Source organism: Oryctolagus cuniculus, chromosome 8 (genome assembly GCF_964237555.1).
Source record: "Oryctolagus cuniculus chromosome 8, mOryCun1.1, whole genome shotgun sequence".
NCBI classification, from domain to species: domain Eukaryota; kingdom Metazoa; phylum Chordata; class Mammalia; order Lagomorpha; family Leporidae; genus Oryctolagus; species Oryctolagus cuniculus.
The window spans coordinates 107,566,470-107,707,434 of NC_091439.1; the positions used below are offsets into that span (position 1 = coordinate 107,566,470).

General features: G+C 51.4%; 3 protein-coding genes and 1 long non-coding RNA gene across 6 annotated transcripts; 2 read left to right on the plus strand and 2 right to left on the minus strand.

The window, feature by feature from the left end:
* Window positions 1-9,457: 9,457 nt before the first annotated feature.
* Window positions 9,458-13,982, minus strand: LOC138843562 (uncharacterized). The gene is made up of 2 exons (XR_011378464.1): window positions 13,392-13,982; window positions 9,458-10,007 (listed from the first exon to the last, which is right to left on the minus strand). It is a non-coding gene; the product is annotated as an uncharacterized lncRNA (long non-coding RNA).
* IGFBP7 (insulin like growth factor binding protein 7) lies at window positions 12,758-78,002 on the plus strand. The gene is made up of 5 exons (XM_051820240.2): window positions 12,758-13,291; window positions 69,603-69,712; window positions 75,994-76,110; window positions 76,580-76,706; window positions 77,768-78,002. Exons 1-5 carry the CDS (start codon window positions 12,817-12,819, stop codon window positions 77,785-77,787), a joined length of 849 nt encoding a protein of 282 aa, XP_051676200.1. The 5' UTR covers window positions 12,758-12,816; the 3' UTR covers window positions 77,788-78,002.
* POLR2B (RNA polymerase II subunit B) lies at window positions 77,927-121,075 on the minus strand. Of its 2 annotated transcripts, none has more exons than XM_002717160.5 (25): window positions 120,886-121,075; window positions 116,336-116,408; window positions 111,528-111,678; window positions 109,050-109,162; window positions 108,721-108,940; window positions 108,228-108,386; window positions 102,134-102,298; window positions 100,536-100,732; window positions 100,258-100,377; window positions 98,669-98,855; window positions 96,071-96,214; window positions 95,694-95,833; window positions 95,485-95,596; window positions 91,390-91,544; window positions 90,102-90,300; window positions 89,624-89,792; window positions 88,498-88,594; window positions 87,833-87,927; window positions 86,527-86,777; window positions 86,353-86,442; window positions 86,044-86,151; window positions 84,868-84,981; window positions 84,037-84,197; window positions 78,425-78,620; window positions 77,927-78,152 (listed from the first exon to the last, which is right to left on the minus strand). In XM_002717160.5, the coding sequence occupies exons 1-25, from the start codon at window positions 120,902-120,904 to the stop codon at window positions 78,063-78,065; spliced, it is 3,525 nt and encodes a 1,174-aa protein (XP_002717206.1). In that variant the 5' UTR covers window positions 120,905-121,075; the 3' UTR covers window positions 77,927-78,062. The 2 variants fall into 2 exon arrangements, with proteins under 2 accessions (XP_002717206.1, XP_051676199.1); XM_051820239.2 differs by lacking the exon at window positions 120,886-121,075 and adding an exon at window positions 120,300-120,498.
* A 652-nt stretch (window positions 121,076-121,727) lies between these two features.
* NOA1 (nitric oxide associated 1) lies at window positions 121,728-135,582 on the plus strand. Of its 2 annotated transcripts, XM_002717067.5 has the most exons (7): window positions 121,731-122,848; window positions 123,506-123,670; window positions 124,270-124,475; window positions 127,759-127,890; window positions 129,359-129,475; window positions 134,755-134,872; window positions 135,088-135,582. In XM_002717067.5, the coding sequence occupies exons 1-7, from the start codon at window positions 121,774-121,776 to the stop codon at window positions 135,288-135,290; spliced, it is 2,016 nt and encodes a 671-aa protein (XP_002717113.3). In that variant the 5' UTR covers window positions 121,731-121,773; the 3' UTR covers window positions 135,291-135,582. The 2 variants fall into 2 exon arrangements, with proteins under 2 accessions (XP_008266039.3, XP_002717113.3); XM_008267817.4 differs by lacking the exon at window positions 127,759-127,890 and having other exon boundaries at window positions 121,728-122,848.
* Window positions 135,583-140,965: the final 5,383 nt, after the last annotated feature.

Below are 140,965 nucleotides of genomic sequence, written 5' to 3' on the forward strand. Positions count from 1 at the left end.
GGATTGTTGTCACCCAGCTGATGTCCTGCTCAGGAAAAGCACCCTCACAAACTGCCCGAGCCCCTGAGACTCCCCTCCCCAGACACATTCTACTCACAGCCAAGGGCCTGAGCTGCTGGGAATATTTTGTTCTTCCTCCTTTGATGTTCTCCCAGGCCTCTCGGAACAATGAGCCGACATATTTTTTTTTTTACTCCTCAACTTCTGACAAGGTGAATTATGAAACTGGGCAACTGGGAGACGAAGAAGGGACACTACCTCATTTGCCACCAAATGACCGAATCCATTCCCGCACCACCAAAGAAGGAAGCAGCCTAATTCCCAATCCACCCAGACGCGTTCCTGTTTCTACTCCCGGGCACAAAAAGCAATGCTCCCTCGCTTGTTTGCTAGAGGAATGTAAATGTCCACGTTGGTGCTGATGGGACGTTCAAGTGTAAAATAACGACTTGGGAGGTGGGCAGGGAAGCAGCCTCACAGGATACATGCCATCTGGTAAAGAGCACCGTTGTAAAACCTAAATTTTCTTTTTTTTTTTTTTTTTTTTTTTTTTTTGACAGGCAGAGTGGACAGTGAGAGAGAGAGACAGAGAGAAAGGTCTTCCTTTGCCGTTGGTTCACCCTCCAATGGCCGCCGCGGCCGGCACGCTGTGGCCAGCGCACCGCGCTGATCCGATGGCAGGAGCCAGGAGCCAGGTGCTTTTCCTGGTCTCCCATGGGGTGCAGGGCCCAAGCACCTGGGCCATCCTCCACTGCACTCCCTGGCCACAGCAGAGAGCTGGCCTGGAAGAGGGGCAACCGGGACAGAATCCGGCGCCCCAACCGGGACCAGAACCCGGTGTGCCGGCGCCACTAGGCGGAGGATTAGCCTAGTGAGCCGCGGCGCCGGCCTGTAAAACCTAAATTTTCTGTGCAACTCCGTGTATGTGGAAGTTGGCTGCTAATGCAGCAACCTTCTGGAACCTTCCCCATGTGCAGGCTGTCAGATGACAGAGCAGAAGCCAACGCAGCCCGTGCCACTCCCTCTTCCCGCCAGTCCCGAAGTGCCCTTTGGGTATTTCTGCTTCCCTGACGTCTTAGAATCAGGGCCCGCTCCAGCGTCCTCCAGCTCTAAATGACCTCCAGGGAGCCCTTCAAACTCTGTGTCTGATACTGGATTTTAGAGCCCATTAACACCTCTTCAAGTACCTCGTTAGCTACCGCCCACAGGGGCCCTTCCAGAACATCACACACGGTGTAGGGCTGGGAACGCAGCACTGTCCTTTCTGACACCGTGAGGTGTTACCACGGAGGGACTTTACACTCGGGCTTACAGTGCGTCAAATGTCCCGCAATGAATCCAGAACAATGGGATATAAGCACCAGGGCAGAGCCTCTGCCTTCTCGCTCCACCATGTCCAAAATGAACAAGCCCAAAGTCAAGCTCCTCGTCGGCCCCAGCACAAGCATCTCCCATGTGAGAAATGTTGAGCTTGCTCTTGACTTCCGCCAACAGTCAGCTACTTTATAAGGCCGGCACAGAGAGGTGACCCTATGTCCCTCTTGCCCAGGATGGTCTCGATTTTATGCTGATTGTCCTAGCAGAACTATGAACAGTGCCTCCTTCTGCTCACAGAGGTGTCAAGGTAGTAGTTGCCCAAGTGATTTTTCCTTTTGTTTGCTTTGTTTAAATTGCCATCGAGGGGCCAGTGTTGTAGACCAGCCGGTTAAGCTGCAGCTTGCGATGCCAGTTTCCCACATGGGAAAGCTGCTTCGAGTCCGGACTGCTCGGCCTCTGACCCAGCTGCCTGCTAATGGGTTTAGGGAAAGCAGCAGCAGATGGCCCAGGCACCTGGGCCCTTGCTACCCACATGGGCGTCATTGGCCCCCGGCTTCAGCCTGGCCCAATCCCAGCCCTTGTGGCCACTCAGGGAGTAAACTAGCAGATGGAAAAATCTCCATGTGTGTGCCTGTGGTTCTCTGTGTGTGTAACTCTGCCTTTCAAATAAAGTCAATCTTTTTAAAAAATTGTAATTGAGTGCCAGTCCTGGACCTCACACAATGTCAGCCCCAGGTGGGATGGTACTGTTTGAACTGGAACTCAGCTCTCCATCGCCCTGCCAGGCCAAGCATCTTTGTGTGGGCTGAGCTCTCCCTCCCAGGAGGAAGAAACCCCTTCTTATTTGCACAAAAGCATCACCTAATTGCCTAGTCTTGAACCCTCCGTGCTGCATCTAACCAGTGAGGCTGCTTTCCTCTAATGCCCATAAGAACACAACTTATGTCAACAGTAGCCCCTGTACTGTGCAAATTACATTGTCCTAACAGCTGGTCCCTATTCCCATCCATCCCCCTGTTACTTTTGTAGTGATCGCCCTGTGCACCAGAGCTGGCCTTGTCTCTCTCTCCTATTTTCCTTAATGACTTACTGTCATCAGTTAAGATCCAGTCCAAAGTCCTGGACATGCTGTCTAAGTGTCACGGTCATTGGGCACCTGCCCTCTCTCCAGGCTCATCTCTCCCCACACACACCTTGCTTCAACAAGCCCATTTTTCAGGTTGTTGGAATGTGCCAATTTGACTGGCACTGTCACAGTCCCTTTCCGGAAGTGCTCTGTTTTCCAGGGTTGGGCCAATCATCCACACTCCTGCCCACACCTGCTAACCTCTCACACCTGCTGCTGCTGCTGACGATGATGATGGTTAAGAAGATGATGGGGGGGTGGAGGGGGGGCCGGTGCTGTGGCTCACTTGGTTAATCCTCCACCTGTGGCGCCAGCATCCCATATGGGTGCCGGGTTCTAGTCCCGGTTGCTCCTCTTCCAGGCCAGCTCTCTGCTGTGGCCCAGGAAGGCAGTGGAGGATGGCCCAAGTGCTTGGGCACCTGCACCGGCATGGGAGACCAGGAGAAGCACCTGGCTCCTGGCTTTGGATCAGCATAGTTCCGGCCGTGGTGGCCATTTGGGGAGTGAACCAACGGAAAAGGAAGACCTTTCTGTCTCTCTCTCTCTCTCACTGTCTGTAACTCTACCTGTCAAATAAATAAAATCTTAAAAAAAAAAAAAAGAAGAAGAAGAAGAAGAAGAAGATGACGGAGGGATAGGAAAAAAAATGAAGTGATGATAAGGACCACGGATAGCTCTGTAACCAACTGTGGAATGGAACGACTTTTCCTTGGCCTAAAAACAGCACCAGGACCCACAACACAAAACCGCGGGTGCTGTGTGCTCTACAGGCTGAAAAAGAGACACCAAGTATTGGACCAGAACAGGCCTTTGTCTAAATGTCTGCAGCACAAGCAGCCGAACCCCACACACAACACAAACAGGCTGGGGACGAAAGAGAGCCAGTGGGGAATGCGAGGGAGTTCTCCCACCCGCCCACGCCTGCTCCCGCTCCAAGAAGCCAAAGCAGGGGAGCCATGCTTTCCACTCTCCAGGTGGCCAACTGCTGCCTGCCCCTGCGCGGGCCAGGCACAGAGGGACACGGCAGGGGGCTTTGCCTGGCACCTGGGGTTCCCGTGACACCAGGAAGTTTGCTGGTCTGAGGATCTCGGCAGCTTCCTTCTCAAGGAGGTTGCGCCCAGGAACGAGGACCCGTCAGCCAGGAGTTCTGGAGCATACTCTGGGTTGGGGTGAGGAGCACGCCAATGAGGAGATGGGATGGAACTGGAGGGTCAGCCTCTCGCACACCGCTGCCCTCCAGCCAGACCTCACCAGGAACACACGTGGTGTGGAGTGAGTTGGGTTGATTGCTCCCAATAACAAGAGAGAATGGACATTGCGTGGAGCTGCAGGGTGGCAATGCAGGAAGGTGCTAGAAAGAACCTGTTATAGGATTTGGACTTTGCCTAAGAAATTTAAGGGTGGGGGAGCAGCACTGTGGTATGGCGGGTTAAGCCACCATCTATGATGTCAGTTTCCCATATGGATGCCGGTTCATGTCCCGGCTGCTCCACTTCCAATCCAGCTCCCTACTAATGTGCCTGGGAAAGCCTCAGAAGATGGCCCAAGTGCCTGGGCTCCTGCAACCTACATGAGAAACCCAGAAGAAACTCCTGGCTCCTGGCTTCAGCCTGGTCCAGCCCTGGCTTTTGTGGCCATTTGGGGAATGAACCAGTGATGGAAGATCTGTCACTTTCTCTCTAACTGTGCCTTTCAAATAAATACAGCATTTTTTTAGTGTTGACAGTTTTATGACTTTATCAATAGTAAAATATTTTCATGCTTCTTCAATTTTACACTAATTATAAAATTCACAGTGCTTGATTCAATTCAAATCAACAACTATCTGTGCCTACAAGAGAGAAGGAAATGAGATTCCCTCTGCTAAATTCTAATAGTAAAGAGTCAATATTGGGATTTAAAGACCTAAGTTTTCAATGTCACTGTCAATTCAAGCACACGCACATCCCCCATCAAACCACAGCACTGCCCATTGGTCTTTCCTGTAGCAGCAGAGCGCAATGAATGTGTTGAACCACATTCCCCAGCGTCAGCTTTGTCAACAAGTAAATCTGCATGGACCACAGCTTTGTCATCTTGGTCCCTGACAGCAGCAGGGACGCTGGGAGCATCTGGCTCTCTGAGTGCTGGCGGTCGGTACCTCTGATGCTGGGGTGTTTTTTTTTTGTTTTTGTTTTTTTTGTTTTTTTTTTTTTTTGACAGGCAGAGTGGACAGTGAGAGAGACAGAGAGAAAGGTCTTCCTTTTTGCCTTTGGTCCACCCTCCAATGGCCGCCGCAGCCAGCGCACCGCGCTGATCTGAAGCCAGGAGCCAGGTACTTATCCTGGTCTCCCATGGGGTGCAGGGCCCAAGCACTTGGGACATCCTCCACTGCACTACCGGGCCATAGCAGAGAGCTGGCCTGGAAGAGGGGCAACCGGGACAGAATCCGGCGCCCCGACCAGGACTAGAACCCGGTGTGCCGGCGCCGGTAGGCGGAGGATTAGCCTAGTGAGCCACGGTGCCGGCCTGATGTTGGTCTCGATGGAGAAGCTGCATGTTTCTCTTCGGCAGGTTCCACTGCTTCTCTGGCTGCTTCACCCAACCCGAATGTCTGCTCAATCAAAGGCTCCCTTTCAACACCTGCCCTTTCTTCGCCCTCTTTCCCCTGCTCTACCCAGCTAGCTTGGGCTTCCTCCTTTCTTCCCTTCACTTCTTCCTCATTTCTTTCTTTGGCCTTCAAGGCTCTACCAGCTCTTGCAGCAGCTTTGGCTGCCCAGCTGGGGGCAGATGTTCTAACCCAGCTTGGGTGCCTGTGGATTGCCCACACTCGCTGCTGTCACTCCGTCCTTGCCTTCCTCCTCTTCTCTGTCCATTTACCCCTGCCTTGACGTCCTTCTCTGTCCCGACACCGACTGCAGTCTTCCTACGACTGGACCCTTCACGGCTTCCGCTTGGGGAATGTGGACGAGGCCTTGACCCGGATCTTCCTGTCCAGACCTCTGAACTCTGGAACGACTTTGCTCTTGAGTTCTCCTACAGCCGTCGGAAGAGCTACCGTTTTCCGACGCCAGCGTCTTCTCACGTGAGAAGGTGAAGGAGGCTGAGCGTCTCCAGGCCAAGGTGTGGACTTGACCTGATGCCCCTCCGCCTTCCTCCCGACTGTATGTCCCACTACCTGAGCGCTGCTCGAAGCTGACCGTCCACACTGTTTCGTTTCCTCTTGCTTCTGCTTTCCTCTTCTGTATCGGATGACAGGTGTCTCGTTTCTTTTTTTTTTTTTAAAGATTTATTTTATTTATTTGAAAGACAGAGTTACAGAGAGAGAGAGAGAGACAGAGAGAGAGAAAGAGAGAGAAAGTCTTCCATCGCTGGTTCACTCCCACCTGATGGCCGCAACAGCCGGAGGTGCACCGGAGCCAGGAGCTTCTTCTGGGTCTCCCATGAGGGTGCAGGGGCCCAAGCACTTGGACCATCTTCTACTGCTTTCCCAGGCCACAGCAGAGAGCTGGATCGGAAGTGGAGTAGCCGGGACCCAAATCGGCACCCATATGGGATGCTGGCACTTCAGGCCAGGGCGTTAACCTGCTGTGCCACAGTGCAGGCCCCAGGCGTCTCATTTCTATAAGCTGGATCAAGATGGTCGAGCTCATGTCTCCAGTGGACATGCAAGGGACGCAGGCCTGGCAACGTATCTTCAGATGAGGGTGCTGCCAGCATCCTGTGAACTTGCTCCAGTTGAAGCTCGGCGCCTTCCTGATTCCAAGCAAATAAATAAATCTTTGAAAAAAAAAAGGGGTGGGGGGAGCGTAAGGAAGTTGGAGGTGGGGCCGGTGCCGTGGCACAGTGGGTTAATCCTCCACCTGTGGCACCAGCATCCCATATGGGCACCTGGTTCTAGTCCTGGTTGCTCCTCTTCCAGTCTAGCTCTCTGCTGTGGCCCAGGAGGGCAGTGAAGGATGGCCCAGGTCCTTGGGCCCTGCACCCGCATGGAAGACCAGGAAGAAGCACCTGGCTCCTGGCTTCGGATCAGCGCAGCTCTGGCCATTGCAGCCATCTGGGGAACGAACCAATGGAAGACCTTTCTCTCTCTCTCTCTCTCTCTCTCTCTCTCACTGTCTATAACTGTCAAATAAATTAAAAAAAAAAAAAAACTCTACCTGTCAAATAAAAAAAAAAAAAAAGCAGTTGGAGGTTGCCATGGACAGGGTACTCACAGAAGGCAGAGACAATTCTAGAACTGAGGGCAGGAGCCCTCCTCGTCCACAGCTCCCATTCCCTGTGGCCCAGCGAGGCTTGAAAATAAACGGAAAATTCCACCAACAACTCAGATGTTTTAAGTAACTTTTATGAAAGCTTATGGTTATAATTGCTTTATTTTAGTATTAGCTGTTGTCTTCATCTCTCTAATCTGCCTAATTTGTGAATTAAATTTTATCACAGGGGTGTGGGTGCAGGAACAAATTGTGTATTTAGGTTCAGTGCCGTTCCGCGTCCGAGGTTCCCACTGGTGGCATGGATGGAGCCTTCATGGACAAGAGAAAGAACTGATTCTCAGTAAATCTGAGGGATGGGGAGGCAGACCGGAGCAAGACAAAGCAGTGAGTGGTGAAGCAGCAGCCAGGTGTAGTGGGGGAGGCGGGTGCTGGGTATTTTGTGAGTGACACAGTGACCCTGTCTAAAGTGGATATGCTGAGCGCCCAGTGTGGTGGCATAGCAGGTTAAGCCGTCACTTGTGATACCAGCATCCCATATCAGACAGAGCACTCATCCAAGTCCCGGCTGCTCCACTTCCAACCCAGCTTCCTGCTAATGCACCTGGCAAAGCAGCAGAAGATGGCCCAAGTGCTTGGGCCTCTGCCATTCACACATGGGAGATCGGGATGCAGTTCCTGGCTCCTCGCTTCAGCCAGGCCCAGACCTAGCTGTTGCAACCTTTTGGGGAACAAACCAGTGGATGGAGGCTCTCTCTCTCTCTCTCTCCCTCCCTCCCTCCCTCCCATTCTCTTTCTCTCTTCCTCTTTCCCTGTTGCTCTGCCTTTCAAATAACAAATTTTTATTGAAGAATAAAGTGGGTGCGTGTGAGGTTGTTTATATCCCAAGAGCAGCTGGGCTCAGCTGGAAGCCCGAGGTGGGCTGTGCCAGCGCTGAGGCCCAGCTGTTTCTGGGAGACCCACTGGCAACAACACGGTGCTCCCCCTGTGTGGCTGCTCCAGGTCCCACACATCCACGCTGCACATTCGCTCCCTTGTCTGTGACAGTCAACTGTGCAGGGACAAGGCACCCAAGCCCCACGAGAAAGCCAGGCTTTGGAGGCCTGCCGCACGTCACCCATCAGTGACGAGGCCGCCTCACCCAGGAAAGCAGCAACACCAACAGCAGAAAGACTGCAGGCAGCCGGGTTCCTAAAGAGATGCCTCCTCCCCTCCTCCCCCAGCTCTCCTGGGCCTAGCCTTGAGAGCAGGCGAGGGCAACAGAAACACACCCCACCCTTAGCTCCCTAAAGCCACTAGACTATCAGGTTATAGGGACAGGGCGGGTGTACAAAAACAAAGCAAGTTACTGCAGACAGGGTGGCTTGAACTGGCACTGATTTTCTTTTTTAAGATTTATTTATTTATTTGAGAGGTAGAGTTACAAAGAGGCAGAGACAGAAAGAGAGGTCTTCCATCTGCTGGTTCACTCCCCAGATGGGTGCAACGGCTGGAGCTGGGCTGATCCAAAGCCAGGGACCAGGAGCTTCTTCTGGGTCTCTGATGTGGGTGCAGAGGCCCAAGGACATGAGCCATCTTTCACTGCTTTCCCAGGTCATAGCAGAGAACTGGATCGGAAGTGGAGCAGCCGGGACTCGAAACTGTGCCCACATGGGATGTGGGCATGCAGGCGGAGGCTTAGCCCACTATGCCACAGCGCCGGCCCCTTGGCACTTATTCTCTTACAGTTCTGGAGGCTGGCATCAGCAGGCTTGACGACCCTGCTGCCTCTCTCCCTGGCATCTCACCAGCTCCTTACTCGGCCCTTCCTCTGTGCACATGCTCTTAGTTACCTTAATAGAACTCCACCTCCCCGCAACCCCACTATCTCTTTAAAGACTCTGTCTCCAAACACAGTCCCATTGCGATACCGGGGCCTCACACATGAACATGGGGAAGGGGACACGACTCAGCTGTAACAAGTGTGCCCTGGGTCAGTTTCAGGAGTTGGTGCACACAAAGGGGTGACCAGGGTCTGGGACAGATCTGTCCCTTACGACCCTGAGAGGAAACCAATCCCACCAGCACCTTGAACTTGGACTTGCAGCCTCCAGAACGATGAGAAAATAAAATTTCTGCCACTTACACTGCTCCTCGTCTGTGGCATTTTTCCATGGCAGCACTGGCAAACTAGTACAGACCTTTAACTAGCAAAGAGCTTGAATCTGTGGCCAAGTAACTTCTCCTGGGGTAAAAGCTCAGGCCCAGCTGACTTCACTGGTAAAATCAACCAAACATTTACAGAAGAATTAATACTGATTCTTCACATACTCTTCCCAAAAGGGAGGAGAGGGGAAAACACCTCCTAACACCCTGTGAGGCCACTGTTACCCTGGCACCCAAACGAGACGGAAGTCACAAGAAAACTACAGACCAATCCTGAACAGAATATTTGCAAAGCACATCTAGGCCAGTGCCGTGGCTCAATAGGCTAATCCTCCGCCTTGTGGTGCCGGCACACCGCGTTCTAGTCCCGGTTGGGGTGCCGGATTCTGTCCCTGTTGCCCCTCTTCCAGGCCAGCTCTCTGCTATGGCCCGGGAGTGCAGTGGAGGATGGCCCAGGTGCTTGGGCCCTGCACCCCATGGGAGACCAGGAGAAGCACCTGGCTCCTGCCATCAGATCAGCGCGGTGCGCCGGCCACAGCGCACTGGCTGCAGTGGCCATTGGAGGGTGAACCAACGGCAAAGGAAGGCCTTTCTCTCTGTCTCTCTCTCTCACACTATCCACTCTGCCTGTCAAAAAAAAAATAGCACATCTAGAAACAGAGAAAAAGGATGGTACTCCTTGACCAAGTGGGATTTATTCCAGGAATGCAAGGCTGGTGCAACAGCCACCACTCCACTCGCGGCAGCCACCACTCCACTCGCAGCATCCACCGTATCCATGAAAATCAATGCATCTTTACCGATCATCTCAAAAGACACACGAAGACTTTTGACTCACTTCAACACCGCCTGGTGAGAAAAACCCTCGACACACCTGGAAGAGAAAGGCGGCGCCTCACCCTGGTGGGAACACCTGTGGAAACCCCACAGCTGCCATCACAATTGGGGGCCAGAGACTGAACGCTTTCCCTAGACAAGGACATCGGCTCTCGCCACCCAGGTTCAGCATCACACCGGAGGTTCAAACCAGGGCTGTGAGACAAGACAAAGCAACAAAAGGCAATCCGATCGAATAGGACGAAGTAAAAGTATCTCTGCCTTCAGAGGCGTAACCCTGCCTCCACATCCAGGCTCTTCATTGAATTAAGACGGTGACGCTGTCTTTCTCGGCAGGGGGGAACGGCCCAACTTCTCAGGGCAGGCTGCATGGCTTCCTGCTCCCTTTCCTGTGAATAAACACATCTGTCAAGGCCTCCACGCAGTCCAGGGGCTCCCTCCCATGGCGAGAACCCCGCTCACTCTGTTCCACCTGCTGAGCAGCGCTCTACTGTCCCCTGTCCTTGGGCCTCCCTTCTGGTTCTGACGCAGCCCTTGGTTACTACAACAAATTAAGTTTATTTTGGCTCTGTTCTGGAAGGTCACAATCCAAGACGGGTGAGCCCCGCGGGTTCAGCCTCTGCCAATGGCCTTCCTGCAGGTGCGGTCGTGCGGCCAGAGAAGCCTCTCTCCTTATAAAGCCCCCCTGCACTTAATCACTGGGGCTCCACCCTAACCACCTGAGCCACTCTCACCTCTTCCCATCTCTAAACACCGTAGCTGGATTAGTCACCATCCTCTTAGTGCTATTAACGTTGGACTTCCGGGCTAAAGTGGGGGACGCAAACATTCAAACCACAGCATGGGGTTGGGATCCAGCTGCTGGCGACAGCCCCCCCCCCACGCCACACACACACACACACACACACACACTCACACACTCTGTACAGCCTGGGGGCTTCCTCCAGCTGCAGGGAGAAGCACATTGCTCAGCTGTCTTCCCTTCCTGCTCCCCCACCCCCAACCCAGTGAAATCCCAACCAGCTGTCCTGACACGGCCGCCCACGAATACCAACTCTACCAGAATTCACGTCGCTGTGTCAACTGCTAAGAACCTACAATTAGGAAAGGGAGCCACAGCAGGCTGAATCCGTGCAGTGGACCTCAACCAGCAAACTACTACAGCGGGGCTAGGAAATGGTGTGCACACTCTGCTTGTTTCAACAGGGACTGTGTTCCGGGGCACATAACCAGCACCGTGGGGGAAAGGCAGCGGTGTGCTGGCACACTGCTCCAAAGACACTTCTTGTCATATATGATGATAAAAAAAAACAACTCACTTCTTCAGAACACACTAAAGAGCTCCTAAACCACTGTTCTTAATTTAAACACAGAACTTACTGTTTTTGTATTTAACTCATCTTGTGAAAATATTGGTTGAAAAATTAAAAGAGCATTTGAGGCCCCTCCAATTTTGTGCTGATTTAAGTTCCATAGGGGCCGGCCTTATGGTGTAATGGGTTAAGCCACCACCTGCAATGCTAGCCTCCCATATGGATGCTGGTTCAGATCCCAGCTGCTCCACCTCCGATCCAGCTCCCTGCTAATGCACCTGGGGAAGCAGTAAGAAATGGCCCAAGTGCTGGCACCACGGCTCACTAGGTTAATCCTCCGCCTACCGGCGCCGGCACACCGGGTTCTAGTCCCGGTTGGGGCGCCGGATTCTGTCCCGGTTGCCCCTCTTCCAGGCCAGCTCTCTGCTCTGGCCAGGGAGTGCAGTGGAGGATGGCCCAGGTGCTTGGGCCCTGCACCCCATGGGAGACCAGGAAAAGCACCTGGCTCCTGGCTCCTGCCATCGGATCAGCGCAGTGCGCCGGCTGCAGCGCGCCGGCCGCGGCGGCCATTGGAGGGTGAACCAACGGCAAAGGAAGACCTTTCTCTCTGTCTCTCTCTCTCACTATCCACTCTGCCTGTCAAAAAATAAAATAAATAAAAAAATTAAAAAAAAGAAAGAAATGGCCCAAGTGCTTGTGCCCCTGCAACCCTCATGGGAGACCTGCACGGAGTTCCTGGCTCCTGGCTTCAGCCTGGCCCACCTCTGGCAGTTGCAGCCATTTGGGGAGTGAACCAGCAAACGGAAGAGCATTCTCTGTCTCTCCCCCTCACTGTCTGTAACTCTACCTCTCAAATAAATAAAATCTTAAAGAAAAGCTACAATGTGATAGGCAGAATGGTGCAGATAAATCTTCAAAGACTGCACGAATTTCAACAAACCTTTTGCACCCAAACTCCCTTCGCCTGTAATTCCATTTTCCCCTGTGCCTTTTGAAGGAGCCTCATATAACACGAAAGCGCTACGTGTTCCATCAAAAACTGGGGGGAAAAAATCAGCGTCTGCAGAGGAAGGGGGCGTGAAGGGTCAGTATTGTTCCCTCGAAGTTGGGTTTGCACACAGACTGCGGTGAACTCAACCGTTTCTACCTAAAACCTCACGGGTGGAACCTGAGGCGCTTCGGGTACCTCCGGGGTACCTGTACTGAGCTGGGCTCCCTGGGACGGACGCCAGCAGCACCCCGCTCAGGGCATTCCAGTACCCGCACTTCCAACCCGACTTGGCCTGGGAAGGAACAATGGGGCAGAGCGCGGGGCGCAGAGGATAGACAGAGCCCCCCCCCCCCCCCGCGCGCCCCGCGCCAAGCAGTGACTGGCAGGGGACGCACCCTTTCAGCCTGGCGCCCAAGACCACATGGCGCCTATGGCCAACGGGAACACCAAATCCGCGGGTGGGAGTGCTCCCCCTTACCCCACAGCGGCCTGGTTCCTAAAAGAACTCCCCCAACCCACCCACACGCGGTCCCCAGGACGCAGGTGTAACAGGGCCTCGGAGAATCTAACAGGTTAAACGCCTGGTCGTCCCAAAGTCGTAGGGAGCACAAAGAGGGCAAGGGCCCAGAGGGCGGTGAGCTGGGCCCGGGGGTCTGCGCAGGAGCCTGGCAGGGCGGGGACCCCGAGCCGGTGCCAGCGCCTGCCCCGCCCCGCCCCGCCCGCAGCAGCGCGCGAGCCCCACAGGCCCGGGAGGGCGGCGCGGCCGGCTCTCACCGCCCCGGGGAGTGGTTCCCGCGGGCCGGCCGGGCGGGGCAGCGCGTTTAAGGCGCCGGCCGGCCCGCGCCGCCCCACTCGCGCGCCCCGCCGCAGCCGCCGCGGACATCGCGCCTCGCCATGGAGCGGCCGGCTCTGCGCGCCCTGCTCCTCGGCGCAGCCGGGCTGCTGCTCCTGCTCCTGCCCCTCTCCTCTTCCTCCTCTTCGGACGCCTGCGGGCCCTGCGAGCCGGCCGCCTGCCCGCCCCTGCCCCCGCGGGGCTGCCCGCTGGGCGAGACGCGCGACGAGTGCGGCTGCTGCCCGGTGTGCGCCCGCGGCGAGGGCGAGCCGTGCGGGGGCGGCGGCGGCGGCAGGGGGCACTGCGCGCCGGGCATGGAGTGCGTGAAGAGCCGCAAGAGGCGGAAGGGTAAAGCGGGGGCAGCAGCCGGCGGCCCGGCGGTGAGCGGCGTGTGCGTGTGCAAGAGCCGCTACCCGGTGTGCGGCAGCGACGGCACCACCTACCCCAGCGGCTGCCAGCTGCGCGCCGCCAGCCTGCGCGCCGAGAGCCGCGGGGAGAAGGCCATCAGCCAGGTCAGCAAGGGCACCTGCGAGCAAGGTGGGCACGCGCGGGGCCTCCGGCCGGCTGCTTCTTCTCCCTGGTGCTCTGCGTTCGGGCGGGCGGTGCGCGGGCCCGAGAGATGGAAGCCCGGACTTACCTCCTTGGGGAAGAGTAGGGCGAAGTTGGTGAAACCCGAGACGGGGCTTCCTGGGGGCGCTCGCTGGCTGGGTGTTGAGGGTTTCTACAATCGGATTTCCTATTTGTTAGTATTAAGGGAAAACTCGCTCGTTGCAAATGACCCATTCCCGAACGGCAACCTGGCTAGCTAGGCAAAAATAAGACGCGGACTTGGAAGAAGGCTGTTACGGCGTAGTTTGTCTTGGGAACTTTATGGCTGTTGTGTTTTTTCTTGCTTGTTCCTTTTGCGGCACTTGTCTCCAGGATGCACCGTGGAGCGGGGATGCCTCTGAGGGTGTTGGATGATTGATTTAATCCCCGACAAATCTGAGCTTGTCATAAATAGGAAAACAAGGAGAGTCCCGACTTCCAAAAAAGAAAACCAGCTTCGACTCTCATGCCTGAAATAACATTTTCCATCAGCAGTGGTTTCCAGGGAAAGGTCGAAATTCCCCGTTGGCAGCCCTTCGGCTGCTCCCAGCCAAGGTGGAAGAGGGGAGGGGGAGGCCGCTCTGAGAAGACAGAGCTGTTGCTTCTTTGCCTCATTTTCTAGATAATGATTCTTTCTTCAGAACTTTTCCCAGAAGGCCAGACCCTACGGGGTTGTGTGTCAGTTGTCTGAGAGTTCACCATTGAAAGCCTTAAATGGAGTAACTCACTGTTAACTGTTTGCAGTATCGTCGTCTTAAACTTAAAAAAAAAATAATCATGCTGCAAGTAATCTGAGCTTCTATCAAACAGCCATTCCTCCCTTTCGTCTCCCTTGTGGTTCAGTTCCATCGTGGGGCGAGAATCGCGCGCTCTAAGAATTCATTCCACATATGGCGATGTTGTTGGGGAAGTTACAAGCAGTTTTTCCCCACAGCCTGTCAGCATGAAGGGCAGACGCTGGCCTTACCAGAGTGAGAGGTTACCTTTGTGATTGTTCAGGTGGGCTTCTTCCTCGGGTAGCCCGCAGCACGTCTTATCCTTTTCCTCTCCTGCTATCCCTGTAAACGCACTGTACAGCGATAGAACAGCAAACACGGGCCCAGGCTCCCTGCTGACCGTGGCACGCCACTCCTCCCACCTCCCCAGGCTGCAAGCTCCTTGGGCGTGTGCACCTGCCTTTTCTTTCCGTTTGGGGAGGACATTAGGAGAAATAGCATCAAAAACTGGAAACCTTGACATAAATGCACCCTTCTTTTCCAACGTGGACTAAGAGGTATGGGGTTGTGTGCCCGCCACTCGTTCTAGGGGAATTCCAAGACAGCAGAAGCCAGTATGCGTCCAGCGGTGTGTGCTTTTCCACCCCAGAGACAGATGGGGAGAAGACTGGGTGCCCTAACCCTGGCTGTATCCGGACAGTGGTGGAAGCAGGCCGGACAGAATACCCTTTACTTCTGTGCCATTCTGCCCTGGGGCTTTGCGAAGATTGGGACAACACATTTTTCTGGTTTCCTCTGGCTGTTTCCCGGAAGAAGCTTGAGTTACCGTATTGAGAGGGAGGAGGCATTGGGAGTCTGGGTCAGCCTGCTTCTAGTTCTCTTGGTCTCAGCTATCGCACACTGAATGAGCAGCTAGCCGGTGTCAGCACTGTGCTTTGTGCCGTGCAGCCAGCGCACCAAGAATCAGGTCTTGCTGGTTTGTGCACTAGAGGCAGACACCCTGGAGTGAATCCCAATCCTCCCCTTCTTTGCTTTTAAAGCTCTTTTGTAAGATTTGTTCAGAAAGCAGAGTGACAGAGGGAAAGAGAGAGATCTGCTGTCCACTGACTTACTGCCCAAATGGCCAGGAACCCCATCCTGGCCTCCCACGTGGGTGGCAGGGCCCCAGACACTTGGACCGTCTTCTGCTGCTTTCCCAGGTGCATTAGCAGGGAGCTGGATTAGATGTGGAGCAGCCAGGGCTTGAACCCACATTCTGATGTGGGCTGCCGGCGTTACAAGCAGCGGCTTGGCCTGCTGTGCCCCAACACCGGCCCCAGCCCCTTCTTTCCTGGGGTCACGACTTTCTTTCTGGAGGGACATCTTGGTCTGCTTGCTGTCTGTATCTCTGGGAAGCAAGGCCAAGCCGTCCTCCCGACCATCGGTCTGCGAGATAATGAGCGAATCATCTCAGACCCTGCCACTATCCCTGAACTTTGTGCCAGTAGATCTGACGAGGTCCCTGAGCCACGGGAGCTGCAAGGGGGATTGGACCGTTGACGCAGATGAGATGGAGTGGGTACAGAGAAGCAAGGGCTCATCTGAACCTCACAGGTGGAGAACAGAGTGCTCCATTACTCCTGTTCTTGGCCCTGCTCTGTCTCCACGGCTCCTGAGAACTGAGTTCCTTGGTCGTCCCATTTTGGCCACTTTGATCCTGTTGGGTACCATCCTCTGTTCTCCCTCGGAATTCGTTTTCACTGATTCAGCCCCTTCTCTGTACCTTCGTGACCAAGTTCACGCCGCCAGCAGGCGCAGAGTCTTCACCGTATGCCGGCGTCCTGCCATTTTGACCACGTGCCTCCGGCCTCCTTGATGCTCCAGCTACAGGAGGTGTTTCCGTTCTCACTTCCACACTGGTTTCTTCCTGCCTCTGTGCCTGTGTAGACGCTGTGCCTTCGGCCTGGACCGCGTCCCCACCTCTGCACATGCCCGCCCTTTCTCCTCCCTTTGAACTCTGACCTGGCCACTTGCTCTGTGATGCACTCTGCCCCGTGATGATGTCCTTGGCCTTCAGCGCTCTGTGTGCACGTGAGCCGTGTCTGTTTGCAGGACGCACCATAGCACGGTTGCACCCAGGACTCCCTGGGTGTGAATCCTAACCGCTTGCAAACCATAGCCTTGAGCCCTTTCTGATCTCCGTGCCCATGGGTGGCCTGGCTTGTGAAATGCAGTTGTAACCACGCCCGTCCCACAGGGCTGCCCTTGAAGACTGTCCACAGGGAGCCCCTGATGAATATTAACATGCATAGTTTTTCATCATAGGAATTTTCCACAATCTTTTTTGAAGACCCCCCCCCCCACACGCATTTCAAAACTGTTTTACACCAAAATAAACTTATCTTTAAATTCCAGTTTCCACCAAATTTTTGAAGTACCCTTGTATGTCCGCAAGGCCTGTATCAGTGCCTGGTATGCTTGAGACACCAGTGGGATGAATGAATGAATGAATGAATGATGGGACCGCCGCTGCCCTCCTGTCAGGGTAAGTGGCTGGGAATAAGATGATGAGCCCCCTTCTCGTGCACTTTAGTTTGAGCTTCAGGCAGAAGCAGATACGTCCCTGTAATCCTGTGTGCTGTGATGAACAGCCACAGGGAACCGGGCTAGAGGTGGGGCGGGCAGAGCCGTGCCAAGCACCCACGCAAGGGTCCCAGCTAGGGGAGGGAGCGCGAGGCAGGGCAGGGGACAAGAACCAGTTTGGCTGTTCTAGACTAGACTGTGCTTCCTTCCAGACTCCAGGGTTGCTTTGTCCCTGGCCACTTTGTAAATATTTGTTGAGTAGACAAAGCAGTTCCCTCAAGGAAGTGCCTTCCCAGGGGATGCATGGGCGTGGACACTCCTGCCTATTGCGGTCTTTTCTTCTGCCTTCCTGAGCCTTCCTGAGCTCTGTGAGCTCTTGGGCTCCCCCCCCACCCCCGTCTTCCACTCTCCTGATGCTGATCCCAGGTGGGCACTTCCCCTAGCCCATCCCAAATTTCCACTCCCCTCACTGCCTAGGACACTGGAAACAGCTTCAGCCATCATTTAGATTCCAGAAACTCATTTTGTTGGGTGAGCTTGAAATATTTGTCCTTTGGGAAGCTCATCTTAGACTCACTTTATTTTCATCTTGTTAGCATGCTATTTAAATGCCTGTATTCTGTGATGGTCCCTCAGTGCACTTAGGGACTTCGTGGACAGTTGACACGAGGGTTCGGGAATTAAATGAAATCGTCCTATGGTCTGATTTATCTCGGGGGTGTATGAGTTGGTACAGGGCTGTGGTCACCAAGCAGGGTCACATCCTAACTGAGACGACGAGGAGGAGAAGAGTGAGTGTGGAGTCATCCGTACAGATGACAAGGGAGTGCATGTACAAGGGAGTGCTGTTCAGCCTGGAGCAAGGGGCTCCAGCCATTTGCGACAGCATAGGTGAGCCAGCAGGGCGTTAAGCCCAGAGAATTGAGCCAGGCACAGAAAGACGAATGCTGCATGCTCTCACTTATGGGTGGAATCGGGGAAAATCCCACTGGGGCTGGCGCTGGGTTAGGCCACTGATTGCAACACCTGCAGCCCATGTGAGAGTGGGGGTTTGAGTCCCGGCTGTTCTGCTTCTGATCCCGCTTCCTGCTAACGCGCCTATGAAAGCAGCAGAGCATGGCCCACGGGCTTGCGCCCTTGCCACCCACGTGGGAGACCGAGTTCCCGGCTCCCAGCTTTGGTCCCCGTCTAGCCCCAGCCATTGCAGGCATGTGTTGAAAGAACAGAACATTTCAGTGAGTTAACTCAAGTGAGCTGCTGTCCATCGTGGTGTGGCGATCAGTAGCCGTGTGCTGCTGAAGCTAGCTGGCAGAGTAGCTGTTCAGTGTTGCAGGAGACGCACCCCTTGTTAGCTGGACGCAGCCGTTCCGCGAGGTCCACATATGGAAAATGTCACGTGGTGCGCACGGTTTTTACTTGTCACATACGGGAGCCAAGCAGAGCGCTGTGAGCTGAAGCATGAGGCTGTGCCTCCTGGGGAGAGCTGGGTGGTGGTGACCATGCCCCCCCACCCCGAGCTGGGCCAGGGAGGGTGGTGGGGCAGGCAGGCCCCATTTCCCTCCAGGGAGCCAACGCGGGATTGGATCCAGGCTATGGGAAGCTGGCCCTTGGCACCCTCAGGAGTGCGGATTGCAACATGGTGGCCACAGTGAGAGCCTGGTCCCCGCCCGCGTGTCTCCAGCGCTTTGCCTCTGCCCATTGCAATGCTGTGTCTCCAGGGGCTGCTCCCGTCTCTGGCTCCCTCAGATCTGAAAGACAGAGGTCGCTTCTCCAAGGGTCTGCCCTGGCCCAATAGAAACGCTTGTAAAATTCTTCTCAGTTGCTTTTTTTGGGGTCAACGCTATGGCGTACCTGGTCAGGCCTGGCGCCAGCATCCCGTGTGGATGCGGGTTTGTGTCCCAGCTGCTCTACTTCTGATCCAGATCCCTACTAAATGCACCTTCAGAAAGCAGTGGAAGATGCTTTAAAAAAAAAAATTGCAGCCGGCGCCGCGGCTCACTAGGCTAATCCTCCACCTGCGGTGCTGGCACCCTGGGTTCTAGTCCCAGTCGGGGCACCAGATTCTGTCCCGGTCACTCCTCTTCCTGTCCAGCTCTCTGCTGTGGCCCGGGAGTGCAGTGGAGGATGGCCCAAGTCCTTGGGCCCTGCACCCCATGGGAGACCAGGAGAAGCACCTGGCTCCTGCCTTCAGATCAGTGTGGTGTGCCGGCTGCAGCGGCCATTGGGGGCTGAACCAACGGCAAAGGAAGACCTTTCTCTCTGTCTCTCTTTCTCACTGTCCACTCTGCCTGTCAAAAAAAAATTTTTGCTTTTTTGGAGCAGAGAAACTTCTAGAACAGTGAGTGAATCACAGGCTGCTTTCTTATAGCATTGCATACCTTTAATCGTGGCATTTTTTAAAAAGATTTATTTATTTATTTGAAAGAGTTACATAGAGGGAGGGGAGGGAAAGAGAAAGAGAGATAGAAAATTCTTCCATCTGCTGGTTCACTCCCCTAATGACTGCAGTGGCCCTGACTGGACCAAGCCAAAGCCAGGAGCCAGGAGCTTCTTCCAGGTCTCCCACGTGGGTGCAGGGGCCAAGCACCTGGGCCATCTTCCGCTGCTTTCCCAGGTACGTTAGGGAGCTGGGTCAGAAGTGGAGCAGCCAGGACTTGAACCGGCGCCCAGGTGGGATGCCAGTGTCGCAGGTGGTGGCCCTAGTCATGGCATTGTGGGAAAGACCTGAGGGACTGGAGCAGCTGTAGGAAAGAACTTGCCTGGAAGGAGAGGATTTCAGATGCCTTGGGAAGGAAGCCATCCCAAGCACAAGTTAGGGTTTCTGCAGAGTTAAGGAACCAGCGAGTGAAGGGGCGGGCCCCAGCCTACTGCCGTGCAGGGAGACAGAATTCAGACGCCTGGGGTTAAGTAGCCGCGGGCACACAGCCGTGGAGAACGTTCCAGTGCCCTCACGTGCTCACGGGCCAGTCAGGAGGAGGAGGGCGGGCTCTGTGACACCGCCGCCTCGCACACGGGGCAGCTCTGCGGTGGAGTGGTTCAGCTGAGCCCGCATTTCTGCACAGCCTGGAATACCCTTTGGCCTGCCCTGGAGCCACTGCAACCTAGAAGAAACTGCCTTATAAGGCTGTCTTCTGGAAAGTTCTCAGAACTCCCCCCCTCCCAGCCTTCCCGGCTCCTCCGTCTTCCGCCGTCGGATAGGATTCTCTGCTTTCTCTGCCTCAGGTCCCTGCACAGTGTCTGACCTCACAATAGGTGTTAACCGCGGGACAAGTAGCATCTTGTGTTTCTGACTGTGAAAAGGGAGACCCTGAGTTGTTGTCATGGGATCCCTAAGCCAGGGGCGGATGAGAGGGACAGAGTGGGCGCAGCAGAAGGCTTCGAAATGGAGGGAGACGGGTAAATTAACGCACCTGCTATTATTCTAGGCAATTTGAAAGGTTTCCCAGGAGTCCTGACCCTTTATGAGTGGGGAGGAGAGGGGAGGGCCAGAAATGACCAAAGGGAGTGTCCCCGTGGCCTGTCCTGGTGGGTTTTCCCCATCATTCAAGACCGCCTCCCTCTCCCCAGCAAGACCTCTGAGTAAGCAGGGAGATCGGAGAACAGAGAGAGAATGTTTCTCTCTTCACCCGCCACCCACAGTGCCAGCCCCAAGGTTAATTTCTAAGTTGATAATTTTGTCTGACCCATGCAAATGGCCCTTGGGGAAAAGAGGCTTCCCTATCCTCCCTCCTCCCATAACATCTACCTCCTGGGAACAAAGACTGCAACCACGTGCTGTGGTGAGTAATCATGATAATTGATGTCCACATACTTTGTGGTTCTTTACAGTTTACAGGTGGCTTCCGTAGCTGTCTCCTCATTTGCTACTCAACAGCCTGGGGTGACCGGCATTGTACCGCACAGGTTAAGCCACCACTTGCAATGCCAGCCTCCCATATCCGAGCACCAGTTCAAGTCCTACCTGCTCCACTTCCAGTCTGGCTCAGCCCTAGTGCAGCCGGGAAGCTTGGGCCCCAGACTCGGGTGAAGCTCCTGGCTCCTGGCTTCAGCCTGGCCCAACCCTGACTGTTATGGCCATTTGGGGAATGAAATAGCAGAGATATCTCTCTGTCTCTCCCTCTCTCTGCCTTCCAAATAAATAAAAGAAATCTAAAAAGAAAAGAAATAACTCAAGGCTGGCGCCGCGGCTCACTAGGCTAATCCTCCGCCTTGCAGCAGCACACCGGGTTCTAGTCCCGGTCGGGGCGCCGGATTCTGTCCCGGTTGCCCCTCTTCCAGGCCAGCTCTCTGCTATGGCCCGGGAGTGCAGTGAAGGATGGCCCAAGTCCTTGGGCCTTGCACCCGCATGGGAGACCAGGAGAAGCACCTGGCTCCTGCCTTCGGATCAGCACGGTGCGCCGGCCACAGCGCACTGGCTGCAGCGGCCATTGGAGGGTGAACCAAAGGCAAAGGAAGACCTTTCTCTCTGTCTCTCTCTCTCTCTCTCTCTCTCACTGTCCACTCTGCCTGTCAAAAAAAAAAAAAAAAGAAAAGAAAAGAAAAGAAAAAGAAAAAGAAAAAGAAAAGAAAAAAGAAATAACACAAAAGCTGAGAGAGGTGTTATCCCAGTTTCCGGGTAGAGATGCCGCCGGTCAGCCTGCCCCCTGCTGGCCAGCAGCTCCGGCTCTCAACATCTGTGAACACAGTCCAGGAGCTGGAGCCCTCTACGTTTTCCCTTCTATAAATCTGAAATTGCCCCCCCCAAAAAAAAAAAGTTTAAAATTTAAAACAGAAGATGAAGTAAAGAGTCAATCCCTTAGATATGAAAAACTTCAGAATCTCATCATGAAATTATTTCCCTTAGGTTTGCCTTCTGACGAGTCAACAAGGGGCCTGTTTATAAAATACACCCGTGTCTGCACAGGGCTAAAGGAGCTCTTTTGTCAGTTTGCCTCAAATCAGAGCTCTGTGCGATCACCAAGTTCATGTCAGAGTTTAATTGGCTTTGCGTGGTGCGTGCAGTGTGCCTTATCCTAAACATCACGTTACATTTAGGGAAAGAAGGTCTTTTTTTTTTTTTTTAAAGATTTATTTATTTATTTGAAAGTCAGAGTTAGAGATCTTCCACCTGCTGGTTTACTCCCCAGATGGCCGCAGTGCCCAGGCCAAAGCCAACAGCTTCACCCAGGTCTCCCACGTGGGTGCAGGGCCCAAGCACTTGGGCCATCCTTTTGCCGCTTTCCCAGGTGCATTAGCAGGGAGCTGGACGGGAAATGGAGCTCCAGGACTTGATATGGGATGCGGGCACTGCAAATGGCTGCTTAGCCCATTACACCAGAGTGCCAGCTCCGGTTTTGAGTGTCTAAAAAGGGGAGGAAAGAACCCTTCGGGCAGAGACGCGGCTGGCCGTGGCAGGGCCTCGTCCTCTCCCTGCGTGACAAGCGCCCCGAGGCACGTCATCCACGTCACCAACCATCAGCGGCGGAGTCAGGTGGTTGGAATGGGAAAGCTTCAGATCTGACATCTGCTCTGCTCTCTTCTGGCCTGACCGCAAGCCAGGAAGAAAACGCATCAGGAAATAGATCTCCTGGAGCATTTGCAAGGCTTTGAAGGCGACCACACAGAGAAGAGACTCAGAGCAGCTCCAGCCCGACCCTGCTCCGGCGGTTGGGGGGGTTGGGAGGGGGGCCTTCAGAACTTTCTGCTCGGGGAGCAGAGACCCCACAGAGCATTTCAGCAGCGGCTTCCAGGGGGTCCCTCGGGAAGCCCCGGAGCTTTGATGGAGAGAGATGCTTTAGAGGGAGCCGTGCAGCAAAGCCTCTTATTAGAGCTGTCAGCCCATCGGGGGGGGGGGGGGGAGGGGGCAGGCTGGGGCTGAGCCAGGGGCTGGAGAGACCCAGACCTGGGAGTCCCACCCTCCTCTGCTCAGGTGCGAGGGAGAAGCTGAGCCGGCCCGGTCCTGGCTTCCCTGCTGGCATTAATGCAATGCGTTTGGCTTCTCCACCCACTTCCCCCCTTCCCCAACCCTTTCTTAATTACGCAGCCTGGCTGCCAGCAAACTTATAAATGGTGAGGCCTGCTCAGTCCACTCCTCTGGCTCCATCCCCAGACTCCGGAGCCCCACCTGATGATCCCTCCTGAGACAGCAAGTGAGAGCTTGGCTGCCGCCTCTGAATGCAGCCCGCCCATTCCTCACCGCCCAGGAGAGAAGGCCGCCCCTTTTCTTGACGCTCCCTTGGGGTGCAGTTTTTGCCAATGTCTTTTTTTTTTAAACGATTCTTTCTTAGATCTCTTTCTCTTTTTATTATTATTATTATTTGACAGGCAGAGTGGACAGTGAGAGAGAGACAGAGAGAAAGGTCTTCCTTTGCCGTTGATTCACCCTCCAATGGCCACCACGGCTGGCGCACCGCGCTAATCCGATGGCAGGAGCCAGGTGCTTCTCCTGGTCTCCCATGGGGTGCGGGGCCCAAGCACTTGGGCCATCCTCCACTGCACTCCTGGGCCACAGCAGAGAGCTGGCCTGGAAGAGGGGCAACCGGGACAGAATCCGGCGCCCCGACCGGGACTAGAACCTGGTGTGCCGGCGCCACAAGGCGGAGGATTAGCCTAGTGAGCCGCGGCGCCGGCCTGCCAACGTCTTAGAACCTGAATCCCCTCAGCACACAAGCACCAAAGCCACAGCCCCTCTCAGGACAAGCCCAGGAGGTGGGGGATAGACCCACAGCCCCGTGGTAACCGTGGACTTCACTGGGCTCTGGCGCTGTCCCCACCAGTTGCCTTGAGCTTGTTGTGCTGGGTCACCCAGCTGCAGAGGCTTGGCCAGCACGTGGGAGGGAGTATGAGGGGCTTGTAACAGTTCATGGAAAGCACACCTTGCAGACAAACTCTGTGTTTTTTAGAACACCACTAGGACTTGAAGATGGCCCATGTCCTTGTGACCCTGCACCTACATGGGAGACCCAGAAGAAGCTCCTGGCTCCTGATTTGGATTGGCACAGCTGTGTCCGTTGCCTGTGTTGCCCTCTCTGAGTGAAGTGGCAGGATCGTAGTCTTGTGGGCAGATGCCCAGAAGCGTCCATCCTGCTCTGCCAGAATTCTAGGGCAGAACCGCATCTCGTAAGGTGCTGGAGGCCAGGTGCAGACTGTCTGATGGCCCACACCCTGGCTTTGCTCTTCTGTGCTTTGAGGCATGGAATATTTCCATCTTCCAACTCCATGTCACACTATTTCCTATTGCACTTTTTACATAAAGAATCATTTAAGGGGCCGGTATTGTGGCGTAATGGGTCCAGCATCTCATATGGGTGCCAGTTTGAGTCCTGGCTGCTCCACTTCCAATCCAGCTCCCTGCTAATGCGCCTGGGATAGCAGTGGGAAATGGCCCAAGTGCCTGGGCCCCTGCACCCACATGGGAGGCCCAGAAGAAACTCCTGGCTCCTGGCTTTGGCCTGGCCCAGCTCTAGATGTTGCAGCCTTGTGGAGAGTGAACCAACAAGTGGAGGACCTCTCTCTCCCTTCCTCTCTCGCCCTTCCTCTCTCTCTCTCTCTGCGACTCTGCCTTTCAAATAGATAAAACTCTTTTTTTAAAATCACCTGAATTTTTAGAGGTCACTCATTCAGTAGTCATTGGCCCATCCCCTCCCTCCCTCCTCCCCCCCCCTTTCTCTCTCTCTCTAAAGATTTGCTTATTTATTCATTTGAAAGAATTACAGAGAGAGACCCTCCATATTGGCCTGACTGAAGCCAGGAGCCAGGAGCCAGGAGCTTCTTCCGGGTCTCCCACCTGAGTGCAGGGGCCCAAGTACTTGGGCCATCTTCCACTGCTTTCCCAGGCACATTAGCAGGAGCTGGATCAGAAGTGGAGCAGCCAGGACTTGAACCGGTGCCCATATGAGATGCCAGCATCACAGGTGGCAGCTTTACCTGCCTGTGCCACAGTGCTGGTCCTGGCCCATCTCATCCCTAAATAGTGAGCCAGTATTTTATGTGAAGGACATGTTTGATAATTTTGAGAGAAAACGAGTGTAATTAGTGTCCACTGGGTACACCTCAGGTGCTATCTTTGGCTTTTAGAAATAGAAAAGTCCTGGCCGGCACTGCGGCTCACTAGGCTAATCCTCTGCCTGCGGCGCCAGTACCCCGGGTTCTAGTCCTGGTCGGGGCGCCGGATTCTGTCCTGGTTGCTCCTCTTCCAGTCCAGCTCTCTGCTGTGGCCCGGGAGTGCAGTGGAGGATGGCCCAAGTGCTTGGGCCCTGCACCCGCATGGGAGACCAGGAGAAGCACCTGGCTCCTGGCTTCGGATTGGTGCAGCGCACCAGCCATAGTGGCCATTTGGGGGGTGAACTAACAGGAGGAAAACCTTTCTCTCTCTCTCCCTCTCACTAACTCTGCCTGTCAAAAAAAAAAAAAAAAGAAAGAAAGAAAGAAAGAAAAAGAAATAGAAAAGTCTGTTGCTGCAATTTAAGCATCTCTTCTTTGGCTTACACGTGTGGCCTAAACTGAGCAGGAACTCATTGGAAAAACCATGACGTTGGGACCCAGCTCTGTGGCATTGTGGGTAAAGCCACCACCTGCAGTGCTGGCATCCCATATGGGTGCTGGTTCAAGTCCTGGCTGCTCCACTTCTGATCCAGCTCTATGCTATGACCTGGGAAAGCAGTAGAAGGTGGCCCAAGTCCTTGGGCCCCTGTTCCTGCATAGGAGACCTGGAAGAAGCTCCTGGCTCCTGGCTTTACGTCCAAAAATGGGAATTATATGGTCACTTATGACAGAGCAAAACTGGGTTAAATTATCCCTTTTAGCATTTTTTTATCTACTTAATACTATTGGTTGAACTCTTTAATTAACACACAATTATTCTTAGGTGTTTAAATTTAACTGAAAAGTGATCCCTGTTAAATATAAGAGTGGGAATTAAGAGAGGGAGGAGATGTATAATTTGGCACATGCTCAATCAGACTTGCCCCAAATGATAGAGTTAGAAACGTGTCAGGGGATTCCAATTCAATCCCAACAAGGTGGCATGTACCAACACCATCTCACTAGTCAAAGTGATCAATTTCAAGTCACAATAGATCATAATGATAGGTCTAAGGGTCAAAGGGATCACGTAAACAAGACTAGTGTCTGCTAATACTGATAGAATTAAAAAGTAGAGAATGATCCAACATGAGAAACGGGATACACAGCAGACTCATAGAATGGCAGATGTCCTAAACAGCACTCTGGCCTCAGAATCAGCCCTTAAGGCACACGGATCTGGCTGAAAAGCCCATGAGAGTATTTCAGGCATGGAAAGCCAAGACACTCTGGCAAAAAAAAAAAAAAAAAAAAAAAAAAAGGCAGAGTTACAGAGAGGCAGATAGAAAGAGAGAGGTCTTCCATCTGCTGGTTCACTTCCCAATGGCTGGAGCTGCACTGACCCAAAGCCAGGAGCTAGGAGCTTCTTCCAGATCACCCACGTGGGTTCAGGGGCCCAAGGACTTGGGCTATCCTCTACTGCTTTCCCAGGCCACAGCAGAGAGCTGGATTGGAAGTGGAGCAGCCAGGACTCGAACCGGTGCCCATATGGGATGCCGACACTGCATGCGTCAGGGTTACCCACTACGCCACAGCACCGGCCCCGGGAATTAACTGTTGCACTAACTCTTGGTCCAGTTTAGCAAACACACATGCTGTCCCTGTGTCCACTACCCTGTGACAGCCTGGTTTTGCCTTGCACCCCACAGCAGTGGGACTTCCATTCTGGAAGGCACCAGTGAGAAGTGTGCACTTCCCTGAGTTGCAGCAGAAGAGGCAGTGAGAGTCACAGGGTGCCTCCCCAGGCCTCTAAAATCCACAGGCATGAGGAGCTCAACACCTCTCCACCCTTGATTGTTAGTCGTTGGAAGCATATTTTTCTGTGCTATTTCTGGAAGAGAAAAAAAAACCTACAGAGGTGCATGTGGCCCTTGTGTACATTATAATTTTAGGATGCACTGTATGAGCTTATAAAGATTCTAAGCATGGGTACTTGCATGGTATAGAAATGGTTAACACTTTGCCTGAATTGACATTCAGGAGTGGAGACAAGTGGATCTTCTGGTCACTCAGAATTCAGTTAGCTGAATATTGATCCAAAAGAATTTTAAAAGACTCTATTTAAATACCTTGGTAAGTGCTATGAAAAAAAAAAATACACAGTAAATGCACTGTGCTCTGCCTAGTTCCTTGAAAATGTAAAAGCAAAATCTCATTTAAAAAAAAAAGATTTTGTTTCTTTGAAAGGCAGAGCTACAAAGGAGAGAGAAAGAGGTCTAATCTGCTGGGTCCCTCCCCAAAGGGCTACCATGGCCAGGGTTCCCAGGTCTCCCACGTGGGTAGCAGGGGCCCAAGTGCTTGAGCCGTCTTCCACTGCTTTCCAGGTGCGTTAGCAGGGAGTTGGATCAGAAGTGGAGCAGCCGGCTCATCTGGGATGCTGGTGTCACAGGCAGCGGCCCCGCCAACGTCTGTCCCTAAAAGCAAGATCTTAAATGGGTGTGAGGCCCTGTTGAGATGATGAGGATGCTGTCTTCCCCTTGGTCTGCACAGTTCATTGGCAGGAGTTGAGCTTTTTGTGCAGGCCAGAGTGGACTGACCGTTAAGTTTCTAGGCTGAATATGCAGAGACTTCAAAAAGTTTGTGGAAATGCATATTATGAAAAGTTATGCATGAATTTCAAAAAAATTTTGCACCAAAATAAACTTAATTCCATTCTTCCACAAATTTTTGAAGTCTCCTCATGCATTCTTTTTAGTTCACTTTATTTCAGCTTAGACAGCTTCAGAGTGTCCAGGGGATGGAAGCCAATTTGAGTTCTCTTTCACTAAAGATCTTTTCTGTTATTAAAGCCCAAGGTTATAGAAATTTGTAGAATTCAGTGACATCAAAGACACTTATTGTGAATATTTTTATTGCACCTCCTTCCATGTTTTATTGTTTACCATTCTAGTCCTTTTTCTCTGCATCTATGGCATGATTATATTGATCAAGCCACACGTGTATTTTACATGTTGTCTCTAATGTGTAACTAATATTTTCTAGATGTTTAAAATATTTTACAAGTATCATTTATAATTCTGTGTAATCACTTGAATGAGCCATAATTTAATCCAGTTTTTCTCTGTCATAAGTGACCATATAATTCCCATTTTTGGACATAGACCTTTCTGCACTGTTTCTTTTTTCTATTTATTTATTTATTTATTTTTTTGACAGAGTGGACAGTGAGAGAGAGAGACAGAGAGAAAGGTCTTCCTTTGCCGTTGGTTCACCCTCCAGTGGCTGCTGTGGCTGGCGCACTGTGGCCGGCGCACCGCGCTGATCCGAAGGCAGGAGCCAGGTGCTTATCCTGGTCTCCCATGGGGTACAGGGCCCAAGCACTTGGGCCATCCTCCACTGCACTCCCGGGCCACAGCAAAGAGCTGGCCTGGAAGAGGGGCAAGCGGGACAGAATCCGGCGCCCTACCGGGACTAGACCCCAGTGTGCCGGCGCCGCAAGGCAGAAGATTAGCCTAGTGAGCCGCGGCGCCGGGCTTCTGCACTGTTTCTTTAAAACAGATGCCAGATTACGATTGAGATATGCATGTGTCTTTAAATTTTCATGCCTACCAGTATCAGTGATTGTAGTTTAAAAATCAGCCTCATGCCTAAACTTGGGAGTAAAGCTACCCTCTTCTGAACAGTTGGGACACATTTTCCACTAAAAGCAAAAGGCCAAAAATAAAACATTGTAAAACACAAGATAAATTCTTTCTTCACTCTCCTCAGCTGTGCCTCGCACCTGCCAGTCTCCAGCAGCACAGAGACCACTGGGTGTTGAGTGGCCAGAAGTCCAGGGGTCCTGCTGGCTCCCGCGTCTGCCCGCAAGATGGCCAGGGACACCCAGTGGCCAGCTCAGGCCCTGTGGGGTTCTTCCAGCAAGAGCAGAAAGAAAGGAGCTGTTTGTTATAATGCTTTTCTTTTTTTTTATTTTTCCAGGCCCAATTTGGTTGATCAGATATTTCAAATTAATAGGAGACAAAGAGAATATTCCTTTGCACACGCTGAATTAAGAGCCTCCATAAACATCTGTATCCGTGATGGAGGAGCATGAAAGTGTTGGTGTGATGGCAGCCTCCTGTGTGGGATGTGAACAGTAAAAGCTGACTGAGCTGTGCAGGCTTTGCCCTAATGTTTTTCCGTGAAAGGGAAGAACGCTCACAACTGTTCTCTGTGGCTGCGGCTGATGGCGTGCAGCCCTCCCACTGGGCTGCAGGTTCAGTTACTCTGCCGGCCCCTGTGGTCCAGAAATACTAAGATGGCAAATTCCCAAAATAAACAGTAAATTTTATTTCTTGAAGATTTATTTATTTATTTAAAAGAGTGACAGAGAAAGGGAGAAACAGAGAGAGATCTTCCATCAGCTCGTTCACTCCACAAATGTTTGCAACAGCCAGGGCTGGGCCAGGCTGAAGCCAGGAGCCTGGACTCCCTCTGGGTCTCCCACATTGGGGGCAGGGACCCAAGTACTTGGATCAGCCTCCACTGCCTTCCCAGGAGCATTAGCAGGGAGCTGGACTGGAAGTGGAGTAGCTGGGACTCGAACCGGCACTCCAGTACAGATGCCGGCATCACAAGCAGCTCCTTAACCCACTGTACCATAGTGCCAGCCCCAAACAAGTAGTTTTAAATACTCATACTATAGTAGATTGTTGCAATTGTTCTTTTTTATCATTCGCTGCTCTTACTGTTTTCTGTGCCTAATTAGCAAATTAATATCACAGATGTAAGCATATGGGGGAAAAAACCTGTGTGACATTGGGCGCCAGCTGTCCAGGGCTGCAGGCAGCCACCGGGAGTCAGTCACAGACGAGGGGGTACCGTGCACAGCCAGCTGACTCTCCGCATCCCTTTAAACCCGAATTCTGTATGCCCCGCTGAGACCGTGGCTTGACCGCTGGGTTCATCCCAGTTTGGGGATACACGGCTACTCGGCACCTCTCAGGGGGAGCTGTGCCCTGCTCCACTCAAACTAGAGCAGGGTCTGCCTTCAGCATCTGACCGCACATGGCCTTGAGCTCTCTGGGAACTTGAGGCCGGCAGAGCCTTGCGTCTCCTCCTCCCGTCCTTGCTGCAGGGCACTCGGCGGCAGCAGAGTCCTTGTGAGACGTGCTTCCCGTTAACGCAGCGACCACTGCCGAGACGGAGAGTGGAGATGCCGCGTGAAATTCTCGGGCAAGGGTTCTCCCCACGCTTGATGGAGAGATGGGAGTGATAAGAGCACAGGACGGGTTACAGACCCCACAGCCGAGCACAGGCGGGTGCCTGCTGAGCCCTCACAGCACCCTGTGGTGTGGTGTTATCGCCACGTTGTAAACAGGCGGCCAGGAGCTCCATGTGGGTCTCACTGCCCAGGCTGAGCCCTGGTCTGTGCGGATTGAATGAAGCTGGGACAGGAGCTGGCTGCACTGGTGTGTGCACGCATGCACGTGTGTGCCCACATTTCAGCCCAAGAGAAGCTGAGAGACAGGGCCAGAACCTGCCAGAGATTAGAGGTGGGGCCAGAGTTGTGTCACAGCAGGTGAAGCTGCCGCCTCTTGCAGACACTGGTTTGAGTTCTGCTCCATTTCTGATCCAGCTCCCTGTAAATGTCCCTGGGAAGGCAGCAGATGATGGCCCAAGTACCCAGGCCCCTGCCACCCATGTGGGAAAACCGGGTGTTTTTTCTGGCTCCTGGCTTTGGCACAGCACCACCCAGCTGTTGCAGCCATTTGAGGGGTAAACCTGCAAACAGATCTCTCCCTCTCTCCCTCTCTCCCTCTCTCCCTCTCTCCCTCTCTCCCTCTCTCCCTCTCTCCCTCTCTCCCTCTCTCCCTCTCTCCCTCTCTCCCTCTCTCCCTCTCTCCCTCTCTCCCTCTCTCCCTCTCTCCCTCTCTCCCTCTCCCCCTCTCCCCTCTCTAAATCTTATTTTTTGTCTTTCATTTTTTTATTTTTTAAAGCTTTTATTTAATGAATGCAAATTTCATAGGTACAACTTTAGGAATATAGTGGTTCTTCCCTCCTGTACCCACCCTCCCACCCCCACTCCCATCCCACCTCCTACTTCCTCTCCCATCCCATTCTTCGTTAAGATTCATTTTTAATTATCTTAATATATAGAAGACCAACTCTATAGTAAGTAAAGATCTCAACAGTTTGCACCCACACAGACACAAAGTATAAAGTACTGTTTGAAGACAAGCAGTTAATTCTCATAGTACACCTCATTAAGGACAGAGGTCCTACATGGGGAGCAAGTGCACAGTGACTCCTGTTGTTGATTTAACAATTGACACTCTTATTTATGACGTCAGTGATCACCCAAGGCTCTTGTCATGAGCTGCCAAGGCTATGGAAGCCTTTTGTGACCACAGACTCCATCAGTATTTAGACAGGGCCATGAGCAAAGTGGAAGTTCTCCCCTCCCTTCAGAGAAAAGTGCCTCCTTCTTTGATGGCCCCTTCTTTCCACTGAGGTCTCACTCACAGAGATCTTTCATGTAGGATATTTTTTGCCACAGTGTCTTGGCATTCCATGCCTGAAATGCGCTCATGGGCTTTTCAGCCACACCCAAATGCCTTGAGGGCTGATTCTGATCTTAATATATTTCAAATAAAGAAAGATTTTTTTTAAATTGCACTTCCCTCAAAAATAAGTTTTTGAGCTGCTCCTTCCATTCATTTGAGGTTAGTGCATGGGTTTGTTTCCATTCCCACACACATGTCCCTTATTTTTTTAAGATTATTTTATTTTATTTTATTTGAAAGTTACAGAGAGAGGTAGAGACAGAGAGAGAGGTCTTCCATCCACTGGCTCACTCCCCAGATGGCCGCAATGGCCAGAGCTGCACTGTTCCGAAGCCAGGAGCCAGGAGCTTCCTCTGGGTCTCCGACGTGGGTGCAGGGGCCAAGGACTTGGGCCATCTTCCACTGCTTTCCCAGGCCACAGCAGAGAGCTGGATGGGAAGTGGAGCAGCTGGAACTAGAACTGGCGCCCATATGGGATGCCAGCGTTTCAGGCCAGGGCTTTAACCTGCTGTGCCACAGCGCTGGCCCCACACATGTCTCTTGTGTGTCCTGCGACCTGTGTGGTTAGCACGCTGCATGTGTAGCGTCTCCATTACCCTGATTACGGCCAGTGCGTAGACATCACGTGCCGTGCTTGTGTGGTTAAGCCGTCTGTGTGTGTCCCGTTTTGATCAAACGACCTGAGTCCCAGGTACGGGCAGCACTTGTCCAGGAGTGTGATGAATGCTTCCCACCTCCCTGTGGGTGGGTTCTCCCAGGGGTCCATGGTCCACAGAGCTCACCCTGCCCGGATGACAAACGCATTGCTTCATTTTCTGAGAAAGATGCGGACTAGCTCAGGAAGGTAGATCAGTCGCTACTTTCACGTTTTCTAAAGGCAAAAGCTGTGTCGCTGCAGAGCAAAGAACTTTGTGAAGAACGAGTTAAGTTTTCAATTTGACTGAAAATGAGCCCTCTGGGGAAATGTCACCATGGGGCATGTGTGGCTGCTGGCTCCTGGCTTTGGCCTGACCCAGTCCTGACTGTTGGGGTCACTTGGGGAAGGAACCAGTGGATGGACGACACACACTCTCTCCCCTTCCCCCCCCCTTCCTCCCCCTCTCCCTCCCTCCCTCCCCCTATCTCTCTCTCTGTCTCTGTCTCTCTTTCTAATTCTGACTTTCAAATAAGTAAATGAATATATCTTAAATACAGATGGAGAGAGTCCTGGAGATGGACTGCACAGCGGTGGGAGTGGACTTACCCTGGGGTCACTTCCCCATCAACCCACTGCAGTGGTAAACGCTGGAAGTCGAAAATTCATTGGGGCTGGCGCTGTGGCATAGCAGGTAGAGCCGCTGCCTGCAGTGCCGGCATCCCATATGGGCACCGGTTCGTGTCCTGGCTGCTCCACTTCCGATCCAGCTCTCTGCTGTGGCCTGGGAAAGCAGTAGAAGATGGCCCAAGTGCTTGGGCCCTGCACCCTCATGGGAGACCCGGAAGAAGCTCCTGGCTTCGGATCGGCACAGCTTGAGCCATTGCAGTCTTTTGAGGAGTGAACCGGCAGATGGAAGACTTCTCTCTCTTTCTGCCTCTCCTTCTCTCTCTGTGTAACTCTGACTTTCAAATAAATAAATAAATCTTTAAGAAAGAAAATTCGTTCAGTGCACCTGCCCTGATGCACGTCCAGCTCTGCACACAGCGCACTAGAGAGTGTCCGTGCCTCCTCTGGTGTTCACAGGGCTGGCTACGAGCATGGTGCACCATCACTGTCCAGCCCCACAGAAGAGGAGCTGACTGGTCATCACTAGCCCAGGGAAGACACGAATTCTTGGCCCCATGCACCAGTTCTATGGGGGTTTCACACAGTTGTGAAGTTAAAACGTTGAACTTAACACCGTTGAACTGAACACTTAAAACCAGTTAAGATGGCAAATATAGTTATGTGTTCTTGGTTTTCTTTTTAAAAATCTATTAATTTATTTGAAAGGCAGATTTACAGAGAGAGAAATCTTCCATGCACTGGTTCACTCCCCAAAGGCTGCAACAGCTAGGCCTGGGTCAGGCTGAAGCCAGAAGCCTGGAACTCCATCTGGTTCTCCCATGTAGGTGGCCGGGAGCTGGATATGAAGTAGAGCAGCCGTGGGAGGCTGGTGCTGCAGGCTACAGCTTAACTTGGCCCCAGGAGTCAGCTTTTCATCACCATGACAGAAGGCCTGAGACAGCCCATGTGTATAAACAGGAGGTTTGTTGGGCCTGGAGGTTCCTAGTGGAAGATCAGGTCCATGGGCTTGGCCTGGCCATGGTGTTCCCACTGGCAGAGGCCCAGGGTGGCAGGACTGAGTGTGCACCTCTCTCTGTGTGTCTGTCCTCACTGAGCACCAGAATTTGACCTTGGGGGCTGCACTGTGACCTCCTACACGGTGGAATCACTTTCAAAGACTCCACCTCTATACGCCATGGTTGGATCAAGTTCCGCCCTCCCAGTTGCTTGAACAGAAGACCCCAGGATACAGCCAGCATTGCTGCTCCCCTGGAGTCCATGTGCTGTGTAGCAGCCTGTGCCATTCACCAACAGTGCCTGTGAGAGCCTGGAGAAGGTTACTTGCAAAATAGGTGATGAATAAGAGAGGTCTCTGTAGTCAACAAGAGCTTGTCTAAGTTGATAGGAAAATGAGCCAAAATTATCGAGAATCAAGAGAAGCCACTGCAGATAACATGCGGTAAACATGTCAACTGTGGCTGAACCTCACCAATAGTCCCCAAAATGCAGTTGGAACCACAGTAACCTGCAGTGCAACCCACCCCCCCTCCCCCACCCCCACCCCAGCACCAGGAAATGTGTGAGACAGCCAGCACCCTCGCCCGCTGCGGCCAAGGCAAGAATTCCTCGCAGGCTTTGTCAGAGTCCTCGGGGAGGACTGACTGACATTCAGCCTTCTCTCACGCCCTTTGACCCGGCAGCCTCATTTCTGGGAACCTGTGGCACAGACACAGAGAAGTAAAACGTCAGGACGTACATAGAAGAATGTTGAGTCACAGTTCATGTAAAAAGACCCAAACATCTTGGATGTTCCTGAAATAGCTCCATGTGGGCTGTTTTCAAGCTATTGCAAGGAACGGATTTGTGTGTGTGTGTGTGTGTGTGTGTGTGAGAGAGAGAGAGAGAGGGGGATAGGGGTAGGGATAGGGATAGAGAGAGAGGGAGGGATAGGGATAGAGAGAGAGAGAGGGATAGGGATAGAGAGAGAGGGAGGGATAGGGATAGAGAGAGAGGGAGGGATAGGGATAGAGAGAGAGGGAGGGATAGGGATAGAGAGAGAGAGAGGGATAGGGACAGGGACAGGGATAGGGACAGGGATAGAGAGAGAGGGATAGGGGTAGGGACAGGGACAGGGGTAGGGATAGGGACAGGGATCGGGATCAGGACAGAGACAGGGATAGGGACAGGGATAGGGGTAGGGATAGGGATAGAGAGAGAGAGAGAGGGACAGGGATAGGGACAGGGGTAGGGGTAGGGACAGGGACAGGTATAGGGGTAGGGATAGGGATAGAGAGAGAGGGAGGGATAGGGATAGAGAGAGAGAGAGGGATAGGGATAGAGAGAGAGAGAGGGATAGGGACAGGGACAGGGATAGGGACAGGGATAGAGAGAGAGGGATAGGGGTAGGGACAGGGACAGGGGTAGGGATAGGGACAGGGATCGGGATCAGGACAGAGACAGGGATAGGGACAGGGATAGGGGTAGGGATAGGGATAGAGAGAGAGAGAGAGGGACAGGGATAGGGACAGGGGTAGGGGTAGGGACAGGGACAGGTATAGGGGTAGGGGTAGGGACAGGGATAGGGGTAGGGACAGGGATAGGGGTAGGGACAGGGACAGTGGTAGGGACAGGGATAGGGACAGGGATCAGGACAGGGACGTGACATGATACACTGATCAGCTGACCCCAGCGGGCTTCCTGACTGGGACCCATGCCCTTGGGCTGGAGCTTACGCCTGCCAACTCCACATCAGAGACTCAGAAACAAAAGTTCAAGAGACTCGTGGCCCCAGAAGAACCTTCTAGATCATTTCTCATCCTCCCACCTTAGAGATGAGAACAACTGAGGACCGGGCACAGTGTGGCGAGACCCCCAAAGCCACTCCCCCTCTCGGATCACACACAGCATCACCTCGCCGCTCCCCCCACAGTGCCCATCCTGCCTCCACGCAGGGCCTGTTGGGCGCCAAGTGTTTCTGGAAAATCCCAGGTGCAAACTCAGTTGTCAGCGTCCAAGGCCTGGAGAGGCCATGTGATTGGAGCCAGGACTGGCCTTGGACCCAGAGCTTTCATGTTCTGATCAAGGCCCAGGATTGGGGCCGGCACCATAGCTCACTTGATTAATCCTCTGCCTGCAGAGCTGGCATCCCATGTGGGTGCTGGTTCTAGTCCCGGTTGCTCCTCTTCCAGTCCAGCTCTCTGCTGTGGCCCGGGAAGGCAGTGGAGGATGGCCCGAGTGCTTGGGCCCTGCACCTGCATGGGAGACCAGGAAGAAGCTCCTGGCTTCGGATCGGCGCAGTGGCGGCTGTAGTGGCCATTTGGGGGGTGAACCAATGGAGGGAAGACCGTTCTCTCTGCCTCCCTCTCACTGTCTGTAACTCTACCTGTCAAATAAAAAAAAAATAGATAAAAAAAAAAAAAAAAAAAAAAGGCCCAGGATCAGGAACTCAGGGTGTTGATTTTTCTTTTTCTCCCATGCCAATTCCAATCAGGAGCCCTGGCACCCTCAGGAAGCGCGGGTTCTCTGCTCAGCTCCTGCTCCTGTCTGGGCTGAGGGTCACGACCCACCCTGGGCAGCAGTGGCTGCTCCTGTCCCCCGGGGGCCTGTGCACAAGGCCCAGGCATTCCTCCTGCCTGAAGCAGGTTCGCCCCACACAGCAAGGAGGAGGTGACTAATAGTGTGACTTCAGAGGGACAGCGAGTCCAGACAACTTCTGATAAACACTTAAACAGAGTCAGGAATGCTTTCATGGGGGAGGGGCAGGGAGCGGGGAATATGCGGTCTTTGGTGTGCGCAGGACGGGGAGTGGGGAGCAGTCTAAACAGCAGCTTCCTCCCTTCGAAACCCCGCAGTGTGTGTTCACAGAGGCTGTTTCTTATAGCCTGACAGCTTTCCTGCTCACACGGGGAGGGGTGGGGGGGTTCTGTGAACAATGGACCACTGCAAGATGATGACCAAGCACATTACAAAGGAGCCTGGGGACGGAGCGGGGCTGGGTCCCTGGCCCCCGGGCGGGGTGAGGGGCCAGGGATGGTTCCAGTTTTGCACTGACTGCTCACTTGCGGGCCCCAGGTGGGGACCACTTCCTGTGCTGACAGAAGGGGGAAGCTCTGCTGGGGAAGTGGGCGTTGGCTTCTGGGAGAGGAAAGGTGAGCTGGCCCGTATTTGGACAATTTTTTTAAGACTTATTTATTCAAAATGCAGAGTTACAGAGAGGAGTGACAGAGAGAGGGGTCTTCCATCCACTGGTTCACTCGCCAAATAGCTCCAAGTGGCGGGGACTGGACCAAACCAAAGCCAGAAGCCAGGAACTCCATCCATGTCTCTCATGTGGGTGACAGGGATCCAGGCGCTTGGGCCATCTTCCTCTGCTTTCCCAGGTGCATTAGCAGGGAGCCAGATTGGAAGTGGAGCAGCCGGGACTTGAACCCACACGGATGCCGTCATCACTGACAGCGGCTTAGCCTGCTGTGCCACAGCAGTGATCTTTGATATACCCTTTGGGTGTCTGAAATCAAAAGGCTTTTGAATCTGTCAGCTTCGTTTATTCCAGCCCTTGCCCCTGGAGCCTGGAGCCCTGGTGCCCATGTGAGCAGAACGCAGTGTGGACCATCCGTTCCTTCCTCAGCATCTTCCACAGGTGGAGGGCCCATCTCATTTTGAAAACAGGCCTACCGGCGCCGCGGCTCACTAGGCTAATCCTCTGCCTTGCGGCACCGGCACACCGGGTTCTAGTCCCAGTCAGGGTGCCGGATTCTGTCCCGGTTGCCCCTCTTCCAGGCCAGCTCTCTGCTGTGGCCTGGGAGTGCAGTGGAGGATGGCCCAGGTGCTTGGGCCCTGCACCCCATGGGAGACCAGGATAAGTACCTGGCTCCTGCCATCAGATCAGCGCAGTGCACCGGCCGCGGTGGCCATTGGAGGGTGAGCCAACGGCAAAGGAAGACCTTTCTCTCTGTCTCTCTCACTGTCCACTGTGCCTGTCAAAAAAAAAAAAAAACAAAAAACAAAAAAAAAAAACCATAGGCCATGCTGTTTCAGACATTTCCTTGTTTTCTGAGATAAAGTACATTACTTAGTGTTTTTTTTTTTTTTAAGATTTTTTTATTTAACTGAGAGGTAGAGTCACAGTGAGAGAGAAAGGTCTTCCATCTGCTGGTTCACTCTCCGAACAGCTGCAATAGCCGGAGCTGGGCCGATCCAAAGCCAGGAGTTTCTTCCAGGTCTCCCGTGAAGATGCAGGGGCCCAAGGACTTGGGCCATCTTCCACTGCTTTCTCAGGCCATAGCAGAGAGATGGATCGGGAGTGGAACAGCCAGGACTCGAACCGGTACCCCTATGGGACGCCAGCACTGCTGGTGGAGGATTAACCCACTGTGCCACAGTGCCGGCCCCATGTGTGTTACTTTGAAAATGTGGTCTTCAGGGGCCCGTGTTGTAGCACAGCAGGCCAAGCCACGGCCTTGCAATGCAGCATCCCGTATGGGCACCGGTTCAGGTCCCAGCTGCTCCACTTCCAATGCAGCTTTCTGCTGATGTGCGTGGGAAAGCAGCAGAAGATGGCGCAAGTGCTTGGGCCCCTGTGCCCATGTGGGGGACCTGATAGAGTTCCAGACTCCTGGCTTCAGCTTGGCCCAGCCTTGGCCACTGTGGCCATTTGGTGAGTGAACCAGGGGATGGGAGATAGCTATTGCGCCTCTCTCTCTCTCTCTCGCTCGCTCACTCTGTTGCTCTCGCTGTCTCTCTGTGTGTGTGTCTCTCTCTCTGTGTCCCCCCCCCATTCCCGTGACACTGGCTGTCAGATAATAAATGAATCTTCATAAAACATGTAGTCTCCAGAAGGCACATTCATTCGCTTGCTACTTCTTCCCCATACTTACTCCAGCCCTGCCACCTTCAGGAAGCCCACCCAGGTTCCTTGCTCAGCTCCTGCTTGTAGCTGGGTGACGGTGGGTACTCCCAGCACCCAGTGGCTTCTGCACAAGGTCCAGACATTGGTTGGTTCATTCATCCATCCATTCATTCCTCCAAGTGCCCAGCAAGCCTTGAGGTAGGATCTGTGTGGATGGCAAGGGCTATGTCAATGGCCAGTACCCAGAAAACTGGGAGTTGCGGTCAAGGTGAAAGTTCTGGAGTCAGCCCCAGCCTGGAACCCTGGCCCTGCTGCCGCTGAGCTGGGTGGCTCTGTGCAAGCTGCTGAAGCCCTGAGAGCGTCCAGCTCCTCATCTGTGAGATGGGCTCCTTAGGGTGGCCGCTCACAGGATGCCCGTGAGGAGTGCACTCAGTGATGGACAAGCCAGCGTTGTCTGCAGGCAGTGTGGTTCCATACTCCTGCTGGGACCAGGGCAGTGGCCATCTGTACGACCAGCAGTCACCACGAAAGAGGACGGTAGCCCGAGGGGGAGCGGAGCAATGCGGTTACGTGTCTGGGAAGATTTCACACAGAACTTGACTTAGGAAACGTCTTCCCCTTGAACTCTGTTCCTTGTTTTGAATTCCATCGTTTCGGAGAAATTGGGGAATTCCCTTTGCATTTTGTTGTCTCTCACATTCCCGAAGACCAAAGCTTCGGTCTGGAATTCAGCCGGGGTTTCTGGCCTCCCCTTTGCATGGCCTTGGAGTGCCAGGGTAATTATTCTGTCAATTATTTGACTTTTGAAAAATGCGCCTACCTTGGAAAACTTCTACCAAGGAGGACCATGTTAATGTGTAACAAGGAGATAAGCCAGACTCTGCTCCGTTTTCTCCCGTGACTGTTCAGCTGGCAAACTGGAAGGGTTCCAGTTACGTCTCACCCAGCAGTGCTGAAAGATGGGAGAGGAAGGACTTTCACTAATGGAGTACAGCAGGATGTGAAATTCAGCAGCTCGGGGCACTGAATAACCTGCAGCTTGTAGGAAGGAGATCACGAGACAGTGTCGGCCTCGCTTGGAGAAATAATGGGGATCAACAGAAAGAGGGCAGCGAAGAACGGTGTGCTGAGCCGGGTAGAGCCGCGCTGCTTCGGCAGGTGGAACGCGCGATCGCCCCGTGCATGGACCGCAAGGTGTTTTTCCTCACCCGACCTGGAAAGCGTGCCTTGCACCTGCTGGGGGACCGCACTGAGCAACAGTGGCAGGAGGCATTGAGTTGGGCTGGGAGGACCAGCAGCCCCGTGGGCAGGAGCTGGCGGTGGGCAGGGCTGGGCTGTGGAGCTGGGCCTCTCGGGCCCCTGAAAAGCTCTGTTGGGAAATCTCCATGTGACCCTCCGAGTGCATTTCTGAAATGCCTGACCGCTCCCGGCTCCGGATTAGCCAGTGTTCCACGACCCAGTGTGCATTTAAATCAGAGATCAAAGGAACATGGAAAATTTTTCTGAACTCTAAACCCTCGAGGGAGTGGGAAATGCGTTTCTCTGTCACTGGCCCCATCAAGGTTGAGGGTGTTTTGTGAGAGAGGAGGAAAGGAAGTCGCTAATTAGGAATGCAGCTCTTAGATAAGATTCAGAGCTGAAAGGACCCGTGTTGGATGTTCATATGCTGAACATGTCCCGCATAGACTGGGTTTTAGTCCCAGCTCATTGCTTTTCCAGCTTCCTGCCAATGCACACACCCTGAGAGACAGCGCTGATGGTTGAATCCCTGCCGCGCACCTAGGAGACCTGGGTTGAGTTCCTGGCTCTTGACTGCCATATGGTGTTAGCCCAGGTGTATCTCACTGTCCCTCTTGCTCTCTCACACTCTCTCGGCCTCTCAAATAATAATAAAATAATTTAGGAACTGTGTTAAAGACAAGGAAGAGGAAGCTGGAAGCAAACGTTGGACTTTTGCTAATTTTCCATCAGCCACGAGTAGTTCACCTGGATACTAGCTAATGGATTTGTTGAAGAATTAGGGGGGAAATATTTATTTATGTAATTTATTTGAAAGGCGGAGAGTCAAAGAGAGGTCTCTTGCACTGCTTCAGTCCCCCAAATCCCTGCAACACCCAGGGCTGGGCCAGGCCAAAGCTGAAAGCTAGAAATTGAATCCATGTCTCCCAGATGGGAGCAGGCCCCCAAGTACTTGAACCATCACCTGCTGCCCCTCAGAGTGCTCAGTAGCAGGTAGCTGGAAGCTGGGACTCGAACCCAGACCCTCCAACACGGGTGCGGTGCCAAACACTCACCCTAAGCAAGAATCTCGGATCTCCCATGGGCTCACATGGGATAGTAGCCAGGAGTCTGGGTTCTGGAATCACCCAGCCTAGTTTTTCATCGGGTCCTGCCACGTATAAACTTTGCAACTTTGGGTAAGTTACTCAGCCTGTCTCTGCGCGAGTTTTGCCCTCTGTGAAGTGGGAGACAGCACCCAGCTGCCAGGGCTGTTGAGAGGATCAAATCTGCTAGGGCTGAGTGGGCAGGTGCGCAGTCAGGGAGTGGGGTGAGTGGGAGGAAGCAGCAGGACAGGACCACGGAATGTAGTAGTGGGGAGGAACCATGCAAGTCGCCGGTCCAGCTCCCGCTTTGCCAGGCACACGTGTCCTCCAGCATTTTAATCGCTTAGGAATCTAGATAACATCGGCCGCTTATTAAGCACTTGCTGTATGCCAACAACACAGGAAGCCCTGTGCGTGCCTCACAGCAGTCCCAGAGGCTCAAGCACAGCTGTTACCCCATTTTATAGATGAGAAAGCTGAGGCTGAACCGTTAACGGAATCTACCCAACAGCCCAGAGCTGTCTGAATCCGGAGATGACTCGAGCATCATGGCAATGCCTTTCCCTGTGTCTTTGTTTCGTGCCTGAGGACTGAAACAGGTGTGAGAATTCAGCTGCAGGCCGCGCCCCAGCCTCTGCGTTGGACTTGTGGTGCCGGCGGAAGTGCTGCCAGCGATCTGACTGGTGAAAACGTGCTTGCAAAGAGGCCTGCCCTGCTGTGGCCTGTGCTCTCACAAGCAAACGCATGGGGTTCCTGAACACGGGCCTCATCCCGCCGCCCGCCCCCCAAGCAGTCCAGGGCACCGTGGTTTTGAAACATGCTTTCCTCCTGCTTTTCTCAAATAAATAGTTTTCCAGGACCATGAGGTTAGCTGTTTAAAAGAAACAATAAGTAATTTTAAGCATACCTTGGGAGGGGGCCAGTGCCGTGACTCACTTGGTTAATCCTCCCCCTACGGTGCCAGCATCCCATATGGGTGCTGGTTCTAGTCCCGGCTGCTCCTCTTCCAGTCCAGCTCTCTGCTGTGGCCCGGGAAGGCAGTGGAGGATGGCCCAAGTGCTTGGGCCCTGCACCTGCATGGGAGACCAGGAGGAAGCACCTGGCTCCTGGCTTCAGATTGGCGCAGCGCCGGCCGTAGCGGCCATGTGGGGAGTGAACCAACGGAAGGAAGACCTTTCTCTCTCTCTCTCTCTCTCTCTCTCTCTCACTGTCTATAACTCTACCTGTCAAATAAAAAAATACCTTGGGAAGGGCCGGCATCATGGTGCTTGGGGTATCAGGTGCTGGTTCCAGCCCTGGCTGCTCCACTTCCAATCCAGGCCCCTGCTAATGAGCCTGGGAAAGCAGCAGAAGATGGCCCAAGTGCTTGGGCCCCTGCCACCCACATGAGAGACCCAGATGGAGTTCGGGCTCCTGGCTTTAGCCTGGCCCAGCCCCAGCTGTCGATATCTTTCTCTCTCTATTTGTGTGTGTGTGTGTGTGTGTGTAACTCTGCCTTTCAAAGTTCCTCAGGAATAATGCATCCTCTGATTGTGTCAATCGCAAGTGTGATTACAACGAAGGCTCGATCCCAACAGGTCTCGGCTGCCGCTCGGCTGCTGTGTAGGGAAGTCTGTTTGCTGCTGGACGTCTGACTGCTGACAGACGTCACGGATGTGTGGTGTGTCTCATCCGGGCTTCTCATCCTCGGGCACAGCCCCCTGCAAACGTGGAAGGAAGTTACCCGGAGTCTCCCCACCCCGGGCCCCCCTGTTGGCCCACGTCACCTTCTCTGTTGGTTTTCAGACCTGGCACCATCCTATACTGGGTCACTTCCGCCCTTGACTAGCGCTGCAGGAGGGGTCAGATTGTTGCAGACCACAGGTGGAGCTGTGCACCCCCCCCCCCGCCCCTGCCCCATGCAGGCCAAGATGGCCGCTTCACCTCGCTGGTGTCGGGCAGGCACTGAGGTTATACAGGAAAGGGAGGGTGACAGACGGGAGAACTTCCAGAAGCTGCCTCGGGGTGGCCCATGGAGGAAGCTTCAGGGCACTGCTGCCGTTGGCATTTTTGGGGAGAATTCCCCATCATAGGGATTTTAATGAGGTTGGTTGGTGGGGCCCTTGCTGTGTGGTGTAGTGGGTTAAACTGCTGCCTGCAGTGCCGGTGTCCCGTATGGGCACTGGTTCAATTCCCGGCTGCTCCACTTGAAATCCAGATCCATGCTTATGGCCTGGGAAAGCAGCAGAAGATGGCTCAAGTGCTTAGGCCCCTGCACCCATGTGGGAGACCCAAGTGAAGCTCCTGGCTCTGGCCTGGCCCAGCCCCAGCTCTTGCAGCCACTTTTGGGAGTGAACCAGTGGATAGAAGATCTCTCTCTGTGTCTCTTCTTCCCTCTCGGTAACTGTTTCAGATAAATAAATAAATCTTAAAAAAAATGAGATCAGCTATACACTGGATGTTTATGTCCCTCCAAAGTTCATGGGTGGGGGCCCCAGTGGGAGGTACTTGCGGGAAGGTAGGGCCTTCAGGAGGGACTCGGTCACGAGGGTAGAGACCTCACGAAGGGGAAGAGGGCCCGGATGAGACACGAGGGCGGTGGTCTCTCTCTGGGCCCTCCCCAGAGCCCGGCCGTGCCGGATTCCCAGCCTTGAGAATGTGAGAAAGGCTCTCCTGGTGGTCAGTACCCACCCAGCCTGTCAGACTTGGTCATGGCAGCCCCGTCAACAGAAGCCGAGATGTTTGCACACCCTTCCTGCATCCTCCAGGAACAGCCCAGTCTTGAAGAGACGGTCCGGCTGGGCGTGGGGGTAGTCAGTCGGAGCTGCACCTGCCGACCGTGCTCATCTGCCTTGTGCGGTCCGTTTTCCCAGATGGGAAAATCACCTGGCCCGTATTTTTGCTCCTTGTCTGATTCTGCTCAGCGTTCTTCCCACTGCGGTGTTGACCTCTTCTCTCCCTTAAAGGCATCTGGTTATTTTCTGAAATGTCTCGCTTCAGGGAGGCTGGGTGTGATGTCTGTGGTTTCACAGTAACCTTGCAGGAATCTCATTAGGAAAGCACTTTAATGTGTTACTTGGCCACCAGCTGCCTGGCGTACTCTAGTTCATTAGTTAGGAAACTCCCCACGCTTGGAGCCGCGGCCGTTCCTCTGTGTCTGGGGATGCTTTGATCGCTCCCGCGTGGGCCACCATTGATTTTCATGCTTTTGGGGGAGGGGAGGCATTCTCAGTCTGGCAAAGTGCAAATAGCATTGATTAAGAAAGCGATGAGCAATTACTCGGACAAGAAGTACACTCCCGTCGTGTTATTCCTTGGCATCTCCTGCTCCCACGAAGACGGAGCCGGGGTGAGGATTGGGTCTCTCCCCTCCCCCCACGCCCGGGAGGGCATGAGGTGGGTTGAGCGACCTCTCCCCAGACCCCAGCTGACCGTGCGATCAGACTAATGAGGGTGGACTTGTCAAAGCCGTCTTCACTGGGCCGTGAGTAAATGGATTCAGATCTGCTTTGCGGGTTTTTCATTTTCAACTTCGAATTTGCACACCATCAAATTCCTTCAAAGCCGTGGTGTGTGCAGAAGGTCTGAGTGATGGGGGTGCATCTTTGTGAGGGAAGATGCCTTGTAGCAAAGCGCCAGGCTTCGAGATGAGACCTGTCCAGGGTCCGAGCGTGTGGGCGTCGCCACAGGACACTGTTCTGTCCTTGAGTTCCAGCCCGATTCCCTGTCCCAGCTCAAAGTGCAACTCTACCATGAGGGCATCTGGTGCGTCCGAGGTCGGATACACCAGATGAGGCACAGGTGCTGTGCCTTCGTTTTTGCGCATTGTATTTTTTCTTGGCATTGACGGACTTAAAGAAACAGCAGTCTGAGAAGGTGCTAGTAGAGTGGCAGAAATTGGACAGAAGGCAACAGGTACTGTAGAGGAAAGACCCACCTGCACTTGAAGAGACCCCAGCGGGGCCCTGGCGTGTGGCACAGTGGTTAAGTCACCACTTGGGACACTATATCTCCTTAGTGCCTCTGACTCCAGCTTCCTGCCAGTACACGCCCTGGAAGGCAGCAGGTGATGGGTCAAGTACTTGGGTCCCTGCCACCCCCATGGGAAACCCGAATTGTGTTTCCCAGCTTTGGCCTGCCCCAGTCCCAGATGTCACAGGTGTTTGGGAAGTGAACCAGCAAATGAATGTGTTCTCTTGGTCTTAGTGTGCCTGTCTCTCTCCTAAAGTGCAAGTAAGTAAAAGATTGCCAGAGAGAGGGAGGGAGGGAGGGAGGGAGGGCAGGAGCAGGTGGAGGAATGCATGGCCACGATGAGGACAGGGACACCGAGGTTGCCACGTTCCTGAGCGAGCAGCAGATGCAACCCCGGCTGGCTTTTCATTGCCGCGGAGGCAGAGGAGAGGGAGAGGCAGGAGGAAGTCCCAGCCCTTCGTTCCACTGCTATCAACGCAGAACCACAGCCTGGGGAAGCTACAAAGAAGAGGTCGAGTTAGGCTCACGGTTCTGGTCCCAGGTCGAGGGCCACGTGTGGTCCCGGCTTCTCGCTGGCAGAGACAACGAGATATCTGTGAGGGGCTTCCTGCCCTGGGCTCAGTACAGATCTGTTCCCGGGATAACTCATGAACCTGTTATGCTCCTTACTGCACCACCGGGTCAGCCCACCCATGAGGGCAGAGCCTGATGGCCCCTGAGAGGTCCTACCTGCTCCAACCTCTCGGTGTCTCCCGGAGGGGACCCACAGCAGGGGGTGGGCACTAGGGGCTGACCTCATGCTGGGTCAGTGGGAAGCAGGGGTCAATTTGGGGATGTGCTCAGACCAGGACCGGTCCTCAGTACCCAAGAAGAAAGACATCTAAGTCCTCCCAAGCAGACCACTGCCTCTCCTTACACGTGGAGAACTCTGCTGGTTGGATGGGACATATGCATGCTGGAGTGACTACATGGGGCAGAGCGTTGGGTTGAGAATCTGCTTTCTAAAGGCCACAGCAGGAGGAGAATTCTCTGCAAACATCAAATGTGTTAGCTTTCGCTGCTATAACAAAATACCTGACACAGGTCCTGAGGAAGAAGGAGGTTAGGTTCCCTCTGGCTCAGGCTTTGTAGATTGACAATCTGAGATCTGTGAGCCCCACTGGCAGAGCCCCAAGGTGTCACCAGGCACCAGCAAGTGCACTAGTCTGTGTGTGTGTCCTTTTAAAGCCACCAGGACTTGGGCATGGGGGTCGTGCCCTGATGACCTCATCGGGTCTAAGAGCTTCCTGAAGGCTGCACCTCAAAGCTCCGTGATGGGATTGAGCTTCCACTCTCTGAGTACTGTGAACTTACGACTCAGGCTTAAAGTTCTGCATGGGTTCAGAGGCCACATATTCAAACCATAGCCACAAGCCAGTGTTTTCATACCGCAGATGTATCAAAACAGTGCCATCGGTGAGACCTGGAGTATGGCATTGAAGGCCATCACTTTGGGCCACGATCTACTTGTTGTGCACCTTTAAAAAAAAAAAAAAAGATTTATCTATTTGAAAGGGAGAGTTAGAAAGATCTTACATCCACTGTTTCACTCCCCAGAGGGCCACAAGGTAGTCTGAAGCCAGAAGCCAGGAGCTTCTTCCAGGTCACCCACGTGGGTACAGGGGTCCAAGGACTTGGGCCATCCTCTACTGCTTTCCTAGGTGCATTAGCAGAGAGCTGGATCAGAAGTGGAGCAGCCAGGACTTGAACCGGTGTCCATATGGAATGGTGGCATCACATATGCCACCGCGCCAACCCTGGAATGGCCCGTATTACTTAGCAGTCCTATTTCTCTAAATGTTTCATCTGAGACATTGAAATGGTGTGTGCTCTGACCCACAAGACTTACCACATTTGTTTTTTCAGCACCAATTTGTCTTCATTAAACAGGGAAGCGCTCTGGGGATTCCTTGTGTTCCGTGCTCATGGCCTCTCTTGGTGGTTTGGGAGCCGGCTTGGGTTGTCTTAGATGTTCAGAAGGAAGCCGAGGCTTGCTTATTCAGCTTTTGCCTTGACATTCTGCACCTTCGATTTGAGAAGGGTGACGGCTCAGGCCTGCAGTGAGCGGCCGAGAATGGTCCAGCATTGGCAGGGGGGTGGGGGGGTGCTCAGCTGGTTTAACTAGAGGGGACAGCAGAGGCGTGCTGGGGCTGCCCGCTTCCCCCCCCAGACTGATCTGTGTAAACGGTTTGCACTCTTTGCCGTCCCCTGAGGGTGTTCAGCGGAAACTTTTTCCGACTTGTTAGCCATGGTGCAAATGCGTAGATAAGCAGAGTTGGTGTTAACCGGCATAGTCGGTTGGACTATTTATTTAGTTATTGGAATTAAAAGTGTGAGTTTATTTTGGCATAAAAATTTTGAATTCTGTGTTTTTAAATTTTTTAAGGTAAACAGATTTCATGCATTTCAAATATACAGATTTTGGAGCCTAGTACTACTTCCTACCCGTGCTCCCACCCCTCCTCCTACCTTTCCCATTCCTTCCTTGAGTTTTTACAGTGATCCACTCTATTTTATATTCATAAGATTAACCCTACAGTAAGTAAAGAATTCAACAAATAGTAAGAAGAAAAAAACCTACTGTTCCTAAACCGTAGAGACAAGGGCTGTAAACAGTCATCGAATTTTGGCCGGCGCCGTGGCTCACTAGGCTAATCCTCTGCCTTGCGGCACTGGCACACCAGGTTCTAGTCCCGGTCGGGGCGCTGGATTCTGTCCCGGTTGCCCCTCTTCCAGGCCAGCTCTCTGCTGTGGCCAGGGAGTGCAGTGGAGGATGGCCCAAGTGCTTGGGCCCTGCACCCCATGGGAGACCAGGAAAAGCACCTGGCTCCTGCCTTCGGATCAGCGCGATGTGCCAGCCGTGCCGGCCATTGGAGGGTGAACCAACGGCAAAGGAAGACCTTTCTCTCTGTCTCTCTCTTTCAGTATCCACTCTGCCTGTCAAAAAAAAAAAAAAAAAAAAAAAAAAAAAAAAAAAAGTCATCGAATTTCAAAACGTCCATTTCACTCATACATACCACATTCTTTGGTACTCTTTGAGTTACCACGGATCAGGGAAAACATATGATATCTTTTTGGGACTGGCTTATTTCACGAAGTATAGTAGTTTCTAATTGCATCAGTTTTGTTCCAAAAAGCAGAAACTCCTTCTTTTTTATGGCTGAGTAGTACTCCGTGTATGTGTGTGTGTGTGTGTGTGTGTGTGTGTGTGTGTGTCAGTCAATAGCTTTATCCAGTCAACAGCGGATGGACATCTGGGGTGATTCCATGTCTTAGCTGTTGTGAATTGAGTGCTGTAAACAAGGGGGTACAGATGGCTCTTCCGTGTGCTGGTTTCACTTTGGGTGAATTCCCAGGAGTGGGGTTCCAATCAAACTCTTTTTAGTCGGGAGGTGAGGAGTCAAGATACAGGACAGAGAAGAAGCTGTGTCCAGTGTGCAATGAGTGCTTCTTTGGTTTAGTTCCCATTTAAACTAGCGTCCTCTTTATAAAATTACTTTCCTAATAGGACAGCATGATGTGTGAGCCCAGTCTACAAGTTGAGGGGAGAAGGCCGCACTCGGGGAGAATGTGTAGAAAAAAAGAGGGAAAGTCACCTGAGATTCCCACAGGAACCCAGAGAGAGCTGGGACTCAGGGCTCCTGCCGAGGAGCCCAGTGATCGTTGTGTTGTGTGGGGCCAGGAACAGCCTGGCAAGGTAGAAATCAGACGTCGGGGGCTGACATTGTGGTATAGCTGGTTAAGCCACCACCTGCAATACCAGCCTCCCGTATGAGCACCAGTTCGAGTGCCGGCTGCTCCACCTCCAGTCCAGCTCCCTGCTAATGCACCTGCGAAAGCAGTAGAAGATGGCCCAAGTGCTTGGGCCCCTGCACCCACATGGGAGACCCGGATGAAGCTCCTGGCTCCTGGCTTCAGCCTGGCCCAGTACAGCCACTTGGGAAGTGAACTGGCAGATGGGAGATCTCTCTCCCTCCCTCCCTCCCTCCTCCCTCCCTCCTCCCTCCCTCTCTCCCTTTCTCTCTCCCTCTCCCTCTCCCTCTCCCTCTCCTTCCCCTTCCCCTTCCCTCCCACCCTCCCTCCCTCTAACTCTGCCCTTTCAAATACATAAAGAAAGAGAACATCTCAGCCACCTGTACAGCAGTGCAGCATCTGTGTGTGACCTGCCCACATCCTCCTGTGCACTCCACGCATCGCCAGCTTTCCGCTAGGACCCAGTACAACACGACTGCCACAGAACTGGTGGCCGACCTGTGGCCCCAGGGCCTGACGACGAGAAACAGGGTCTGTCCATGCTCAGTACAGGTGTACTGTTCTCCTGAGTGTTTTCCATCCGTGTTGGGTCTGCCGGTGCAGAACCCGGGCATCCCCAGGCTGCTGGAATTGGTAGTTGAAATTGCTGCCCACCGTGGCTCACGCGGGTCTCCACCCAGCTGCTGTCTGATTTTTTCTCCTGTCTGCATTCTTCTCTCTGTTCCTTCCAGCCCCACCAACGGCCCAAGGCCCCAGATGGGCAGACTTCCTCTCTCAGGAGTTTCCTCACCGCGCAAGTCAGGTTTGATTCTGCCTAGGAATAGCACTAGGGCTGGTCATAAGGGCTCCCCCGTCCTCACCCTTGGAAGCCCAGGGTCAGCTGGCTGAGCCAGCCCAGCCAAGGTCACCATGCCGGGGGCCCTCCCTGATGTCTGGGTCAGGGGCTCAGAGCGTTTTTCTAGGCTCGGCCCAGAAGAGTTCCTTGCAGCCTGGGCAGTTCTCAAATGTTCTGCCCCTAGAATCGGGTCAGGGCAGCATCACCCAGTTAGCGTTCTGTGTGAAAAGGCGGCAGATGGGGAGTGACTGTGGGGACGACCTGTCCCAGCTGGATGGACGCAGAGAGCTGTAGCATCTACATTCAGACTCCGGCCAGCTCGCTCTCCTAGTGCTTCCGCAGCGCCTGGTGTCCTCCCGCCTCTCCCCTCCGTGTCCTGCCGCAGGACAGTGAGCACCCAGCCTCCCTGCGGCCCCCTCCCATCCTGCAGAATTTCTTACCACCTTTCTGTGCAAAGCCCTGTGGCAGTTTTGCTGTGCACATGGGGGCCCTGCAGGAAGTTTGTGGAAAGCGGAACTCAAAGGAACGCCTACTCCGGTGCAGAAAACACTGAGTCCATGCATAGTTTTGCATCAGAGGCATTTCCCAGGGACCCACCGAAGACCCTCCTGCACGCTCGCCTCTCTGCTGCCCTGCCGCGCTGCTGGGCCCACGTGACCTGCGGCCAGCCCTCGCTACCTGGCTGCCACGGCTCTGCAGCTGTCCAGACCTGCACGCCCCTGTTCACTGCAGCACTGCTCACAGCAGCCAGGTTACAGTCAGCCCAGGTGTCTGCCCACAGAGGAACAGGTAGAGAGGATGTCACACATGCGTGATGGAGTGGTAGAGAAAGCACCAGCACCGGTGGAGCTGGAGGACTCGGTGCTACCGATGGAGCTGGAGGACTCGGTGCTACCGATGGAGCTGGAGGACTTGGTGCTACCGGTGGAGCTGGAGGACTCGGTGCTAAACGCAGTAGGGCAGACGCGTGGGCAGAGCAGCCTGCTCTCACTCCCAGGTGGGAGCTGGAGCCATCAACCCCAAGAGGCAGAGAGGAGAGTGGTTGGGGTCCACTGGTGGTCCAGGGGACAAAGCCTGGTTAGACGGGAGGAGGGTACTGTCATTTCTGACTTGAACTCTGAGCTATGAACGGATGGTGCGTGTTGTAAATACTATGGGTTTTTAAATTGCTGAGAAACTAAATATCAGATCTTCTCACAACAAAAAATAATAAATACGGGGCTGGCGCTGTGGCATAGCAGGTGAACCTGTGGTGCCGGCATGCCATATGGGCGCCAGTTGGGGTCCTGACTGCTCTGTTTCTGATCTGGCTCCCTGCTAATGGCCTGGGAAAGCAGCAGAGGATGGCCCAAGTCCTTGGGCCCCATGGGAGACCTGAGGGAGGCTCCTGGCTTAGGATTAGCCCAGCTCCAGCTGTGGCAGCCAGTTGGGGAGTGGGCCAGTATGTGGAAGACCTCGCTCTCTCTCTCTCTCTCTCTCTAGCTCTGCCTTTCAAATAAATAAATATTTAAAATATAATAATATTTGAGGTGATGGATATGTTAATTAGCTTGACTTAATTTATTCCACTCTGTATTTGTAAATCATAACATTACCTTGTACCCATAAATATGTATACTCTAATTTGTCAATTTATAATTTAGAAACAAATTTTGTAAAACACACTGCAGGGAGTCAGTGGCTGTGTTAGCTCTTGGGCACTGAGGCTGAGCTCTCCAACCAGCTGGTTAGGAAGGAAGGGGGCTGGTCTCGGCTCCTGCTTTTGGAGGTGCACAGTCTAAGAGCGGGCGGCTGGAAGATGGCCGTGGTGAGCCAGTGAGCAGAGACAGAGCGCGCCTGTCATCTGTGTCTGCGTGGCCAGGAGGGCCACTCCCACAGCCTGGTCCACTCCAGTCGCTTCCCCAAGGCCCTGTGTCTAAGCACCCTGGTGGGTGAAGCTTCCGTCCTCAGTCACATTGGCATAAGAATTTAGACTGCAACCTCTAACACACAGGCCTTGGGCAGCACCCACCCTCATAGCCAAGCCATAGCAGTCACTGGAAGAGGGTGTGAGATCTGAGACGGGGCCGGTGGCCCTGGATTTGCCTGGGAAGGAAGCTCCAGGCCAGCCCAGGAGCGGGCACTCCTGCAGGGAGCACTTCCTGGGCCTGCCCTCCCCGTGCTCTCCCTGAAAGTGAAGGGTGCTGGCCGGCGCCTCGGCTCACTAGGCTAATCCTCCGCCTTGCGGCGCCAGCACACCGGGTTCTAGTCCCGGCTGGGGGGCCAGATTCTCTTCCAGTTGCCCCTCTTCCAGTCCAGCTCTCTGCTGTGGCCCGGGAGTGCAGTGGAGGATGGCCCAAGTGCTTGGGCCCTGCACCCCATGGGAGACCAGGAGAAGTACCTGGCTCCTGGCTTCGGATCAGCGCGGTGCAGGCCACGGCAGCCATTGGAGGGTGAACCAACGGTAAAGGAAGACCTTTCTCTCTCTCTCTCTCTCACTGTCCACTCTGCCTGTCAAAAAAAAAAAAAAAGTGAAGGGTGCTGGGAGCCCTCCTCCCCCGGGGAGAAGCACCTGCGGCTGGCCCTGGCATCTTCGCCCGCCCTGGAGTTGGGAGTCCTCTGTCTCCTCACTGTGGAGTTGGTTTCCAGGCATGGCACCTGCGTTCTCTGCAGAGCCCCTCTCTCCAAAACCAAGCTTTCATTTGCTGCATTCACAAGCTGCCCTGCTAACCGAGTGCCTTCGTCTTGCCGGATGCACCGATGCACCCGGGTCCTCAGCTCATCCAGGCGCTCCTCCCCCTCCGGCGATCTTGGCAGAGCAGCCAGGAAGACAGACTTGGCTGTGTGTTTGAGAGGATTTCTTTTCCCTGTGTTTCTGTCCTGGCCCCAGCCCGTGGGCGAGCCGGCACCTGGGACCTCGACAGGCCCCCAGACACGCGTGGGCTGAGGTCCCAGGCGATGGCATCCTGCCCAGCACTGTTTGTCTTCTTCTTGAATTACAGAATGGGCTGCAGATTTCCAAATGCAAGGCCCCAGGGAATTGGGAAGTGACTTCCCCAGAGCCAGGCCTGCCTCACTAGTACCATTCATGCAGCTTGGTAAGGCCCTCACTGCCCCTCTGCCTGGCACGGGCGGCTGTGGGCACCACTGCTTTTCCAAGGTGCATGTCGGGGCTCCTGGCTTTTTCTGGTTTTGCGGTGGGAGCCGGCTGATGGGAAGTGGAGCTTATTTCTGCTGGTGTTAGTAACTTGGGAGGAGAGGAATTCCTGGCCTTCCAGCTCCTTTTCTGCTACCATCTCAGAATGAGTGGGCAGGTGTTTACCTTCCCCTCCCCCACTGCCAGGCTGCTCCACTTCCAATGCAGCGTCCTACTAACGTGCCTGGGAAAGCAGCAGAGGATGGCTCAAGTACTTGGGCCCCTGCACCTACATGGGAGACCTGGATGGAGTTCCAGGTTCTGGCCATTTGGGGAGTGAACCAGCAAATGGAAGCTATTCTGTTTCTCTCTCTCTCCTGTGCCTCTCCCCCCCCACCACCACTAACTCTGCCTTTCAAATAAATAATCTTTTGAAAAAGAAAGGAAGAAAGGCCAGCATGGTGGCTGTAGCGGATTGAAGATCCACCTGCAGTGCCAGCATGCCGTGTGGGCGCTGGCTTGTGTCCCAGCTGCTCCACTTCCAATCCAGCTTCCTGCTGATGTGCCTGGGAGGGCAGCCCAGGATGGCCCAGGTGCTTGGGCCCCTGCCACCCACACAGGGGAACCAGGTGAAGCTCTTGGCCATTTTGGCCATCTGGGGAGTGAACCAGGAGGTGGAGGAACTCTCTCCCTCTCCACCTTTCAAATAGATAACTAAATCCTTTTTTAATAAGAGGTGGGGGGGGGGGGGGAATAATAGGACTTGAAAAGGAGGAGGAGACTCTGTGGCTGGAGGGCCTGTCCCCCAGCCAGGGCCTTCCTCTCAGATCGCGGAATCAGCAAATCGTCTCTCCTGTTGGGAAACACATTGTCAGTCGGTTGATGTTTTCCCCTCAAGCCCCCACATAAAGCTTTTTAACTGGGGCTTATCCTTTGGTGGTTTCATTTAGAGCCATCTTCAGCAGTATAATTTTTTTTTTAAGTTTCATTTCATTTGTTTGAAACAATTAGAGATAGAGACAGAGATCTTCCATCTGTTGGTTCACTCCCCAAATGGCCAGACTGAGCCAGGCCAAAGCCAGGAGCCAGGAACTCCATCCAGGTCTCCCACGTGGATGCAGGGGCCCAAGGATTGCCCAGGCACATCAGCTGGGAGCTGGATAGGAAGTGGAGCAGCTGGGACTCAAAGTGGAGCTCCTTCACGGGATGCTGGAGTCACAGATGGCGGCTTTGCCCACTGCGTCCGGATGCCAGCGGCTTTGCCCACCACGTCCCGACGCCGGCCCCTTGCTGTGGAACGTCACTGCTCTCAGCCCAGAGCTGCACCCTGTGCTTCGAAATCACTGCCGAGCCCTGGTTCTCGAGTCTCCCACCAGAAGCCTGACCGGTGGCTTACAGAGTGACTGGCAGGCGCGCTTTCCCGCAGAGCCCATCTTTAAAGGTCTTTTGTCTCCTCGGTTTTCTCCAAACTTTCAGATGGGGTCACTGCTTTTTAAAATACTTTTGTAGTTTGGGCCGGCGCCGCGGCTCACTAGGCTAATCCTCTGCCTTGCGGCACCGGCACACCGGGTTCTAGTCCCGGTCGGGTCGGGGTGCCGGATTCTGTCCCGGTTGCTCCTCTTCCAGGCCAGCTCTCTGCTGTGGCCCGGGAGTGCAGTGGAGGATGGCCCAAGTCCTTGGGCCCTGCACCCCATGGGAGACCAGGAGAAGTACCTGGCTCCTGCCATCGGATCAGCACGGTGCGCTGGCAGCAGCGCGCCGGCCGCGACAGCCATTGGAGGGTGAACCAACGGCAAAGGAAGACCTTTCTCTCTGTCTCTCTCTCTCACTGTCCACTCTGCCTGTCAAAAAAAAAAAAAAATGCCTTTGTAGCCTGGGAGCTGTGTGAGTGCACACGGAAAAGCCCGAGATCCGCAGCTGTGGCCGGGATACTGCTCCGGTCGGATCCCCGAGTCAGGAACACGAGCAGGGCACACCTAAGCATCTGCCTCCCTGGACCCACGAGCGGCGGGGGCCGGCTTTTTAAATAGGTCACCGTTCATCAGACTCGCTGCCCTTTACCCTTTCCCAAATGCCAAAGCACAGCCTTGTACAAACTGGAATAAAAACGGCCATGGCTGGCTGCAGCCAGCGCAGTGCAGAACTGCTGCCCGCCCAAGTCTATTAAATAACGAACGGCACAGAAAGCCCGATTCTTGGAACGGCTCCTAAACGCTTGCTGTTTGAACCTTTATATGAACATAGGAAACCTGGTGTGTGTCTTGCCTGTGACATTGGTTTATTCAACTATTCGGCTGTTTGTTGATGACTCGGGGCGAGGCACTGGGACACCGAAAGGGACTAGGGAGAGTCAGTTGGCCGTCTTTCCCAGCACGGAGCCCGTGGGCTAATCGGTATACAGACAAGGAAAGTGCACTGTGCATTGCTCTGACGACGGCTAGTGGACAGGAGCACGTGAGAACCAGGAAGGAGCCGCCCGCCTGAAGCAGGGGGCAAGGGTGACACTTGGTGCAGCAGCTAAGAAGCCGCTTGCGACATCTGCCTCCCACAGGGGAGTCTGGGGATTCAAGTCCCCACCCCGCCTCCCATTCCAGCTCCCTGCTAACGAGGCAGCAGCGATGGCTCAAGTCCTGGATTCCCTGGCACCCACATAGGAGACCAGGATGGAGTTCCTGGCTCCTGACTTCTGGCTTCGGCCTGGCCCAACCCCGGATTACGTGGGTGTTTGAAGAGTGAACTCATGAATGGAAGATCTTTCTATGACTGTGTCTCTGTGTCCGTCTGCCTTTCAAATAAAAGTAAAAGTTTAAAGTGGTAGGTACCAGAACGAGGTTGGAGGGAGTGAGAATGAACCAAGGAGGTTTGTTAAGCAAAGGGTAACAACACTGAGACCTAGAGAATATTTGTAAGCAGGCAAAGTGTAGGGAGCAGAATGTTCTAGAAAAAGGAAGGGCACGTGCCAAGGCCAGGGACTGGGGAGAGCAGGATGTGTCCAAGGAGTCACGGGGAGGTCCCAGTGGTGACAGCTCTGAGACGAGGAGGGACAGGTGAGAAACCTGCTTTCTCTGGATTTTACCGTTTAGTAAAATCATTCAGGAGGACCCTCATGCCCTCCCTGGCGGTTAGAACGAGCATGTGGAACACGCCAGTGCCAGAGAGGCCGCTGGGCTGTGCCCGGGAGCGTTCCCCAGGCGTTGGCCTTGGCTCGTGTGGCTTGCAGAGCAGCCCCGCCACACACGGGGAATGCCATGCACCTGGCATCTCCACCCAGGGTTTGCAGGTGAATGCTGGGCGCATTTTCACACGCTGGCTTCTGCAGGAAACATGAATGGAGGGGCGGCGGCTGTGGTGCAGCACTTACGCCGCCACTTGGGGACGCCAGCGTCCCCTATACAAGCGGCTGGCTTGAGTTCCAGCCTTCTGCCACTGTGCACCCTGGGAGGCGTGGCGATGGCTCGAGCACTTGGGACGCGTGTGCTCTAGGCCCAGAAGCCTTGGGGACAGTGCTGGGAAGTACAGAAAACGGGAGATGGCAATGCCACGTCTTCCCAGGACGCTGGGGAAGACCCTGAGGACGCCCAGCCAAGAGCAGCTAAACTATGGATACGCTTGGGGTCCGTGGCTGAGAGGGACCTCACACAAGGGCACAGGAAACAGCCTGAGGGGCCTCTCTGGGAACAGGGGAGCGCAGACGTGGGCGCTGATTCATGTCTGGGGCTGTCTGCCAGCGGCGCCGGCCCGGGCGGCTGTGATGACCAAAGCTCTTGGTGACGCAATGAGGCCCGAGGCAGAAACGGGACCAGCGACAGAGCCAGACGCCAGCCCCCACTAGCCACGCTGCAGAGGCCTGAGGGGTCCATCTCACACGAGCCTGCCTCGTCCGTCCTCTCCAACAGCTGAGGCTGGCCCTGGACAGGCAGCTGAACCCAGCAGGGGAGGGGTCCCTGGCCGTGGCATTGTCATTATTATGAGTTCTTTTTTTTTAAAGATTTTATTTATTTATTTATTTGAATTGCAGGTTTATAGAGAGAGGGAGAGAGAGATCTTCATCCCCTGGTTCACTCCCCAAATGGCCATAATGGCCAGGGCTGGGCCAGGCTGCAGCCTGGAGCCAGGAGCTCCATCCGGGAGTTCTCCCACATGGGTGGCAGGGCCCCAGGTACTTGAACTGCTTCCCGGGGTTTACATCAGCAGGAAGCTAGAATTGGAAGCCGGACAGGAACGCAAACCCAGGCACACTCCTGTGGGATGCAGGTGTTCAGAGCCGCAGGTGAACCACAGCGCCCCCTGCAGGCCCCAGTTGCAGGCGTTTCCCCAGGACCCACACAGTCAGGACACAGAGCAGGTCTCTACCAGAAGTAAGGGTGGGAATGGTGAGGGCGGGGCAGGCGAGAACCTACTCTCTGCTTTGTGAAAATGGAAAATGGCCCAGGAGGCGACCTGCGCAGAGCCTGGAGCCCGCAGCTCAGCGCGGAGAGGCCGGTGAGCAGGTGCCGGCTCCTATGCCCCGTGGGCTGAGTGCGAGCAGCAATGGCACTGTGTCGTCCTCAGGTCCCTGCACCCTGCACTCACACCTGGGTTATCCCCATGTGTGGGGTCTGGGTGTATACCCTGTACCTGCACCTGCAGCCAGCGTGGGGCTCCCCGCTGTCCTGAGAGGTGAGCGGCCGCTCACTGCCCGTGCTGACCCAGGCTCGGTACTTCTTCAGCACCGCCATCCTCTCTCCTGTCCCACTTCCGTCCATGCATCTTCCCATCAGCCAAGGAACCCCCGCCCCAGGCTGTGTCTGCACTGAGGGTGTCACCCAGACCCCACACCCAGGGATAGCCCAGGTGTGAGCATTTTGTACACAGCCTCAGGTGGGGCCGGCGCACAGCAGGGCTCAAGTCCTGCAGGCCAGAGCCGCCGGGGCTGTGGTGCCTCCCCCCAGCCGGCTGCTGTTCCTGCAGACACCTCTTGGTGGCGTCTTCTCCAGCCGTGTGACCCCAGACCTGAGGGGCTGACCTGAGGTTCCGTGTTAGAATCCTGCCGGATGGCTGGGATCCTACCTTGTAAATCTCTTCTTGGGCAAAGGGTGGTGCTGAGGGCTTGTCCAGCTCTTGGGGGGCTAAGTGACTTTAGTCTTCTACTTAAGACCCAAGACGTCATGTTCCCTGGTGCCTCCAGGTTGTTGTCGGAATGTACAAGGGACAGAATTGTCCCCAGGGCCACGGCCTCCCAGGGCCTCCTGGGAGGTCAGGCCTCGACCTTCCACAGCTTTCTGGAATGTGGTAGGTGTTAGCTGTGGCAAGTCTGGCCCTCTTGAAGCTGAAGGCCACTTGGGAGTCCCTTATGTCTTTCAGGGGACAGAGTTCAAGGTCAGTTCTTCCTGACCAGCCTCCCCACCTTCCTGGGGAGGGCCGGGCCCGCAGTGGAGACCAGCGCCAGGGAGCGGGGAGGGGATCAGCTCAGCCCAGGAAACACTTCCTGGCCAGGCGTGGTCGCGGGTGGAGGGGACAGGTGGGTGCAGGCTTGGCAGTGAGGAGCCCAGGGTCCAGACTCCCAGGACCCCCCGCCCCAGAAGCAGGTGCGGCCATGCACGTGGTCTGGCCACAAGTGCTGCCCTATGGAAGCCGCCACCAGCACCAGCACCCACCCTGGCTCTGTGCTGAGAGAGCAGGAAAGTGAACGGAGCGTGCCTGCGCCGGCATGGAGATGAGTCATCGTGCAGCCCAGGCAGGCTCTGCTTTGTGCAGGCCAAGTATTTCCAAGGCTGCAGAAACATGGACCAGAAACACCCAGGTAGCTAGGGAGTGCCCCGCGGGCAGGCTGGCTGTGCCGTCGACTCTTCCACTCGCTGCAGCCATGGAAAAACCCAGCCTGCTTGCATCACTTGTGTGGGCATCTGTCGGTGGGGTGTGACATGGGCAGCCCGGGCTGCCCCCCCGCCCCGGCGCCCAGCTCTGCTGAGTCAGCGTTTATCTGGCAGTGGTGCCCACTCGGGTTCGTGTCGGCTCATCTCGCACGGGGGCACCAGCGTGAGCTCTGCACCTGCTGAAGGGTGCTTCCGGTTCCCGTGAGTCACTTTAGCTCATGTCAGGCCCCTGTAAGGATGACCCCAAGAGTGCTCCGAGGGTTGGCACCGTACCCTGGCCTCAGAACCCTGGCCTATACCCCACACTTCCCTGGGCTGGACCCCTACAAGGAAAAGGAATTTTCAAAAAATCATCAAATAAGAGATTGGCTCGCAAGTCACAAATTGCAAGAAGGCGCTTTCTGCTTGTGTTCCGCGGTCGGCTCGGACTTGTGCTGGTAACCTGGAGGTAGAGTCACGGCCACTGTGTGCACTTGGGAAGATTCCTAATGTAGCATCAGAGCCTGGAGCCAGAACAGGGTACCTTCTTAACCAGTCCCAACGGCGGTGTCGCCATGGGTTGTCCTATGTTGCATTGTCAGCCTGCACCTGCCAGGAAGTGGCTGGCGGCTGAGCTGGGCCTCAGCTCTGCCCCACCCCCAGGTGCGGTGCCAGCGGTGCCAGTGGCCAGCTGGGCAGCAGTGGGCTGAAGGAATTCCCCCAGGGGAGCTGAAGCCGGCCCACGCGGAGGAGCCCACGGGCCTTGCAGGGCTGCAGCGCTGAGCGCCGTGTTTGCCCAGGCGCTGTGATCCTGCTGCTCTGCGCCTGTCTCCTCTCCCCGAGGGTTCAGTGCCTCCTCCTTGCCCAGACAATGCCCCAGTTCAGTGCATCAAAGCCCAAACCCACCCCTTCCCTTCTCTAACCCGGCACCCGTCTTCCCCTGACATCCGCTTCCGCCCTGCTGTGGCGGCCGCCTCTGGCCTCTCAGGCCCACAGCCTTTGGAGTTGTTTTCATTTTTTTTTTTAAAGATTTATTATTTATTTGAAAGGCAGAGTTAGAGGGAGGGAGGGAGAGAGAGAGAGCAAGCTTCCATCTGCTGGTTCACTCCCAAGATCACCACAATGGCCAGGGCTGGACCAGGCCGAGGCCAGGAGCCAGGAGCCTCATCCAGGTCTCCCATGTGGGTGCAGGGGCCCAAGGACTTGGGCTATCATCAGCTACTTTTCCCAGGCATGTTAGCAGGGAGCTGGATCATAAGTGGAGCTGCCAGGACTCAAAGCGGCGCCCATATGGGATGCTTTGCCCGCTGCCCCACAGCACGGCACCCACAGGGGCCCCAGCCTGTAACTCATCCCTCTCTGCCCACGTCCAGCTGGGTGCTGGATCGTGTTGGCTCTTCCTGAGTAACCGGGCTCTGCTGTCTGCCTTTGCGTCTCCCTGGAGGCAGGCCTTTCCTGTCTGGCCTGCCCCTGCCCTGCGGCAGAGACTTCCACAGCAGTCTTGCAGGCGGCCACCTGAATCTCTCCTCTGCCGCCTCTGGCCGCACCCCACACCGAGGGTCTTGGCTGCCCTCTCCCCGGGCTGGCCTGGTGTCCTCGCTGCTCCAGGGTGCGCTGGCTCTGTCCTGCCTCCAGCCCCTGCTCAGGCAAGCCCTGAGCTGAAATACAAGCCGGTAGCTAATGCGTGTGGAATGTTCGGCCCACGCCAGGTGCTGTGCTAATTCCTGTGCCTTGTTTGAGTCTTCTGATGCTGTGACTTGGCTGTTGGCCCACTTCACAGATGAACAAATTGGGGGAAGCTGAGTAACTTGTGCCGTGTCACAGGACTGAAGAATTCCTGACTCCACTTCCATGCCCTGAACTCACTGTTCTCCAAGACCTGCTCCCAGCAGGCTCTCACCTACCCCACCTCCATAGATTGTGTGCAGAAGAGAAGAGGAAGCAGTTCTTAAACGACTGTACCCTTGTTTGACAGAGCCCCATCATGAGCACCTGTTGGCTCCTCATTCATACTAAAGTGTAAATGACTAACAGTGGCTACCATGGCCAGATGAAGTTGTCTTACATGAAAACGCTGAACTTAAATCTGGCTGTGCCATTTACACTGAGTATTTTCTTCTCCTCCCCTTGCCAGCCTCCGTTGGTGTCCCTGAGACTGATTGCAAGGTTCTGGGGCTTTGTCACCACGCCTCTGGAAGTTCCCAAAGTGACTGCCTTGGCAGATGGCTCTGCCCTTTGACTAGCCGTGCTGCGGCTGCTTTCCCCCGTTTAATGTCAGGAAGTCCGCGCGTGCTTCACCCCCTTCCCCCTGGGGGCCACAGCGCCTTCCTAGTATTCTTTTCCCATTTTGTGCTTTTGTTTGGCCCTTTTCCCTTCCATGTGTTCTCGGAATCCCAGCTCAATCGGAGGGTTTAAGCCAAGTTGTCTGAACGCCGCATCTCCACGTGTGGTCTCTGAGCTCACTCTGAGCCCTTATTTGGTGTCAGTGCACAGACTCTGTGTGGACTTTTCCAGAACTCAGCATCACGTAGTGAGCGTGGTTTGCACACCTACCCCAACTTGGAGAAGTCCTTGTACCCGCTGTGTTAGCCGTGTGAGTAAGTGCCCAGTGAGAACCACCCGGGGTGCTGGAACCCAGCGGGAGGCAGAAGCCCTCTCGTTCTGGGTGTGGGATGACTGGAGAGCCTTTCTCCCCAGCAGACCGGCCCTCTCCGTGGGGGAGGCTTTGAGTGACAGGTGTTCAAATCCCGTTCCGTCTCCTGGTCATACTGTAACCAGCGGTGAGTGGGCGCCAACCAGGCAACAGCGCTATGGCGAGAGAAAGTGAAGTGTGAGATAAGGTTGTGATAACGTGTTGAGATAAAGTTAATCTGCTAGCTGGTGTGTGAGGGGCAGCCATGGCACAGCTGGGCAATCCGTGCACTGCCGCAGGGTCGAGACAGTGGGCATCTTCTCAGCCGTGTGTGTACACTCGTGACCTCTTCTTACCGACTGGCTGCTACCCATGTCCGCTTACACCATCTCATCTGGTTCTCCCTGCTTCCAGTGGCCTGGATCTGATCCCATGGTTCCTGGCTGGGTTCTTTTTTTTTTTTTTTTTTTTTTTTACAGGCAGAGTGGACAATGAGAGAGAGAGACAGAGAGAAAGGTCTTCCTTTTGTCATTGGTTCACCCTCCAGTGGCTGCTGAGGCCGGCGCACTGCACTGATCCGATGGCAGGAGCCAGGTGCTTCTCCTGGTCTCCCATGGGGTGCAGGGCCCAAGGACCTGGGCCATCCTCCACTGCACTCCCGGGCCACAGCAGAGAGCTGGCCTGGAAGAGGGGCCCTGGCTGGGTTCTGACTCTGTCATGACGCTGGCCTCCTCTGCTGGCCCAGCTGGGGGAAAGCATTAGAGAACCATGATGCACTAAGCTGTATGGAACTAACTCTGACCCAGCAGGATTTCGGAGATAAAAATAAGCGGGAACTGGGACTGTACAGTGAAGCATGAGCCTTGGAACTCCAGAGAAGAGGTAGAGGCTGGACGAGACCATCCAAACCAGGATGCGGGGAGTGGAAACAAGCGAGTAGGGTGGGTGAGCTCGGTGTTTGGGAGTGGAGGGAGGGCATGGGTGGAAGTGGGAGACAAGAGTTGGCAGGAAAAAACTGGAAGAGGTGATGGGAGAAGGAGGAAGGCGCTGAAGTGGTTAAGTGTGCCGTTGGCTGTGACATTGGAGGCTGGAAATAATTTTGGAGAGAGTTTGACTTTTGATCTTCAAAACGTGACCTCTCCTCACTTCTCCTGCTCCGCTCTTTCAGGTTGAAACATGAGCTAAAAGTAAGCGAAGCAGGTAACAGGTGCTGCCTTTTTGAGTTCTGGGTGGTTTTTTTTTTTCTTCCACCCCTAGGAGAGGGAACTGTGTTATAGGCGTGGACATTGCACCCAGGCAGGTGAAGGGAGCATCGGGCCAGTTTCCAGGGAGCGAGCGCTCCAGGGCCCGGCAGTGGAACCCCAGAGCTTCCCAGGCACCAGAGCTGCCGGACGACCGTGCCTCGGACCGGTTCATGCTGGTGCAGGTTCTTCCCAACCCAGACGGCCGCAGACTGCTGGAGCGGCTCGTCCTGGTGGAGTGGCGTCGTGGAGCAGCTGGTCCGGTTCTCAACAGTAGACAAGGATCCAGAGCCATGTGTCCTGTCCCCAAGAATGACTGTCTGTATTTTTTTTTATTCACGGTAATGGGCCGAGGACATCCCGGGTCATGGCTGGGTTGTGCTTTTGTGCTCTGGGGGAGACTAGGAAATGGCTTGCATGCCTCTTTTACATTATCGCTCCCTGTGCTTTTTATAGAACAATGGTTTTTAACCCTGTCCTCTCCGTCACAGCTCCATGACAGTCAGCTTGGCAGGCAGGTGTGGGGCCTCGTGGTGCAAACACCCACATCCCGTAGGGCAGGCCTGGGTTCAAAGTCTTTCTCCAGAGTCTGAGTCCAGCTTCTTGCTGGTGAACACCCTGGGAAGCAACGGTGATGGCTCCAGGAGCTTGGTTCCTGCCACCCGCGTGGGAGGCCTGGATCAAGCTCCCAGCTCCCAGCTCCTGCCTGGGCCGGCGGGGCCATCACAGGCATCTGGGGAATGAACGCTGGATGGGAGCTCAAACCCTCTTTGTCTCTGATTCTCTGCCTCTCAAATAAATTATTTTTCTAATTAAAAGAAAATCTGCTTGAGTGAATTAATCGGTGTTAAATGCAAGGTCAGTTCTGTATCAGGGTCTTTTCTTCCTGACATTTGAGTGTTGCATGAGGACTGCCCAGAACCCGGCTGTAATATTCCACATTTAAACCCATCCCTTGTGTGTCTCCAGTGACGTGGCTACTCCCAGAATATGATCGAGCGCCCCCAGGGGAGGGGTGTCTGGAAGAACGCAGAGCAGAGCGGGAGAGGAGGCAGCAAACCTGGGGGAGACCCTACGGGAGCTCTCACGGCTTCTACGTATGGGTACCTTTCAAAGCAGATTTGTATTTATTTATTTATACTTGAAGCCCAGAGAGATGGAAACAGGTAGAGAGAGAGAGAGAGAGAGAACTGCATCCATTCGTCCACTCCCCCAGATGCCCTCGACAGTCGGAGCTGGACCAGCCAGAAGCCCAAAACTCCACCTGGGTCTCCCACTTGTGTGGCAGGGATCCAAGTACCTGAACCGTCACCTGTTGCCTCCCGGAGTGTGCATTAGCAGGGGGCTGGATTGAAAGCAGAGGAGCCAGAGCTCAAAGCAGGCCTGCAGCCGGCATGGTAACCACTGTGCCACACGCCCATCCGTCTAGGCTAAGGTGGCACTGATTCACTAAATTGAATTTTCATCCCCTCCCTAACATCCAGCTCGCTTCTTCTGGCCACAATGTCACCGTCTGGCCATCTTTATTTCGTGTTTTCTTTTTTTCTCCCTCTCTTCCTCTACCTCTTTTTCCCTTCTTTCTTTTTCTTTTTTCTTTTTTCTTTTTTTTTTTTTTTAAGATTTATTTATTTATTTGAAAGGCAAAGTTAGAGAAAGAGGTCTTCCATTTCCCCAAATGGCCACAGTAGCCAGGGCTGGGCCAGGCCAAAGCCAGGATCCTGGAACTCCATCCGGGTCTCCCACATGGGTGGCAGGGGCCCAAGCACCTGGGCCATCTTCCACTGCTTTCCCAAGCACATTAGCAGGGAGCTGGATTGGAAGTGCAGCAGCCGGGACTCGAACCTGTGCTTACATGGGATGCTGGCATCATAGGGGGCGGATCGCCACATTGCCGCCCTCCTCCCCATCTTGTTCTTTCCCTTCAAGAAGAGTTTAAAAAGAAGAGGTGGAGAGCGGGTGCTGGGCAAGAGATACGAAAAATAGGGAAGCCAGAAAATGAACTTGGAGGGTTGAGACAGATCGGAAGAGACCGAGCTCTGTGAGGAGGAGAGAGGAGGGCGGGAGGCACTGGCTCGGGACAGTCATCCAAGGCAGAGAGGCGTGAGTGGGTTTGCAGTGGGGAGGGCCGTGGCATGACCGTGGCCTGGGGACAGCCCCAGGCAGCACTGTGGGCAGCACAGCTGCTCTGTGACCCAGCCCCGGGGTGGACACAGAGCAAAGGCAGCGGGCGGTCAGCCACTCCATGGACAGGATGTTTGCTGGACGCACAGCTGAGCAGCCTGAGATCCTGAATGGACCCAGAGTGTGGAAAAATAAATAACTGGGCCTGGCCTTCACCTGGGTCCCTGTACGTTGAAAGAGCGTGTGACTTGCTTTCAGTGGAATCCCAACCCTGAGCGTGACTCAGACGGCCACGTCGTTAGCCCGGGCAGCACCAAGCGTGAGCTTCCCACGTGAGAAGATGGGCTGAGGCCACGGCAAACGCCTTTATCCTTAAAGGAGACAGAAATTCTGGATCTGCTTTGTCCTCGGAAGCAAGGTGGAGGGGAAGGAGCAGTGGTGTGCTACAGAGTCACGGAGCCGAGCGCTGTCCCCAGGTAGAACCTTCTGGAATGGCTTTGCTGGATAGCGTGGATTCGAGGTGTCAGTGAGCAGTGAGGTTGCTCATCCACGGCGTGCGTGGGGTGCTGGGTTTTTGGAGAGAAGGAGGGGGGTGTGGTGCTGTCGAGAACGTTCTCACCACCTCTTCTGCACGCGCCTCGGCGGCTCCCTGCCTGTCGCTGTCACGTCACGTCACGTCACGTCAGCCTTCACAAGGGGTTGCTCTGTTCCCCCCACTTATCGCGGGCATTTGCAGAGAACCAGGCGGAGCTTAGTAAGCAGAGTCCTCCAGGTGCTGGCTCTGAACCGGGGGAGTGGGAAAAGCTGCTCCCCTCTGGACTCCGCGGGCACAGGAAGTGCAGGTGAGGCCGCCCCGCCTGCACCTGCGCCAGGTGGTCTGTGGCTCGCCTCCCGCTCAGCCTCCGCACTGGGCCAGAGGCTGCCTACCAAACCCTCCAGGTCTCTCTCTTTCCCGTTTAGATGTTGTTTATCGAGTTTCTCTTGGCGTTACTGAATCCAGCCTGTGTTTGCGGATATTTGAAATAGCCAGGGGTTTTTGTAAACATGCAGCTGCTGTTCCTAATGGCCCCTGCTGCCCTGTCACCCTGCCGGCAATCAGTAAATACACAGAGATCTTGTAGCATTCTAGAAACACCCGGGTAGCAGAGCTGAAAAATGGATTCGTGTTCTCAGACTAGCTTGAGTGCTGTTCCATTGTCCAAGGCTTTGTTGTGGACCCCAAAGGCTGGGAGGGCTGAGAAGGGGGAGCCCACAGCTTGCGTTCTCTGATCCTGCAGCCCAGCAGTGACTCAGAGAGAGGTTCCTGGGTTCCATGGGTATCCCTGCTTCTCCTGGAATGTTCTGCTTTTTGGAATAAGAAGAGAATGGGAAGGGAGACTGAACTCAGAGATCAGCCCCTGTCTGCTGCTTCAATGTTGGATGGTTGATTTCTAGATTATTCCATGGTCATTGGTGCGGGGATGGAATTAGAGCCCAGAAGGGGACCACACGTGTATGCTCAGTGGGTTTGCCAAGGCACGATTCATGATTCAGCGGGAAGAGGGTAGTCTTGTCTCTTTCTTGTCAATGGTTTATTTATTTCTTTATGGGAAGGGCAGCATTACAGAGAGAGAGCGAGAAATAGAGAGATCTGCCATCCACTGGTTCACTCCCCAAAATGGCCACAACAGCCAGGGCTGGGCGGGGCCCAAGCCAGGAGCCTGGAACTCCATCCGGGCCTCCCATGTGGGTGGCAGGTGCCCAAGTACTTGGGCCATCTTCCACTGCTTTCGCCGGCCCATCAGCAGGGAGCTGATTGGAAGTGGAGCAGCCAGGACTTGAACCAGCGCTCTGATATGGGATGCCAGCATCAGAGGCAGCAGCTTAACCAGCTGCGCCCGGGATGCCCGCCCCGAGGATGGTCTTTTCCACAAATGTACTTGCATAGCTGTTGGGGGAGAAAAGGAACTTGGAGCTTAACCTCCAAGCATCACGCAGATTAACTCAAGTTGGGCCAGAAACATTTCCTACATGGAAAAGATAGAACGTGAAAGTTGTGGAAGGAGAGAGGAGCCCTTTGGAGCATTGGGCTGGGTGCAGATTTCTAACACGGGACCCTGGCTGGGAGCACTGACCGGAGAAGCCCACTGGACTGTTTTAAGTAAGAGCAGCTGTGCAAGTGAGGCCATGGCGGGCTCCGAGGCCGGCTTCAGGGTATCTGGAGAGTCCCAGGCTAGACCTCCTGCAGCTGCACCCCAGACGCTGCCCTTGACCCAAGCTTACGACTCCGCCACCAGGACTGGCCTGGGCAGATGGAACCGGGCTAGGAGGAGGGCTTTGCCACAAGGCACAGAGCCTCCTGACCCCAGCATCTCGCACACCCTGCGCTGCTCTGCTGGGGGAGCCGTGGCCCCGAGCCTGCGGTGTGCACTGCTGAGTTCTCCCCAGAGCCTTCCCTGGACATCCCTGAGCTCGGAGCGCCTCCTGCCAGGCCTGTGGGTGGGAAGGAGATGGAGCAGCCTGGGACCCTCAGAGACACGGGACAAAGGGGTTCAGAGCCCACCAGGTCTGGCACAGAAGTGTCCAAATCCTAGGGTAGCCTGGGGAGGTGAGGGGGCCACGTTGGTACATGGAGACTAGGAAAGCCCAGGATGGCACCGCCCCGGTGCTGCGCTGCCCATGTCCGCTTTGTGCCAAGATGATGGCTCCCTGGGAGCCAGACTTACAGTTTGGAGGAAGCAGCGAATATATTTAGGTCCTGCAGAACTGGGCTGGCTCGGCACATTCTTACCCAGGGTAAAAATAAAAATCTCCCGAGGGATTAAAAAAAAATAATCCACTTCTGATTCTTGAGCAGACCGGGTCATTTCCTTTCCATCTCAAGGAACGAAGGGTGGGCTGGAAGCGGCCGCTGCAGGGGGAGGCCGCGTGTCCCCCGGAAGCTGGTCAGGCCGGGAAGCGCTCCAGGCCCCCAGGCAAGCTTGTGCCTTTCCCAGGACTCTGACGCAACATGGCCCCACAGTTAGACCCCTGGACATTCAGAAGGAAGCCTTAACCCTTGCAAGAGCTGAGACCAGGCCGAGCCACAGCTGCCCTCCACTCTGAGGGTCCTGGGGCTGATCCCAGCAGAAGGGAGCACTGACCGGGAGAAGCAGGTGTGCAGGTCCGTGTGTTCTCCCAAAGCTGCCTCCCTGGGGGGGAGGAGCAGCGGGACAGCCCCAAGTGCAGCCAGCGTCTGCTGGTTCCCCCGGCACCACCGTGTCGCAGCGCCAGAGGCACCCCGTGGGCTTGCTGATGCCAGCTCCTGGGAACGTGTGAGGCTGGGCGCCCCGAGCCTTTCTGGCAACACCTGCCTTAGGCTGGCGTCTCCCTGTGTTTGAGTAGAGCAGGAATCACACACCTTCTGTAAAGGGCCAGACCGCCCGGGTGTTAGGCCACAGTCTCAGCTGCACCTGCCCCACACCCCTGTGGTGGCAGGAAAGTATCAGAAGATGGGTAGAGGAAGGGGTGTGGCTGGTCCCAATAAAACTTTATTTCATGGTCACTGAAATGGGAACTTCCTGAATTTCTCTCATGTCATGAAATACTACCGTTAAAGTTGTTTTTAATCATTTAAAAACCCAAAGGAATGTGTATTTGGCCTCATGGCTAAGATATCCACACCTTGGTTCTATATCTGCTTCAAGCCCCCAACCAGTGCAGAGCCTGGGCAGCAGCAGTAATGGCTCAAGCAGTTCCATTCTTGCCACCCGTGCGGGAGACCTGGGTTGAGAGCCCCGCTCCTGGCTCTGCCCTGGTGCAGTCCCAGTCATGGTAGGCATTTGGGTGAATCAGCAGATGGGAGCTCGCTCACTCACTCTCTTTTCTCTCTATGTCTCTGCCTGTCAAAGCAATAAAATACTTCTTTGAATTTTTTTAAAGATTTAGTTATTTATTTGAAAGGCAGAGTTACAGAGAGGCAGAGGCAGAGAGAGAGGTCTTCCATCCGCTGGTTCACTCCCCAGGTGGCTGCAACAGCCAGAACTGCGCCGATCCAAAGCCAGGAGCTTCTTCCGGGTCTCCACATGGGTTGCAGGGGCCCAAGCACTTGGACCATCTTGTACTGCTTTCCCAGGCCATAGCAGAGAGCTGGATCAGAAGTGGAACAGCAGGGACTTGAACCGCCGCCCATATGGGATGCCGGCACTGCAGGCAGAAGCTTTACCCCCTACGCTACAGTGCCAGCCCCTGAATTTTTAAGTTATAAATAAGAGCATAAAAACCATTCTTGGCTTGTGGACTATGCAAAAACCAGTGCTGGGCCAGGTTTAGCCCAGGAGCCATAGTTTTTAGCGAACCCCAGGCCCAGAGTCACTCCCCTTTAGTGGCCCAAATTATGCACCTGCCCATAGCCAATGCTGTGACAGACAAGGGTGTGCCGTGGTCCAGGACTGCAGGGTGGGGAGCGGCCACTATGGCCTACCTGGCGCGGCCCCAAACCTGCTGCATTCAGGCACTGCCCTCAGGGTGCCCCCCATTTGCTAGTGCGCCACTGCCCCCCCCCCCCCCCCCCCCGCCAGGGACATAGACACTGAGAGCCCTGAGAAAGGAGCCCTCTCTCACTTCTCTGTAGCCAGCTGCCTTCCTCGGGCTGCCCCGGAAACAGGAGTCATGCGCTGTCTTCTCTGACCCCCAGTGGGCGTGTCTCTTCAGCCCTGCCACACCACCACCAACCTGTCAGTCTGAGAACCTCCGCTTCTGAAGACGGGGACTTTGACCTTGTCTGGTACCCAGCACACTTTCAGATATCCTCATACAGATGTTTATTACTTATTTGAGAGCAAGAGAGAGACACACACAGATGGACAGTGTCCCTACCTGCTGGTTCACTCCCCAAATGCCTCCAACAGCCAGGATGGGGCTGGGGCCTGAGCTGGGTCCCAGGAATAGAACCTAGGTGGCAGGGGGTCCAGTTCACTGTCTCCCAGAGTCCGCATTGAACTTGGAGTCGGGGGCCAGGGCCAGGGATTAAACCCTGACACTCTGATGTGCATGCAATACAGGCATCTTGCCTGCTCCCTGATTTTTTTCTCTCTTTGTTTTCCAAGGAGTGATTGGCCATTGCCTCCTCCTCAAAAAAAAAAAAAAAAAAAAAAAAAAAAAAAAAAAAAAAAAAAAAAAAAAGACAGAGACACTGGTAAACAAAAGAAGAAAAATATTTGGAACAAAAAAATTCACTGTGTTAATAGGAAGGTCCAAGATAATACAAAACAGCTGGTAAATTAAAAATAAATTGCTTTGAGCAAAGAAAATATTAACAACAGCAAGTTTTTCTTCCTAATTGTTCCTAGTTGGTTTGTTTGCTTAAATTTGAGCTTTCCCAGGGCTGAGCCCAGCACTGTGCTGGGGCAGGAGGAAGCCTGGTCTTTGAAGCTGGCCTCAGAGGGGGGGCCTCACCCACGGGGTCAAGTTTGTACTTCCCACATGGCTCACTGCTGTTAATGACTGCTCAAAGACGGGTTTGCTTTGTGCCCTCTCCTAGGTCCCTCCATAGTGACGCCGCCCAAGGACATCTGGAACGTCACAGGCGCCCAGGTGTACCTGAGCTGCGAGGTCATCGGCATCCCGACCCCTGTCCTCATCTGGAACAAGGTCAGTGGCCCAGGTCTGGGGGAGATGGTCCCAGGGTGCAGGCTCTCTTGCTGTGCACAGAGATGGGAGTGACCCTGGATCCAAAGCTGCCCAAGGTCATGCCTGCTCCTGTGACACTGCTGTAGCAGGGAGCCTGAGCAGAAGGAGCAGATGTATGGACACCCAGGCCTGCCCTCTGAGTGTGTTTTCACGTGTGTGTGTGTACCTGTGTAGATGTGCGGGTGTGCCTGTGTGCATCTAAGTGGGTATGTGTGCCTATTGGGGTGAACATGTCGGGGTTAGAGGGTATGCATGTGTGTGTGCCTGCATGTATGTGTTGTATGTGTGGGTGCACCCATGAACATCTGTGAATGTGCCTGTGGGGATGTGTGCATGTGTGTGCATGCATGTATGGGTTGTGTGTGTGCATTTATCTATGCAGATGTGCAATGCGCCTGTGTGTGCCCACGAGGGGTGTGTATGTAGGGTGAGAGAGGGTTGCACGTGTATGCATGCATGTGTGGATTTGTGTGTGTGTCCATGGAGGGGTGTGCATGTAGGGTGAGAGAGGGTTGCATGTGTATGCATGCGTGTGTGGATTTGTGTGTGTGCACCTATGCAGATGTGTGGGTGTACCTGTGTGTGTCCATATATGTGTGCCCATGGAGGGGGGACGTGTGAGGGGTGTGAGGGTGTGCACGTGTATGCATGCATGTGTGGATTTGTGTGTGTCCATGCATGTATGTGTTGTATGTGTAGGCGCACCTATGTACATCTGTGAATGTGCCTGTGTGTGCATGTGTGTGTATGCCTTTGGGGGGTAGGCATATGTGTGCATGCATGTGTGGGTTGTGTGTGTGCCCATGGAGGGGTGTGCATGTAGGATGTGAGAGGGTTGCATGTATATGCATGCATGTGTGGATTTGTGTGTGTGCACCTATGTAGATGTGTGGGTGTACCTGTGTGTGTCCATATATGTGTGCCCATGGAGGGGTGTGCATGTAGGGTGTGAGAGGGTTGCATGTGTATGCATGCATGTGTGGATTTGTGTGTGTGCACCTATGTAGATGTGTGGGTGTACCTGTGTGTGTCCATATATGTGTGCCCATGGAGGGGGGACGTGTGAGGGGTGTGAGGGTGCGCACGTGTATGCATGCATGTGTGGATTTGTGTGTGTGTGCACCTATGTAGATGTGTGGGTGAGCCTGTGTGTATGCATGGGTATGTGGGGGGGGTGTGGGTGTGCGTGTGTGTATGCCCCATGGAAACCACAGGCCATGGGCGTTCAGAGTGTGAGCTCCTCTCCTGCCCAAAGATGGCTCGCCTGGCTCTTGGCCGTGGCATCAGACCCCGTGGTCGGCGTGCGGCTGACCCTCTGGAAGCCCTCGCCATCTCCTGGGCACAGGGCTCTTTTTCAGATCCCCTAGCGCTGGGCCGTGGGGCGTGGGTGGGCTGGCTCTGGCTGGGCCAGGGCTGTGGAGTGAGTCGAGGTCAGGGGCAGAGCACGGAGAAGCCACGTGGAAGCAGAATGTTCTCTGGACGTGCTGACCGCCGGCCCCACGAGGGAGAGCGCAGCGTTGTAGTAAGTCCGCCGCGGAGGGACTTTGCAGTGTGGGACAGAACGGGCGCCCCTGGGCGCCGGGTCCTCTCTAAGCCTGGACGCCCAGCCTTGGCTCCAGGACGCCGGGGCCACCGCCAGGGCTGCGCAGACGCCCTCTGTGGCCTGTGCCCAGCAGCGCCCACCCTGACCCCAGAGAAACCTAGTGGAGAAGCCCTGCTGGCAGCCCTCTGCCCGCCCCATCCCCTGAAGGTCAGAGTGGCGCGGGGCCACTTGGGACATCGCTCTGACGTCATCGCTCAGTCTGGCTCCGGGGAGTGCGAGCAGGGAACTTCTTCCATCCCCCGGGGATTCGCTTTGCCTTCCTGTTCGCCTTTGAAGGACAACACAGCCTCAGCCTGGGCGTGGACAGGAAGTGGACATGGGCCTTGGCCAGATCCACGGCGCTTCGCCAGGCCACTGCCTCTTTGCGCTTTGTCCTGTGTGTCCACGTTGAGTCACGCAGGCACCTGGGGCTGGCTTGCTTCCCGGCCAGCTCTCCGGCTCCTGCTGCCCTCAGGCTCATTTGCTTTCTCCCTTTCTTCCCTCCCTGTGCCTGGCGGGTCCAGTTTGCAGGAGCTCGTTTCAAACTGTCCTAGGCCAACCAACCCCAAAGCAAACAGGGACAGCGGGGAGTGGGAGCGAAGCGCCGGCTCCACCCTGCCCTCTGGGCACGCTGGTGCCAGTTTCCAGCTTCCCGCTGAGGGTGCTCACCTGCTGGCCTCTGGCTCCCCCGTGTGGCCCGGCTTGATGGACATCTGAGTGTGGATCCCTCCTAGGGCTCCCGCGGGCAGGGACTGCAAAGGCTGAGACTGCGCTGACCTGCCCCGAGCAAAAGACACCCTCCATGGGCTGGTTCATTCCCCAGATGGCCACAACGGCCAGGAGTGGGCCAGGACAAAGCCAGGAGCCCAGAACCCCATGCGGGTCTCCCGTGTGGGTACAGGGGCCTGAGCACCTGGGCCATCCTCTGCTGCTTTCCCAGGGGTATTAGCAGGGAGCTGTATGGGAAGTGCAGCAGCTGGGACTCTGAGAGGAGCTCGTATGGGATGTAGCATTGCAGGTGGCGGCCCCAGTACTCTCTTCAGTCCTCGCTCTGCCGTGTGCAGAGACCAGGGACAGGTCTGCCTTGGGATTCCTTCCCCAGGGACCGTGTGGGGCAGATCCCCAGGGCCCCAGCACCCCCCTGCAGGGCTGTTCAAGCACACCAGGGCTGGTGGTCCCGGGGGCCCGGAGGACTCATTTCCCAGGGATAAGAAGCCAGACCCCAGTGCCAGGCTCCGCGGATGTCTCCGCCTAGAGCTGTGGTTTGCCGCGCGGTGACAGCTTCCCAGTGGAAAGGCACAGGTCCCTGGCCGGGCTGTGCCGACCTCAGGAGCTGTTGCCACGGCCTTGGGCGTCCTGGGCTGGTCCCATCAGTCCCACTGGTCCCGCAGTGGACGAGCGTCCTTTGCTGCAGCTGAAATAGAAGCTGAGGTCTGAACTAGCTTGTTGGGTCTCCCGCCAGGCCGTCCTTACAGTGAGCGCTGGCCGTGGGAAGTGCTTCCTGCCCTTGGCTTCCTAAGTCTAGACCTGGGGGCGTTTGCAGCCCACTGCATCCTTGTGGGATTGTCTTGGAAGCCACTATGCTTAGCAAAACATAGCTCTCAACACTGAAAGCTTCTTAACACAGATAAGGCAAAGTTCCCATATAAAAATGTTTGGCCTTTCTTTCTGCGTGTTTTCCATATGCTGAATGACGTCATGATACACTGTAAAAACATGCCAGGAGTTGTATGAACCTGTGACATTTAACAAGAGCCATTTCCCTGCAGAGTGAGATCATGCTAGTTGGCACAAAACACCCTCTTTTAATTTTGATTGACTCATCTTAAAGGAATCTTTTATTTATTTGAAAGGTAGAGTGACAAAGAGAAGGAGAGTCAGAGAGAGATCCTTCACCCACGGTTTCAATTCCCAGATGGCCGCAAGGGCCAGCACTAGGCCAGGCTGAAGCCAGCAACCGCCATCCAGGTCTCCCACATGGGTACAGGGACCCAAGCCCCTCCATTGCTTTCCCAGGAGCACTAGCAGAGAACTGGATTGGAAGTGGAGCAGCCAGGACTCGAACAAGCGCCCATATGGGATGCTGGTGTCACAGCCAGGAGCTTTACCCTCTGTACCACAGAGCTGGCTCCGATTTATTTTATTTAGCAGGGAGACAGACAAAGCTCCCATCCACTGGTTAACTGCACAAATGCCCGCAGCAGCTGGGGTTGCTCCAGACCAAAGCAGGAAGCCCGGAGCCAGGAGCTCCATTGGCGTCTCCCATGTGAATGGCGGAGACTAAACTACCTGAGCCATCACCTGCTGCCTCCCAACGTGCCCGTCAGCAGAAAGCCGGACTGGAGGCAGAGTCGGGACTCAAATGCGGGTGCTCAGACGTGGGATGCAGGGGTCCCAAGGGACGTCCAAACTGCTGCGCCAAGGCCCACCCCCAAAATGCCGTCTCCTGAGAGCCGCAGGACCTGAGGATCAGCACCTTGGGTGCTGAGATCCCTCGGATTCCTGACTTTCTGATTGGCTCATACATAAAACCCTTGTAGGCCAGGACGGCACCGCTAAAACATCATAAAAAGAGGGTGCTTCAGGAAGTTTGCCCAAAGTGGAATGAAAGACGTTGATTTTGGTGCAAACAAAATCAAAGTCCACTTTTTTTTTTAATAGACATTGTCCATTCTAACAACTCCACATGCATGGATTCCACTTTATTTTTTTTTTTTTCAACAAAATGGATCTTTTAATCCCATTTTTCCATGAACTTTTTGAAGTCCCTCTGCACCTATCCCAGAAAGCTGCAATAGCATAAACTTTCTACCTGCCTCTTGGGAAACGAAGGAAAAAGATGCATGGTGGGGCCAGCACTATGCCATCACGGGTAAGGCTGCCTGTGACTCCAGCATGCCACGTGAGCTCAGGTTCAAGTCCCGGCTGCTCCACTTCTGATCCAGCTCCCTGCTAATGCGCCTGGGAAAAGCAGCAGGGGGTGGCCCAAGTGTTGGGCCCCTGCACCTGTGTAGGAGACCGAGAAGAAGCTCCTCGCTCCTGGCTTCATCCTGGCCCAGCTCCGGTCATTGCAGATATCTAGGGAGTGAACCAGTGGACGGAGGATTTCTCTATCTAATAATTCATTAATTTAAAAAAAAAAAAAGAAAATGATGCCTACTGAGTACAAGCATCTGCTAGTTTTTACGGCATTCATATGAGAAACACTAAATCACCTGATTTTCCCTCGCAAACAGTGACAATGTGGGGAAATCCTAGAAACAAACAGAAAACAGGCAGTCCAGCTAGTCCTGGTGGGAATTCTTAGTAGAGTAGGAGTTGGCCAAGAGCACACATGGCTTAGAGTCCCAGGCCTGGCATCCCAGAGCAAATGTGGACCGCTTGGAAGCTGAGACAGTAGCTTGGGACCAGACCAGTGGGCTCAGGACCCTGCACAGGAAAAGCCACAGGCCAAACAGTCCCAGGCTCTGGCCCCGTCTGTCTGAAGATGCACTTGTTGCAGAAGGAAATGAAAAGGAAAACTGTAAGATCGCAAAGCCCTCTGTCTACAAACATGACAATAAACACGACCTGGTGCCTTTTTATTTTAACATTTATCTGAAAAACAGAGGGAGAGGAAGAGAGAGACAGCTTCCATCTGCTGGTTCACTCCCCACAGGAGTGCAACAGCTCAGGGCAAAGCCAGGAGCCTGGAACTCCATCCAGGTCTGCGGCTGGGTGGCAGGGCCCACGTACTTCAGTCATCAGCCGATGCTTTCCCAGGCACACTGGCAGGGAGCTGGATCAGAAGCGGAGCAGCCGGGTCTCAAGCTGATGCTCATGGGTGCCGGCATTGCAGGCGGCAGCCTAACCAGCTGAGCCACGTGGGCCCCACAACTTGGCTCTTTTTAAAAGAAGTCTGGGATGGATTGAGCACGCATTGCTTCTGCAGCCCTTGTTGATTTTCTTCCAGCCTTACCAGTATCACAAGTCGTGAAATACTGGTGCTCTGTAACTCGGCTGCTGAATGTGTAGGCGTGGAGGGCTACAAGTATTTTACAAGTATTTACAAATATTTTTGCAAATTTCCCTAAGTTTATACAATAAGCAGAGCTGGCTCTTTAAAATGAGGGGAAGCGGTGGGATGGTTTACACCCCAAGCCTTCTCTCAGCATCTCAGGCACACGCAGGGAGGGGCAGACGTTTTGTCCCCGGAGAACAGTGACAGCAGCGTGGATCCGACAGGCATTTCCATCTTCCATCTCGGCTCTCGAGGAAACCATCCAGTGGTCCCTTGGCCCTCAGAACAAAGTAGTGGCCTCGGCTGTGGACTCAGCCGGCCGCTTCCCATTGATGGGGCTGTTGCATGAAGGTCACCATGGTCCCAGGCCTCGGTGAGTTGGTCCAGTACCAAGAAGCAAAATCTCCAGGGGCCGGAAAGACCCACGCCAGCCCTTGTAGGGAAAGGGCGCCCATGGGGAAGCCCCACACGTGCAGGAAAGCATGTTCATTTAAAACACACATGCTTAGAGGGAAGCGGGGAGAAAGGAGAGCATCTCTTTCATATGTGTTCAGGACACGGAAGCAGGGCTAAGTGTTGAGCCTCTTGACAAGGTCTGGCGTGCACCCCGTGCGCTCCCTGGAAGGCAGGAATTGAGACCCCTCCCTTTGGTGTCTGCAGGTGAAAAGGGGGCACTATGGAATTCAAAGGACAGAGCTCTTGCCTGGTGACAGGGACAACCTGGCCATTCAGACCCGCGGTGGCCCAGAGAAGCACGAAGTGACCGGCTGGGTGCTGGTAAGCTGCCGGAGCTGGGGGGAATGTCATCCCGGGGTGAGACGCGAGCAGAGCTGGCCGAGGTGGCCCGCGTCCGCCAGCTGCAAACCACTCGGTCTTCCTCTGCCCTGGCACAGCCCGACCACCTCACGACCGCTCCTCCCTCCCAGGATGGCGAGGCCGATTGATTGACTGAGGCTTCCTGGGTGAGGATGCTTTAGAAACTGTCAGTGAAGGAAGAACTGTTTTCCTTCCCATGAGTCCCAAGGCCTCACGGGGAGCTAAGTGATCCGAGCCTTAACCCATCAGTGATGGATGAATAAGTCCTCGTTCTGTGCACCTGACCCTTGGTGCCTGTGGGGCGTGCTGCCCCCTGCCTCAGGCCCCGTGCACCTCCTCTGGGCGGCCCCTTCCAGAGCAGGCAGTGTCCCTGCACGGACCCCTGCCACCAAGGCACCGGTCACCCTGGAACACGCATTTCCTCTTCCAGGTGTCGCCTCTGAGCAAGGAGGACGCGGGGGAGTACGAGTGCCACGCGTCCAACTCCCAGGGGCAGGCGTCGGCGTCCGCCAAGATCACAGTGGTGGACACCTTGCACGAGATCCCAGTGCGGAAAGGTACGCCGTGCACGTCGCAGCCGTGGGGGACGAGCGGCGCTGTCGCTCACAGGCGGGAGAGCTGTTAGTGGAATCCTGTCACGTTAGGCACCCACAGGGCCTGCGGGGTCAGACCATCGGTCGATGGAACGCCGTAGGCACCCACAGGGCACGCGGGCTCAGACCAGCGATGGAACGCCATGGCTCTTGCTTGCCTATACTCTCCTGGACTGGCCCCACGTGCCCTCTTTCACCACTGCGTGGCCCTGTGTTAAGTTCCCACCTAAAAGGAAATGGCTGTGGGCAACTCTTTGACCCTCCACATGGAGTTTTCAGTGGAATTCTGTTCCACCTGCACTTGACCACCAAAAAGCTGACAGCATCACGGCTCTCCCCCAGGCCAAGGAACAGCACACACACACACTGCCGGCCTGGGCCAGCCCACCCCACCATGCAGGTCACGCAGCTGTGGCACGGACACCGAGCCCAGGTGGTCTGCTCGGGTTCTCTTCAGCCCAGCGGGGAAGCCTACAGCAGCAGTATGAGCCAAGTGCTGGGGTCTCAGCTCTGCCCTGAGTGACTCCCCCGATTCAAACTCGGAAGGGGAGCTGCCCCTCGCCGCTCTCCCGTGCCCCAGATCCACAGATCTCAACTCCTCGAGCGCCTAGCCTGCCCCTGCAGGTTCTGGTATTTTAGGCCAGGGGTGGGGAACGTCCGGCCCACAGAATCATGGGGTCTGGGCCTGCCAAGGCAACCACAGGTGGGACTCTGAACCCACAAATGGTGTTAGATACCCAAATGGCCCAAATGCCCGCAGTGTGTGTGTGTGTGCGTGTGTGTGTGTGTGCGCGCTGTTCCTTGGCCGAGGGAGAGCCATGATGCGTCAGCTTTTCGGCAGTCAAGTGCAGGCAGAACAGAATTCCACTGCAGAAATAAGGCTCCCAGCCCCGCCCGCTTCAGGTGCACACTTGACACCTTCATTTGGATAGGCCAGCACTACAGGCGCTGACAGGTCAGCCTCGTGCCAGGAAGTCAGGCCCTGATGTCTGAACTGACTGTTTCCGTTTTCTTCCTGTGCCCAGGGGAAGGTGCTGAGCTGTAACCGCAGCACTGCAGGTCGGCAAGCTGCAAGCAGTCACGGGAACTGCGGCTCCTGCTCTCGGCTAACACGCGGCCCTAGCTAACGCTTTACTTAGCCACTGGTTTCACACAACAGTGCCAGCATAAGGATGACACATCGAGACTATCTACAAAACTTTATTTACAGAAAAACATGCGTATCATTAAACAAAACAAATAAAATGCTTTTCACTGCAACACAGTACAATTTGTCGTTTTTTAAAGCCGAATCAGAAGTATCTGTTGGGAGGCCAGGAGCTACACGCTCATCATTCGAGGCGCAATGCTCATGGACATCAGTTCCTGAAACAACAGTTTGCACGCGTACGGCATCCGCACCAAAGAAATCTGAAAGGGGAGAGCAGGGCGTAGTGAGCAGAGCTGGGGGGGCACGGGACGCAGCCCACGGCCCTGCCCCGGAAAGAGCTGGTCCTCCGAGGAGGCGTCCCCAGCGGCCGGGGGCTCACATCCGGCCCCTGCCTTACACTGCTGCCCCTCCCCCACTGTTACGTACAGAAGACGAACAGCTGCCACGCAGACCACACCCAAACTTGCTTTCAGACAAATCCGCCACACCGCGTCAGCCTGAATGACCCCACCTCCTGGATCCACACACTCACCTGGGTCTTATTGCGGCAGCCCCTGCACTCGTACGTGTGGGTCCTGGTGTTGGCAATGGCCATGATTCCACACAGATTGCAAACATGAACCTGATAGGGATCAGATGCCTCAAACAGCCTTTCTCTTAGGAACTGGGCTGCTCCATGGGCAATCTGACAGTCTCGTTCCATTTCTCCAAAACGCAGGCCACCATCACTGTCAAGAAAGTAACAGGTTTTGCACTTACTTATGACAAACACCCCTTGACTAATGGCAAAGAAAAGGAAAACGAGGCTCTCATTTTTCTGTCCTCACATTCTCTACCTGGTGTGGAGGGGAGAAGGCTACTGACTACGTGCTGTGCATTACAAGGTCCCCAAAAGAGGAGGTGCACTGGATTCTCAATATAGCATGATTTTCCTCGTAACATACAACAAAGTGTGGAGTACCGGCTTTTCTTGCTATCATTTAACGTGTCTGCAAGACTGATTTACTTATTTGAAAGGCAGAATTGCAGGGACGGGATGGGGTGCGCACACTTCCTCCACTGGTTCACAAAAGGCCACAACAGCTGTGAGCAGGCCAGTCCAGGCTGAAGCCAGGCATCCGGAACTCCATCCAGGTCTCCCATGTGGGTGGAAGGAGCCCCAGCACTGGGCCGCCATCTGCTGCTTTCCCAGGTGCATTAGCAGGGAGCTGGACTGGACATGGAGCAGCCAGGACCGGAACCAGGGCCCATATGGGATGCTGGCCCCTCACTTAACCTCCTACAATCCCACTCTTAAAAGCTGAAACTAAAAGCCGATCTAGATCAACATTTACAGGTTTCCTGGAAGTGACAGGCATTGCTCAAATGGCCAGGCAAGCAGATGGTGATGACTTACTTAACATTCGTAATACACAAAATTAGTAAAACCGGCTGGTTGTAGTATCCCAAAACAAAACCAAGCCAACTCTGGGGGCTGTTGGGCGGCCAGCTCATTATTTTGAAAAGTGGTACAGAAGTGATTCAAATTGTGGGGCCCTCGGTATAATCAAGGCAGCAGAGCCAGACCTGACCAGCAGTCAGCCACTCCAATGAGGGGGAGGCAGTTTTACTAATGCCCTCCAGGAAGCTGTACAAACGGTCAGCCTTATTAAACCCTGATCCCCTGCAGCTCAAGTGACAGTGGCTAAGTGGAATCAACCCAACTGTCCATCAACTGAAGAATGGAAAGAAACTACGGGATACATACACCATGGAACACTACACCATGGTTAAGAAATCATATCATTTGCAACAAAATAGATGCAACTGGAAAACATCATACTTAGTGAAATAAGCCCGTCCCAAAAGGACAAATACCATATGTTCTCCCTGACCTGTGGTAACTAACAGAGCACCAAAAGGCAATCTAGAGGTGAAATCGACACTTCGAGATGTGATGACTTTGAACAGTCCTGTTTCCACTATTGGTTTAACTCTTTACTTAGTATAATCTTATGTGTATAAAGTTACCTGAAAATAATCTTCATAAAAAATAAGAATGGGAATAGGAGAGGGAGGAGGGAGAAGGGCAGGTAGGGTGGGAGGAGTCACTATGTTCCTGAAGTTCTATCTGTGAAATGCATGAAGTCCGTATACCCTGAATAAAAGGTTTCTGGGGAAAAAACAAAAAACACTAACCCCTGAGGACACGCCTTTTTCATGCTTGAACAAAGGCACTATGAGGTTCTGAACTCTGCATTTACAACTGAGAGCGTTCTCACCTGAGAATCGCCTGACACCAACCATGCAACCTCACCCACGCTGGCACAAACAGCGTTAACTCCCACTTAGGCATTGGCAGACGAGAAAATCAACAAAGCCTTTCACTACAAGGAGAGCAAATTCAAGTATCTGTTCTAAGTGATTAAAAATTTGAGCTTTAATGCGAAAATCAGTATTTTGGAAAAGTATCTACCACTCTGGGCTTGTTGGCTTTGATGCTTAAAGGGTTTAATTGGGGCTGGCACGGTGGCATAGCGGGTAAAGCAGCTGCCTGCAGTGCCGGCATCCCATATGGGCACTGGTTCAAGTCCCAGCTGCTCCACTTCCGATCCAGCTCTCTGCTATGGCCTGGGAAAGCAGTGGAAGATGGCCCGAGTCCTTGGGCCCCTGCAACCTCATGGGAGACCCGGAAGAAGCTCTTGGCTCCTGGCTTCAGATCAGCTCAGCTCTGGCCGTTGTAGTCATTTGGGGAATGAACCAGCAGAATGGAAGACCTCTCCCTCCCTCCCTTTATCTCTCTCTCTCTGTAACTGTGTCTTTCAAATAAATAAAATAAATCTTAAAAAAAAAAAAAAATAAGGGTTTCCTAATGATGCTGGTGGTGGCACAAGTGCCCGTAATGACATTTCAGTGCTTGGTGTACAGCCCCGGTGCGGCTGCTGTGGCATCTGGGTCTGCTCAAGTGCATTCTGACACCTGCACAGCAACAAGGTCACCACCTACACATTTCTCAGCAATGGGCCCTGCCGTTAAGCAACACGGACTTTACAGACAAAGGTGATTTTTTTTTTCTGTAGAATGAAATGTGTCATTTGAAAATCTGCATAACTCAGTGAGCCAGTATTTACCAAATGATCTCTTAAGCTACAAAGTGATGCACTGTAAAAGACACAAAGTGCAAGATACACAATGGGATTTTTTTTTTTTTTTTTACAGATTTATTTATTTGAAAGGCAGAGTGACACGGGAGGAGAGTGAGTGAGTGAGTGAGTGCAATGTTCCATCCACTGGTTCACTCCCCAGCTGGCCACAACAGGGTCCGGCAGAAGCCAGGAGCAAGGAGCTTCATCTGGGTCTCCCACGTGGTGGCAAGGGGCCAAGCACTTGGCCCATCCCCCTCTGCTTTCCAAGGCACACTAGCAGGGAGCTGGACCAAGTGGAGCACCCAGAACATGAACTGGCACCATAAGGGATGCTGGTGTTCCGGCGGCAGCTTCACCCCTACGACACAACACTGGCCCCACAATGGGTTTAGCGTAACATGAAAGGTTCGCTGACAGCGGCTCCAGATTTGTCATAACCACCTTTAAAACTACAACTTCGGGGTGGGCACTGTGGTGCAGCTGGTTAAACCACCAGTTGCAATGCCAGACCCCACATCAGAGCACCGGTCTGGGTCCCAACATCGCCGCTTCCTATCTACCTCCCTTCTAAAGCACCTGTGAAGACTGTGGAAGAAGGCCCATGTCCTCGGGCCCTGCCACCCACGTGAGAGTGGAGTTCCTGGCTTTAGCCTGACTGCCACGGCCATTTGGGAATGAACCAACATATGAAAGCTCTTTTCTCCTCTCTCTCTCTCTCTCTCTGCCTTTCAAATAAATATCTAAAAAAAACCACTCGGGCCAGCGCTGTGGCAAACCAGGTAAACTGCCACCTGCAGTGCCGGCATCCCATATGGACACCGGTTCAAGTCCCGACTGCTCCACTTCCCATCCCGCTCTCTGCTGTGGCCTGGGAAAGTAGTGGAAGATGGCCCAAGTTCTTGGGCCCCTGCACCCTCACAGGAAGACCTGGAGGAAGCTCCTGGCTTCTGGCTTCGGACTGGTGCTGCTCCGGCCATTGCAGCCAACTGGGGAATGAACCAGCAGATGGAAGACCTCTCTCTCTCTGCCTCTCTTTCCCTCTCTGTGTAACTCTGACCTTCAAATAAATAATTAAAAAAAAAAAAAAAAACACCCAAAACCAAAAACATGTAACTTCTCGTTGTGGTACAACATCGAAGACTTCCTGCAATTATCTGAAAATCCAGACCATCTCTCCCTCTTGCTCCCACATGTCTGTCTGAGGTCACATTCCCTCACATACTGAACGTGAGATGGACCACTGCCCTGGAAGGAATCTAGAAGGAAACACGAGAACTCAGCTGCCTCCAGGAAGCCTGCTTTCTAGAGCGACCCGTGCACACATACACAGTGTCACTCCTGCCCCTAAATTTATGTGGGAAGTACTTTTAAATGTTTATCTTACTGTCATCTACTTGAAAGGTAGAGGGAGACCAAGAGTGGAGAGTGAGAAAGAATCTTCCACCTACTGGCTCACTTCCCACATGCTCACAGAAGCCCAGAGATCCATGCAGATCTCCCATGTGGGCGGCAGGGGCACAAGCGCCTGAGCCATCATCTGCTGCTCAGGATGCATCAGCCGGGGGCCGGATCATGGCAGCACAGGAACCAGCACTCCTATGAGGGGTCTGGGCACCCCAAGTGGCAGCTTAACCTGCTGCACAACACACATCCTTATTTTTTACTTTTAATTCATATATGAGATGTAAAGAGACGGCGAGACAAGAGAATGCCCATCTACTGGTCCACTCTCCAAACATCCAACAGGTAGGACTGGGCCAGACTGAAGTTGGGAAGCCAATCCAGGTGTTCCCCATGGATGGCACAGGGAACCAACCACTTGAGCCAGCACTGGCTGCCTCCCAGAGTAGGCACTAGCAAGACGCCAGAATCAGGAGCAGAGCCGGGACTTGAACCCAGGCACTCCCATATGGGATGCAGATGTCCCAAGCGGGGGCTTCTGCAAAGTCAAATATTCATCCTTTTTTTTAAAATTATGTTAGCACACAATGTTTTCAAAAATAATGTTTTTTAAAATAACAATACTTAACATCTTTTTTAACTTTAATTTCTTAGCTGATAAATATCAGTTGCTACAAGCACTCTGGGACCCTAGAACAAGAGATTTGAGATCTACACGCTTATAGATGTATAAAGAAATGTTTACAGGGCCGCCACCGTGGCACAGAGGGTTAATCCTCCGCCTGTAGCCACAGCATCCCATATAGGCACCAGTGCTAGTCCTGGCTGCTCCACTTCCAGTCCAGCTCTCTGCTGTGGCCTGGGAAAGCAGTGGAGGATGGCCCAAGTCCTTGGGCCCCTGCACCCACGTGGGGGACCGGAAGGAGGTCCCTGGCTCCTGGCTTTGGACTGGTGCAGCTCGGGGAGTGAACCAGCGGAAGAAAGACCTTTCTCTCTATCTGTCCCTCTCACTGTCTGTAACTCTAACTCTCAAATAAAATAAATAAAATCTTTAAAAAAAAAAAAGAAAGAAACGTTTATGAGGTGTCTAGGATATGCTTAAAAATAATGGGGGGGGGGGGCGGTGATGGAGGGTTGTGGGAGTGGGTATTCGGCACAGTGGTTAAGACACTGCTTGGATGCCCACACCCCATATCAGAGTGCCTGGGTTTCAGTCCCAGCTCCACTTCCTACTCCAGCTTCCTGTTAATGCATAGCTGGGAGGCAGAAGGTGATGGCTCAAGTACCTGAGTTTCTAGCTCCTGGCTTCAGCGTAGCCCAGCCATGGCTGTTACACACATCTGGGGAATGAGCCAGGGTATGAAGACTTTCTTTTCTCTCTCTCTCTCTCTCTTTCAAATAAAATTAAAATAAGATTTTAAAAGTTTTAGATAAATAACCAGGTTGGAAGGGAGGGAGACAGACGTAACAAAATCACATGCACTGATAACTGCTGACGTGGCGGACACACGGGCGTTCATTCTATGCTCTCTTTCTACAGGGCCTGGCTCTTCTTGCAGTAAAGTCTAAGCAGTGACGGTAAGGCCGAGGCTCCGCCCCCACCACCCCAACCCCATACCGAGAGCGGCCCTCCATGGGCTGTCTGTTAAGGATCTGAATGGGGCCTCTGGCACGGGAGTGGATCTTGTCGTCCACCATATGCTTCAAGCGCTGGTAGTAAGTGGGGCCGAGGAAGATCTGCGACGTGATTTTCCGACCAGTGAACCCGTTGTACAGGACCTGAGACAGACACAGAGAGGCACAGCCTTAAAACCATCAAACAACATATCTGCATCTACATATACGGTACAGTTCCATCCACACATCCACATCAAGACCAAGGCAGAAAAGCTAATCTACAATGCCAGGAGTCAAGGGAGTGGCCCCCAAGAGAGGGCAGGAAAGCAGCGATGAGAAGGGAGCTTCCAGGCACAGAAGGTCTGGTAATTCCCTCTTCTGCATCCTAGTGCTAGTTACCCAGTGTGCTCACTTCATGAAAACTCATCAAGCTGTGCATGATTTGTGTATATATCTGATGTGCTGTACTCCAATCAAAGGTTTTATTTTTAAGAATAAAACCTGGGGCTGGTGCTGGGGCATAGCGGGTAAAGCCACTGTCTGTGACACCAGCATCCCATATGGGCACCAATGCATGACCTGGATGCTCCATTTCTGATCCAGCTCCCTGCTAATGCACCTGGGAAAGCAGCAGCAGATTACCCAAGTGCTTGAGACCCTGCATTCATGTGGAAGATCCGGAAGAAGCTCTTGGCTCCCGGCTTTGGCCTGGACCAGTGGATGGAAGATTCTCTAACTCTTTCAAATAAGTAAATAAATCTTACCAAAAAAAGAGTAATACCTAAATACAAAAAAGAACACACAAAACCAATGACTACAGTAAGAGCCTCACCTCGTTTCCTCTGAGGTGGTAGCCGTAATCTGATAAAAGGTTAGAGATCTTCTGCACATTAACGGCATCATTGAATGGAGTGGCATCACCAATCTCACCCTTGTTGGCCGATACCTTGGAAAGAAAGCTCTCTTTAAATAATGCTTCACTGTTTCTCCTAAGAAACCAGACCTCAATAAAAACATACTCAATTTAAAAATTCCTTTCTACAAAGGGGACTATTTTGAACTTAAAATCTATGTTACAGTTGATCTATATTAAAGTCCATTTTATTATCTCACAAAAAATACTTGTAACAAATTCATATACCTAAAAAGGGAAAACTCAATTATAAAGACCTCAAATAGGCTAGGATCAGGTACAAAGACATTTTAATGCCCCAAAACCAAGCTATCCATGTTAGGCTCTAGCCATTCTATCTTAAAAGGCACTTAAAAATTGAAAACTTCTACTGAAAAATCCATGCATACCTGGTAATACAACTGTAAAAGTTAGTTCACACTGTACTAACTACAAATGAATTAACTCTTCATCAACACACACACACACAAAAAAAAACTGTCAAAAGGATAACCATACATGTATGCAGAGGTTGGATATCATATATCCTACAAAAATTCTAACTTGGCCAAAACTTTGCAAATTTCTTTTTAAAAAAAAAGCAGAAGCAGAACCAATTTTCAAGTAGGAAAATAAGTACCATATCAGGTTTTTAAGAAACTCTGGGAGCAGGTGTTCAGCCTAGACTTTAAGATGCCCACATCCCACGCAGCAGTGCCTGGGTTCAATTCCGAGCTCTGGCCCGACTCCAGCTTCCTGCTAATGCACCCTGGGAGCAGCAGTGATGGCTCACGTGACTGGACTGAGTTCCCAGCTCCCAGCCGCAGCCTGGACCCCCACAACTATTAAGGGCATTTGGGGAATTAACCAGCAGATGGGAACACCTGTGCATACCAGCTCTTTTTAATGAATAAAAACACAGTTTAAGAAATATATATATCTTTTAAAATGTCTTTGGAAACACAGGGCCTTTTGGCATCCCTGGAAACCTCCTGAGCAAAGCCCTATGTCTAGAAGAAAAAAAAACACGCATGTGCTTCAAACATGAGGAAAACCATCTATCACTGTTTTGAAAGAAACACTGCTTTAGAACTTTTTTTGACAAAAACCTCTTACCTTCCCTTGAAGACATTCAATCAAGTGACCAATAGTCATACGAGAGGGGATGGCATGGGGATTTATGATGATGTCAGGGGTGATGCCTTCACAGGTGAAAGGCATGTCCTATAAAGAGAATTTTACAGAGACTCAGACACTTACATTCCTTACTATTCATTACAAAATTACAACACCCTACCCCTAAATTTTTTATGTCCTGAATTTTGTTCAGCATGGAATGTCCATACAGTTATTCAACATGAAAATTACAAAGTTTTTAAGTTAAAGCAAAATTTGTGGAGGTGAGGGAGATCAAAGATAACTTACCTCTTGTCTATACTGAATACCACAAGTACCCTTTTGACCATGGCGACTAGCAAATTTATCTCCAATCTGTGGAATTCTGACAGAGCGTACCTGGAGTCATAGAAAAATAGGTTAGTTAATTAAGTGGAACTGCTGTACTTTCTAAAAGCACCTACATGTTAAACCTGTACTCACCCTTATTTTGCAAAATTTATATCCTTCCTGGTTGAGAGTGACCATGACCTGATCCACGATGCCCGTCTCGCTGGTTCTGAGGAAAGTACTACAGTCTCTCTTGGTATAGCGTCGATTTGTACTCTCCAGTTCATCTTCATTTTCAGGCAATGTGACTGTCTTGCCTATAATAACATCATCCCCAGACACACGCACGCCTGGAGCTATCAAACCATCATCATCCAGCTTGTCATAAATAGCATGCCTCATGCCTGTGGGGAGATGGACACAGGATTTCCTGAAATGTTGCTACCAGACAGAAAAGCACTAAAAAGGTCACATACTTGCCAACAAAGACTAAAAACCACACACCTGAATCAGCTGCAAGACAGAGAGTTCTCTAACACTATGAACCATGCTTAGTGATGACGTATTGCCCTTATTCCAAGTATTACATACTATTCTGAACCCTGTAATACCATAGCCTACGAAGAAAAAAGTTTACAAAGAAAAAGAACACCACACTGCACACTGGTAAATCAGACTCTCCCACGACAGACATCGCTGAGTGACTGGGTAAGTGAGCCACCATCATCTGATCCCCATGGGAGGTGTGAAACAGTATCTATGCCCTGGGCACACCTCTTCCACAGAAACTGTGCATCTCATCAAATGTGATCTGCACACCACTAAATACCAATTCACCAACACTGAGAACCACCCACAGAAATGGAGGACCCGGAAGATGCTACCGGGAACAAACACATTACACACCAGGCAACGCCATCAGGAGTCAAAATCACAGCAGAGCCCTGAGACGTCCATCCACCCCACTGCATAAGCAGCTCTTAAATGAACTACTTACTACGAAACAAGTAGCTGGGGAGTTTGAGTTTTTTAGAAGAAACAACAAGTGGTAAATGTCCTGTCATTTATTTTTACTGTTTACAAATACTGTGGTTGAAAAATCATTATGTTCTTACCACAGTGTAGAGGGTTGATATCAATGTGTCAACTGAAGGACAGACAGACACAGAACAAGCAGGACTGGCGTTGTGAGGTGTGCCCCAAAGTCACATGACGTCTCTGATTTCCTAAATTTCCCCCTCATTCCCAGCCTACCAGCAGGGAAGGTCTGAAGCAAGGCCCCTGCTACAAAAGGCCAAGGGCAAGGCCTTCTGGAAATTAACATTTTCTTAAATGTGAACACTAGCAATGACTACAAAAAATTAACAAGAGCACAGTGAGACACCCTCAGCAAAATTACTTAGGAAAACCACGGTAACTTAACTATGAATTCCAGAATTTAAATCTTGGTGTCACTTACCCTGGCATGTTTCACGGGTGGGTTTCTCAAAAACTTCTTCTTGATCAAATCCTTTTTTCGACTCCTGTTCTTTGTATGAGCGATAGAAAACAGACCTACAAATACATGGTTCCAGAGGTAACTTCTATTTTCTAACAGGGCTTAGAATACTCCAACCAACTTTTCACTGAATTAATATTTGGACCCAGTTTAAACCATGAATCTGACACAAAGTAGCTATCAAGGGATGAGGTTAAATCCTAAATGCTATCACAAGGGCTATGCATGTTACATCTGACACATAACCTCAACTAACTGAAATTATGGGTAGGAGGAAGAAGGACCCAAGGGCACAGAGCCTAACCTCCTACCTAACCCAAGAATCCCTTCCACAACAACCTGATCACCCTGGTCACCCAAGGTCTGCTCAAAGTTTCCAGGGAGTTCACTTTCATTCTTCTATATTATCTGAATGTAAATATATTTGCCTACCAAAAAAAGATTCAAACTATTCACATCCAAATAGCCCAAGACACAAGCAGTATCTTCAGTTGCTGGTGGCCATCAACCAGGCCTTTCACTTTCTAGAGTACGTACAACACATTCAAACCTATTTTAAATACTTTCAATTAAAAATTTATATTTCCACTGCCTCTGTGTTTTGACAGATTTTCTAAAAGGCTGACCTGAAAAAGCCTCGGTCTACAGCAGAACGATTCATAATCACGGAGTCTTCCTGGTTATACCCAGTGTATGAGGCGATGGCCACAATTGAGTTGATGCCTACAGGGAATTTAAAAATATGCATTAAAGAATCATCTGGGACTCAAGCAAAAACTTTCTTTTTTAAAAAAAGCTTTCATTCCATATACAAAGCTACTTGAAAAAGTTCATGGAAAATAGAATTAAAAGGTCATTATTTGGTGCAAAAAATTTGAAATAATACATTATTTCTGGTCAGCACCATGGCTCACTTGGCTAATCCTCCACCTGCAGCACCGGCACCCTGGGTTCTAGTCCCGGTTGAGACGCCGGAATTTGTCCCGGTTGCTCCTCTTCCAGTCCAGCTCTGCTGCGGCCCGGGAAGGCAGTGGAGGATGGCCCAAGTGCTTGGGCCTCTGCACCCGCATGGGAGACCAGGAAGAAGGACCTGGCTCCTGGCTTCGGATCGGCACAGCTCCAGCCATAGTGGCCACTGGGGGAATGAACCAACGGAAGACCTTTCTCTCTGAATGTCTCTCACTGTCTATCACTCTCTCTCTGTCTCTCCCTCACTGTCTAACTCTGCCTGTCCAAAACAAAAAAAAAAAAAAAAAAAATACATTATTTCTACGAACTTTTCAAAGACCCTGCATATGCAGGATTTCAAAATTTTTGCACCACAATAAACATCTTTTAGCTCCATTTTCCCAAATAGTCTTTGAACTATCATGGTGTTTACAAATCAGCCACATTAAACTTGAGTAACCACTGCTGTTCCTGGATCTCATACCTTCCCACATCTAGGGCCTTGCTCAAACCACCTCTCCATCCAAGTACCTGCTGACTAACTTTACTCCAGTCTAAAATCTAAGAGAAACTGCCTCTAGACTTCCAACAGGAATTAGTCACCTCATTAGTCTGTGCCTCCAGAGGACTTTGGACCTCAATCGTAACACTCTCCACATACCCTTCTGTTTTGTGGATCCCACCACATTAAATCCTTGGGAACAGGCACTCTGTCATATGTACTTTTTTTAATCCTCCCAAGCACCCAGAAGTGTCATAAGCATGATAGAGTCTCAAAACATTGTAAAACAATACCAAACATACCTGCTGGCAGCTCTCTGAAACGCAGATACTCCATGGACCGTGTAGTCACAAGCGGTTTTTGAGGATAATACAGAACGTGGGCCAAAGTGTCCATTCGAACGTGGAAGTTGGTGATGTAAACCCCCATAGCCTGCTTCCCCATAGCAGACTGGTATGTGTTTCTAGGGGACTACAGACAGAAATGAGAAGCACAACCAATGAAAATCTAGTATCTCTAAAGGAAAAGACTGACCGTAACTCAGAAACATGACCGGTAAAGTTCCGGATTTCTTCTGAAGGTAAGTGACAACCATTTGGAATAATCAATTATGGCTCTTATCAATGAAACACAAAAGCAAGCAAGTCAGACGCTCATTCTGTAGCAGTCCACAGTCTTCTGGTGAATAGCTTTTCTCTTTGGCAGAGACCGCAGATGAACCTCTAATTTTTATTACTTCCCCCAAATCACCACCAACCAGAAGACAGAAGTACCACCAACCTGGTTATGATCAGGAAAAGGAATAATAGATGCACAGACACCAAGGATCATTGACGGGTGAATCTCGCAGTGTGTGTATGTGGAGCAATACGCCACTTCTTTCTCCTGTAGATCGTCTGGCGTCATTGCAAGCATCACCGTTTCTTCTTCAAGCGTGTCAATGTACTCCACTACCCCACTGGCCACGAGATCCTGCCAACTAAAAGAACATCCAATTTCTGTACTTCCTGAAAAATTTCAACAAGGCCCCCTACTTAATAAACTGCATTCCTACATTATATGTACCAGCATGCAAAGAATTTCAACATAGGTATATATGATTACTAACAGTGAAAAAAGCTGCTGAACAATGCTATAAAGTATGGATGGCCCCATAACTATTACCATTAGATTGTCATGCTTTGTTTTTAAAGAAGCCGCACTTACAGAGAAGTGTGAATATAGAAACACATAAAATGTGACCTGGTAGAATATACACCTAATTGTTATCAGTATTTATTTCTGAAGATGAAAGCTTTTCATTCTACATATCGTTTCAATTATTTTACAATAAAAATACATACATTTATGTATTACTAAAATTAAATTATTGAAGTTCATCTTTTTATTAAGTTTCTTGTTTCTTATTTTACCCACAATATACTACACTCATGATCTTTAAGTGGTGTAAGTATACATATTTATGGGGCACAGTGTTGTATAAGTAATGATCAGATCAGGGAAACTGGCATACCCATCACCTCAAACATCTATTTTTACATGTACTTATACTGTACAGGTTTAACATGGAACAGGTGCCCATATGGGATGCCAACACTGCAGGCGGCAGCTTTACCTGTTAAATCACAGTGCCAGCCCAGTGAACTGTATATTTTTAAAAAATGGTTTATGGGGCCAGTAGAGTGGGCTAAGTCTTTGCCTGTGGTGCTGGGAATCCATATGGGCACCAGTTCAAGTCCCAGCTGTTCCTCTTACAATCCAGCTCTCTGCTGTGGCCTGGAAAAGCAGCAGAAGACAGCCCAAGTCCTTGGGCCCCTGCAACCACATGGGCGACCCGGAAGAAGCTCCTAGACCCTGGCTTCAGATCGGTGCAGCCCCAGCCATATTGCAGCCATTTGGGGGGTGAACCAGCGGATGGAAGACCTTTCTATCTCTCCCTCTGTCTGCCTGTAACTCTATCTCTCAAATAAATAAATCAAATCTTTAAAAAAATGGTTTATAATTTTATGGTAGGCAAATTCTATCTCAATTTTTTTTAAGTACACATATTTCTCGCTGCATGTTGTACCTGTAGTTGTTATATTCTCTCTCCTTCAATTGGTCAATGTGCCTCTTCTTCAAAAGTAGCTTTTGTTTTTCCACAATCAGAAGTGGTCTACAAATACGGCCTGCATCTGTGTAGATACGAATCTCCCTCTCTCGAATATCTCTGATCATAGAAACCTACATCCAAAAAAAACAAGACAGCTTCATGAAATTTTATTTCCTCCACATCATCAAAGCTTAGCTAAAAAATACAACAGGGGCAGTATTTGGGCAAGTGGTTAAGCCACTGGTCAAGATGCCTGAGAACAATATCATTTTCTATCATCTGGCTTCGAGTCCCACTTCTGCTGCCAACTTTAGCTTCTTGCCAGTATAGCCCTTGGAGGCTCAAGGAGTTATGTCCCTGCCCTCCACATAGGAGACATGGATTGAATTTCTGGATTCCAGCTTTGGTCTGGCCCCACTCTGGCAGTTGTGGGAATTTGGGGAGTAAACCACTATGTGGGAGTTCTCTCTCGGCTTGTATATTCTTCTTTCAGGCTCTGAAATAATTTTTTTAAATACATAAACTTATAAACTTCCAGAGAAATCAATTATCAAATAAAAGGAACTAATCTTAGAAGGATCTTCAACAGTTCAAGGAAAATGTGTACTATGAAAAAACTATGGATAGAATTCAAAACTGCATTTTCCATGAACTTTCTGAAGTACCCTTGCATTAAAAACTTTTGGGGGCTGGGGCCGGCACTGTGGCCTAGCAAGTAAATCCGCCGCCTACAGTGCCAGCAGCCAATATGGGTGCTAGTACGAGTCCCAGCTTCTCCGCTTCCTATCCAGCTCTCTGCTGTGGCCTGGGAAAGCAGTGGAAGATGGCCCAAGTCCTTGGGCCCCTGCACCCACATGGGAGACCTGGAAGAAGCTCATGGCTCCTGGCTCCTGACTGGCGCATCTCTGGCCATTGTGGTCATCTGGGAAGTGAACCAGCAGGTGGAAGACTCTCTCCACCTCTGCCTTTCAGGTAAATAAATAAATCTTTAAAAAAAAAAAAAAAAACTTGGGGGTGGGGGGGAGCCGTGGCAGTGTGGCGCAGAGGTTAGTTGAGCTGTTGCCTGTGATGTCAGCAACCCATATGAGCTCCAGTTGGGACTCCCAGCTTCCGATCCAGCTCCCTTTGATGTGCCCAGGAAAGCATTAGGATGACCCAAGTGCTTGGGCCTCTACACCCACATGGGAGACCTGGAAGAAGCTCATGGCCCCTGGCTTCAGCCCAGCCTAGTCCTGGCCACTGCGGTCATGTGGAAAGTGAACCAGTAGATGGAAGATCTCTCTCTCTCTCTCTCTCTCTCTCTCTCTCTCTGCTTTGTCTCTCCCTCTCTAACTCTTCCAAATACACAAACATAAATCTTAAAAAAAAAAAAAAAAAAAATGGGCGGGAACACCAGACATCTGATGCAACTGTTACAATGAGGCTTGGAGGGCTAGTGTTGTGGTGCAGCCAGTTAACCTGCCGTCTACAACACCAGAATCCCACAAGGGCACAAGTCCTTGCGTCCCTGTACCCATGTGTGAGGCTTGGATAGAGTTCTAGGCTCCTGGCTTCAGTCTGGCCCAGGCCTGACCGTTGTGGCCATTTGGGAAGTAAATAGCAGATGGAAGATCTCTCTCCACATGTCTGTCTCTTTCTCTCTGTAACTTTGCCTTTTAAACAAATAAATCTTTTAAACAAATAAAATTAAAAACAAAGATGATGCTTAGGATGCCTGCACCTCTCATATCAGAGAGCCTGATTTGAGTCCCAGCTAGTCCACGCTTCCAATTCTAGCTTCCTGCTAAGGTACACGCTGAGAGGCAACAGGTGATGGCTCAAGTACTTGGGTCCCTGCACTCACGAGAGAGACCTGGATTGAGTTCTAGACTCCTCGCTTTGGCCTGGCCCAGCCCCAGCTCTGGCAGGCATTTGAGGAGTAAAACGCAGACAGGAGATACCTCTCTCTCTACCTTTCAAAAAAATAAATAATAATTTTAAGAGTAATAATTTTTTCAAACTTAGATATACCTTAAAATTTTATAAAAACAAAACCTAGCCTTAGAAATTACAAAACTGAGCATCTGGTAAATGCATCATGAAGGTAAAGTGAAGGAAATATTTTTTCGGTACGATACTAATGTAAGACAAATACTTACTTTGGTTCTTTGTTAACTGCTTCACCCATTCAATAGCCAGCCCCACATCACTTGTCTTGACCATATTTTCTCAGTGGCAAATCTGACTTTTCACAATCACCTAGCACACAAATGGCTTACAGGCTAGCTATCCAATACAGCAGATCCTAGCCACATGTGATTACTGATTACTGAACATCAAAATGCAGCCATTCTGAGATGGGCTCAAAGTTCATTTGAAAGATAAACTATTTTCCAGAGGGGACGGCGCTATGGCACAGTGGGTTAACACCCTGGCCTGAAGCGCCGGCATCCCATATGGGCACCGGTTTGAGACCCGGCTGCTCCACTTCTGATCCAGCTCTCTGCTATGGCCTGGGAAAGCAGAAGATGGCCCAAGTGCTTGGGCCCCTGCACCCACGTGGGAGACCCGGAAGAAGCTCCTGACTTCAGATCGGTGCAGCTCCAGCCATTGCGGCCAATTGGGGAGTGAACCATTGGATGGAAGACCTCTCTCTCTCTTGCTCTCTCTCTCTCCAGCCGTTGCAGCCAATTGGGGAGTGAACCATCGGATGGAAGACCTCTCTCTCTCTCTGCCTCTCCTCTCTCTGTGTAACTCTGACTTTCAAATAAATAAAGAAATCTTTAAAAAAAAAATAGAAAAAAAAAAGATATTTTCCAGGAAAAAAAAAGAATGTAAAATAGTTCATTAACAATTTTTATGTTGACAACACATTGCAAATGTCATATTTTGGATGTACTATATAAAATATATTTAAAAATGCATTCCTAGGAAATACCAGAAATATTTCGGGAAAATTTTCAATAAAGAACCTAAGAATCATTAAAAACACTGCAAAATCGGAAGTACCTGTACTTTGAAGAATTCAAAAAGGAAACGTATTTCTGTGATTTATCATGAAATGCCAGTTCATCAAGGAACCGAAAAACAGACTGATACTCCCTTCAAAAGTACTTCTAAGAATCAAATCGTATGTGGATCTTTTCTAAAAGGAAGGACTGGGTCTAGTAAAAGGAGGAAAAGATCTGGTTTACTCAGCTGGAAACTATGGCAAACCATAAATGCTTGATGACAAACACTAGGTTCTTCGCCAAAAGCCAAGTAGTAGGAAATGTTCCATGCTGCTAGCCCACTTCATGTCCTTAAAAAGTAACTTGGGTGCTGGCACTACAGTGTAAGGAGTGAAGCCACTGCCTGCAATGCCAGCATCCCGTATCAGTGCTGATTTGTGTCCTGGCCGCCCCACTTCCAATCCAGCTCCCTGCTAATGTGCCAGCAGAAGTAACGGAAGTTGAATATCCAAGTGCTTGGGCCCCTGCTACCCAGAAGCAGCTCCTGGCTCCTGACTTCAGCCCAGCCCTGGCTGTTGTGGCCATCTGGGGATGGAAGTTCTCTCTCTAACTCTCACTTTCAAATAAACTAAAGTTGGCATAAGCACCACCTACTGTCTCCTCTTTGTCTGACTCTACAATTAGCTATTTCTAAAATACCACCTAGACTCTTTTTTTTTCAATTCATTTGATAGATACATATAGAGAAAGAGATAGGGAGAGCACTCATTCACTTGTTCATTCCCCAAAGGCTTGACAAAATAGCCGAGGCCAGGGGTCTAAGCCAGGAGCCTGAACCACAACCCAAGAAGCCAAAATTACCTGAGCCATCGCCTGCTGCCTCTCAGGATCCAGCATTAGCAGGAGGCTGGAATCAGGAGTGGAACTGGCAACAAATCCCGGCACTACAGTGAAGATGCAGGCATCTCAACTGCCATCTTAACGGCAAGGCTACACCTGCCCCTCACCTGCCTCTCGAAAATACGCTTTATAATTCAAGGGAACACAGTTCCAAAACAAGCCAGGGCAAATCTGCCTCTGAGTAACCTCACACCTTGTTTACAGAGCCCACAGCAATGCCCTCTAGTCATCAGAGCCCTACTTCAGACACGATGATGTCCATCTGACGCCGCAGTTTCCTCAGAGTGTTCATAAGCTGTTCAGGATCCTTATGTATTCCAACCCAGCAGCCATTGACAAAAATCTTGGTGGCACTAAAATGAAACACCACAAACAGTCTGCACTCAGCAAGTCTGTGCTCAGCTAAAAAGAATAACAATATTTTACAAAGAAATTATCACCTATACATACTCAGCAATAGCTGCAGGAGAAATTTCTTCTAAATTTTCCATACTCCATTCTTCTAAAAATTCCAGAATTGGAGAAGGCTGAGAGCCAACTGAAATATAAGCCATCAGTGCTAAATTCTTCACAAGTCCTACAGCATGGCCCTAAGGAATAAACAAACTATTACTCTGATCTTCTATGCCATCAGAATTCTTTCCCATAGCATTGTTCCTTCCATTTGATTTCAAGATTAACTTTTACTTTCTAAGAACAAAATCACAAATAGTATCTTAATTCTAAACCATGATGCATAGATAAGTAAAACAGCATTTCTAAAATAATTATGCTCTATGTAGCTACCCTGAGACTTTTGATCCTGAACATAAATGCCCATGCATTACCTCTGGGGTCTCAGCTGGACACACCATGCCCCACAATGTGTTGTGCAGCTGTCTTGGTTTCGCCAGTTTGCCATCTCTGCCAATAGGAGAATTTAACCGACGCAGGTGGGAAAGAGTAGATGCAAAAGTCAGGCGGTTTAATACCTGGGGGGAACAGCAAATAGTTAAAGTGTGGGTATTTCTGTGATAGTCACGCTGTCACACTGAGGCTGCGTCATAGTTTTATATACAGTCCAGAGAGTATCACAATGTCACCACCCCTCCTTTCTCTAGCCTTTCCCGGGATAATCCTGACAGCGCTCGTAACTCAACTGCCTCTAACAGCAGGGATGGCAGATACGTGATGCAGTTCTATCACATGCAACGTGCTGTTGGGTTTTCTCTTTAACTGTTTTGCTCTCTGTTGCATCCCAGCACCTAGAACACTACATGGTATGCATGAGGTATTCACAGTGTTCAACCAAAGCTACCAACTCACACTCCCTTGATCACAGCAGATATCAATAACCCACCCCAGTACTCTTCCAGGCTGAGGCCTCTGAATCCAATACAAAAATGGAACAGAATATTCAGCAAGATAACATTCATTTGTAAGGTGCTATTCAGAGAGAGAGCAAGGCAATTCAGGCTCGATTCCCACCTTCCCCGGCCTGAAACCCCCCGAACCTCCTTCCTCCTGCTGTTTCCTGTCAGGGTGCTACCCTTCCTTTGATCGCCCTGCCTGCCTCAGCTCCTCCTTCCACACATCGACGAACATATCCTGTAAATTCTATTTTCAATCTGTGTAAAACAAACAAACAAAAAAAAAATCTAGCCCTCCCTTCATGCACAGCAACAGACCCTTGCACTTCAACTATTCCACTTCCATCATCTCTTCAGTCCCTGCCTTGTAGCTTCCAATCCACCCTCCTCAGTTGCTGGAATCATGAAAGCACGCGTGCGTCCACATCACTCAGCATTTTAGGAACACCCAGCGATGACCACTGACAACGGGAGAGCCTGACATGAAAGCCTGCCCTTCTCAACAAAGTTCCAAATGACCTTGTCCTGCCAGCCTCCAGCCACTCCCTCATGCTACCCAGCTAACCACACACGGTCGCAGACAAAAGAGAAACCACTCCTCCACTCTGCTCTGCCTGGTGGACTGCGACCACCTCCATGGGACATGGAGTTTACCACCATTCAACTAAGCACCCACAAAGGCCTGGAAAACTCACTTCCTAACTATTTCTCAATCTGACCCCACTCTCCTTCTCTATAAAACTGCTCTACGCCAGGCCTATTGCTTCTCACCCAAGCTGCTGCAAACAATTTTCCTACCACCAATCCTGCTCTTTACAACCTGTTCTCCACATTGCCAATTACCATGAATCCATCTAAAAAACAAAACTTGTCATGGCTCACGCTGCTATGAGCTGTCCCCACCTCCCCTCTCCGACCATCTTCTTAACCCCCAGCTTCGACAGGAATGTTCCAGCTCCCATACACGTGCTCCTTCCTGCCTCCACCCCTCCATGCAAGACATTTAAGAAGACAGCCGCACTTTTCCTATGACGTGCTGGTTCCACCCTCCTCCCCAGTGGGGCTCTTCCCTCCAGGCTGAGCCTTCCTCCAGCACTCCAACAGAGCACCGGTGCCTATTTCTCCCTAAAATGCCTTCTGAGCCACACTGTAAATTATCTGTTTACATCTATTAACAAGTAAACACTGCCAACTACTGAAGATCAGGAATCATGTTTTATTCATCTTTGCAACTCCAGCATGTGGCTGACACTCTTGGTCCCCTAACAACGTTCCCAAACAAGTCACTGAACTGAATCTACAGCACAGTATTTATCATAATATGGCTCAGGGCAAGTGAACCATGTATGAATCAATCTATTTCCTCTGCCAGATATTGATGAGGTCCTTGAAGGCCTGGGATAGGATCTCATTCATGTCTGTGAATCCAGAATCACACATACCAAGTTTGCAAATAAATCCTTAATGAATTAAAAAGAACTTAGAAATTTAACTTGGCTACCAGCAGCCTTCCTGAATTTCGAGAACATGTAGATTTCTAGGAACCAGAAGCTTGCAGTTGGTGTTTGAATGCCAAATCTTTCAGATTATTCTGGCACGTAAGTATATTAAAGGTGTTCAATCTTACATGAAAAGCATATATATACAGAAAAATAAAAGTGCCTAATGAATCAGAATGTGAAAAGCTCTTCCCTACTCCTCCTTCTGGGAGAAGTTCTGGCACTCCCTGTATGTACAGCAGGCCAACAGGAAGAGATCCAGGGCAGAAGGACTCTATTTCCAACAAAGGAAGGGCTGGGTTAGCTTCTAAGATACACAAGTGTCATTAGCAGACTGTCCCCTTCTCACGCAGCTACCCCCACTAAGCACACATCTTGAGTTTCCAAACTGCAAACCAAAAACTTAAGTCTCTCTTAGTACTGCTATTAGCTAATTTAAGAAAAATTTAGTGTTCATAATTCAAAAGCCCCCTAGAAATTTTATACTTAACCAAGGAAAAAAGAAAACAAGGTGACTTATACTCAGTAAACGAGTCACCAGTTCCTCTGACAGGTGCAGTCATGGTGACAGCCTCACCTGAGACACTCCAGCCCTGGCCTGATGGGCTTTCTTCTGGTCACCCCAGTTTCCAGTAGCCAAAGAGTACTTTAGGCCATCAGATATAATCCTTGTTTTAATTGCCAACTCCAAGTTAAAATCCTTTCCTCGATCAATAAACTTCTGTGCATAGATCCGTACTTCTTTAAGCAAATTCTTAAACATCCTGCCAAATAAAATAGCATTGTTTTAAATACAGAAAAGTCTATGATATGTATTCTTTTTTTTTTTTGACAGAGTGGACAGTGAGAGAGAGAGAGACAGAGAGAAAGGTCTTCCTTTGCCGTTGGTTCACCCTCTAATGGCCGCCACAGCCGGCGCGCTGCAGCCGGCGCACCGCGCTGATCCAATGGCAGGAGCCAGGTACTTATCCTGGTCTCCTATGGGGTGCAGGGCCCAAGCACTTGGGCCATCCTCCACTGCACTCCCTGGCCACAGCAGAGAGCTGGCCTGGAAGAGGGGCAACCAGGACAGAATCCGGCGCCCCGACCAGGACTAGAACCCAGTGTGCCGGTGCCGCTAGGCGGAGGATTAGCCTAGTGAGCCACGGCGCAGGCCTATGATATGTATTCTTAATAGGGAAAATATCACCCACAGTGGGAACAAATGGTTACTACAGAGTGAAAGTCACCACTCTCGTTATGTAGAAAGCACAGATTCCCATGCAGTTTATAAACACACACAGCAGGAGGAATAATTAGCAAAAAAAAAAATTAAAAAAAAAGAAACGAAAACCTCCTTAGTGGATTGGTAACAAAAAACTGCGGACTAACCTACAATATACTAAAAAACAAAACATGTGCAAAACACTGCTAGTATTAATTATCCTTCTTTTACTGTCAACATATTTTGTTTTTAAAAAGTTTTTCTAGCAATAAAATATATTATGAGTTCATTTCTGAAAACATGAAAAACAGGAGGCCAGCACTGTGGTGCACAGCAGGTAAAGCCCCCACCTGCAGCACTGGCATCCCATATGGGCACTGGTTCATGTCCCAGCTGCTCCACTCAGATCCAACTTCCTGCTAACAGCCTGGGAAAGGCCCCAGAAAATGGCCCAAGTGCTTGGGACTCTGCACCCACGTAAGAAACACAGGTGAAGCTCCCAATCTCTGTCTCTGACTTTCAAATAAATAAATCTTTTTAAAATAATAAAAATACATCAAGAATAAAATTAAAAACCACACATAAACCTAATACTATGAAACAATTACTGCTAATATTTTTGGGATATTTGCCTCCAGGTTGTGCATATGTGTTCATAAAATCCAAAAGCAAGACCAATAAGAATTCCAGTATTAGCACTTAGAAAGTCAAGGCAATAAATCATCTTTCTCAAGCCTCTTCTAAAGCTACCGAAGGAACAAAGCAACATGAACAATAAACTGTCCTCACAAACTTGACATTTCCAGACATGAACCAGAACTCAATCTGGGCAAATGGCCCAAAGAATGCAGCTAACCTCACAGGTCCCCAGTATGGATACGACAGTTTCAACCCCCACGAGCAATCAACCAGTCTAAAGACACAGCTCCCTGCTTCGGTGATTTCACCCTAGAAGTTCTTACCCTCTAAATAAGAACGCAAGAAGCGGCCCAGCAAGGTCCAATCTTTTATTTCCGTAGTGATCTCTGTCATCTAGTTCTCTTCTACCCAAAGCCGCCAGAAGTAACCTATGAACCATGTACCTTAAAAAACAGGGCAATGGAAGGGAGAAGAAAATATCTGGCTTATTACTTTATATTTAAAACATTGCTTTTGACAGCTTTACCTTTAATAAAAATGACTTTATCAATTCTAATGACAAAAAAAAAAAAAAAACCATATCAATTTAAGGTTAACATACCCCAAGAAGTAGGCTTTCTTTGTCTCACAAAAATCACTGACACCGACGTGGGGAAGCATTTCTTTTTGTAAGACTTCCTTTGCATACTTAATTCTTTTCTCCTTAGTAACACCAGGCTTTGCCCCTCTTGAACCAATGAAATTTAATGCAACATTTTGTTCTTGAATGACAAAAGCTTCATCCAGAGAAGGTTTAACCTATCAGATACCATAAATAAAAAGTGAGTCTATTGTAATTCATAACATGCCAAAAATCCCTATGAATCTAAAGAAAATTTTTTTATGTTTTCAGAAAATCAAGTAATAAAATCTTAAAACTAGAAGACACTTCAGAGATCTGGAGATCTCTGATAAAACCCACTCATTAGCACAGCAATGATACTTCCTAGAAAAACAAACAACTCCACCATAAAAAAAAATAGTATATTTCATTATCTCTTTGAAATTCTACTGACCAATGGTAAAATAAAGTTCCTTCCAAGGATCCAAAATATATATAGAGAAGCTCCATAGTCTAATTAAAATTTACTGAGCTACAAACAAATATATGTGCCAGACTGTCTTCAGTCTTAGTATGAAGAAATTTCTAACTGACAAATAAAACCACTCAATTATTTCTGTAAAGGACACTACTTTAAAAGCCCAGTTAGAAAATCTGCATCCCGTACCTGCCACTGACTACCTGTAGCCTCTGGGCAGTCATGTCATCAGTTTCCTTACCTACAAAAGGGTTAAGTAAAATAATCTCGAATTCTCCTCCATTCTAACATTCTCAATTTCCAACCGCACCCAACAGTGAGCATGAGAAATGAGGGCTGACATTTAGTAACTCCAGCATCTCTAAGCACCACTGGTCCTATCACAGATACTGAACTGCCTTCCTGGCCTTTGACTTCTTATCTTTTTATCACTGAGTTTAGACTCCCAAGTTCTAGTCATGACTAGAAAAACAAAAGCTATTTAAGGACATTATCAAAACAACTGACAAAAATCTGAGTAAGATATGTACATTAAAAGTTCCATACCAAAGTTAAATTTCCTCATTTCAACAATGCTTTGCCTATGAAACTGGGTGCCCTGATTCCTAGGAAACACACACTGAAGAACTTAGGAGTCAGCGTGTGATGGCTGTCACTCACTCTCGGACAGTCCAGACAACAGTGATGAGCAGATACAGACACAGAATGGGAAAGCAAAAAGTGGCAAGGCAACAATATGAATCCAGGCGAAGAGTGAACAAGAGTTCTCTGCACTGTTCTTGCAACTCTAAGATTGAAACTATTTCAAAATGAAGTTTTGCATACAGACAGCAACTGCTCATTTTCCTTTGTGCCTAAATGGCACCCGTCTGGTGTGCGCTACAATTCTCCTTCCTGCTGCTGTCCCTGACCTGAGGCTGCCTCCGTGTTCCACGTCTACTTTACACAGCACTGTCACGAGGCCCAGGCAGGGCCGCCAGCTTTCCCTACACAGTAAATGCCATGACATCCGTGACAGTTACACTGCTCTTCAGAGCAGCTTTCAGCTAAGTTTTAAAGTTAGCAGCAGTCAGTAATGCCATTTCCTTCATAAAACATGAGGAATATACTCTCACGTTACCATTTCCATCATCTCTGGATCTTCAAAGTCATAAATAATATGTTCTAAAATATCCCTGTCAGACACAAAGCCTAATGCTCTGAACACGATGATGATGGGAACTTCCTGCTTGATGTACGGGAGAGTTGCCACAATGCGCTGACCAATAGCACTCTTTTTTGCACCCTGAAAAAGAAAATATTATGATAACATGAATACATAGAAGCTCACAGTGATATGAAAACACCAAGATACCACTTCATGTATTTGCTAACTAGATGTATTTCAAAAACAGCACACCTCCCACACTCTGACACCTCCTACAGGTACTTTTCAAAGCCTTCAGAACAGTGTTACTAATTTTATGGACAAGCTGATAGCTTGCACCTGAGAGAACTTCCATTATTTTCTATCTGTCTGCCAAGATTCTCTCGGACTTAACCTCATTAATGGGTTATGCCACCGCCTCCAAAGCCAGCATCCCAAATGGGCACCAGTTCAAGTCCCAGCTGTTCCACTTCTGATCTAACTCCCTGCTAATGTGCCTGGGAAAGCAACAGAAAATGGCCCAAGTCCCTGCACCCCCACAGGAGACCTGGATGAAGCTCCTGGTTTCGGCCTGACCCAGGCCAGACTGTTGTGGCCATTTGGGGAGTGAACCAGAAGATGAAAGAGCTCTATCTCTCCCTCTCTCCCTCTGTGACTGCCTTTCAAATAAATAAAATAAATCTTTAAAAAAAAAAAAGCGCCAATCAGAATTACCAAATACAATAATTTGAAATGACTTTACACTGCAAAAGAATATGAATGCTGATCCTTCACACTCCACCTCAAAAAACAAAAACAAAACCAAAACCAAAAACAACCCTCTCTGGAAGAAAGAAATATAGAAAGAGTAAGAAAGAGAGAAAATGCATATGGAACAATGCAGAAAAGGCTAAGTACAGAATGGAAAATGATTACTAAATCAGAGCCCATCTGTGAACTATCCTTACTTGAATATTTCAGAATTAAACAGATACCTGCATACAAGTTTGTTCCCATTTCCTTCCTCCATAATCATACACGTAAAACAGAACACGTCATTGGCCTAGCAGTCAAGGCACCTGTGTCTCATATGGTCACGTCGGAGCTCAACACCCACCTACATCTCCTGAGTCCAGCTTTCTGCCAATGCAGACCCTGGAAGGCAGCAGAAATGGCTCAAGTACTTGGGTCCCTACTACCCATATGGGAGACCTAGACTGATGAGTTCCTAGGGCTTAGGCCTTGCAAAGACTGGGCCACCAGCGGCATCCGGGGAATGAAGAGGAGAGGAGGTCTAGGAGGGGAGAATTCTATCTCCTCTCAAAGAAATAAATTTTTAAGAAAGGATGGTAAGGGGCTAGTGCTGTTGTGCAGCGGGGAAAGTCGCCGCCTGCAGCACCAGCATCCCATATGGACACTGGTTTGAATTTCAGCTACTCCACTTCTGATCCAGCTACCTGCTAATATGCCTGCAAAAGCAGTGGAGGATGGCCCAAGTGCTTGGGTCCCTGAACCCATGTCAGAGACCCAGAAGAAGCTCCTGGCCCCTAGCTTCAGATCAGCCCAGCTCCAGCCATTGCATGAACAGTAGACAGAAGACCTTTCTGTCTCTCCCTCTAACTCTACCTTCCAAATGAATAAATAAATCTTTAAGAAAAAAAAAAGGATGTGGTATGAGTTTGATGAAGCAGTTAAGATGCCACAACCCCTATCAGAGTGCCTGAGTTCAAGTTCTGGCTCCACCCTCAATTCCAGCTTCCTGCAAATCGCTTTCTGGGAGGCAGCTGGTAGGTGATGATGGTTCAAGTACTTAGGTCTCTGTCACGGCTCCTGGCTTCAGTCTAATTCAGCCCTAGCCATTGTGAGCATTTGAGAGTGAACCAGCAGATGGGAAATTGACCCTACCCCGCCACCCCAACTCCAGTCTCTCAAACAAATAAATAAAATTTAAAAATAAAAAGCTGATTTAAAAAATTAGTTACTGGTCTACTGGTCTATACTGGCATACCCAGTTTCTCAGTTTTAGTCTTATTTCTCCTGTGTCAGCATCAATTTCTCTTATCCTTTCTTGGCTTCATAACCTTAAAGATTCGTAATCCCTATTGATGACGTCTACCATCCTCCTCCTGCACTCTAAGTTTCTTGCTTTAGATAATTTATCTCATCCACAGTTTGGTCAGTAATAACTTCTAATAAGTGACACTCAAATTTTCATCTTGATCCTTTCCCTACATCTCTAACTGCCATTTGGTTATTTCTATTTAGATATCAAGTATTCCATTCAGTCTATTTGATTCACCACAGATCTTACTCCAGAACAAGAACATTGGAAAACAACGCCTTCATCCGTCACACACCAACACCTCCTCCCACCCCAAGTCTTCTTGTCTAAAACTATGTTTTGTCAAAATTCAATTCCTAGAAATTCTCCTTCATCACCATCCTCCCAGAACCTCAGGTTAGAAACCACAGCGTCTTAACAGACTCAATCTCATGACAAACCTATCGCAGGGGCCAGCATCACTTACAATGCCAGCATCCCATACTGGAGAGTCAGTTCAAGTGCTGGCTGCTGTTTCAGATCCAATATTCCTGCTAATGCATCTGGAAAGACAGCAGAAGATGGCCCAACTTGGGCCCCTGCCACCCATGTGGGAGACCATGATGGAATTCCTGACTCCTAGATTCAGCCTGGCCCAGATCTGACTATTGCAGTCATTTGGGGAGTGAACCAGCAAATGGGAGATCTTTGTCACTCTGCCTTTTAAATAAAAATAAATAATTTTTTTTTTTTTTTGACAGACAGAGTGGACAGTGAGAGAGAGAGAGACAGAGAGAAAGGTCTTCCTTTGCCGTTGGTTCACCCTCCAATGGCCGCCACAGCTGGTGCGCTACGGCCGGCACACCGCGCTGATCTGAAGCCAGGAGCCAGGTGCTTCTCCTGGTCTCCCATGGGGTGCAGGGCCCAAGCACTTGGGCCATCCTCCACTGCACTCCCGGGCCATAGCAGAGAGCTGGCCTGGAAGAGGGGCAACCAGGACAGAATCCGGCACCCCGACCGAGACTAGAACCCCGTGTGCCGGCGCCGCAAGGCGGAGGATTAGCCTAGTGAGCCGCGGCGCCGGCCCAAAAATAAATAAATCTTTAAAACAAAAACAAAAGAACTCACCAAACTCAGATTATTCTTTCTGTGCCTCTGATTTGTTTACTCCAGAGTTGTGATTATAATCTCCCCTAATCCACAGCTGTGTTCATCACCCTCCACAAGCCAGGCCATGCTTCTTGACAATGCATACCACAATCACCTGCCAACCACTTCCAAATACATGTACCTGGGTCCTACTCCTCCTCCATCACCTCTACTCCCACCAACTGGTCAGCAAATGTGAAAAGGGAGACAAAATTTTGTACTTCAGAGTCGTAAGGTTACTGAGGTGAACCTTTAGTTAAGAACCACTAACCCAGATCCAGCCTGATCACCTACCTGCCATTCACTATTCAACACACTCCACCCAGTCCCATCAGAGCTGTTTTCTGGTGATTCTCCATACACACACTACTTATCCCATTCTCCTCCTCCAGAATGTCCTTCGAATTGCTCTCTGCTTACATAAACCTGTACAATACATGTAAGCCCACCTCTTTTATTAAGTTTTCATAAGCCATACCATTCTAGTAATCTCATTCTCCTCCAAGTCTTTACACAACTACTATAAATAATAGAATTTAACCTCTGCATTGTGTTACTCTTGTTTGACAGCTAAAACCCGTATTCCCAATAAAGCCATTTTTGTGGGGAGCAATCCGGACTGGACTGAGTTACTGGAATTAAGACTTATTCTATGCATCTGCTCTCCCACAATGTGGCGCTGGGAGAGAAGTAAACAGCTTCCGCACAGCTGCCTCCAGTTCAGCTAATAAACTGTAGGACTTGCTCCTGATTGGAGGAGAGCAGCGTACTCGGCGTGTGGGCAGCCGAGTTAGGATTGGCGGAGGAGGACTATAAAGGAGGAGAGAGACGGCATGCACCAGGAACATCTAAGGGGAACATCTAAGGGAACACCTGTGCAGCCCCCGAGAGAGCCGGCCGGCGGTGTGCCGCTCCCCTGCGGAAGTGGGGAAAGTGGCCAGGGGGAACCGCCCTTCCACGGAGGTGGAAGGGATAGTAGCCAACCCGGGAAGAACCAGCAGCAAACCCGGGGAGGGCCGAGCAGACGAAAGAACAGCGCAGGGTCCTGTGTCGTTCCTCCACGAAGAGGGGGAGCGACAATTTTCTTCTTAATCATGATTGTACGGGGGCCAGCGCTGTGGCACAGCAGGCAAAGCTGCTTCCTACTGGCCAATGTGGCCATCTAGGGAGTGAAACAGCGGATAAAAGTGCTCTCACTCTCTCATTCTCTGTCTTTCCCTCACTCTGTGTAACTCTGAATTTTAAATAAATAAATATATCTTTTAAAAAAGGAGTTAATGTGTGAGTTAATGACACCTCATAATACCCAGCAATACTGTATGTACAGAAGGAAGTCAATGTTTATCTTACAAATAAAATATTATGAAAATATCAATTGCCAAGAGACATTTAGTCCCACTTATTAATAAAAAATATGTTCATTCCATAAGACACCTATTCAACATTTCTATGTAGCTCATCTTCATAAGTTTGTAAGTAATATTAGACTCTAGGTGTCCACGCTGTGGCACAGCGGGTAAAGCCGACCCCTGCTGTGCAGCGCTGGTTAGAGTCCAGGGTGCTCCACTTCCCATCCAGCTCTCTGCTATGGCCTTGCAAAGCAGTGGAAGATGGCCCAAGTCTTTGGGCCCCTGCACCCAGGTGGGAGACCTGGAAGAAGCTTCAGATCAGCCCAGCTACAGCCACTGTGGCCACTTGGGGAGTGAAACACCGGATGGAAGACTCTCTCTCTCTCTCTCTAACTCTTTCAAATAAATAAAAATAAATAAATAAATACACACACACACACACAATTAGGGGCCAATGTTATGGCACGACAGGTTAAGCCAACACTTGTGACACTGGCATCCTGTGTCAGAGTGCCAGTTTGAGTCCTGACTACACTACTTCCAATCTGGCTTCATGCTAACGTGCCTGGAAAAGCAGCACAAGATGGCCCAAGTAATTGGGCCCCTGCACCCATGTAGGAAACCCAGAGGGAATTCCTGGCTCATGACGTCAGCCTGGCTGTTGTGGCCATCTGGGGAATGAACCAGCAGATGAAAGATATATCTACCCACCTCCCCCCATCCCTGCCTTGTATGTGCTTGTTCCACTCTGCCTTTCAAATAAACTTCTTAAAAATTAAAATTAAGAAAGCAAAACATATATGTATATACATAAAATTAAATAAAGGTAATTACAACTACTTTCTAAGATAGTTATAAAGATTAAATTAATTAATCTGAGTAGCATGATTGGCATGTAGCAAATATTCAAGAAATCCTAGCTATTACTGGATTCCACTACTACGGGCAACATGCTTATAATAATGATCTCTGCCTCCTACCGTTACTGTCCTCCTTGTGTAATTCCCTCCTCAGTATGGGTTGGCTATACTGAGTTGCATTTAATAAAAAATATGACAAAAACAGTAAGAAATTACTGCCACACAACAAATTATGAATAGACTGATTTCCACCTTCTCACACTCTCCCTCTACGGCTCGCTCTGTTTCCCTCTCTGAAGATGGCTGCTGTGTGGTCAGCTGCTAAATGCAGAGGCCCATGTGGCCAGGGACTGAGGGGCTTCCAGTCAACAGCCAGCAAAGACCTGAGACTCTCAGTGAGGAAGTGAATCCTGCCGGCAATCACGTGATTGAGCTTTGTGATGACAGCAACCCTGTGAGACACTCAGAGCACCCAACCAGGCTGCCCCAGACTGCTGACAGAAACGAAGACGTGGTAACTGCGGCCACTGGAGTCATCCGTCACACAGCAACAGGTAAACGCAATGCCTGACATCTAACACACATAATATGCTTCAGAAGAGCTACTCTTCACTAAGAATGCAGTATTGTAACTTACAGAACAGAGCACAAAGGAGAAAAGCCAAACGACGTCACATCCCATTCCATACCTGTCCTCCTCTCGCCAGCATGCTCACCCATATGGTGCTGGTGGGTCGAGAAGAATTTTCCAAACACGACCTACACTCCCCTGTGTAGGCATATTTAGAATCTTTTTTGGCAAACACATACACTGTGTTTGTTGCCATTTTCTCTTGAGCAATCAAAACCTAGATGGACAAAAAGAAAAGTTACAGTAACAAAACTCAAAAGGTCATTGAAGTGAAATCTGCACCCTAATGTAATCTAATCATGCAGGCTCGCCAGAACATTCAGTATTGAACATTACAAACCCTGTCTTGCATAAATGCTGCAAAGAGAAACAGAAGTTGACCAAATTTCCAGTACAACTAAATAAAGCTTTGGTTTATACAGGTTTGTGTCACACTACATAATTCAACTGCTACTTCCAGGTTATATTGCATGAAAGTTTACTTTTTAATTTCAACTTCAGTAATCTGAATTTAAGCTATTGTTTTGTAATTTTTTAAAATGCTACCCTACCTTTTCTGATCCATTAATAATGAAGTAGCCACCAGGATCCAAAGGGCATTCATTTAATTCACAAAGATCACGATCTGTCAAGCCATTCAACAGGCAGTAAGTTGAACGCAACATAATTGGGATTTTTCCTATAAAGGTTTTCTGATGCTGAGTCTGAAGTTGTTCCTCGCCTTCTTTGATGACTGTTTTTGTTATATCAACATAAAGTGGAGCAGAATACCTTTAAAAGTAAGAGCAGATCGCAGCTAAAACATACATCTTCAACTGATTACAATTCATCTCCTGAAGTCTATTTCAGTATCAGCTACGGAACAGAAACCCTTTCTTACGTGAGATTTCTTAACCTAGCTTCATTTGGCATCATTGGTGAAGGAGCACCATCTCTTTCCCAGTGCGTAGGCTTGGAGAGGTAAATTTGCTCAAACTTCAGCAAATATCTTGGCTGAAATTAAACACAAAACATGAAAAGTATAATCTTTCACATAAGTTTTAAAGATCCCATTCAATTGACATCAACATTGTAGATCAAAACAACTGTCAGATTTAATACATTTTACTGGTATGGAGATTCTCCAAAGTCAACATGCACGCTGCAGAACTGACAACTTTCTTGAGTTTTCTGAAGCAAGACGACAGACTTAACGTACCATAACTAAGGAAAGACTGACACACCGTGTGTTCTGAGTTTATACAAACAGTTAAAATGGAATTGTATTAACGACCTATCCAGTTTCATGGGCCCTCTCCTTGGTTAGGGTCGAAAGTATAAAGGAGAGGTGGGAGTGTGGCCCAGCGGCTAAGATGCCACTTGAGAAACACATCCTCCAGCTGAGTCCTTAGGCTCCAGGGTAACTCTGCTTCCTAGTCCAGCTTCCTGCGAAGGCCCGCCCTGGGAGGCAGCAGGTGACGGCTCAAGTACGCGGGTCCCTGCCGCCCACGCAGGAGACCAGCAATGAGTTCTCAGCTCCTGGCTATCCAGCCCAGCCAGAGGAATTCGAGGCTTGAACCAGATGGAGACCAGATGTCTCTGTCTCTGTCTTTCAAATAAATAGGTTTTGAAAATGCAAAGTGACCAGAGAAGAAAAAAAGATAACAAATTTAGATAATTAGAAGTATGCCCTTATGAAATACATAGGATGTTAGAAAAAGTAAATCTAACTCTCAATTAAATCCACAAAAAACACATGTAAAAGACAGAACTTCCAAACCTGACAACCAAAGCCAAAACACAAAAACAAAAAGACTTTCAGTTAAAAATCTACCTACTGCCTAACAAAGCAAGATCCATGAGAACAACTTTGCAGAGGTAACTGGACACCGCATATATCTCTAAATCAAATCTCAGAGAAGGAGACCTTGGAACCAAGCAGACTCTTTCCTGTGGGTATGCTGCTGACACCCAAGTCTCCAGAGCTGGAGTGGACAGAGCAGAGAACAGTATGACAATGAACCAAAGGAAAGCCAACTCGCCCTCATTACCACTCTCACACTGTCCAAGACACATCTAAAACTTAAGCCATTACAAGGTTTCATTTGATTCCAGCCACTTTCCGAGTAAACACCTTTAAGAGTATCCTTTCTAAAATAACACTTCTTACATGTCCTTAGACAATTTTTCAACAATTCCTCATGAATCCAATGATACCTAAAGCCTTGGTCCCTTCTAATCTCCTACTATCACCGAGCAAAAACAGACAGCATGAAATCACATACTGTTTATGGCAGTCCCCATCTCAACTATAAGCTGAATAACCAAGTACTTTCTTGCTGAAATACCTTAGTATCTTTTCTAAGAGGTCTTCTCCCATCTTCTCCCCTGCACTCCAATAACCAAGTCTTAAGAGATTTCCTCCTCCTTCAGTAGAACTTACTATCACTTTGAATTGCCTATGTCACGGTGTTAACTCTCACTATACCAAAGACCATGAAGAGAAAACAACCCAAGGACAAAAAAACAACAAAACTTCATGTCCCTTTTTCCAGCACAGTATCAGAAGAACCAGACTTCTGTTCTTAACAGCAGAATGTCTGCACAGTCTCTGCAGCTAAAATGAGAACAGACCAGCTTGAGGAGATAAGCTGGAGAGAGCAGGGACTGACTGGCCAGCAATAATGACCTCCCTCCACACACACAGCTATTATTTCTGGGGCTTCCCCTACCTCACACTGTTTTTCACTTTTCCCTGTTTCTCAGAGTCCAGCACACCCCCACAGCTTCTCCTCCACTTCTCTAAAACAAAACAGTCATTATTTTGGGCCACTTATTTCTTTACAACCACTAAATTATGATACTTTAGCTATGATTTAACAAAGCTAAAAAGTACACAAATATGAACAAAACTAAAAGGAACTGAAAAAAATAAATAATTTATATGTTTGGGTCTCCTCTGAGATTTGATTTAGAGAGAAATCCATATGGTTATGATAAGGTATTTAATGCAATAAATAAAATTTGAGGAATAAAAGTCAAACACTTGTTCTTCTATGATTCTTATACTGTGAAAGACAAAAGTTATCTGAAAGGCCATGCCTGTTTTGGCTTGCTTCTGTTAGTTTTTCACACTTCTGCATCCCCTCTTCCCAAACCTATGTTAAATACGCACTATTTGGCATTTCAGTTCTGGATTTCTTGCAAAAATGCATCTCTCCACTATTAAGAATAAATCAGAAGGTGATACTGAAAATGTTGTAAGCGCACTGCTAAATGCTCCTCCTGACTTTGTTTTAGGCTTTAAGCCAGGAAAGGGAACTGAAATTTGAAACCAGTCTTCCTTTTACCTGTGTAACACTGTTAGAAACCATCTTACCGGTTCTTCAACTTCTCCGCTGGCATGCTGGGCTTCAGCTTGCAGATCTATGGGGGGAGCGTCCTCCACAATTCTTTGAACAGACATCTGAATGAACTCATCAAAAGAATCCAGTTGCTGTCTGACCAGACCTTTCTCATCAAAATAGGAACTAGAAAAATAAGAATTTATAATCAGTTGCCACTCTTCTCTAGCCCCCCCTCTCCATTTTTATTATAATTCAAAAAATACTCAAGAAACCAACGCTATATACCAATCATTACACAAGAAACTATGAGATAACTTAAAACGGTATAATGTCGGGAATATTTTCTATATAGAACTTATTGTTTAAAAAAAAAAACTTATAGGCAAAATAATTAAAGCACTATATAAAAAGGAAGCCCTGATTTACAAATATCCTTTATAGACAAATTTCATTCAACCTCTTCAACCTCTTTGAAACTTTTTTTGAAAAAATGTCAGGAGACATCTAAAGAAAAAGGATAGCTAAAGATAACAAGAACTCTAGTCTGAATGAAATGGTGATATCAATTACTAAAATAGAAAATGCAGAACATTATTGGAGCTAGTATTATGGCGTTAGTATGTTAGGCCACCACCTGCAACATCAGCATCCTATATGGTACCAGCTTGCATCCCAGCTCCTCCACTTTCAATCCAGCTCCATGGTTATGGCCTGGGAAAGCAACAACAGCCCAACTGCTTGGGCCCCAGCCACCTACACTGGAGACCTGGATAAAGCTCCTGGCTTCAGCCTGGCCCAACTTTGGCTGCTGCAGCCACCTGGGGAATGAACCAGTGGATGGAAGATCAGTATCTCTCTCTGTAAATTTTTCAAATACGTAAACCTTTTTGAAAAAAAAAAAGTGTTAATTTTAAGTTTAGCTTTATTTTGAGCATGCTGAAGGTGAGATGAGTGTCCATCACTTCAAATGACTGGTGCTAGAAGTGGAGCCCAGGAAAGTCATCAGAGCTGGCAGTGCAGAGGCAACAGAAGCCACATCTTAAGAGAAGGACGGATCATCCAAGAGCAGACTTTACTGCTACAAGACATGGTCAGTTGTTCAGGTGAGGAATGAGCAAGGAGACAGATTGAAGCGCAAGAAGATTCTCAGCGGATCACTCCCCACTACCGCCAGAACAGTTGCACGGCTGGCCATCCCAGGGCTCGAAGAGCTGTGAGCTCTAGCGCAACCCTAAGGACGGGAATATCTCATCACCCCTAGCAGTAGGAACTGCCTCATCACCACAGCTCCAGGGCTCAGCTCCTCTAGACTGTGACCCTGCCATCTTGTACCTAGGAGACTTTCTTAGCTTCTACTTCCCTCTCCCTATTAACCGCTGACACCCTTCCCCCCCAACCATCAACATTCTGGGACAATTTACACAGCCCAGCTAATCAACAGCCAATTTTTGGCATTACCAGGTCACCTCATAGGTCACCAGCAGGCCTACAAATTGTCTAGCTGTGGACCAGGGCCCACTCTGATCCATTCAAATATGGCCACCAACATTAGAGGTCAGGTCCCATGGTAAAGAACACAGCATATATCCATCCTTATGTAAGATAAAGCCTAAAGAATGGCTGTGGCAATTTCTTTCAGAAGGGATTGTGAACAAGAAATAAAATTTTCATGATCATTTGGGTCAGGAATTGATACATAAACACATGAAAGGCACTGCCTGTAAAATAAACAGCAAGAGTTTTTTACACACAACTTAAGATGAAAAATCTTCACAGAACTTATATACAAGTTTCATTACCCCAAGAAGCTGAACCACAGCTACTTTCTGCCAAACCATTGAAACAGCATTGCAATAGAATACTATCTGTAAACATCTAAGCTACATAACTTTTACATTTATGATATCTACTATTAGGCTTATTTCACCAGAAATCATCTTACTTTTTTAAAAAAGATTTATTTGTTAGAATTACAGACAGAGAGATCCACCTTCCATCTGCTGGTTCACTCCCTAAATGGCTGCAATGACCGGAGCTGGGCCGATCTAAAGTCAGGAACCAGGAGCCAGGAGCTTCCTCAGAATCTCCTATGTGGGTGCAGCATCCTATCCACTTGGGCCATCTGCTGCTGCTTTCCCAGGCACACTAGCAGGGAGCTGGATCAGAAGTACAGCAGCCAGGACTCAAACTGGAGCCCAACATGGAATGCCAGCACTACAGACAGCGGCTTAATGCATTATGCCACAGTGCCGAAACCAGGAATCATCTTACCTCAGTTACTTGTGATGTTAAGTAATAGCACATTCACACAACTATGTGAAGATTACTTGATATAAGGGATGGGCTTTCAGCACAGCAGTTCAGTCACTGCTTAGGACGCCTGTGTCCCATATTGGCACACCCGGTTTGAATTTAGCTCTTCCACTTCTGACTCAGCTTCCTGCTAATGCACACCCTGAGGCAGCAGACGGGTCCAGCAGATGAGTCCTCACTACTCATGTGGGAGACTTGGAATTGAGTTCCAGGCTCCTTGCTTTGGCATGGCCCAGCCCTACCTATTGCAAGGATTTAGGGAATGAATCAGTGGTCGGAAGATCTCTCTGTCTCTCCGTGTATATGTGTGTGTGCATTTCAATCTTACAAATAAAATAACTTTTTTAAAAAAAGATCATGGCCGGCGCCGTGGCTCAATAGGCTAATCTTAATCCTCCACCTTGCGGCGCCGGCACACCGGGTTCTAGTCCCGGTAGGGCGCCGGATTCTGTCCCGGTTGCCCCTCTTCCAGGCCAGCTCTCTGCTATGGCCTGGGACTGCAGTGGAGGATGGCCCAAGTACTTGGGCTCTGCTCCCGCATGGGAGACCAGAAGAAGCACCTGGCTCCTGGCTTCGGATAGGCACGATACGCCGGACCGCGGCGCGCTGGCCGCAGTGGCCATTGGAGGCTGAACCAACGGCAAAAAGGAGGACCTTTCTCTGTCTCTCTCTCTCCCTGTCCACTCTGCCTGTCAAAAAAAAAAAAAAAAAAAAAAATCATTTGGGGAACCAGCATTGTAGAACAGCAAGCTGACCTGCCATCTGCAATGCCAGCATCCCACATGGGCAGCAGTCTGAGTCCCAGGTATTCTGTTCCACTTTCAATCCAGCTCCCTACTGATGTGTCTAGAAAGCAAAGGAAGATGACCCAAGTACTTGGGCACCTGCACTTGCACAGGATACTGGATGAAGCTCCTGGCTTCAGCCTGGACAAGCCCCAAGCATTGTGGCCATTTGGGGAGTAGATGGAAGATTTCTGTCTCTCCCTCTCTCTGTAACTCTTTCAAATACACTGAGAAAAAAAAAAAACAATCATTTGGGACCAGTGTTGTAGCATAGTAGGTTAAGTCATTGCCCGCAATGCCAGCAAAAAACTGTCAGCCTGAATCCCGGCTGCTCCACTTCTGATCCAGCTCCCTGCTAATGTGCCTGGGAAGGCAGCGGAGGATGGCCCAATAACTTGGGCCCCTACCAACCACGTCACGGACACCCAGATGGAGTTCCTGGCTCCTGGCTACAGCAAGGCCCAGCTCCTGGCTGTTGCAGGCATTTGCAAAGTGAACCAGCAGGTAGAGGATCTCTTTTTGTCTAATTCTGCCTTTCAAATAAATACATAAATCTTTAAAAGGGAGTGGGGCAGTGTTGTGGTACAGCAGGTAAAGTGGCCACCTGCAACAACAGCATCTCATATGGGTGCTGGTTCATGTTCTGGCTGCTCCACTTCCAATCCAGCTCCCTATTCATGGCTTGGGAAACAGCAGAAGATGGCCCAGGTGCTTGGGCCCCTGCATCCACAAGGGAAATCCGGAAGAAGCTCCTGGCTCCTGGCCAGCCTGGCCCAGCATTGGCTGTTGCAGCCATCTGGGGAGTGAACCAGCAGATGGAAGATCAGTTGATCTCTCTATGTAACTCCTTCAAAAAATTAAATAAATCTTAAAAAAAAAAAAAAAAAAAAGGCATTCAATTATACTCCAGACACGTGTGGCAGAACGTCAAAAGCATGTGTTTTTTAAAGATTTATTTATTTATTTCAAAGTCAGAGTTACACAGAGGGAAAGAGACAGACAGGGACAGAGAGTGGCAGAGGGAAAGAGAGATCTGCTATCTGCTGGTTCACCCCTAAAATGGCTGCAATGCCAAGGATGGGCCAGGCCAAAGCCAGGACCATGAACTTCATCCAGGTCTCCCACATGGGCAGCAGGGGCCCAGGCACTCCAGTCATCTTCTGCTGCATTTCCCAGGCCATTAGCAAGAATGCCAGATAGGAAGTCTAGCAGCCAAAACACAAACTGGAGCCTACATGGGGCAGGAACTGTGGAACAGTCGGTTAATCTGCCTGCAGTGCTGGCATCCCATATGGGTGTTGGTTCTAGTCCTGGCTGCTCCTCTTCCGATCCAGCTCTCTGCTATGGCCTGGGAAAGCAGTGGAAGATGGCCCAAGTCCTTGGGCCCCTGCACCTGCATGGGAGACCTGGCTCTTGGCTTCAGATCAGCTCAGCTCCAGCCACTGCTGTTACCCACATGGGAGACCCAGATGGAGTTCCTGGCTCCTAGTTTCAGCCTGGCCCAGCACCTGCTATCACAGGCATTTGGGAAGTAGACAAACAAATGAAAGATATCTCTCTCTCTCTCTCTCTCTCTCGCTGTCTCTCCCTCTCTCTCCCTCTCTCCAACACGCCTTCAATTAAAAAAAAAAAACTTAAAAAAAGATTTATGCAGCATATTCATATGGAATTTCTATTTATCAAGATCAGAATAAGCAGGAAATCCCCTAATCTGTTGCAGTGCCTTTGGTCTAAAAGGTTACCTGATGACAATCCAGCACGCTTCTTGCCACAAATCTGGAGTGATTTCATCATCATCCTCATCATATTGCATATCTGCAAAAACAGAAACAGTGACTTCAAGTGCAGTAAGATTCCATTCAGAAGAGCTTGCACCTATACTGAAAGCAGAAACAAATCTACTCTCTAACGAATAAAAAGCAATTCTCTTACCCCACTTTTCTAAAATTTCAGTAAATTAATAAAATGCCTATATCACATAAATATTTTTTTCCAACATACAAAGAGGTTTTATTATAAAGGTTCAGTGCAAACTGTGTGGCTCTGTAAGTTTTCCATTTTCTCGAGAAAGTCCATAAAGTTTTCATTTATAGCTAATCAAGATGATAACTAGTAGCAAGCTCATAGTCCTCCAATCAACAAGCTCCTTGGGGACTGGAGTCAGACAGCAGGGTCATGGGGTAGAGGTAGAAAAGCTTCCAACATCGGGTCAAAACCCTAAAACAGTGGTCTGTTATAGCAACATATCGTTATGCAGACAGACATGACTGCAGGGCTCATCTTTATCTGCCATCCCACATGTTCATCTACAAAGTGATCTTGATAAGCCAACTATCACAACAGAGTGGTCTGTGCATGCACCCCTTGAATCTGGGTGGATTTTTTACTCTCCTGTGACCAAAAGAAGTGATGATGCATGATTTTAGAAGCTAGATCAGAAAAAGCAATACAGGGGCCGGTGCTGTGGTACAGCAGGTTAGCGCCCTGGCCTGAAGCGCTAGCATCCTACATGGGCGCTGGTTCTAGTCCCGGCTGCTCCACTTCCAATCCAGCTCTCTGCTATGGCCTGGGATAGCGGCAGAAGATGGCCCGAGTGCTTGGGCCCCTGTACCCACGTGGGAGACCCAGAAGAAGCTCCTGGCTCCTGGCTTCGGATCATCCCAGCTCCGGCTGTTGCGGCCAACTGGGGAGTGAACCAGTGGATGGAAGACCTCTCTCTCTGCCTCTCCTCTCTCTGTGTAACTCTCTCAAGTAAAAATAAATAAATAATCTTTAAAAAAAAAGAAAAGAAAAGAAAAGAAAAAGCAATACAGCTTCCACCCTGTTTGCTACAACACTTGTTTCTGGAACCCTGAGCTGCCAATAAAAAGTCCTACTACCACTCTCAGGCTGCAACTCTGTGAGAAAGCCCAAACCTTAAGGAACGGATACTTACAGATGTTACAGATGCTCTAATAGCAATCCCAGGCCTCGAGTCCTCCCAGGCCAGGTGCCAAACACGTGAATAAACACTCCAGATCCTCCAGTCCCCAGCCTTCATCCTCCCCAGACCACACACACTGAGGTGACAAGTCCTGCATACCAGGCCGTGTCTAAATTCCCAGTCCACAGCATCCATAAATATAGTAATTTTTAAAACATTTATTTGAAAGTCAGAGTTACAGAGAGAGAGGAAGACAGAGACAGATCTTCACTCCTCAGATGACCACAAGGGCCAACACTGGGCCTAAAAGCTGAGCTGGGCAGAGACCTCATGTTACGTGAACAGGAGTAAACCAGGCAAAGAAGGTAAGGCTAGGAAGAGTAGAGAAAGTATGAGGGGCACCAAGACACAGCTAAGAGTAGCAGGTTCTCATGTTCTGCAGCTCAGAGCATGACTACCACTCAAAACAGATCAGGGGCTGGGGCTGTGCCGTAGCAGGTAAAGCTACCGCCTGCAGTCCCGGCATCCTATATGGGCGCTGGTTCGAGACCCGGCTGCTCCACTTCCAATCCAGCTCTCTGCTATGGCCTGGGAAAGCAGTAGAAGATGGCCCAAGTCCTTGGACCCCTGCACCTGCCTGGAAGACTCAGAAGAAGCTCCAGCCATTGCAGCCATCTAGGGAGTGAACCATTGGATGGAAGACCTCTCTCTCTGCCTCTCCTTCTCTCTCTGTGTAACTCTTTCAAGTGAATAAATAAATCTTTTTTAAAAATTATATATTGTATACTACATAAAGAACTCAACGAGGGGCAGGTGTGTGGCCTGGGGTAAGATGCTGGTTAGAACACCTGCATCCTACATCAGAGTACCTGGGCTCAGTCCCTGGCCCTGACCCCTAACTCCAGCTTCCTACTAATGCACATCCTGGAAGGCAGCAGTGATGGCTCAACTGACTGAGTTAATGTCACTCATGTAGAAAGTCTATCACTGGGCCGGCGCCGCCGTGGCTCACTAGGCTAATCCTCCGCCTTGCGGCGCCGGCACACCGGGTTCTAGTCCTGGTCGGGGCGCCGGATTCTGTCCCAGTTGCCCCTCCTCCAGACCAGCTCTCTGCTGTGGCCAGGGAGTGCAGTGGAGGATGGCCCAAGTCCTTGGGCCCTGCACCCCATGGGAGACCAGGAGAAGCACCTGGCTCCTGCCATTGGATCAGCGCGGTGCGCCGGCCGCAGCGCGCCAGCCGCGGCAGCCATTGGAGGGTGAACCATCGGCAAAAGGTAGACCTTTCTCTCTGTCTCTCTCACGGTCCACTCTGCCTGTTAAAAAAAAAAAAAAAATTAAATAAACAGGACAGAGGATCTGATAGGTTCTAAGCATAAGGACATGGAAATGCTAACTGCTTGACTATCAGTTTACACTACATATATGTGTTGAAACACTGCTTGGCACTGCACACAATGTACAAATATTATGTGTTAATCAAAATACTTTTAAATAAAAATACATGACGCCCAGGTTTCTGGTTCCCACAAAAGAGAAGGGTGGTACCATGCTCTAAGACAGACAACCCAGAAGCCGATGGCTTTGGAAGTGCAGATGATGATGGGAGCGGGGGTGCATAAAAAACATGGTGAGCTCAGCCTGGGCAGTGACAATTTACAGAAGCCCAGAGACACTTCAGTTAGAGACGCAGGACATCTGAGCTGGGAATGTGTGCGTATGTATTGAGACGTCATCCACATACACAGTAACTGAAGCCACGGAAAACGCGAACAGCAGGAGTGAATGAGAAGGGACAAAGTCTGATAGGTGTAAGAATCAAGTGACGGTGCTAAGGCTGAGGAGATGGGCTGCCAAAAGGAACTCACCCATGATGCTAAATACCGCAGGGCCTGCCTGAGGCTTACACAGTGCTACCGGCTGTATCAGTGGGAAGGGCATCTTAATGAAGCAGCACTGAGATCAGATTAGAATGTGCTGAAAACCTGAGAGGCCACAAACTCTTCTGAGAACCCCGGTCGCCCATGGAAGGAGAAAGGTCAGATATTCCCAGGAAAGAAACAACTGAGCAGAGTTTAACTTCTTTGCAGGTGCCAAGAGAGATCTGACACTTTCACATGGCAACATCCGAAAGGAGCAGCCTAATTGATGAGGGCGTATCTAACAGACTTCAGAACAGGCAGGAATGGAACATGGACCACTCTTCTCTTCCACAGGTACTTTATACGTTGCTAATGAGAATGTAAATTCGCAGTTAATAGCACAGTGGTCACTTGGCACCATCCTGCAAAATGTTAAATGAATATACCGTTTGACCTGACAATTCTCTATTTAGCGATTTTTTTTTTAATATTTTTTATTTACTTAAAAGGCAGTTCCAGAAAGAGAAAGGGCTTCCATCCGCTGGTTCACTCCCCCAATGGCTGCAGCAGCCGGAGCTGGGCAGGCCCGGGGCCAGGAGCCTCTTACGGGTCTCCCGCGCGGATGCAGGAGCCCAGGCACTGGGCCGTCCTCCACTGCCCTCCCAGGAAAAGACGAGAATGATGCAAATGCCCATCCCTAAGAGACTGGCTGAGTCGCACTACATCTAAACAAGCGAGCAGTGACGATGGACTCCACACACTGGCAGGAAAGCCCACTACATAATACTATGTAAGAAATAGAAATACAGGAGAGCACGAATGGTGCTTTTTGTCTGAAAATCGGGGAACCACACAATCCCATTTACGCTCACTCACACGTACGTAAAGAAACCTTGGAGCAGGAGAATCTGTACCAGCAGCTACCTGCGTGGACGCGGTTCAAACCGGACAGCTGGTGGGTCCGATGAGCCCCGGCGCTGAGACGCTAAGCCTGCGCTTCTGCTTCCTCCGAGAGGCAGCGGAGGCGAGCGGGTGGGATGCCAGGGGGGCTACGGGACTGGGAGCCAGAACACCTCTCTGGCGGCCGCGCGTCCCTCTGGGGCGCAGTCAGTTCCAAGGACACCTTCGAGACAATTCCCCGAGGTTTAGGACTGCACGGAGGAGGGCCACCCGCGGCCGCCGTGCTCCCAGGGCCCAGCACACAACCTAACGGATGGCCAGCGCCACTCCGTCCATCGGTGGCCCGGGGACCCGAGGACCGTCGGGACGCCCCCGAGCCGGAACAACGCCATCTGCCTACGGTTCCGCACGCCACTCCACCACGGGACGAACACAGCCGGCCAGGAGCCTGCACGCGCGCATCCCCCGCGCCGCCACTTCCCGCACGCCCAGCTCGGACCGCGGCCCGGGGGTGGCGGGGGTACACCGCGGGGGTCTCCGGGCGGCGGACGCAAAGCCGTCCAGCTCCCCCATTTTCCCGCCGCGGAGTCTGCGTTGCATGGTCACCTACCCTCGTCCGCGTCGTACATGTTGGCAAACGGTCCAGGAGATCCTAACCCTCAAAAAGAAAAACCACTGAGACAGAAAACCGCGTAGCAGCCGCCACAGGGCCGCAGGCAGAGACGAAGCAACTTCCGGTTCCGGTGTTCCCACAATTCTCTGCGTCCCCGAAGGCCCGCCCCACCGTCGCCGAGGTGGGATCTGCGCCTGCGCCAGTTGAAGCATAGGGCGGGCTGGGCTCGGGGTCGCTCGGGCGCGGCTGAGCCGGGGCGCGACCAGTCCGAGGCGGAGGGGCGGCTCTACAGCTGCTTCACGTTGAACAAACCCCGCCTGAAAAAAATCCAAGTGAATTTGTTAGCGGTTCTGGCCGTGGCGTGAGCTCGCAGGTTTAAGGCTGTATTGTTTGCACTCCAAAGACCAGGAAGCCACAAAACTAAAAGGGATTAAGTGCGACTTGTGCTGGCCGTAGCGCCTTGAGAAAGCTTGAAGAAAGATTTATTTATTTATTTGAGAGGCAGATTTACAACGAGGCAGAGAGGTCCTCCGACCGCTAGTTCACTCCCCCAGGTGGCCGCAACAACCGCGGAGCTGAAGCCAGGAACTTCCTCCCGGTCCCCGACGTGGGTGCAGGGGCCTCAAGGACTTGGGCCATCTTCTGCTGCCTTCCCGAGGCCCCAGCAGAGAGCCGGGTTGCAAGTGCAGCAGCCGGGACTCGAACCTGTGCCCTCAAGGGAGGCTGATACCGCGGCTTTCCCGCTACGCTTTCATCGCGATAACTCGCGGGATCTCGAGGTGGAAGGAAGCCGCACCTCCGGGGTTTGGGGCAGAACGGGCGCCTGGGGCCCCACTGCGCGTGCTCGGTGGTGGCTCCGCCCCCTCGCGGCGGGCCGCGATCCCCATGCTGCCCGCACGCCTAGCGGGGAGGCTGCTGGGCCCCGTGGTGCGGTGGTCCGCGCCTGCGGTGCGGCTGCTGCGGACGGGATGCGCGGCCGCCGCCGCCTCCCAGCCCCCGTCGGGCCTGCGGCGGGCGCTCCCTCAAGGCCCCGCCGCGCCCGGGGACGACACCGAGGAGCGTTTCCTGTTCCCCGAGTACACCCCGGAGCCGGAGCCCCCGCCGACGCCTGAGGAGCTGCTGCGGGCGCTGCGGGAGCGGGAGCAGGAGCAGGAGGAGCAGGCGCGGCGCCGGGCGGAGCGGCGGCAGGCGCGGGCCAGCCTCCGCGCGCCCCCGGCCGCGGGCCGCCCGGACCCGGCGGTGCCGCCCAGCGGCCTGCCCTGCTCGGGCTGCGGGGCGGAGCTCCACTGCCGGGACCCCGGCGTGCCCGGCTACCTGCCCAGCGAGAAGTTCGCCCGCGCCGCGCAGGACGGCCAGCTGGCGCGCGCCGTGTGCCAGCGCTGCTGGCTGCTGGTGCACCACCGGCGCGCCCTGCGGCTGCGCGTGAGCCGCGCGCAGTACCTGCAGCAGGTGAGCGCGGCGCTGCGGCGGCCCGGGCCCGCGCTGGTGCTCTACCTGCTGGACCTGCTGGACCTGCCCGACCCGCTGCTGCGCCACCTCCCCGCGCTGGTGGGCCCCAAGCAGCTGATCGTGCTGGGGAACAAGGTGGACCTGCTGCCGCAGGACGCGCCTGACTACCGGCGGCGGCTCCGCCAGCGGCTGTGGGACGAGTGCGTGCGCGCCGGGCTGCTGCCGGCGCCGGGCCACCGAGGGCCGCAGCCCGGCGCCGGCGGGGACGAGGAGCAGAGCGCGTCCCGCACGGTGGTCAGGGACGTGCGGCTGGTCAGCGCCAAGACCGGCTATGGGGTGGAGGAGCTGATCTCGGCGCTGCAGCGCGCCTGGCGCTACCGCGGCGACGTCTACCTGGTGGGCGCCACCAACGCCGGCAAGTCCACGCTGTTCAACACGCTGCTGGAGTCCGACTACTGCACCGCCAAGGGCGCCGAGGCCATCGACAAGGCCACCATCTCGCCGTGGCCGGGTGAGTGCGAGAAGCGGGCGCACCGTGCCCGCCGCCGGGCGCCTTCCCTGGAACCTTGCAGCCCTGCGGGGGTCTCGCGCCTCCCTGGCCGGAACAGAGCCGAAGCCCCTGCGCTCTGGCCGTGTCCCTGGAGCTGGCTTCTTCGTAGGGTCCTCTGGCTTTGACTCCCGGCGTGAGGCCAGCGGGTGCTCCACGCACAACACGTGAATAACCCGTAGTGCAGAGCGTGCGTGGGGAAGAAAGGGCGGGTGGTGACTTGGTAAGAAACTTGCGTGCTTGGAAAATGGGTCCCTGTGTCTGTGACCCTGTTTGTGCTGGACTTGGGAGAGCGCACTGCGACAGCCCTGTGTCCCCTTGAAGCCAGACTTCACCCTTGCTTAGTGAGCTGGTCTTCTGCCTTGCGCTGGAGTTGAATTCTCCGCAGTTGCTTTTTACCTGGTGATGTTGAAAACAGCAATCAGACATGCACACGGATTTTGGATTCAAGTCCTGGTTAAGCTTGCGAGCCAATCGGCTTATTTACGACTCCTCCGTGAAGTGGGACTATTTCTAGGGGGCTAGCGTGGAGGTTGCGTGAGAGAAAGCAGCGTACCCCACAACAGCGCGTATCCTCAGAAGCGCTCATTCCTTCCCCTTATTCCCTTCCCCGTGTTCCAGGTACTACGTTAAACCTTCTCAAGTTCCCCATCTGCAACCCAACTCCCTACAGAATGTTTGAAAGACAAAAAAGACTTAAAGAGGACGCGGCCAAAGCTGAAGAGGAGCTCAGTGAGCAGGAACAGAATCGGCTCCGGCTCCTGAAAAGACGTGGATACGTAGTGGGTAAGCGTCCTGTGGGGAAAGCCCTTGTTGGTCCCATGCCGGAATTCTCCCCGAAATTCAGGGGCCTGGGGCCAGCCGCTTGTTGCGGGGAGAGGCTGCCTTGCTTGGTCTCTTTAAAGGCAAGGCTGCCTCCATCTGGAACCCCAGACCGATACTCGTGGTAAATGTTGGTGACTCCGTGCAGCGGCTGCCCTGGGGACAGGCGTTTCATGCAGTAGTTACGACGGCCATGTCCCCTATCAGAATGCCTCTGTTCAACTCCTGTGTGCAAGCTCGCGCTCCGGCTTCCCGGGAGGCAGCAGGTGATGTCCTGGGTATTTGGGTCCCTGCCACCCTCCTGGGAGACCCAGCCTGAGTTCCCGGCTTGGCTGCTGCGCTTCCATCTGGCCCGGCTGTTGAGTTCATTTAGGAAGTGAATCAGCAGGAAGATGATTTCTCGGTCTGTTTTCCAAATAGAATTAGTAAGTTTGCTTTTAATTTGTTCCTACAAATCAAAGAGACCTTGTCTCACTTCTGTACACCTAAGTTAGCCTTCGTAAGTTGTCTGGAGTCAAAAGCTTTGACGGACTGACTGATGACCTCGGTATAATGTGTTCTAGGAAGAGTTGGAAGAACATTCTTGTATTCAAAGGAGCAGAAGGGTGAAGCTGCCTTTGAGTTTGATGCGGATTCACTGGCCTTTGACATGGAAAATGAACCTGTGCTGACTCCAGACAAATCCACCAAGCGAGTGGAATTGACTCCACAGGACGTGAAAGATGCCCACTGGTTCTATGACACCCCTGGGATTTCAAAAGAAAATTGTGTATGTATCTGGTCTCTTCCTCCACACTTACTTTTTTTTTTTTATTTTAATATTTACTTATTTGAAAGGCAGAGTTACAGACACAGAGAGAGAAACAGAGAGAGATCCTCCATGGGCTGGTTCACTCCCCAGATGGCCGCCACAGCCAGAGCTGGGCCGGTCTGAAGCCAGGAGCCAGGAGCTTCCTCTGGGTCTCTGGGTTCAGAGCCCGAGCACCTGGGCCATCCTCTGCTGCCTTTTCAGGCACATCAGCAGGAAGCTGGATCGGAAGTGGAGCAGCTGGGACTCAAACGGCACCCATAGGGCATGCCCGCGTCACAGGCGGCGGCTTTACCAGCTACCCCACAGCCCTGGCCCCCACGTTTACTTTCATTAGCACAGGCGCTGTGTTTCGGGCAGAGAGCAGGAGGAGAGATGCACTTGCACTTGCGATTCAGTTCTGGTTCACTGGTAAAACAGGCCAGGGAGGCATCTGTCCTCTAGTTCTCCCTTCGTTTGGGGACCTCGTGGCTGACAACCCACTTGTGGTGCTGTACAGACTCCTAGCTGTTGAGGCTGACAGGCACCACTGCAGTGCAGCCCGCTCGTCCGTGCCTGAGTTCCTAACACGCTGTAGCCCTCATAAGGCCTTCTGGCTGAACGCAAGGCAGGAGTCACTCACGGGGAGCAGGCGCAGTGTCCCCTCAGCTCCCAAGGTAAACACTGCTCTTCAGCTGAGCTGAGCCGTCACCCAGTAACTGGTACCCTTTGGTCCTCGGGGCTGCATGCACCAACTTCCCTGGGCCTGGAAATACTTGGAAGTCTCTCTCTTCCTCCTGTGTCCCTGCCTCTTCTCTTTCACTATTTCATCCAACAAACATCGACTGTCCGGCGGCGTAATCCAGAACATGAGACGGGCAGCGCAGCAGCACAGGCTCGCCACAGAATTGTTGTTTGTTTGGTTTTTTTTTTTTTCTTAAGATTTTATTTATTTATTTGAGAGGTAGGATTACAAAGAGAAAGGTCTTCCATCCACTGGTTCACTCCCCAAATGACCACAACGGCTAGAGCTGAGCCGATCTGAAGCCAGGAGCTTCTTCCAGGTCTCCCATGTGGGCACAGGGGCCCAAGGACTTGGACCATGTTCCACTGCTTTCCCAGGCCATTAGCAGAGAGCTGGATCGGAAAAGGAGCAGCCGGGGCTCGAACCCCAGGCTGTATGGGATGCTGGTGCTGTAGGCAGAGGCTTAACCGGCCCCCAGGCCCACACTTTATTTTTAATTTTATTTATTGATTTTTAGGACAGTTGCAGGATCTCACGGGTCATTTGAATTTTTGTCTTGTTCATTTCACCCCATACCTGACTCTTACGTGTTCATTCGGTCTCACAGCTGCTTCTCTTACTTGTAGTTTTGGTCTCTGTCCAGGTCATTGATGGACTCAGGTGTGCGGCCACGATAGGCTGTCACGCAGTCCATCCGCCGCTTCCTCTGCAGCTGGTGCCTGAGCAGTCCCCGTCTCCTCCTGACGTCCGTATCTCCCTGTGAGACAGCACAGCTTTCTTGGGTACTCTTCTTGCCTTTGCCTCACCAGCGTCACTTCCAGTTTCACTGTCAGATGCATTTTTTTTCGTGCCCCTGTTATACATGCTGCAGACTTTTTCTTTCTGCATGGTTGCCCTCCTGGAAACACACCTGGGGCTCAGTCTCTTTTTGCCCAGCAGTAAGTGCCTGGACGGCTGCTTCAGGATATCCCATCGCTTCAGTGCCAACTCCTCCTTCCCTTTCAGCCTGTTAGCCCAGGCATAGCAGTTGCTTTAGTCACGAACCTTGCTGGGGGCCCCAGTGCTGTGGCGCAGCAGGCTAAGCCTCCACCTACAGCTCTGGCATCCCATATGGGCGCCGGTTCCTGTCCCGGCTGCTCCTCTTCTGATCCAGCTCTCTGCTATGGCCTGGGAAAGCAGTAGAAGATGGCCCAAGTGCTTGGGCCCCTGCACCCGTGTGGGAGATCCAGAGGAAGCTCCTGGCTCCTGGCTCCGGATCTGCGCAGCTCCAGCTGTTGCAGCCATCTGGGGAGTGAACACTGCATGGAAGGCATTTCTCTGTCTCTCTTCTTCTCAAATAAGTTAAATATTTTTTTTAAAGGGCCTGTTGAGAAATCTTTCGCAACATATTCTAGCCAACAGAATGACAGCTTCAAGTTTTTAGATATAAAACCACTCAGCACTGGCAGTTTTATTTCTGGGTCAGTTTACAGACAAACTTTACATGCGTTTGATGACGTAGACCACCATTCCTCAAGCTGTTCTCACAAAGAACTCGAGTAAGAAAGTTTTGGTGCTACAAGTGGCTTACACAGTGCCTTTTCAAACAAATAATGAGAAAAATTTATAGCCGTCTTATTTTTTTTTATAAGCTTCTCTATCATATTTTTGTTTCCTCAGTTTTTTTCTAATTGATTTATTTATTTGAAAGGCACACAGAGCAGTCTTCCATTGGCTGGTTCACTCCCCAAATGCCTTTGATAGCCAGGCCTGGGCCAGGCCAAAGCTGAGAGCCGAGAACTCAGTCCGGGTCTCCCACCTGGGTGGCAAGGACCCGAGCCCTTGAGCCATCACTGCTGCTTCCCAGGAAGTTGGAATCTGTCCAGAGCAGGGCTGGGACAGGAACCCGGCATTCCATATGGAGTGCAGGTGTCTTAACCGCTGTGCCCAACACCCGCCCCTTGTTAGGCTTTTAGGAACCAAATTTACAGTTTTTTGTCTACTCTTAATCAGTTTGATTCCTTAAATCTTACCTGAATCTTGTAGTTCCTGTCTTCCCATTGCTGTTTTCTCCAGTCCTTTAGAAACTCTTCTTCATCCTTTAGAAGCCAGAAGATTTATCTATTTTCATCTTATTCGAAAGACAGAAGTCTTCCATCTGCTGGTTCATTCCCCCAAATCTGCAATAGGGAGGACTGGACCAGGCCCATGCCAGGAGTTTGGAACTCAGTCTGGGTCCTCCCACACTGGCGGCAGAACCCACACTGAAGCCATCACCTGCTCCTTGTATGTGAGTAAGAAGCTCATCGGAAGCAGAATAGTTGGGACTTGAACCAGCCACTTCAGTACGGGATACAGATGTCCCAAGTGGCAGCTGAGCCACCACCCCAGATGCCTGCCCTGAGATTAATTTAGACAGAGGATTACATAGAATATAAAGTCTGGACTATTTTTTCATCTCTTTATCTTTACAGGCAAATCACTATATATTGTATTTTCAATAAAAATAATTTTCTTAAAATTGTATCGTTTGCTTTACAGATTTTAAATCTTCTGACAGAAAAAGAAGTAAATATTGTTTTGCCAACACAGTCCATTATCCCAAGAACCTTTGTGCTTAAACCAGGGATGGTCCTCTTTTTGGGTGCTATAGGCCGATTAGATTTCCTGCAGGTAAGAAACAGCTATGCCATTAAAAAAATGAGTAGTAAATATTGGGATTCACTTTAAGGAAACACATATGAGGGCGCTTAAAAGTCTGGGAAAATGTGATTAAAAGGCAAGTTGATTTTGGTGCCAAAGAGTTTTGAGATCCTTGCACAATTTTTTCATAAGCACAGTTCCACAAACTTTTTTTTTTTTTTTTTTTTTTTTTTTTTTTTTTTTTTTTGACAGGCAGAGTGGACAGTGAGAGAGAGAGAGACAGAGAGAAAGGACTTCCTTTGCCGTTGGTTCACCCTCCAACGGCCAACGCGTTGCGGCCGGTGCACCGCGCTGATCCGATGGCAGGAGCCAGGTACTTCTCCTGGTCTCCCATGGGGTGCAGGGCCCAAGCACTTGGGCCATCCTCCACTGCACTCCCTGGCCATAGCAGAGAGCTGGCCTGGAAGAGGGGCAACCGGGACAGAATCCGGCGCCCCGACCGGGACTAGAACCCGGTGTGCGGCGCCGCAAGGCGGAGGATTAGCCTAGTGAGCCACGGCGCCGGCACCACAAACTTCTTGAAGATCCCATTTACTTTTTATTTGAAAGGCAGAGGGAGGGAGGGAGATTCTATCTGCTGGTTCAGCTCCCAGATGGCTGCAGTAGCCAAGGCTGATCCAGGCCATCCCAGTCTCCTGCTGCCTTCCCACGCAGCAGGGTGCTGGATTGGAAGCGGAGCAACTGGGACTCAAGGGGCATCCCAGTGTTGGATGCTGGTGTTAAAAGCAGTGTCTTAACCTGCTGTGCCACAGTGTCGGCCCTGTGTTGCAAAATATTTTTACACCAAAATTAACACCTTTCAATTCCATTCTTCCACGATTTTTTTAAAATATTTATTTATTCATTTGAAACAAAGCCCATAGAGTGCTGGTATTTGTTATTGTTATTATTTGAAAGGCAGAGAAAGATTTCCCATCCACTGGGTCATTCCCCAAATGTCCAACAGGCAGGGACAGGCCAGGCCAAAGCCAAGGAGCTATGAAGTCCATCTGGGGCTCCCACGTGGATGGCAAAGAACCCAGTACTTAGCCAGCACCTGCATTAGCAGGAAGCTGGAATGCAAAGTGGAGCTGGATTCTGAACCCAGGCACCCAGTATGGGATGCAGGCACTGCAAGTGGCTTAACTGCCACCCACAGTGTAGATTATTCGTATAATCTAAACCTAACTACACAGGAACTGTTGAAGCAGCCTACTTTCTTCTTTGTTTTTGACAGTGATTTTTTAATATTATCAACAGGTCTATAGAAGTCAGCGTTGTACGGGACTTGTTAAAATGCACTGCTGCCACATTGTGCCTTTCTGTTTGATTTTGGTATTAATATAATCTGACTATACCTTTGATGTTTTGTTTACGCTTCTGTGAATGAATTGTACATTGAGCTGTGCAGGTTTTCCAGCTTTTTTCATTGTGTAAGATGCCTCGTTCCTTTCTTCAGGGAAAGGAGTCAGCTTGGTTTACCGTCGTGGCTTCCAACTTCCTCCCCGTGCATGTCACTTACTTGGACAGGGCAGATGCCTTGTATCAGAAGCACGCGGGACACACGTTGCTACAGGTAAGGCCGAGGGCCCCGTCGTTCTGCCGAGAAGACCCGTGTTGAACAAAACCGCCTGTGAGCCGTCAGCCGGCTCTCCCCTCATTGTCTCCGAGGATCCTGGCTGGAAGGCACGACGAGCCCTTAATGTGGACTAGCCACAGGGCTGCGTTTCTCTGCGCTACGCCGTCCAGCACGGTAGCCCCAGCCACGTGTGGCTGTCTAAGTTTAAACTCATCAGTTAAATAAAATCTGAAGAGTGGTTCTAGCCGCATTTCCACTGCCCAGTAGTGGCATCCTTGGGGAGACTTGGGTTAGACAGTGCTGAGTGAACAGAAGTTAGAGGTTTTGTCACAGCCAGAGGCTTGACTGGCATCTACTGGGCGGAGGCCCCAGCGGATGCTGGACAGCCTGTGGCACACAGCAGCGATGCGGTCCACGCCGTCAGCAGGGATTAAGCCCTGGTCTGAGTGGGAAGATGCCCCGGGTTCTTAATCCCAAACACTCAGTCTACAGGTTTTGCTACCTCTTCCCTGCTGCTCTGCCATCCCCTCCTTTGACCTATAGATGTGGGAAAACTGCGTCATCCTGGGGCAAAACAAAAATCTCAAGTGTCCTGCTCAGTGCTTCTCTGTGTTGCCATCCCTCTTTGGTCCTTACCATGCGGCTGAAATCGTCCCTTCTGTAAAGTTCACCAAAGACTGGCTGACTCAGCTCTTTGAGAAGACGGCCATCCACACTGTTGATAGTGGGTATTGCACGTTGGCTAAGATGGTTGGAGCAGACCACCTGGGTTCAGTGCCTGTTCCACTCCACCACTTAACAAAAATGTGTGACTTTCAGCCAACTTCCCTGGTCTCTGCTGCACCTAGCTGGCGAGGTGGTGGAGAGGATGAAGTGACAGGCAGCATCTGTTAGCAAGGATAGCATGTGTGGTGGTGGTGAGATGAGGGTGGTGGAGATAGGGAATGCATCTCGCAGAAGTACTGGGTGTGCAGCACAGCAGAGGGGAGTGTTAATGCTCACGCGATGGAGGTATGTCAGACAAATGGGCACCCTTCAGACGTTAGCAACACAAGCCTGACTTCAAGTAGATATGGGGGGCAGGTGTTCAGCACAGCAGTGAAGATGCTGCTTGGAACACCCACAGTCTGCATCAGGGGATCTGGGTTCAAGTCTCCGATCCACTTCCAGCTCCTGCTTCCTGCTGACATGCAGAGCAGGTGATGGCTCGTGTACTTGTCACTGCCGCCCACGTGAGAGACACAGTTTTTCTGGGAGCTGGCTTCCCAGCCTTGGCTGTTTGGCAGATATTCAGGGAGTAAACCAATAGATGGGCAATCTCTGGCTCTCAAATAAATAAAATAATTCTTTAAGTTTGAGGAAACGGAATTAAAAGCTTGAGTTTATTTTGGTGCCCCCCAAAAAGAAATTGTGGCACCATGGGTTAAGCTGCTGCTTGCAACACCACATCGCATATCAGAGTGCCAGTTCGTTTCCAGGCCGCTCCATTCCCAGTCCAGCTTCCCACTATGCCCCTGGGAAGGCAGCAGGTGGTGGCTCAGGTATTTCGGCCCGTGCCACCCAGATGGAGTTCTTGGCTCCTGGCTTCAGCCTGGCCTAGACCTGGCTGTCATGGCCATTTGGGGAGTGAACTAGTGGATGGGAAATCAGTCCCCCATTTTCAAAAAAAAATTTTTTTAAGATTTATTTATTTATTTATTTGAAAGAGTTAGAGGAGGGGCCGGTGCTGTGGGGTAATGGGTAAAGCCGCTGCCTGCAGTGCCGGCATCCCATATGGGCGCCTGTTCAAGACCCAGCTGCTCCACTTCCGAGCCAGTTCTCTACTATGGCCTGGGAAAGCAGGACAAGATGGCCCAAGTCCTTGGGCCCCTGCACCCACATGGGAAGATCCGGAGGAAGCTCCTGGCTCCTGGCTTCGGATCAGTGCAGTGCCGGCCGTTGCGGCCATCTGGGGAGTGAACCAGCGGATGGAAGACCTCTCTCTCTGCCTCTCCTCTCAGTGTAACTCTGACTTTCAAATAAATAAAATCTTAAAAAAAGAGAGGAGAGAGAGAGAGCGCGCGCTTCCATCTATAGGTTCACTCCCCAAGTGGCTGCAACAGGTAGGGCTGAAGCCAGGAACCAGGAGCTTCATTTGGGTCTCCCACATGGGTGCAGGGGCCCAGAAACTTGACCACCTTCCACTGCTTTCCCAAATGCATTGTCAGGGAGCTGTATCACAAGTAGAGCAGCCGGGACTCGAACCAGTGCACATATGAGATGCTGGCACCACAGGACACAGCTTAACCCACTGCACCACAGCACCAGCCTCAAAAAACTTTTTTCATAATTCATGGAAAAAGCTATGTATGGATTTCAAAATCGTTTTTGCCAAGCCAGCACTGTGGCACAGCGAGTTAAGCTACTACCTGCAACACAGGCATCTCATATAGGCGATGGTTCGAATCCCAGCTGTTCCACTTCCAGCTCCCTGCTAATGCTCCTGGGAAAGCAGCGGGAGATGGCCTAACTGCTTGGGCCCCTGCCACCCACATGGGAGACACAGATGGAGCTCCAGGCTCCTGGCTTTGGCCTAGCCCAGCCCTGGACATCTCAGCCTTCTGGGGAGTGAACCAGTGGACGGAAGAGTCTCTCTGCCTTTCAAATAAATCTTTTTAAAAATCTCCATTTAAAAACAGCACACATAATTGTTTTTGCACCAAAATATGTTCTTAGTTTAAATTCTGTTTTTCTGTGAACTTTTTGAAGTACCAGCATACTTCCTTCTCTGGACTTCCTAAGAAAGCCAGACTGGAATGAAAACTGCACTGAGATGGAGATACCTGCCCTGGATGTACTATTCCAAAGCCTTCTAGAAGGTGCAGGGTCAGTGTGCACCTAAAGGCAGGCAGGAGCGCGGGCTCTGCCAGTTTTCCTACACATAGACTGTGGTTGTTGTCTTAGGTCTGTTCACTTTGTGGGTGGAACAAGAGTACACAAGTGGACACGCAGCTTGAGACTCGGGAACGGACGCCCCCTGGGGCCGCCTGGCGGGGCTGTCCTCCGCTAACCTCGGGAGCTCTGCTCTCACGCGTTGGGTTGTCTTCACACGAACGTGGCTGGCGCTGGCCAGAGCAGCAGTTCCGGGCCTGGGCGTGACACATGCTCTCCGGGACACTGGTGCCTCCTGGTTTGCCGCCTCAACTCCCAAATCACAGTCACTTCTGCCTCATTACCTCCTTCAGTAGCTCCCCAGCTTCAGTGTTTCCTGTCTCCTGCTCGCTCAGCCCTTGCCTCCACCCCCAAATTGACCTCCACAGCCACGCGAGCTCTTGCTTGCTCATCCTCCCCTGAGGGACGTGTGCTCATGTCTGGAGACACCCAGGACAGGGCATTACTCAGCACAGAATGTCCGGGATTAAACCCTCCTGAGAGGTCCTTGCAGGGAAAGCAGGTCGTTCTACTCTGCTTGCATTCTGCTCCGAGGTGCCCGCTCTTTATAATTCATTGCTGAGTCCAGCTACCCACAGTCTCATCGCTACTCCACCCTCAGCACGCGCACACAGGGAACACACCACGGAGAGTTAAACCACACTCCCCAGTCCCTCTGTGCCCCAGCGTGTGTCTGCGCATGTGCTGACCAGGGTACCTTTCTCATAAGTGACGCCTGTGCCCCTCGCCAGGCACAGCTCCTACACTGCCTCGGCATTCCTGTTTGCTTCCTGCACAGCCACATATGTTGAAGAGGCCGCTCATCGCGCCTTTCACCTTCTGTCTGCTCCTGCTATCTGCCCTTCCGACCTCTTGGAGACAGGGACCAGATGAGAACATCTGTCTGGTCCCCAGTGCTAAACACAGGAGGGAGTCATTAATGAATGCATGAACAGGTGATTCTCAGTTACTACTAAATGGGAGCAGGAGCTGGATCCTGTCCCTTACCCAAGGGTACTTCCAAAATTTCATGGAAGGGCCGGCGTTGTGGCATATTGGATAAACCACTACCTGCAACACTGGCATCCCATATGGGCACTGTTCTGGCTGCTCCACTTCCCTATCCAGCTCCCTACTAAGGGCCTGGGAAACGCAGTGGAAGATGGCCCGAGTGTTTGGGCCCGTGAACCCACATGGGAGACCCGGATGAAGCTCCTGGCTTCCATCTGGCTCAGCCATGGCCATTTTGGCCATATGGGGAGTGAACCAGCAGATAGAAGATATCCCTCTTTCTCTTTCAAATATTTTTTTAAAAAGTTCATGGAAAATGGAATTAAAAGATAGGCTTCGGCTTAGGGGCCCGCTGTGGCCCAGCAGGTTAAAGCTCCTACCTGCAGCACCAGCATCCCATGTGGGTGCTGGTTCGAGTCCCATCTGCTCCACTTCTAATCCAGCTCCCTGCTGATGGGCCGGGGAAAGCATCACATTGCACCCACATGGGAGACTTGGAAGAAGCTCCTAGTTCCTGGTTTCAGCCTGGCCCAGCCCGGGTCATAGCAGCCATCTGGGGAGTGAACCAGCAGATGGAAGACTGACCTCTCTGTCTCTACATCCCTCTGTAACTCTTGCCTTTCAAATCAGTAAATCTTAAAAATAATAGCAAATAAAAGATAGGCTTATTTGACTCCAGTGTTTGAATCCATGCAGTTTTTGATAATGTGTTTCCATGAACTTTTTTTTTTTTTTTTTTTTTTTTTTTGACAGGCAGAGTGGAAAGAGAGAGAGACAGAGAGAAAGGTCTTCCTTTGCCGTTGGTTCACCCTCCAATGGCCGCTGCAGCCGGCACACCATGCTGACCCGATGGCAGGAGCCAGGTACTTCTCCTGGTCTCCCATGGGGTGCACGGCCCAAGCTCTTGGGCCATCCTCCACTGCACTCCCTGGCCACAGCAGAGAGCTGGCCTGGAAGAGGGGCAACCGGGACAGAATTCGGTGCCCCGACCGGGACTAGAACCCGGTGTGCCGGCGCCACAAGGCAGAGGATTAGCCTAGTGAGCCGCAGCGCCAGCCTTCCATGAACTTTTTGAAGTACCCTTCTGCAGGGATCTTTGAGTTAGAAAGAAGCGAGGGTAAATCTTCCTGGCCACATGGTAAGAGCCAAGGTCCTTGTCTTAATGGCCCAACCTTACCCTTGGGGTGTACAGCACTATGAGGAGCTACAAGACTCTTGTCAATAAAGCTGCAGCGTGTCCTTGCCTGTCTCATGGCCCTGAGCCTGGGGTGATTCGTAACGCCCGTGCAGAATTAGCAGTGGTTTACCTGGGGATTGAATTTGAACTTCGGGACATCTTTTTCTTTTGCTGGAAGGTTCCGATGGGCGGAGAAGAGCGAATGACAGAATTCCCCCCTCTGGTTGGTGAAGACATTACTTTAAAAGAAGGACTTGGATCTGAAGCAGTGGCAGACATCAAGTTTTCCTCTGCAGGTGAGCGTAGACCAAGCGCTTTGTAAAAACCTAGTGAAGCAGCTGTGTGGACGTAGAGTATACTGCGATAGAAATGAGGATGGCTGATTTCAAGGCACCACAAGTTTATTCGTAAACACAACCTGTGCTGAAAACGTGCACTTCTCACAAATGTGTTGTGTGCTTTTTAGGAAGGGGTCGCTAACAGCACTGTGTTCTTTCTTGTGCCCGCCTAGGTTGGGTCGCAGTGACACCTCACCTGCACGACACGCTCCACCTCCGAGGCTACACGCCTCAAGGGACAGTTCTGACAGTCCGGCCCCCTCTCTTGCCACATATCGTGAACGTCAAAGGAGAGCGCATCAGAAGAAGTGTGGCCTATAAAACCAAGAAGCCACCCTCCCTTGTGTGCAATCTGCAGAAGAAGAAAAACAAATAACTACACGAGGCTGGCCTCGTTTGCACTGGGTGTTTGCTCACTGAACTGACAGTGTATACTCATGTGGCTGGCACCGCGGTGTAGGGAGTTAGGCCACCGCCTGCAGAGCCAGCATCCTATATGAACACCAGTTCAGGTCCCAGCTGCTCCACTTCCAATCTAGCTCCCTGGTAATGTGCTTGGGAAAGCCTGGCCCAGCCCTGGTCATTGTGGCCATCTGGGGAGTGAATCAGCAGATGGAAGACCTCACTCTCTCTCTCTCTCTGCCTTTCAAATAAATCTTTAAAAACAATATACATTGAAATTGTGTTAATTACAGCTATAATCAAATCGTTGACTTGTTAACTGTTCAGATTGGGGGCCTGCGAAGCAGCAGCTAGATGACACTTGAGTTGCCCGCTTCCCCTAACAGGGTGCCTGGATCTGAGCCCCAGATCACCCCAATCCCAGCTCCCTACCAGTGTGCACCCTGGGAGATGGAAGGTGATGGCTCAAGTACCCACCCCCATGGGAGAACTGGACTGAGCTCTAGGGCCCCCACTTTGATCTGACCCACCCTTAGCCATCACAGTCATTTGGGGGTGAACCAGCAGATGTCTCCTCTGTCACCTTAATTTTGAAAAATAATAAAAACCGTTCAGAACTATGCCTGTTTGTAAGGTACTGGCCATGTAAGTTCTTGTAGAGTCTGTATGTGTGACTCAACATACATAAAAAAAGAACCCTGCTACATTTCAAGTTTTTATTGAGACCAGATGTCGTCTTATATGGAGCCAGCAGGGCAGTTTAGCTATTGGCTTACGAGCAAGTGGCAGGAAATCAATGTCTCCTAAATGCGTTGGCTTCAGCAAGTGCGTAGGTGGCTCTGTTCTCGCAGCCATCCGAGGATCCAGATGCGAGGGGACATTCCGTGGGTTGTCTTCCCAGCAAATGTGAAGAGGGTAGGTCAGGGTGCACGAAGCAGCTTCCCTGCTTTACAAGGGGGAGCTGGGCATTGCTCGCCTCTGTGTTCTTGATCCACTGGCCAGCGGTCAATGCCTTACCCTCCAAGGAAGCTGGGCACCGAAAGGAAATGGGAACCCCCTTGGGTTGTCTGGGGAGAAGGGGTCAATGGATCCTAGAGAGCGAGTTAGGGATTTCCCAATTTGAAGTGCCGGAAAATCTCGGGTGAAAGGGTAGACAAGCTTAATCTTTCTGGCTGGCATCTGAGATCTGTGCAACCAAGAGCTCACTTTAACCATTTTATTATTAACACTTCCCCACGTGTACTTGCAGGACGTCATACCAATCACAAGTCTTCGCCTTTTTTACACCTGTGTGAGTCAGTACTGCTACAGCTGTGTACGCGAGCAGTTGGCACGTCGAGCCCCAGATCCTACTGTTGAGATGAATATTTTGTTGGAATGCAGTTAGTTCTCTGAACTTCTGAAGAGACAGCCCCATGTTCCCAACCAATAGGTGGGAGCCCCTACATATTTCAGACTCCTGTTTTTCACCTCATCCCCTAACCCCTTCCAAGTCCTCAGGGACTCTAAAGGAGAAATTTTTTAAGCTGCAACTGGTAAGTGCAGGTTTCACATAGATGCTGGTTTTTGTTTTTGTTTTTTTAAGATTTATTTATTTATTTACTTGAAAGTCAGAGTTAGAGAAAGGAGAGGCAGAGAGAGAGGTCTTCCATCTGATGGTTCACTCCCCAGTTGGCTGCGACGGCCAGAGCTGCGCCGATCCAAAGCCAGGAGCCAGGAGTTTCTTCTGGGTCTCCCCTGTGGGTGCAGGGGCCCAAGGTCTTGAGCCATCTTCTACTGCTTTCCCAGGCCACAACATCTCTGCCGGATTGGAAGTGGAGAAGCCGGGACTAGAACCAGGGCCCATATGGGATCCTGGCGCTTCAGGCCAGGGTGTTAACCCACTGCGCCTGTTTTGAATTTTTTATTTATTTATTTATTTATTTATTTTTTGACAGAGTAGACAGTGAGAGAGAGAGACAGAGAGAAAGGTCTTCCTTTGCCGTTGGTTCACCCTCCAATGGCCGCCGCGGCCGGCGCACCACGCTGATCCGATGGCAGGAGCCAGGTGCTTCTCCTGGTCTCCCATGGGGTGCAGGGCCCAAGCACTTGGGCCATCCTCCACTGCACTCCCTGGCCACAGCAGAGAGCTGGCCTGGAAGAGGAGCAACCGGGACAGAATCCGGCGCCCTGCCCGGGACTAGAACCCGGTGTGCCGGCGCCGCAAGGCAGAGGATTAGCCTAGTGAGCCGCAGTGCCGGCTGACACAGCTGTTTTGAAATACTGAAGGTAGGGTAGGGAAGCTCATTGTCCACGTATAAAGCCACTTCACTATGCCTGGCGTCCCTGTCTCCAGACACGTAAATACCAGCAGCAACTTCCCCTGCCCCTCAGTCATTGGGACAATCAAAAAGTACCCCTAGTACTTCAAACACACCTCTAGAGGATGCCAGTGTCCAAAGTTAAAACTGATCAGTCATTGATTTCTGATTTCTTTTTGCAAGTTTAAAAACACATTTAAGGATTGATTTGAAAGGCAGAGTGACAGGTAGAAACAAAAAGAGAACTTCTATCTGATAATTCACAAATGGCCACAATAGCCAGGGCTGGGCCAGGTCAAAGCCAGGAGCCTGAAACACTATCTTGAGTCTCCCACGTGGGTGCCAGGAGCCCAAGTACTTAAGCCATCATCTGCCACCTCCCAGGCACATTAGCAAGAAGCTGGATAAGAAGCAGAGAGATAAGAAGCACATCCAGCTCTCTGCTGTGGCCTGGGAAAGCAGTAGAAGATGGCCCAAGTCCTTGGGCCTCTGCACCTGCGTGGGAGTCCGGGAAGAAGCTCCTGGCTTCAGATCAGCGCAGCTCCGGCCACTGCAGCCAACTGGGGAGTGAACCAGCGAATGGAAGATCGATCTCTCTCTCTCTCTCTTTGCCTCTCCTTCTTTCTCTGTGTAACTCTTTCAAGTAAATAAATAAAATCTTAAAAAAAAAAAAAAAAAAAAAAACAGAGAAGCCAGGATGCAAACTGGCACTCCAAAATGGGATGACAGCACCACAAGTGGTGGCTTAACCTGCTACACCACACCCGCCCCCGGAACCATCATTCTTACTCACTCCTAGGAATTTTACTTTTGCAGAGTCTATTTGCCTGCCAGTGCAATCGTAGGTCTTTGTATCTCTGTGCCTGGCTTACTTCACTTAGCATAATATCCTCTAGGCTCATCCATGTTGTTGCAAATAACAGAAGTCCCTGATCAAAACACATTTTCAAACAACTCATGAATCTAAATAATAAAAAAAATTTACAGTGATGATAGATGCATAATAAAAAGATGAATGATAAAAATACAACATTGGGGCTGGAGTTCGGGTGCACCCAGATAAGCAACCGCCTCCAATGATGGCATCCCATGTTGGAGCAACAGTTTAAGCCCCGGCTGCTCTGCTTCTGATTCAGCTCCCTGCTGATGCGCCTGAGAAAGCAGCAGCAGAAGGCCCCTTGTGCTTGGCCCCTGCTCCCATGTGGGAGACCTGGGTGGAGCAATGGGCTCCTGGCTCCAGCCTGGCCCGCCCGAGCCATTGCAGCTGTCTGGGGAGTTAGGAGAGCTAGCAGATAAAAGATCTGTCTCTACTTCCTTCAAATAAATGAATGAATCTTTTTAAAAATAGAATATCAACATTTTAGGGTACTTCAGTAAGTCCATAGAAAATGGAATTAAAATACATATTCTGGGGCCAGCATTGCAGCACAGTGGGTTAAGCTGCCACTTGTGACCCCTGCATCCGGGAGCAGAGTGCTGGTTCAAGTCCCTGCTGCTGTGCCTGCAGTCCAGCTCCCTGCTATGGCCTGGGAAGGCAGCAGAAGATGGCCCAAGTGCTTGGGCCCCTGACACCCATGTGGGAGAAAGGCTTTGGCCTGGCCCAGACCTGGCTGCAACAGTTGGGGCTGGGCCAGGCTGAAGCCAGGGTCCAAGCACTTGGGTCATCTATCGGTGCTTTCCCATTTATTCTAGCAGGAAGCTGGATCAGAAGTGAAGCAACCAGGACTTGGATCAGCACCCATATTTGACACTGGCATTGTAGACAGTGGCTTAACACCACAGCGCCAACCCCAGCAAAAAAAGACTTTTGAAAGCCATGCATACAAGGGGTCTTCAAAACACTCATGGAGGGGCCAGTGCTGTGGCACAGCAGGTTACAGTCCGGGCCTGCAGCGCCAGCATCCCATATGGTTGCTGGTTTGAGTCCTGGCCACTCCACTTCTGATCCAGCTCCCTGCTATGGCCTGAGAAAGCAGTGAAAGATGGTCCAAGTCCTTGGGCCTTTGCACCCAAGTGGGAGACCTGAAGAAGCTCCTGGCTTCAGATCGGCTCAGCTCTGGCCATTGCGACCATCTGGGCAGTGAATCAGCAGATGGAAGACCTCTCTCTCTGTCTCTACCTCTCTGTAACTCTGTCTTTCAAATAAGCAAAATAAATCTTCATAAAAAATAAAAACTTATGGAAATGCATTATGAAAAAAAAACTATGAACAAACTTCAATTTTTTGTGCCAAAATAAACTCATTTTTCAAATCTTGTTTTAAAGGCAGAGAGAAAAACAGAGATCTTCCATCTGCTGCTTTTTTCCGTTAATGCCACAGCTGGGCCTGGGCCAGGCCCAAGCTGGAAGCTGAGAACTCAGCCCAGGTCTTCTGTGTAGGTGGCAGGGACCCTGTCACTTGAGCCATCAACCACTGCTCCAAAGGTGAGCAGCAGCAGGAAGCTGGATTGGAAGCCGAGGAGCGCAGACTCGAACCAGGCATTCCCACATGGAAAGCAGGCATCCCAAGCAGTGTGCTCACCGCTGTGCCGAACGCTCACCCCTAAACATATTTTTTTTATTTATTTTAAAATGTGAGTGTGAAACTCCCTCCAGCTGTCCTGTTATGCACTTCCCTTCCCTTTGTCCAGAAACACACCTTTTTGTTTCATTTTTCCATGAAACACTGAAGTACCCTGGTATATGAAATTCAGCTAAAGCAACTCATATAGGATTAAATACTTCCATTTTTAAAGAAGAATTGAGGGGCCGGCGCCGTGGCTCACTTGGTTAATCCTCTGCCTGCAGCGCCGGCATCCGATATGGACACTAGGTTCTAGTCCCGGTTGCCCCTCTTCCAGGGCAGCTCTCTGCTGTGGCCCGGGAAGGCAGTGGAGGATGGCCCAAGCGCTTGGGCGCCTGCACCTGCATGGGAGACCAGGAGGAAGCACCTGCAGTGCGCCGGCCGTGGCGGCCATTTTGGGGGTGAACCAACAGAAGGAAAACCTTTCTCTCTGTCTCTCTCTCTCACTGTTTAACTCTGCCTAATAAAAAAAAAAAAAGAATTGAAAATCTGAGTTAAATTTTCAATTTGTGTTAGAAAAGGATCAATGGTAGAAAAGAAAGTAAATTACTGGCATAAAAACAGAAAGACCGGCTGGCACCGCGGCTCACTAGGCTAATCCTCCGCCTTGCGGTGCTGGCACACCGGGTTCTAGTCCCGGTCGGGGCGCCAGATTCTGTCCCAGTTGCCCCTCTTCCAGGCCAGCTTTCTGCTGTGGCCAGGGAGTGCAGTGGAGGATGGCCCAAGTCCTTGGGCCCTGCACCCGCATTGGAGACCAGGAGAAGCACCTGGCTCCTGGCTTCGGAT

Coding starts and splice junctions, on each gene's coding strand:
- POLR2B (XM_002717160.5), bottom strand. Junction 111,679..116,335: donor GCGTGCTGGATTGTCATCAG/GTAACCTTTTAG, acceptor TTATTTTTCTAG/TTCCTATTTTGATGAGAAAG. Junction 95,597..95,693: donor TCTCCTGCAGCTATTGCTGA/GTATGTATAGGT, acceptor GTTTCATTTTAG/TGCCACCAAGATTTTTGTCA.
- NOA1 (XM_002717067.5), top strand. CDS start 121,774: ATGCTGCCCGCACGCCTAGCGGGGAGGCTGCTGGGCCCCGTGGTGCGG. Junction 122,849..123,505: donor CACCATCTCGCCGTGGCCGG/GTGAGTGCGAGA, acceptor CCCGTGTTCCAG/GTACTACGTTAAACCTTCTC. Junction 124,476..127,758: donor GGATTTCAAAAGAAAATTGT/GTATGTATCTGG, acceptor TTTGCTTTACAG/ATTTTAAATCTTCTGACAGA.
- IGFBP7 (XM_051820240.2), top strand. CDS start 12,817: ATGGAGCGGCCGGCTCTGCGCGCCCTGCTCCTCGGCGCAGCCGGGCTG. Junction 69,713..75,993: donor CTGTCCTCATCTGGAACAAG/GTCAGTGGCCCA, acceptor TGGTGTCTGCAG/GTGAAAAGGGGGCACTATGG. Junction 76,707..77,767: donor CGAGATCCCAGTGCGGAAAG/GTACGCCGTGCA, acceptor TCCTGTGCCCAG/GGGAAGGTGCTGAGCTGTAA.